General features: G+C 66.2%; 2 protein-coding genes across 10 annotated transcripts in view; one reads left to right on the forward strand and one right to left on the reverse strand.

The window, feature by feature from the left end:
• ADGRB1 (adhesion G protein-coupled receptor B1) overlaps positions 1–8,673 on the reverse strand; it is a gene marked incomplete at its 5' end in the record, with an annotated part of 58,679 nt that extends 50,006 nt beyond the window's left edge. For 6 of the 7 annotated variants that reach the window (XM_079796461.1, XM_079796460.1, XM_079796457.1 and 3 more), the window contains one exon: positions 7,926–8,673. In XM_079796461.1, the coding sequence (XP_079652587.1) occupies positions 7,926–8,673 (748 nt within the window). The remainder of the gene's footprint in view (positions 1–7,925) is intronic. The other variant, XM_079796459.1, reaches the window with a different exon arrangement.
• A 24,891-nt stretch (positions 8,674–33,564) lies between these two features.
• TSNARE1 (t-SNARE domain containing 1) lies at positions 33,565–83,313 on the forward strand. 3 transcript variants are annotated; one of them, XM_079796365.1, is made up of 12 exons: positions 33,565–33,684; positions 43,552–43,667; positions 44,390–44,467; positions 45,181–45,250; positions 46,604–46,694; positions 47,496–47,570; positions 48,025–48,084; positions 53,116–53,274; positions 58,038–58,110; positions 60,161–60,243; positions 70,480–70,586; positions 83,255–83,313. In XM_079796365.1, exons 2-11 carry the CDS (start codon positions 43,580–43,582, stop codon positions 70,573–70,575), a joined length of 873 nt encoding a protein of 290 aa, XP_079652491.1. In that variant the 5' UTR covers positions 33,565–33,684; positions 43,552–43,579; the 3' UTR covers positions 70,576–70,586; positions 83,255–83,313. The 3 variants fall into 3 exon arrangements, with proteins under 3 accessions (XP_079652491.1, XP_079652490.1, XP_079652492.1); XM_079796364.1 differs by lacking the exon at positions 83,255–83,313 and adding an exon at positions 72,635–72,743; XM_079796366.1 differs by lacking the exon at positions 83,255–83,313 and adding an exon at positions 72,635–72,743 and having other exon boundaries at positions 47,499–47,570.
• The last annotated feature ends 55,145 nt before the right edge of the window (positions 83,314–138,458 follow it).

A 138,458-nucleotide genomic window follows, 5' to 3' on the forward strand; every position in this document is an offset into this window, starting at 1 on the left:
CGTGCGGGAGGCAGCCGATCCATGACTCTCTCTCATCACTGATGTTTCTATCTCCCTCTCCCTCTCCCCTCCTCTCTGACATCATCAATAAAATATATATTTTAAAAAAACGAACAGGTTCATGTGGTGACCCCCGGCCCCCCCCGCCCCCCGGGCCATCCTGCCCTGCTCCTGCCCTCATCGGAGGATAGCGGGGCGCTGCTCCCCGGGACTGACGCAGGAGGGTATGAAGGGCTGCGAAGGACGGGTGTGGGCGCCGTCACTGGGGTCAGAGAGGGCCCCAGAGAAGCAACTTTGATTTGCAGCAAATTTCGTGTCCCAGTGACTCCGGCCAGCCCAGATCCGGTCCGTGGAGAGCCACTCAGGGGCCCAGCCCCTCCTCCTCGCTCCTGAGCCTGTTCCCCGAGCTGGCCAGCAGGGGGAGCCAGGCGCAAGGGAACAGGCCTGGCTGGGCGGGACCTCCGCAATGTGGGCAGAGAGGCAGGGCAACTCTGGGAGGGCACACAGCACCCATTCCCGTCCTCTGCGCCCAGCCAGGAGGGACACGGCAGGTGGGCGGCTGATGCGCTCAGACATGACAGGCAGGAGGGGCTGGGACCTTAGCGCTGCCCCTGGTGGGTGGGCATGGCGCCCGCTCCGTCCCTCGCTCACACGCAGTCACACGAGGCTCCAGGTGTGGTGAGACCCAGGGAGGGCTTGCCAGGGCCACGGGGGGCGGAGCGGCCTGGCTCTGAGCCCCTCCTGGGCCTGGGGGTGATGGCCTCCTCCCCATCGTGTTCCTGCAGGAAGGCCTCTCTGCTCCTGTTGCAGCCCCGTGAAGGGGGCCGTGCCCCCAGCGAGGAGGCGCCTGAGCAGGGTCGCACCAGGCTGTGGGCCCGGCCCGCACCCGCCCAGGGCCAGCTCTCCCGGGCTTCCTGGCAGGGCCCCTCCGCCTCCAGGGCCCTGCCCTGTGCCAGGCACCTCAGCACCCAGGAACCGAAGTCCCGTGCACCCCAGGAGGCAGCCTTCACCCCATTCGCCGCAGAGGAAGCTAGGGCTCTCAGAGGGGGGTCCTAGGAGCTGGCACCGAGGGCAGTCAGCAGCACCAGCCTGGAGTCCACCTCAGAAATGCCGCTTGGCCTTACCCCGCAGTTACGGCGGGAGCGCCCCGGGGGGCGAGCAGACCAGGCCCCGCTCGCCTCTGCATGCCCACGTGCCCGCGCAGGGCGCTGACGGCCGAGGCTGCCCGCTTCTCATCATCCCACTTGGGGGCTACGCCCAGAACCACAGCCGCGTGTCCGGCGCAGAGGGAGGGAGCCCCAGGTACCCACCGAGCCGACAGGAGGGGAGCAGGCCTGGAACCCACAGCCGGACTCCGCACGCTCGGCGGCGCCCCCCAAAGGCCGCCCGCTGCGACCAGCCACAGGCCCCAGCCGGCGCTCCAGGCCTTGGCAGTGGCCCCTGCCCTGCCACCCTGGCCGGTGACCCCGAGACGGAGGGGCAGAGAGGGCCGGGGTCCAGGGACACAGGCCTGGCGGTGGTTCAGGCTGGCACCTCCCGCTGGTCACCCCCCGCCTCCCGGCCCAGCCCCCACACGGAAGCCTGCGTGACGTGGAACCAGCCGTGGGAGGGAGAGAGTGTCCAAGGCGGCTAATCAGAGGATGCCACTCGGTTCCCATGGCAACTGCTGCAGAGCACGTCTTTCAGGATAGACTCAGGTTAGGCCTCAGCTGCCAAAACACCCACCACTTCGGGCTGGTTACCGTGGTGACCCAGGTGGCAGGATGTGGGGGAAGGGAGGAGGGGGTGGCCATGGGCTCCGAGGACAGACCGCCCCCCAGGCCTGCCCCAACCCGGTCCCATGCTGACCCGGATGCCAGCTGCAGGCTGAGTCCCCTTGACCCCACACAGCCTGAACCCTCATCCTACATTGTCTCTGACCCCGGGCATGGGCTTCCTCATCCCCTCACAGGCTGAGCCCCGATCCCCTCACAGGCTGAGCCCCGATCCCCTCACAGGCTGAGCCCCGATCCCAGCACAGGCTGAGCCCCGATCCCCTCACAGGCTGAGCCCCGATCCCCTCACAGGCTGAGCCCCGATCCCCTCACAGGCTGAGCCCCGATCCCAGCACAGGCTGAGCCCCGATCCCCTCACAGGCTGAGCCCCGATCCCCTCACAGGCTGAGCCCCGATCCCAGCACAGGCTGAGCCCCGATCCCCTCACAGGCTGAGCCCCGATCCCCTCACAGGCTGAGCCCCGATCCCAGCACATGCTGACGCCCGGCCCTGGCCACACTCCTGCCTCTAACGGACACTCAGGAAATGGAGCTGCTATTTCTGTTGGCGTTTTTACTTTTAATGTGTGTCCCCACAGAGCTGACACTGATAAATGTGCGTCCAGGACAGGGGTGATTGCGGCGAGGCTGGGCGGCCAAGGTGCTCCTGACGGGAGGGGGGGGGGGCTCCGGGGCCTCGGAGGAGGGGCGAGGCTGGGCGGCCCCCCAAGCCCAGAGAGAGGCAGCCTTCTTCCCCGGCTCAATGCCCCTCTGTCTGGAAGCTCATTTCCATCTCATTACGGATGAATGGAACCAATTAATGGCCTCGGAGCAGCCTGGCCACCCAGGAGGGAAGGCACACGGAGAGGGGTTCCGGGCCCTCTTCCCACCCTGGCACCCCAGCCCAGCGGCTGTGACCTCCGTCCCCACACCCCAAGTTGGCCGGAGGCGGGCGCTGGGGGAGGCCCTCCCGCTGCTGGGCCTTCCAGGTGCGTGGGGGGTCCCCCTTTGGAGGAGGAGGACGGTGCACTTCCCATCTCCTCCAGCAGAGGGCGCCCCAGGCCAGCAGGTGGCGCAGCACCTGCCCACTCACCCCGCCCACCTGGCCCGGTTCCCCTGAGGACCCCGCCCAGCCCCCACCAGTGTAGGGCCTGCCCCAGGGCACCCAGGTTCCTCCTCTGAGCCCCCTGCAGGGATGCGTCAATGGGGACCTCAGGGATAGAACAGCTCCCTGAAATTCCTCCTCAACCCGCCCCCCCAGTCCACAGCCCCGCCCCCCACAGACATTGCCTTGCATTGTGCCGGTGCCCCCCGAACGGGCCCAGGGACACCTGGACCCCTCCCCCCAACACACACACACTCTACGCCCAGTCTCTCCACACCCTGCGGACCTGAGGGCCGGCTCGGACGCCCTTCCTGGGGTTTTCAAGGGCACCTACTCTCAGGGCCGCCTGGCGAGCGCCCACCCAGCTGCGGCAGGTGCCGCGGGGCCTCAGGCCGAGGCCGAGAGCCAGCCCCCCGCCAGGCCCCCTCCAGGTGAGGCGCCCCGGACAGCTCCTCCCAGCCCCCGGAGCAGGCCTGCCCGGCCCATCTCACAGACAGAAATGGAGGCCCTGGCCGGTGTGGCTCAGTGGACAGAGCGTCCGCCTGTGGTCTGAAGGGTCCCGGGTTCGATTCCGGTCAAGGGCACGTGCCTCTGTGGCAGGTTCAAACCGCAGCCCTGGTTGGGGCGTGTTCAGGAGGAAACCAGGGGGCGTGTCTCCCTCACATCCGTGTCTCTCTCTCCGTCGTCTCTCCCCGTCCCTTGCACTCTTTCTGAAAACCCGTGGGAAAATATCCTCGGGCGAGGATTAACAGCAACAACAAAACAGAATATTTCTCAGAAAAAAAGGGGCTACTAATACATCCAAAAAAAGAAAAAGAGAGAGACTGAGGCCTGCCGAGCCGCCCCGAGGCCCCTCCCAGCCGCTCTGCCCTAAGGGTGGTCCCGTTGGGAGCCCGAGGCCAGTCCGCCCGGCTCCGCCCTGGGCCTGGGTGACCGGCCGGTCCCTCGCTGTGGGCCTTGCTGCACAGCCTCCTCCCATCGTCCTGGGGCACGGCAGCCTCACGGGAGCTGCTCCGTGCCTGGGGAGGCCTCGTCACCAGCGCGACGGCCGCCTGTCCCCGCGTTTTCCCACTCGGTCCGCGTGCGCGCAGCGCCCTGGCCGCGATGGTCAGGCCCGAGCCCCGCAGGGACCCCTCGGGCCTCCTGGGCCCCTCCACGCTCAGTGACATCTGGCCCCGCCCCCCACTCTGCGCCCGGCCCCTCCGCACCCTGCAGGTCCCAGGGCGGCTCCGACGCGCTTCCTGAGGGAAGCGTGGGCTCTGGGGCTGGGACGAGATCTAAGTCCTGTGGGGGGTCATGGGGTCATGGGGTCAAGGCAGAGGCCACCCACCACGTGGTGACAGCTGGAGTCCCCTCCCACGGGCTGGGAGTCCTGGGTGGGTCCTGGTCTCAGCCCAGCATCTCCGTCCCAGCCCTCCACCCACCTGCCCCGGCGTCTCACACACTCAGCCCCCAGCTCAGCCCCTCCCCACCCGGCTGGCACACGGGACGCACACAGGGACAGGGACACGCACAGGGACAGGGACACGCACAGGGACAGGGACACGCACAGGGACAGGGACATGCACAGGGACAGGGATGCACGCAGGGACAGGGACACGCACAGACCCACACTCCCAGCCCCCAAGACGCAGCGTTTTCATTATCTTCCATGTCGCTTCTGCAATAAAATTCTTTAATTAAAACATGAATATTTAAAAACGACCCTTGAGAGAAATGGCCCCGTCACACCAGAGGCAGAACACAGAGAGAGACAGAGGGACAAGACAGGGACGAGGGACACACGGACAGACGCTGGTGGGAGCCGCCTCAGAGGGGCGGCCGGGCGGAGAGGGGCAGTTGCTGTGGCCCAAGGAACAGGCAGAGTGAGGCGGACGCGTGCCGTGGCCATGTGGCGCGTGGACAGGCCCGGCGGGGGGGAGGGGGAAAATGGGCCACGGCTGGCCTGGGCCGCCTGCTCCCTGCGCCGCGGCTGCGCAGCCTTCTCGGGGAGGAGATGGAGGACTGAAGGACGCGCCTCCCCCGGCCTCCCCCCTCCCCCGGCTTCCCCCCTCCCCCCCTCCTCCGGCCTCCCCCCTCCCCCCGCCTCCCCCCTCCCCCGGCCTCCCCCCTCCCCCCGCCTCCCCTGGCCATTGGGGGGCGAAGCTCCCGGGCACAGGGCTATGCCGGCAGATCGGGGGTCTGGCGCCTGCCCGGCTCTGCTGTGTGTCTCCTGAGTGACGGCTGGACCTCTCTGGTCCACATGCCATCCCACCCCCATACACACACAGGCACACACTGGGCACATGGATGCAGGGACACACATGTACCCACACATGCCTGCCCCTCCCCCCTCCGGGCACCGCCACCAGCCATTCCCTCTTGGAACCTTCACGGGGCGCTGCCTGCTCACCCCCTCCCACACCCGGTCCCGTCTCTGCCGCGGGCCTCTAGACATGGAGGGTCCGGCGCTGACGTCGCTCCCGTCAGAAACGCGTTCGCGCCACTCCTCACGCAACCAGGGTCCTTCCAGGTCACGGCGAGGGGCCTGCGGGTGAAGGCGCTGATGGCTGGCTGGGTGGAGGGGCTTGGGGCGGCCCAGCGCGTGCAGGCCAGGCTGGGGCGTGACCCAACCTGGTCCTGGCGGGGCCTCCAGGCCCAGAGCACCTGCTCGCAGGATACCGCCTGGCCGACCCAGGGCCTCTCACACTCGGGTCCACTCTGACCTCCGGATCTTCCTCCCCGCCCAGTGCCTCCCACCTCGCCGATGTCAGCAGTGGTCGGCCCCTCCTTCCTCCCACCCACATCCTGTGCATCAGCAAGTCCACCAGCGCCCCCCCCAGGCCCGACCCCCCCAGTCCAGAGGCTGCTGGGCCCCAGCAGGCCAGCCTCAGGCCCCTCTGGGTGCCTGCAGGGACCCCGCCCCCTGGACTCCCTGCTCTGGGCCTGGACACCCTGTGTCCCTGCAGCCTGAGCAGCGTCCGCGCCTGTCACTCTCCTGCTCGGCGCCTCCAGGAACCCCTTTGTTCTCAGGGTAACAAGTGAACCCCAGCCAGAGCCTCCCCACGGCACCCCAGCTGCTGCCTCAGGGCACAGAGGGGGTGCCCAGAGGGGGTGCCTAGAGGGGGTGCCCAGCGAGGGGCGGAGCTCTGGCTCCCCCAGCTCACAGGCTTGCGCTCGGGTCCTCACGCGTGGATCACGCCTGCCGGCCTCCACCTTCTCCTCCGACACCACGCGGCTCCGAGCAGCGCCCAGCACTTCCCCGCACGCACGGCCGCTGCCCACCAGCCCGCGGCCCAGCCCCTGCGTATCGGGTGCCCTGCGGGCCTGGCCCTGGGCAATGGTCTTTGCTGGGACAGCACCCCGCAGGTCAGTCACCACTTTGCAGGGGAAGAAACCCAGGCTCGGGCAGGTGGCCGCCAGGGAGTGGCCAAGCACGCTGACCATCCCATCCCCCCGCTGGCCCTGAACGAGCCCCCCTCCGCGTCCCTGCTCTGCAGCCGCTGTCCAAGCCAAGGCCACAGTGACCTTCACCTTGCCCAGCCCAGGGTCAGCCCTCCCAGCCTTCACCCCCACCCCTGCCGGGAGCTGCATGAAGCCACTGACCTGTCCCCCCATTTGACGGGGCATTTTCTGCTGGGTTCCTGGACACCCCCCACCCCCCCGGGGGGCTCTGCCTGCCTCTCCCCTTCTCCCCACTCCTCCCCAGCCACCTTCACAGCTCAGGGAGGCGTCTCATCGGGACCCGGGGTCTGGGGCATAAACAGAGCGGGGGCCCCGCATAACCGGGGCCTAGGTACTGCCCGTGCCGTTTTTATTATTGTTGACTAGCGGTCGGTGCACGACATTCGTGCACTGTGGGGGGGGGGTCCCTCATCCCGGCCTGCGCCCTTTTGCAGGATGTCCTTGAGGGGACATCCTTAGTGCTGCCACGGAAGCAGGCCGCTGTGCTCACCAGCCCTGAGCCCGGCTAGTGGCTGAGCGTGGCTCCCCCTGTGGGAGCGCACTGACCACCAGGGGGCAGCTCCTGCGTTGAGTGTCTGCCCCCTGGTGGTTAGTGCGTGTCATAGCGACCGGTTGTTCTGCCTTCAGTCTATTTGCATATTAGCCTTTTATTATATAGGATTTCAGAGAGGAAAGAAGAGGCAGGGAGAGACAGAAACATCCATGATGAGAGAGAATCATGGATCGGGTGCCTCCTGCACACCCCCCACTGGGGATGGAGCCTGAAACCCGGGCATGTGCCCCGACCGAGAATTGAACCTTGACCTCCTGGTTCATAGGTCACTCAACCCCTGAGCCAGGCCGGCCGGGCCCCCTGGCATTTTATGCCGTTAAAGATGTTATTCTGAGAAGCAGTGCCTCAGCCTTGGTGCTCAGGAGGGGCTAGAGCGCTGACAACGCCCCGCCAGCGTGGCCCCCCAGCCGGCCTGGCCCCGACGCCCGGCACCGTGTCAGCTGCCTGCCTGGCGTCTCGGACCTGACAGTCTGAGACAAGCTGTGCCCGCCCTCCCCGTCCCAGCCGCTGCCCCGCCTCGGAGATACTCCCAGGAAACCCGGGGGTCCTGAGGGGGGGCTCCGCCTACTGCCCGCCGCCTGCCAGCCCACCCGCTTCCCATCACCCCCAGCACCTCTTCCACAGGCTCTCACCGCCCTCTGCCCTCCGCCCTCCGCCCTCCGCGGGGCTGACCAGCCAGGCCCCGCCTCTGCCTGCTCTGGGCTGCAGGGCCCCGCCCCCGGTTCGTCAGCGCCTCTCCCAGAACCCTGAACCTGGCCCCTGGCCCAAGAGACCCCTTTCATGCCTGACCCGGAGCCTGGGACACCCCGGCGCTCAGGAACTGACCGCATGGATGTGACTGACACAGCTCGCTCCTCCCCAGTCTCACCCCCGGCCACACTCCCCACAGCCCGCATCCCAGCGGCCCCGCAGACCCGCGCCAGCCTGCGGCCCCCCAGGCGGTCCTGCCTTCCAAAGGAAGGGCCCTCCTGGCCAGAAGAGGAAACGCTTCTCGCCCGTAAGACACCAACCCGGCCGCCATCCCTCCCTCGCTCACTCCCTCCCGAGAGCCGCCCGGGCCTCTCACTCACCTGGGGCGCCCTCCGGGCCCCGGTCCTGGGTCAGGCTGGTCAGGCAGTTCTCGGGGCCTCCGGCCGCTCCGTCCCGCAGGCAGACGTCGCCGCGGGGCCCCGGGGGGCCGGAGGCCGGGTCGCCGGCGCCCCCGCCCAGGCAGGCGCAGGGGGTCTGCATGATGCCGCAGGGGTGCGAGCTGCGGCTGCCGGCCAGGCAGGCGTCCAGCCAGCGGCACAGCATCTGGCAGGCGGCCCGGCTGGGGCTGCGGTTGCCCACCACCAGGTACTCCACGGAGAAGTCGTCCTCGGGGGCCCCGGGCGCCCCGTCCCGCCGCATCTGCAGGAACTGCTTGCCGGCCTGCAGGAAGGCCAGGGGCGCCGCGGGGTCGCACAGCCGCACCACCTCGTCGAAGCTCTCCACGCCCAGGTACGTGCGCGTGGACTCCAGGAAGGAGTCGAACTGGTAGGTGCGCACGCGGCCCGGGCCCCGGCAGGGCGCGGGCGCCTTGGCCACCTTCACGTAGAGCGTGTAGCGCCTCGGGTCGGGGTTGCGCAGGGTCCAGGAGCAGCGGGAGGCGTTGGCGGGGAACACGGCGGCCGCGGAGAAGTACCCGAAGAACTTGCCCTGCACCAGCGTGGCGCACGGCTTGGCCCCGGGCCCCGCGGCGGCCCCCATGGCGGCCCCCGCCTGGCGCCCCAGCAGCAGCAGCAGCGGCAGCAGCGGGCAGAGGACCCAGCGCGGGATCGGGGCGGCCTGGCCCCTCATCCTAGCTCGCGGGGCCGCCGGGGTTCCGCGGGCTGGGCAGGCAGGCGCGGGCCAGGCCTGGACATGCCAGGGTCCGGCAGCGAGCAGACCGGGCTGGGGGCCGGGGCCGGGGGCAGGAGGAGGGGCCCGCGGGTGACCCAGGGGGCTGCGGTGGCGCCTCACGTCCAGGGCCCGTGCCTGCTGTGGCCGCCGGCAGCACCTGGAAGAGAAGGAGCAGGATGGGGTTGGTGGGCCCCCCTGGGGAGGCGGGGGCGAGGGCACGGTGGGGCCAGTGCCCCCCACAGCGTTGGGCAGCTGACACAGGCCTGGCGCTGCTGCCCGGCACCTGCCCTGTCCACCTGTCCACCTGCCGCCACCAGTGTGTCCACCTGCAGGGGCCGGGCCCGGCAGCGCCAGGCCAGGGCCGAGTGCCACAGGGGCCCGGCTCGGCCCGTCTGGCCAGCGGCCTGGTGTGGCTCCCAAGGGCTCGGCCGGCCGCCAGCCCACTCACCCCGTCACGGCCCCTGTGGCCACCCGTTCGCCCCGGGGCCTCAGGGGCTGTCTGTGAGTCCTTGGTGGGGCCTGGCTCTGTCTCCTGGCCGCCCCTCACCTCTGTCTCCTTCCTCCCCAACCCTCCTCACCCCCCCCCCCCCGGGAGGGGCATGGGCACGGGGAGCAGAGGAGACAGGCCTCCCAGCCTCCCCCAGCCTCCCCGAGCCTCCCCAAGGTGAGGCCGTAGAGACCCGCCCCGGTCCCCTCCTCACAGCAGGAGTCACCGTCCTTCTAGAGGTTGGGGACACCCACCCACATCCTGTGTCCCCCAACCTGCTGTCCCTGCAGCCGCTCAGGCCCCCTCCCCCTCCCCTCCCCTCCCCTCCCCTCCCCCGCCTTCTGAGCTGGGCACCATGGCCCCTCGGGCCCAGTGCTCAGGGTGGGAGGGCTGGGAGCACAGAGCCCCGAGAGCCACCTCTGTCCACAGCCCACAGCGACCCCTTGCCTCCCCGTCCTTTCCTAAAATTACATTTTAATTGATTTCAGAGAGAGGGGGGAGAGAGAGAGAGAAACAGCAATGATGAGAGAGAACCATTGATTGGCTGCCTCCTGCGTGCCCTCTACGGGGGATGGAGCCCGCAACCCGGGCCTGTGTCCTGACGGGGAATCGAACCCTGACCTCCTGGTTCCTAGGTCGACGCTCCACCCCTGAGCCAGCCGGCCGGGCCTCACCCCTCCTTTGTGAGGCTGGTGCTGTTCGCCCATTTCACGATGGGCACGTTGAGGCTCAGAGGGTAAGCGATGACCCAAGGTCACAGCGAAGGGGCGGGAGAACCCGGACTGACCCAACCTCGTGCCGCGGGCATCGCGCCGGCTCCCGCTCCTCCCCCGTGGACAGGAAGGCCGCTCCGGGCGCGTGTGAGCGAGAGCGGGGAGGAGCCGGCCCTGCCCAGCCCGACCGCCTCCACGGGCACCCTGGCCGCCTGCTTCTGCCTCCGAGCCTCAGTTTCCCCACCGTCCCCAACGCCCAGGCTGGGCCACGGGCCCCACGCAGCAGGAGAGCTGGCAGGAGAGGGAGGGAGGCAGCCGCCCCCAGAGCCCGCCTGGCCTGCTGGTGCCGGTGCCTCCGCCAGCTGAGCGCACAGGCCGGCAGCCTGCCCACGGGGCGGGCCCTCCTCCTGCCCGGCCCAGCTGGCCGGAGACACAAGGTCAGTCCCTCTCTGCAGTCCCCACCTGGCGTCCTTCCTGCGTGGGCCTCGGGGACAGAGCAGGGAGCTGGCACAGGCCGGACGCCGGCTGCCCCTCCGGCAAGTCCCGCGCCACCAGCCTCAGTTTCCCCATCTGTCCAATGGGGGTGAAGCCTCCCTCTCAGCAGGGGGGTAAGCACCGGACCGGGGGGTTACCTAGCGACAGGGGGACCGCGGCAGGGAGGAGGCGGGGCCGGGTCAGGGGACCGTGTGGCAGAGGGTCAGGGCCCAGGAAGGGGCCTTGCACACTCTCACCCCGGCGTGTCCGGACGCCCCGTCCCTCCGTCTCTAGGCCTCTGACGCTGGCACAGCAGAGTGGCCTGCCCGGCTGCGCACCCCCACAGTGGGGGACGGCGAGGCCTCGGCCAGGGTCCCTCGGCCCAGCCCAGAGCGGGGGGGGGGCGGGGGGCGCCCAGCCTCTCGGAAACCTCACCGGAGCCAGCCCGGCTGCAGTGCCCCCCACCCTAGTCCAAGCTGGGGCCCCAGACCCAGGACAGACCCTCCCACCACCCCAGAGGGGCCCAGGGCCCCGCCCAGCCCAGGTGGCACCAGCACAGCCCTCAGCGCCCGGCTGGCCCTGCTGGTCACGGCTCACCCCACGCCCGGAGGCCGCCCCGCGTCCCCCGCACCGAGCACCAGGTGGCAGTGAAGGTCGGAAGCAGGACAGCCCCGTAGAAAGGCCGCCGGGCAGCGGGGAGGCGGCTGGTGGCCGCGAGGGGGGCCTGTGGAGCTGGGGTGCTGGAAGGAGGAGGGGGCAGGGGCTGTGGGACAGACACGGAGGAGGAGGGAGGTGTTGGTGGGCGGGGGGCTCGGGGGGCAGGTCAGGGCAGAGCCCGAGCCCTTTCGGGCCACGCATGCCCGGGCCCAAGGCTCCGGAGTGAACCTTCAACAGACTCCTGGGCAGAAGACAGCCTAAAGGTGCCCACGCATGGGGTTCTCACACAGGGTTCCCCGGAGCCCCACAAGGCCCAGGAGGAAGCCAGGGCAGGAGGCGAGTGCAGGGCTGAGGTCACTTCCGCGCCCCGACCTTGTCTGGGGCGTCTCTGACTTGAGTGGTTTTGCACCCTGACTGCCAGCCAGCGTCTTGCCGGCCGCGGGTCCGAGCGCCGAGCACCGAGCACCTGGCCTGGCTCGGCCTCTCCTCTGCTGGGCACCGGGCAGAGCTGGGCGGGAGGCCCGGCGGCCAGTGTGGCGGCTCCTGCACCTGCCGGCGCTCACTGCCCTCCGTTCGCCCCCGACCCACCTCCCTGCCCCCAGCACCACGGTCTCTCCGGCGGCTGAGGCGCCTTCGCCCACAGCCACCCCTGCCCGACCCTCTCCCGGGCCGCGGCAGGCCAGCCCAGGTGGGCGGGGAGACAGGAGGTCTGAGCCCACATCCAGGCCCTCGGGGTCACCACCAGCCACGGAGGCCGTGGCCACCTCCCGCCCGCCCCCGGCGTATCCCCACGTGAGCCGAGCGCTGCCACCCGCCTCACGGTCAGCCCGGGTGCCTCGGTTTCCCGGCCGACGACAAGGGCGGGGCTGGCGCTGCCCTCGCTCCAGTCTCACCCCATCCACCCCGGCCGACCCTCCTCCCCGGCCCGGCCTCCGCGTCCCCTCCCCAGCCCCCGGCTGCCAATGGCACCCACACGCCGGCCACAAAAGGCGCTCTGTTGTCCGCCGCCCTCCAAACAGTGCTGCCTGTGTGTCCGGGGAAGAGGCTGCCTGGGGGAGGGGCGGGCGGCCGGGGTCCTGAGGACAGCTCAGGTGGGCGGGGCTGGGAGCAAACAGGGAGGCCCCAGGGGTGCCCAGCCCCCCCCCCCCAGGTGCTCCACGGCCTCACAGATGCCCCAGGGTCGGGGCAGGTCCGGCAGCCTGGCCACCGGGAGGCGGAGGCTGGCCCAGGACATCGTCTGAGGGGCCTGGGGCCTGGGGCCATGAGGGGGACAGGAGAGCCTGCACCCTCCCCTTGTGAGCGCAGAGCCGGGTGGGCCCGGCCCCCTCCCCTCCCATGGCCACTATCTGCACCCCCCCCCAGCCAAGCCAACCGGGCCCAGTGACCTGGGAGGGGTCCCCCAGAGCTGGGGGTCGCCCGGGCAGGCTCCCGACAACCACACTGGCCCACACCTGCCAGCCCAGCCCGTGGGGCCTCCTTCACCTGCTGGGGCGGCCCCCACAGACCCTGCCCCGCTCCCACCCCAGAGGGCCAGGGGGCTCCCCTCCATTCTGTAAGGAGGCAGACAGCCCAGGTAACCGTGGGGGGACAGACTGTCTCCCTTCGTCCCGCCCCATTGCCCAGGCTCCTGGGCCTGGAGCCGGCGGTCAGCTCCTGAGGGCCTCATCACACCTGCTCCCCAGGACCCTGCCACCGACCAGCCGCGGGCCGTGAGGACACGCCAGGCAGAGCCCTGAGCCCGTGACACACCTGCCCCTCTTGGGCTGCCCCGCCCGCACCGTCCTTCAGGCCCCGGGCAAGGTGGCTGCCGAGGAAGCTCCCTGAGCCTGCAGACCGCCCTCCCCTTGCCCATTCACTCCAAGCATGCACACGCATGCCCATACGCACACACACGCACCTGCACCCATGCCCATACACGCACACACACATGCACCCGCACCCATACCCATATGTGCACACACACGCACACGCACCCATGCCCATATGCACACACATGCATCTGCACCCATGCACACACATGTACGTGCACACAGACATGCTCCCCTGGAGGGAGTCCCAAGTGAGGATGGTGACAGCGTCTGTCCCATGGGCTGGGGCCTCCCCCCGGGGCGGAGGTGGGGGCCTCATGGGGAGGGAGGGTCCTGGATCCTGGGTGTGACACACGCCCCGTCCTCCCCTCTCACGGCGCCCTGCTTGGTCCCCAGAGTGAGGAGCGTGTGCCCCGAGACGGTGGCGCTGTGGCGGTGCCCACCCAGCTGTGGGCTATGAGCCACGCCCCCATCCACACCCCACGCCATGCTGGGATCTGCTGTCCCCAGCAGGAGGGGCTCAGCCAAGGTCACCTGCCCAAGGTCACAGCTTCAAGATGGGCAAAGCAGTCGGGCTGGGCTAGCCAGGCCCTGGGGGGAAGTGCTGGGGCGGGTGGGTGGGGGGTGGGGGGCGGTTCCGGGCAGGCCTGGCGGGTGGAGCGGCAGGTCCTCATGCCAGCACGTGCAGGACAAGGACAGACAGGCACTCCCATGGCCCAGTCCCCTGCCCCGGGGTCCCCTCGGCGGCGGCAGGACTGACCGGGCCAAGGAGCAGGGCAGGCACACGGTACCCGTGCCCGGGGAGCCAGGCTCCTCAGCTGGAGGCTGCACCCAGGGAGCAGGCCCCGCGCTGGGTCTCCCTCAGCACCCGGGGTGCCGCTGGGCTCTGTCTGGGACTGGGGTGGGGGCGCTGAGGCGAGGGGTCAGCAGAGCGCAGCCCTCAGCTCTGGGCCGGGGGTAGCCGGGACGATCCCGCTCACCCCAGAGCAGGACCGCGGGCCCCAGAGGGGCAGGGAAGCTCGAGGGACCCGCTCCACTTCGGTCCCGGCGTCTCCGGGGAGCGGGGTCCCTGTCCCTGCCCCTTGCCCTGTGCAGAGGCCCGGCTGTCCCAGCTCCCACTGCCCTCTCAGGCCTCCCTTCCCCGTGACTGCCATGGCGGAGGCGGGGGCAGCAGCTCTCCCTGCCCGCAGCCTCGATGTCCCCGAGGCGTGGACACCCGCAGGGTCCAGGGTCCAGGCAGGGCCCTCGACGCTGTGACTTCCTTTCTGTGGGCGCGTGCTGACTGTGTCTGCTGTGTGTGTGCCACCCCCCCCCCCCCCTCCGGAGGGCGGCGTCAGGCTGGCGGCCGTTCTGCTGGGATGAATGAGTGTGCGCCCCGTGCAGGGGTGGGTGGGGCCGCCCGGTGCATTCTGCCTGCCTTGACCCCGCTGCCCCCCAGCGCCATCTCCTTGGCGTGTCCACCACCAAATCACCAGCCCTGCTGAGGACGCCCCGTGGCCTCGGCCCCCAGGACACAGCCCCAGGCCCCCAGGGCGCTCACGTGCGGCCCTACTTCCTCTCCCCCCCCCCTCGCCGTCCGGCCAGTCGCCCTCCTCTCTGCTCCTCACGCCTGCACGCTCCCCTGCCACAGGCCCTTTGCACGGCTCTTCCCTCCACGGAGAACCTTCTGAGCCTTCACCCACTGGCCCACCCTCCGGGGAAGCCTCTTGGGGAGCCCCACCTCTGGACTCCCGCAGCCAGCTGTCGCCCACCCCTAGAGCCCCTCACGGGGCCTCTGTCCCCCATATTCCTGCCAGCCTTGGGGCGGGAGACTGTGCCCTCAGTTTGTACTAGGAGCAACCCCGGTGCCAGCGTGCACACGTGGGCCCCACATGTGTAGTGTGTGTGTGCCCGCGGTCTGTGCACACAGGTCCCGGTCCCCGTGTTTACCCAGAAAACAGGCTCTGCCCCAGGGCACAGCGGAGGCAGGGTGGCTGGGCCGGGTGTCGGGAGGGCGTGTGAGGAGGTTAACGGAACCCTCCAGGTGGGGGGTAGAGCCTCACTCCCCTTGCTTCCAGACACAGGCCTGACCATGGGGAACACGGGGTCCCACTGCACACTGCCACCCAGGGACACACGAGACCTGCCCCGCACCACGCACACATGTGGCCGTTTCATGCCTGCACACATGCCCGCAGGACGCGCACGTGCGTGAGCGGCACCCATGGACACACGCACCCATGCACACACAGGCTCGCTCACGCCTGTGCACGGCACACGGGGCCAGGCGGGTGTGGGCAGAGGCCTCGGCGGCTGGCAGAGGGACCGGCGAGCCACCCGGGGCTGCCCGGGATGGGGCGGGCGCCGCCGGCCGCGGAGGAGACGGAAGGGGCGGGCAGGGCGGCGGTGGGCGTGCGCGCCCTCTCCCGGGCGTCGGAGGCAGCGCGCCGCCCTCTGCCGGCCGCCACCGCAGCCCCGAGCCGGCCGCCCGGCCCCGGCGGGAGGCGTCCCCGGGGAGCAGGCTCGGCCTCAGGACCCGCTCCGGGAGGCGGGCCGGGCCACGCTGCCGGCCAGGGGGCCGGAGAGCCACGAGAGGCTGCCCGGGCCGCCTCCCACCGGGCCTGCTCCCCTGTCCTCGGCGCCGATCAGCTCCGGGACCGGGCCGGCCCTGACGCCGCAGACCCAGCACATTGCGGGCCCCGCACGTTGGGTCCCGGGACCAGGCCTGGGCCGGAAGGGCTCCGAGAGCACAGCTGTGTCCCCATTTCACAGCTGCGACCGCCGAGGCCCGCGAGGGACCGGAGCCTGCGGACAAGGGAAGGGACTGGGAGGGCCCGGCGGCAACTTGGCTGCGCCCCCTTCCCCGGCCGGTCCGGGGCTGCCCTGGGCCACGGAATGGCTTTCCGCCCCCGCGCAGGAGTGCGAAGGGGACCAGGACCTTCCCGGGGACCGGAGGCGGCAAACGCCCCCCAGCCCCCGCCCCGCGGAGCCGCGCGCCGCCTTGGCGCATTCCCGCCGGCCTCGGAGCTGGGCCCCGCCGGCCGGGTTCCGGGGTTCCTGGGCCGGCGCCCGCCCCCCAGGTCCAGGCGCAACAAGTCTGACAGCAGCGCCTGGAGCTGCGGGCGAGCGGGGAGGGAGGGCGCCGAGCGCTCCGGGATTCCCGAACGCGCGCTACGTCCGCCTCCGGGGACCCAGCGCGGGCGCGGCGCGGGGGGCTGGCTCCGGGGACGCTCACCCCGCTCCTGAGGCTCCCGCGGGCCTCGCGCAGGGACGCGCCCGGAGCCTCCGCCCCGCTCGCGCCGGCTTGACCTTGCTCGGTCCTCGGAGCCGGACCCGCGGCGCCCGGGCGTCCGGGCGCGGAGTGTGCTGCCGCCTGGGGTCGGGCGGGAGCGGCCCCTCCTCCCACCTGCCTCGCCGCCTCCTCGGCTGCGGGGTCGCAGAGACGCGGGAAGGCGTCAGGTTCTGGAAGACATGGCTGTGGCCACCTCCTCGGACCCACACCTCGGAGGTGCTCCAAGGGACCCCGGACGCGCGGCCGCCCCCCACGCCTCTCCGGCGCAGCCGCTGCCCGTCCCCCCCCCCCCCAGGCTCTGGCTCCGAGGGGGCGAGTGCCGGTGTCCGAGGGGGAGGGCGCCAGGGTCTCCCTGAGTCCCGAGGGGGGTGGGTGGGAGCGGGGACCTCCCGCAGACTCCCCACCACGCATGCCCAGCGGCTCCTCCGGGCGGGGGTGCGAGCCCCCTGCCCGCCTACACGCCTCGCAACTCGCCCCGAGTTGCGGCTTAGGGACCCGCGCCCCAAACCCGAGGGAATGTGAGGTGGGGGGCAGGGTGCCCGGAGAAAGGGCGCTGGGGAGGGTGAGTGAGGGCTCGGCCGCCCCAGCCTGGTCCCTGCGCTCCAGGAAACGCGGAAGCCCAAACCGAAGTGGAAAAGGAGGGGTGCCCAGCGCGGTCTGGGTGCCAGCTGGGCGCTCTGGGCCGCCGGGAGCCCCAGCCTCCGAGGAAAGACGAGCAGCGATGCCGCCCCCTCCCAGGCCGCTCCAAACCGCCTCTGCCCCCCCAGGGGTCAGGGGGTCGGGGGGGGGGGGCACCCGGCGAGACTGAGCCCCAGCTTCCCGGGGAGGCGGCTCCGGGCCGGGCCGCAGAGGGCGGAGGATGGGGACCCACCGGCTCCCCGTTGGCCCGGAGCGGGCGCAGGGCCGACCCAAAGTTCGAAGCGGCTTGTCCGCACGGCCTGTCCGACCTGATGGAGAAGAAGACGCCGAGGAGCGGCCAGGGCGTGGGGCGCTTGGGGTGGGGGCGCCGTTTGGGGGGGTCTCCACCATCACGCCGGTCTGTGGCGAGGGCTGCGAGAGAGACCCGGGCTTGCTGTGCGCGCCCCCAGGCTCCGCGCGGGGGAAAGACATCTTGGGCCCCCCAATGTCTGTAGGGGCTCTGGGTGTGATTAGGGGAAGGGGGACACACTGGGGTGTCTCTCTCTCCCCCTCCTGCCCGGGTCTGTGTGTGGCTGTGGGGGTCACATGGGGGTCTCTGAGACCCCGCACTGCCAGCGTCGGTCTGTGGGGGACCCCGGAGCCTGCCCTGCGATGGAGGGGCGCCTCCCCAGCCCAGCCTGCCAGCCCGGCCCGGCTTGTGAGCGTGGTTGGGGGGACGAGCAGCTCGCAGGGCCGCTCCCACGCCCAGGGTCGCCCCCTCCCCAGCCTGCCCGGCGCGGGCGCTCGGAGACCTGCCAGATCCCGCCGCCGCCGCCGCCGGAGGAGCTGGGGGCTGGGGAGTGGGAGGTGGGGGTGCAAACTCCGAGCTCTCCACGCCAGCCTCGGAGCTTGGAAGCCCCAAACGGCGAAGTTAGGAAGTCCGGGCGCCCGCCCCTCCCCCGGACCCCCACCCGCGCTGCGCCCCTCCGCGCCGCGCCCCCAGCCCCAGCCCCCAGCCCGAGCCGCCCTTACCTTCCCCGGCAGCAGCGGCCCCGCTGGCGAAGACTTGATCCGGAGACTCGCAGATCCTCAGGAGCGCCCCTTGTCGCCAGCGGCCGAGCCGGGCGCCCAAACGGAGCGGGGGCTCCAGCCGCCGCCGCCCCCGGCCGGCTCCGGGCCTAGCCGGACGCTCCCGGAGCGCCCCGAGCGCGCACGCAGGCCCCCTCCCCTCCCCCCGCCTGCCGGAGCCCCTCGGACGCCGGGGAGCCCTGGATGCCCGGACTGCGGGCGATGCGGGGCGCGCGGGCCCGGGCCCGGCCAGGACGCGCACGGCCGCCTGGGCTCCCGGCTCTCCGGTTCCGCGTTCGCTCCGCCGGGGCCGCCGCCAACGCCGCGCCCGCTGCTGCCGCCTGCCCCGCTCTTCTCGCCTTTTTTCCCCTTCCTGGGGGGCGGGGGGAGCGAGCCGGGGGCGGGGCGGCGCGGGCAGGAGGAGGAGGAGGCCGAGGACCGCGCGAAGGAGGAGGAGAGAGGCCGGCCGCTCCCCCACCCGCTGCCGCGCTCCCCAATCCCTCGCTCTCTGAAACTGGATCCCTAATCGGGAGCGGGGACCGCAGTACGGATTACATCAGGGCTTACCGAGCCTCCAGATCACACGTTAGAGGGGAGCGGGGCGGGGGAGGGGAGCAGGATAACGGGGTGGGGGGACCGATAAAATGCACACACGCGGGCGCCTAGGAGAGCCGGGCGCCTGCCCCGGACAGCAGGGAAGCCAGGAGTTGGGGCTCTGCTCTCTGCCTCTCCCGGGAGCCAAGGCGAGGCTGGCGGCTGGCCGGGGGATGGATGGATGGATGGATGGACTGACAGCGGGATGGGCGGGTGGATGGACCAACAGCAGATGAATGGAGGGAAGTTACAGGGGGTTGTGCTTAAGCAACACAGGTGCCCGGGAGGGCGGGAGGAGGGGTGAGGGCAGTGGGTGTGGATGGAGGAGGCTGCAGGAGGAAGGGCCGGTGGATGGATGGACAGATGCCTGGAGAGATGGGTGGGGTGCTGGACAGAGGGTGGGCGGGTGGGTGGGGGATGGGCAGCACGGGTGGGTGCGTGGATGGATGGATGGGTGGCGTGTGAGTGGCGGGCTGTGCGGATGGAAGGATGAAGCACGGACAGGTGGATGAGTGGGGTGAAGGTGGGTGGGTGATGGGCAGGTGAGTCAGAGGCCCAGACCACAGAGCCCATCCGAGCGGGTCGGGGTTGGTGGGGTTGGGAAGGGCCACGTGAGCTGCCCAGGTTGGGTCTGGCCAGTCTTGCCCCCTGGGGGTGGGAGGGGCTCCTGAGAGAAACTGAGGGAAGAGTTTGGCCAAAGAGCCACAAGGAGGTGGGCCTGACAGGGAGGCGTCGCCAACCACTCACCCTGGGCGGCCGCCCCAGCCGTCCCCCCATCCTCACCCTCCAGCCGTCCCCCCCCTCCAGCCGGCCCCCATCCTCACCCTCCAGCCGTCCCCCCATCCTCACCCTCCAGCCGGCCCCCCCCCTCCAGCCGGCCCCCATCCTCACCCTCCAGCCGGCCCCCATCCTCACCCTCCAGCCGGCCCCCATCCTCACCCTCCAGCTGGCCCCCCATCCTCACCCTCCAGCCGTCCCCCCATCCCCCCCTCCAGCTCCCCCCCCCCCCCCAGCCGTCCTCTGATGTGGTGGCAACGGGGACACCCAGGCCCGTGTCTGGAGTTGATTTTCACAAGCTGGTGGGGATGGTCCCGTTGGCTGCTGCACCCCCACCTTAGAGAACCCACAGGCCCTCTTCTTCCGAGGGGCCTCTGGGGTGACCCCGGGTCTGGGAGGATGGCTTTGGGGAAGTTACTCCAGGGCCTTCTCTGCCCGGATGCTCCCGCCGCCCAGCCCCAAGCTTTCTTCATACACCTGTGGTCTCTCTGGATGCAAGGTCCTCATGGCCGCTGCCTGCATGGCCACCGCGGTACGCACGTCCCCTCTGAGCGCCCACCAAGGGCCTGCTGCCCAAGCCCCACCTCCGGCCCAGGCGGCGGCTGCATCAGGGCCTCCTCGCTGTCACCCGCAAGCACTGGTCACCATCACTGCGCCCTTCCTCGCCTGCACGGCCGCATCCTTCCTCCTTCCCTTCTCCCGTGACCACCCCATGGCCCCCAAGCCGGCCTCCACCACCATCGGGATCACACCATCACCCTCACTGTCAGCACCCGACCCGTCACCAACGACCTCGGGGGTGGGCAGGGGGCGGGCAACTCTCGTCACCCCAGCGCCCAGGCCCATGGCTCCTCATGGGGGGGAGCTCTGGCCGAACCAGTCCCTCCCGCAGGCCAGCGTGTGCTGTGCCTCGAGGGGTGCCCCGGGGGCTGGTCAGAAGGGCCATGGAGGCCCAGACTGTGGGCAGTCGGGGGACAGGGCAGGGCCCCTTCCCAGCCCAACCCCTGGGCAGCCTTCCTTCTCCCCTCCCTCCAGGAAAAGGGCTGTCTCCTCTCAGCCGGGGCTGGATCTGGAGGTGGCGTCCGTCCCTCCGTCCGTCCGCCCGTCCGGGGCGCCTCTGAGGCCCCACAGCGGCCGCCCACCTTCTTGGGCCCCATCCTCACTGCAGCTGCCCTAGAGGCCTGGCGTCCTCGCTGCACTAGCCGCTCGTGGCCACCAGGGGGCCTCTGACATTAGGCCACGAGCAGCGGCAAGGGTGCAGGCAGCTCTGAGTCAGGGTTTCTCTCTGCCTCTGCCATGGGGGAGGGCAGCAGCCCACGGCGGCGGGGGTGGGGGTGGGAGGCCAGGGCTCCTCCGAACAGGCCGCCGGGCAGGGTGGTGTCCCTCGACAGGGAGCTTCCCAGCAGGGCCCTGCCTTCCTCCTCCCTGATCGCTCCCCGACTTGCCTCTTTAAAGAAAATGGTCCCCTCCCCCCAGTTCCTGATCCAGAACCCTCTCTAGGAGGGGCAGAGAGGTCCCCTGCCCCCATGCCCCTCCGGAGGGGAGGAGAAGGGTCAGCCGGCCCCTGATCAGATGGAGGGCATTCTGTCGGTGACCCCACGCCCAGCTCCCGGCAGAATGCCGGAGCCCATCAGCGTCCCCGAACCTGCCGCAGCCGCAGGGTCCCTACAGGGACAGGAGGGTCTCCACGGAGAGGGTTCGCAGGTTCCTCACAGCCCAGGCACGACAGGAACCTCGAACCCCGAACCAATGGCCATTTCCCTGAGATCTTCTACCAATTTACATCCACCGCCAGCCCCCTCCCTGCCCACCGACACTGTTCCGGCGGCCGACCTTCGTCACCGAGCCATCTCCCACACGCTGGGGGCCTGGCCACGGCTGGAGGACACCCAGGGCCCCCGCTCCATGGGCAGGGAGGCTGGTGGGCCCCGCTGGACATCAGCTCCCAGGACCTCCTCACTCAGCCCAGAGGGGCGGACGCTGGTCACCTTGAAGGCCTATTCATGGCCATAAGCCAAGCCCTGAACACAGTCATCGACTCAGCTGTGACCTCTAAGTGACTTTGAACGCATTGATCACTGACCCTGGTCACACTCTGAGCCCTGACCCTGGTCACACCCTGAGCCCTGACCCTGGTCACACCCTGAGCCCTGAGCCTGGTCACACTGAGCCCTGACCCTGGTCACACACTGAGCCCTGACCCTGGTCACACCCTGAGCCCTGACCCTGGTCACACTCTGAGCCCTGACCCCGGTCACACTGAGCCCTGACCCCGGTCACACCCTGAGCCCTGACCCTGGTCACACCCTGAGCCCTGACCCTGGTCACACTCTGAGCCCTGACCCTGGTCACACGCTGAGCCCTGACCCTGGTCACACCCTGAGCCCTGACCCTGGTCACACCCTGAGCCCTGACCCTGGTCACTCTGAGCCCTGACCCTGGTCACACGCTGAGCCCTGACCCTGGTCACTCTGAGCCCTGACCCTGGTCACACGCTGAGCCCTGACCCTGGTCACACGCTGAGCCCTGACCCTGGTCACACTCTGAGCCCTGACCCTGGTCACACCCTGAGCCCTGACCCTGGTCACACCCTGAGCCCTGAGCCTGGTCACACTGAGCCCTGACCCTGGTCACACACTGAGCCCTGACCCTGGTCACTCTGAGCCCTGACCCTGGTCACACGCTGAGCCCTGACCCTGGTCACTCTGAGCCCTGACCCTGGTCACACGCTGAGCCCTGACCCCGGTCACACGCTGAGCCCTGACCCCGGTCACACTGAGCCCTGACCCTGGTCACACTCTGAGCCCTGACCCTGGTCACTCTGAGCCCTGACCCCGGTCACTCTGAGCCCTGACCCTGGTCACACTCTGAGCCCTGACCCTGGTCACTCTGAGCCCTGACCCCATGGCAGTTTTACAAATCCAGGTCTCAGTCCCAAGGCTGTGTAGCCTCTGAGGCACCCAAAAGGGATGGGAAACAGGAGCAGGGGGTGTGGGGGAGCCCAGGCTGGAGCAGCAGGAAGCGAGCCTCACAACCATTTTCCACGGGACCATCTCCTCAGGAGGAGCGAGGGGCGGGGCTCTCTGAGGTCCGGTGGGAGCCGCTGGTCTGGGCCCAAGCGCCCGACTCCCGGGCCCTGGGACCGACGTGGAGTGAGGGTCCTTAGCATCCTTGACCCTTCCCGGGCCTCCAGCCTGGGGCGGGGCGGAGGGCACAGCGAGGGCCTGGCCACCACGCCGTGCCCTCTGCACCCGCAGGCAGAGGGGGGCAGCTGACCCACAGTTGGACAACCAACTGTGACGGGACCGGCCACGCTCAGCTCCAGGCGGGACACAGCGCCCAGCGGAGCGAGGCTGCCCTGTGCCAGCTCTGCCCGCGGCACCCCTCGGCACCCCTCGGCACCCCTCGGCACCCCGCGGCACCCCCTCGGCACCCCTCGGCACCCCCTCGGCACCCCGCGGCACCCCCCTCGGCACCCCTTGGCACCCCCTCGGCACCCCTCGGCACCCCCTTGGCACCCCTCGGCACCCCTCGGCACCCCCTCGGCACCCCCTCGGCACCCCTCGGCCCTCAGGCCCCAGCCTGTGGGAACGGGCGGGAGGGGAGAGAGGAGGGCTGTTTGGGGAAGAGGGACCCCCTCCAGCACCCCTGGCTGACCACAGCCTCTGAAGGACCGACGAGGCTCAGAATGCTCCCTCCTCCAGGAAGTCCTCCCTCCCTCCTCCCTGTTGGCCAGCAGGGCCCTCCCTGTGTCCCGGGCACCTCACAGGCGCCCTCAGCCCAGCCTCTCACCTTCCCTGGTCCTGGGGCGATGCCTCACCTCACTATTGAGCCGGTCACTTGGGGGACACCAGACAGGCTGTGGGAGGAAGAGGGGGACTCAGGACCAAGTGCTTTGAAGAGTTTAGGCCCCAGGAAAGTCTGGGAGGCGGGGAGAGACGCCTTTCACAGGCCCCGCCCAGCCCCAGGACCGGGGCCTGCTGCTCGCTCATGCCTGCGTGCTGGGGCGGGTGCGTGGGTGTGCGCGGGCCTTCGCCCCGGCTCCCCGGGCCTCGCGGGGCACTGAGCGCTCAGCTGCTGGGGAGCACAGGCCCGAGTTTATGTAACCGAGCGGCCCGCCGGCCCCCCGGGAGCGGAGGTTGGGTGGTTTCAGGCTATTTTCATCTGCTCTTCGCACAACTCGGGGTGAGAACCGGGCGTCAGCAGCGGGTTTCCTGACACCCCTGGGCCCGCAGGGAATGCAGGTCAGGGAGAGGCGCCGCGGGCTCCCGGCTGGGGCGCGGGGAACCCCTGGGCGTCCCAGGCCCCGCAGACTCGCAGCTGGACGCGGTCCCCTGACCCTCCCGCGGCCCTGGGGGACACACCAGCTCAGGGAGGGAGGTGACTCGCCCACGGTCACGGCCAGGGCAGGGCGGACACAAGGCCTTGCCCCGTCTTCAAGATCCACAGGCAGCGGGAGGGGCCTGCGGTGTGTGGAGACCCTGCCGGGCCAGGGGCGGCAGCGGGCACGTCCAGGCACCGCTTCCAGTCCCACAGCGTCCCGAGGGAGCCCGGCTCTGCTCACACGCTGGCCCACATCCCTGATCGCCGACGGAGCCCCGACCCTGGTCACATGCTGAGCCCTGATCTCTGGTCACTGACTGAGCCCTGATCCCTGATCACATACCGATCCCTGAGCCTGGTCACATACTGATTCCCAGTCCTGGTCACTGACTGAGCCCTGATCCATTATCACTGGCTGAGCCCTGACCCTCGTCACACCCTCATCAGAGCCTGAGGATGGACATCAGTTGACCAGTTCCCATTCGTCCCTCTGATGGGGCCTGGCACCCTGCTCACACCAGGCCAGTCCCCCCCCCCCACTGCCCTGGTTCCCGAGGCAGAGGCTGCTCCAGCGCCCCCGCCAGGCCCTCCCTCTGGGCTTAGCAGGATGCCGGCGGCTCTGGGCGCTCCCAGTGGCGGGAGATTAAGCGTTTAATAAGCAGCCGGGAAAATCAATACGGACAATCAGAGGACTCAGGCAGCGGCAGAGCAGAGCCTGGAGGCCGCCCGCCGGCCCACTGCTTCCGCCTCACTCCCCACGGCGGCTCCTGGCACCCCTGGCCTCTCAGGCGCTCCTGCCCCCCACCCAGGGCCCTGCCAGGCCCCCCTAAGACAGGTGTGTCCCACATCATAGCCCTGTGCTCAGCATGGCCAGCCCCACAGAGGCACAGGGGTCCGCAGGGATCCCGGACGCCGCCTGGTCTCCAGGGGCCGCCACACCGTCCTCTCTGTCCCCAGCTCTCCCTGGGGGGGGGGGCTGACCTGGGGGACGGTGGCCAGACACACACACATGCAGAGAGCAACAGATACACTACCTCCACCCCCGGTTGCTCAGAGGGAGGTCTCCGGCCCTGGGGCCCACAGGCAGGTGACATTTTGGGGGTGGCCCAGGTGCCTTCACTGCCTGAGGTCTGAGACCCCCCCTTGGGGAGCATGGGCTGGGCCCATGGCCGCGGCCGAGGCAGCCCTGTGCGCCTCATGGCCCTCAGCGTGCCGGGGCTGTGACGCCCCCACAGCAGGTGGCCCCTACAGGACGGGTTCCAGTGAGGGGGCTCAAGGCCAGACCCCGGAAGCCCCCTAACCTGCCCGAGCTCGCCCCCTGCTGGGTGAGGTGATGATCAGCCGGGCCTCGGCAAGGGGCGACCTCTTTGTTCCTGCACCGGCCAGAGCAGGAGGACACCAGGGTGGGCCTGGGCCTGGGCCGGGGCGCACACACCGAACCCTGCCCCAGAGGGGCCCACAGGCAGCGTGGGAGGGGCCTCGAGTCCCTCTCTCTGTGGACGAGCCCCCCTCAGCCACCTGCACCCGCCCACCTGCAGGAGGCGCCCCTGCCCGAGGAGGGGCAGAGAGCACCGGACCGGGCGTCCTGGAGCCTGGCCGCGGTCCCTCTGAGTTCAGACCCTCAGCGCTGCTGAGATGACCTCTGACCTCCCCAGGTGTGAGCCAGTCTGTCCTGGGCTTCGCCGCCTTCAGGGGCTCCCCGTTTCCTCCCAGAGAAACCCCACCCCGACCCCAGCCCCCCAGCCCCGAGGCGCCACCTGCCTCACCCCTGCCCTCCTGCCCGGGAAGCCCCGCCTGCTGCCCTCCGTCTGGGACACCCGCTCCCTTTGGACCGTGTCACCTTCAGGCAGGACTCCCGTCCTCCCCGAAGGGCGGGTGGGGCGGTGGGTCACCTCTCTCCCTGAAGCCCCAGTGCCATTGGTGGATGGAGAACCAGGGCCGCAAGGGCGCCTGAGAGAGGGAGGGAGGGAGGAGGGAGGGAGGGAGGAGGGAAGGAGGAGTGATGGGACGCGCGGGAACAGATGCTGACATTCAAGACAATGAAGGGACGCTCGCGTCTCTATAAAGACATGTTGACATTTTGTGCGACAGAGACGTGGCGAGACCGCGGAGTCGAGGGCTGGCGTTCCCGCGCCTTCTCCTTCCTCCCCTGACCCCCACGGCCCTGTCCCTTCACTGCCTGCCTGCTCTGAACCCCAAGTACGGCAGGGCAGCCCAGCCCAGGCTGGGGTCTCCCAAAGGAGCGGAGGGAATCTGCATGTCATTTGCATATGATTTGCATTCCAGTCACATGTGGCATCAGTCTTCCAGCTCCCGAGGCTGCTTCCTGGAACTGCAGCCTCCCAGACCTGGCAAAGGTGTGGTTGCCCGGACGGCGAGCAGAGGGGGACCGCCTGGGAACGGCTTCACACGGCGATACAAACGCACAGCGTTTGCTCAGCACTCTACAATTTACATAACAAGCCAAATATTTAAAATCATTTTACTCTCCAAATGACATTGAAAAGGAGGAGGTCAGGGAGCCTAATTTCCTCCTTAAAGGCGGGGAAAGTGAGGCTTGATGATGCCCAGTCACCCGGCACGGATCTGGGTCCTGCAAACCCTCGCCTGCTTTCCCAGCTGACTGCCTGGGAGGCGTGGGTCTTCAGCACCAGCCCTTTGCCCAGAGCCTAAGGGGAGAAGGTGATGGTAGTGAGGGTGATGGTGGTAATGGTGATGGTAGTGAGGGTGATGGTGATGATGGTGGTGATGATGGTGATGATGGTGATGGTGGTGGTGGTGGTGGTGGTGGTGATGGTGGTGGTGGTGGTGATGGTGATGGTGGTGGTGATGGTGATGATGGTGGTGGTGGTGGTGGTGATGATGGTGATGATGGTGATGGTGATGATGGTGGTAATGATGGTGATGATGGTGATGGTGATGATGGTGATGATGGTGGTGGTGGTGATGGTGGTGATGGTGATGATGGTGGTGGTGGTGGTGATGGTGATGGTGGTGGTGGTGGTGATGGTGATGGTGGTGGTGGTGATGGTGATGATGGTGATGGTGGTGGTGGTGGTGATGATGATGATGGTGGTGATGGTGGTGATGGAGGTGGTGGTGGTTGTGGTGGTGGTGGTGATGGTGGTGATGGTGATGATGGTGATGATGGTGGAGGTGATATGGTGGTAATCATGGTGGTGGTGGTGGTGGTGGTGATGGTGGTGGTGGTAATGATGGTGATGGTAATGATGGTGGAGGTGATGGTGGTGGTGGTGGTGGTGGTGATGGTGGTGGTGATGGTGGTGATGGTGGTGATGGTGGTGATGGAGGTGGTGGTGGTGGTGGTAATGGTGGTGGTGATGGTGCTGGTGGTGATGATGGTGGTGGTGATGGTGATGATGGTGGTGATGATGGTGATGATGGTGATGATGGTGGAGGTGATATGGTGGTAATGATGGTGGTGATATGGTGGTAATGATGGTGGTGGTGGTGGTGGTGGTGATGGTAATGATGGTGGAGGTGATGGTGATGGTAATGATGGTGGTGATGGTAATGATGGTGGAGGTGATGGTGGTGGTAATGATGGTGATGGTGGTGGCGATGATAGTGATGAGAAAGGGGGTGATTGTGGTGTTGATGGTGATGATGGTGGTGGTGATGATGGAGGTGGTGGTGGCGATGACAGCGATGAGGATGGGGGTGGGGGTGGTGTTGCTCATGGTGAAGTTGGTGTGACGGTGGTGCTGTTGGTTCTGGTGATGACAAAGGTGACACTGATGATGATTCAGAGAATAGATCTGCCTGGTCTGGATGACTCAGGGCTCCAGGAACAAGAGTCTGGTGGCTTTTCCTCGGTGCTTCCGAGCCAGGGGCTGGCTGACGGGCCCTGACCTTCTGCAGTGGCTCCTCCCACCCCTCCAGCTGGAGCTCGGGGAGGGCGGGCGGTGCTCCCTCTCAGCACTGCCCCGTCCTGCTCTCCGGCAGCCCCTTCAGCTCGGCGGTCTGCTCCCCGGTCCGGGCGAGGCCGGGGCATCCTTGTTTCAGCGTCCGCTTCAGTCTCTCGCTCAGGGCCGGGCCAGGGCCGCCTTCCCCAGCACCGTCTGAGAGGCCGAATGAGTCCAGGTGTGGAGAGACAGTAAGATGCGAGGTACAGCTCCTTAGACCCCCAACAACCCCCATTCCCCTGCGGCCTTCCTTACCCCCCACCTCGCCCCGGGGCGGCCGCACCTGCTCCTGCCTCCTCCGCCCGCGTGCCGGCACCAGGCTCACTGCGGCTCGCGGGCCCACGGCGAGGCCATGGCCTCTCCAGAGCGGAGTCCCAGGTCCCGGGTGCAGGCCCAGCCCCTCCCACACGGCGGCCGGCAGGGGGGCGGGAGGCCGGGTGCCCGGTGGCCCGGAGGGAGACGCACTGGTGAATGGCGGAACCTGCCTGCCAGACGGAATTGGGCACCTCGAAATTAAAAACACACATTTACTCTAACCGTCGGGGTGTTCGGGGGAAGATGAAAGGAAGGGGAGATGAAATATTACAAATTAGGTAATTAAGGCGGCCGCGAGGAGCAGGAGGGTGCGCGAATCCCCAGGCCAATTCAGAGGGAAGAGGAGTTACACGCCAAGAGGGAAGATAAACAGACAGCAACGCAGCCGCGCCGGCCGCCAGCTCCCATCAGCGTTCGCTCCGGGACTTGGCGGAGGGGGCGGCCTGGGCGTGGGGTGGGGACCAGGGCAGGGCTGGCCAGGCTCAGGCGAGGCCCGCATGGCCCCTGGCACAGGTCCCAGAGCGACTTTGTAGCTGAGGCCCGCTTTTCCTTTTTTTTAAAAAAATATATTTTTATTGATTTCAGAGAGGAAGGGAGAGGGAGGGAGAGAGATAGAAACATCAATGATGAGAGAGAACCATTGAAAGGCTGCCTCCTGCACGCCCCCTACTGGGATCGAGCCTGCAACCGGGCATGTGCCCTGACCAGGAATTGAACCTGGGACCTTTCAGTCCGCAGGCCAACGCTCTATCCACTGAGCCGCACCAGCCAGGGCCTGAGACCCGCTTTTAGAGGCCGTCGATGGCGGCGGCCACGCCGTGTGACGTGACGGCGATGAGAAGAGGTGGGGCTGGCGGGGGCTGGTGGGGATGCGGGGCTGGGTCTGAGGAGGACACGGGGCCTAAGAAGAGGGGAAGGTGGTGCTGGCGGCGGGCGGGGCGGGATGATGCTGATGTCAGGTGGGTGGTGGGAGTCCCGGGCATGTCTTCTGAGGGGGTGGGCAGGCTCAGCCTCAGCTCTGGTCCCCCAAGGTCATGGTGCCGGCGGCCAGTCCCTTTACTCCGGTCTGTGCGCCTCCAGGCCACCATCACACAGTCAGCCCCAGGCCAGGGTGGCTCAGTGGTGAGCTGGGTGTCGCTGGAGGACTTGATGGCTGGAGGGTGGGCGACAGGAGTGTGACTCGGAGAGGAGCCTGTGCTGGGGGGTGGGGGGGGGGTACCCGAGCCTGACAGAGGCTCCCCTGTGGGCTCAGCCCAACCCAAGTCCAGGGCCCAGAGCCCAGCTTCCCGGGTGGGTGTGGGGAGGAGGGGGCCTGGGCGCCCCAGGGCAGCCATGAGGATGTGGCAGGCTCAGCACACGCCCACGCCCACACACGCCCTGAATCTCAGCAGCTCGCCCTCCCACGGTGCCCAGAGCGGGCAGGCGGAGATGTGGGTCACTAACGGGGCCACGGCTGGGGGGCTCCCCACCCCCCCGACCTCCTTAGTGCCCGCAGCCCTGGCACCTGAGGCCCCAGATTTAGACGCGTGAAGAACAGCTCCCCAGGCCTGAGAAGGTGGGCGGCGACTTCCCAGCACCCCAGGAGAAAGGACGGGGACTGCTCCCTGCTCCGCTCTCCCACTCGGGGGGGGGGGGGGGGTCAGGGCCCAGCTGGGCCGGGGCTGCTGGGCCTTCCCCTCCCCCAGCCTCACGAGGCCCTGCAGCCAGGCGGCCCCCTCCCAGTGCAGGCACTGCACCCACCGCCAGGGTGGGGGGGCTGCCTGACTCCCCCAGAGCCGATCGGCCACCCGCCTCTGGGGTGCAGCACACCAGGTCCCAGGACGTCTGCGTGCCAACCTCCCACCTCTGGAAGCTGCATTTCAGAAACTGAGGGGGTGAGCAGGGCACCCCCCGCCCCCGGTCTGGCCGGGCCCTGGCTCACCATGTCCCCGGTGCTAGGAGAGTAGATGTCTTGGCGTGTGCCTGTGTGTGCAACCTATATTTGGCTTGTGTCTGTGCATAACCAATGCATACATGCATGCACATGTGTGTGCTGCTCATGTGCACCCGTGCACACACATGCATGCTCATATACATGTGTCTCACGTGCACACACTAAGAATAGGGTTTCCTATGTGTACACACAGACATATACATGCCTGTGCACACCACATATGTGCATGCATGTGCATCTACACATAGGCACACATGGTCATGGACATCTGTATAAGCAAACACACCTGCCGTGCACACTGCATGTGAGTAGAAACACGCAAGCTGTGTGCAAGCCTCATGGGTGTAAGCGCACATGCACATGCCTGTCACATGTGTGCCTGTGTGTCTGTCGCTGTGTGCGGCTGGAGGGGAGGAGCGGCCGGTACGTGCGGGCGCCATGAGCAGCCTCGGGACGGTGTGAGGGCCTGCTGTGCTCTTCACGCCGGGAAGGTGCGAGGCGCTGCCTGCGAATCTCCCGCGGGGCCGACTGGAGGCCGCTGTGTCCTGGGGCTTGGCAGCCGGGGTCCCAGCCCCACGCCCGCCACGTCCACGCACACCGTGCCCAGCCCCATGCCCCTCCCTGTGCCCCGCTCTGTCCTCAGGACCCGGCTGTCCCTGCCCTGCAGCTCCCCTCTCCCCCATTTGTGGGAGCCTCATCTGTGGGAGCCTCATCTGTGGGAGCCTCAGCGCCCTGACCTGGAGCCGCTGCCCGGGGAGGGGGGCCGCCTGGCTGGCTGGAGAGTGTGGACGCGGTGCTCCAGGCTCCTGGTCGGCTCCCCTGGGCCCCATCCTCTGCCCCGTCCTTGCCCAGCGGCGTCCGGGGGGCTCCCCTCGGAGGCGGGCGGCCCAGCACCCTCAGCCCTCGCCTGCCCCGCGCGGTCCTGCCTCGTCGTCTGTCTTGTCCCTCGGGTCCCAGGCGGCTGCCTGAGCTGGAAGCGGCCACGCGGCAGCAGGAGGGCCCCCCCCCCCCCCCGCCCGGCCTGACCCGCCGCCCACGCTGCCTTCCTCGCCTCGCCCCAGATCCTCAGCCCCGGGCGCCGTTCGCTCCTGGCCGTCAGGAGCCAAAGTGTCACTTAATCAATTAGCAAGTCCTTCCTCCCAGGAGGGGTCAGCACAGCCCGCTGGCGGCTGCCCGGCTGGCGCCCGAGTCCGGCCTCCGGGTCACCCCCACCCGGGCCCGCCGGCTGGGACCCGAGAGGTTCCTGCCCTGGTTCCGCGCCCCCTGGCCCGCGGTGCCCTCTGAGGGTGCAGAGCGGTGCAGACCCGAGGAGAGGGCCAGGCTGGATTCAGACCCCCCCACTGGCCTCCGACGCCCCACCTGCACGGGGGCAAAGGTCGGCACCTCACGGGCGCGGTGTGTGCGGCCCCAGCCGTGGTCACGCACAGTGGGTGCTCCATACACACCAGGCTCCGTCGCTGGTTTGCTTTGGAGGCTGCCAGTCTAATGCGGGGGAGGGGGGGGGCTCTGCCCTCAGAGCCGATGGGGGACAGGGAGCAGCGGGGCGCAGGCGGAGAGGTGGGAGCCGGGGAAGGAACAGGAGGGGGGAGCGGTGCTGGGGGGCCCGGCGTCACCGTCTGCCACGTCACCGTGACAAGGACACCCGTGCCTCTGAGGGCACTGGCCTGCACCCACCGCCCACAGGACCGCGCCTACAGCCCGCCACCCGGGTCTGAGGCCCTCACCCCAGACGACGAAACCGGCTCAACGTGCAGCCCTCAGGGTTCCGTGTGTTCAACCACCTCCACAACCAGGAGCAGTTTCCTCACCCCCAGGCTCCCCCGCCTCAGCTCCCCGTCCTGGTCACACCTTCCCCACCCCTGACCCTGGCCCTCACCCCTGACCCTGGCTACACTCTGAGTCCTGACCCTGGTCACACTGAGCCCTGACCCTGGTCACACTCTGAGCCCTGACCCTGTTCACACCTTGAGCCCTGACCCTGGTCACACCCTGAGCCCTGACCTTGGTCACATGCTGACCCCTGACCCTGGTCACATGCTGAGCCCTGACCCTGGTCACACACTGAGCCCTGACCCTGGTCACACGCTGAACCCTGACCCTGGTCACACCCTGAGCCCTGACCCTGGTCACACGTTGGGCCCTGACCCTGGTCACACTGACCCTGACCCTGGTCACACTCTGAGCCCTTACCCTGGTCACACTCTGAGCCCTGACCCTGGTCACACTGAACCCTGACCCTGGTCACACTCTGAGCCCTGACCCTGGTCACACTCTGAGCCCTGACCCTGGTCACACTGAGCCCTGACCCTGGTCACACTCTGAGCCCTGACCCTGGTCACTCTGGACCCTGACCCTGGTCACACTCTGAGCCCTGACCCTGGTCACTCTGGACCCTGACCCTGGTCACACTCTGAGCCCTGACCCTGGTCACACTCTGAGCCCTGACCCTGGTCACACCCTGAGCCCTGACCCTAGTCACACTCTGAGCCCTGACCCTGGTCACACCCTGAGCCCTGACCCTAGTCACACCCTGAGCCCTGACCCTGGTCACTCTGGACCCTGACCTCACTGCACAGCCCTTGGCACAGGTTTGGCTGCGGGGAGGCCTAGGGCAGAGACGCAGGGGTGGTGGTGGGGACCCTGCTCCTGTCTCCAGCGGGAGAGGCAGAGCCCACACTGTGAAACGCTCACAGTGACTCACTCGGCTCCTCCTCACTTTATTTTTATCCCCATCCAGCCCTATAAATACAGAGATGATCACCAAATACAGTCAATATGCCCGGTGCCTCCCACCCCTGGCGCTGGCCACGGTCACCGGGGAGAGGCTGTGAGCAGCACACCCACACGGCCGGGGGCCCAGGCCAGAGGGGCAGCGCCATGGGGGGCGGGGGGGGCAGATTCCAGCCCAGATCCCATCCCCACTCTGGGACAGACCCCAGACCCCTCCCCCTTTCTTCTCGGTGCCTCTGGACTCGTTCTCGGCTGAGAAATGGTTGGGGGCTGGGCGGAGGCTGCGTGTGGCCTCCCCACCCCAGAGCCCTGGGTCAAGGTCACCTGTGGGTGGGTGAGAGGAGCCGGTCCCAGTGGGGAGCACCCACACCAGCATGGGCGGTGGTGCCGGGACGCACCCCGCGGCCCTGCTCACTGGGAGGGGCGGAAGCAGGGCCTTGCCTCCCCTGCCTAGTGAGTCTGCGGGTGCACTTGGTCCAGGGCGCCCGGGGGCTGCCCGGCTCAGCCCGCCGTGGACAGGGATTGGCGTGTGGTGACAATCCCGCGTCCGCCCTGGCCAAGGAGCGTGGGTCTGCCCCGCCCGAGCTCAGCAGGCCCCGCTGGGCGGCCAGCAGGTGTCAGAAGGCTGCCTGGACCTGGGCGAGGCGGAGGGTGTGGGGATGGCTCTTGGCTCCCCTGGGGGCTCGGAGATGAGCATGCGGGGTGCGAGCCCAAGGGCACACAGGCCCCAGGCCCTTCCTCCGCTGTCACCAGGAGGGAGGGGCGCAGTCCTGGGGGAGGGTGGCCCTGGGCTGGAGGCCCCCCAGGCAGAGCGGGGAGGGAGGGCGCCCTGCGCTGCAGCTGCTCAGAGGAGGGGCCGCCACTGAAGGTACTGGGAGGCCTGGCTCGTGCCAACTTCACCTTCAAGGTCACCTCTCCCCTGATGGGGAGAGACTGAGGCTGGGCCGTGACAGGAACCCGCCGCCTCCCAGGGCTGGGAAGGGGCTGGGCGCTAGGGGGAGAGGGCTCAGAGGCCCAGCCGGCCGCCTTCCCAGACCGTTTCCGGCTACAGGCGCGGGGCACTCTGGGACTTGTAGTCCCTCGTGCACTCTGTCCCCGGCGCGTCCGCGGCTCGGACGGCCATTGGCTGACGCCTGGCGCCGGGGGGGCGTGGCCTCTCGGCGTTGGGCCTCACGGGCGGGGCCGACGCGAGCGGTTTGGGTGCCGGCCCCGCCCCCCGCGCCGCTCCTCCCGCCGGGAACGCACGGTGCGCGCCCGCGAGCTGCCCAGGCCCAGGTGAGGCGGCGGCGCGCGGCGAGGTGGGCGAGCAGGCCGGGAGGGCGCGCAGTCCAAGGCCGGGGAGGGTGGGAGTGGGGCGGAGGGGCAGTCGGCGGGGCGGGGCGGGGCCCCAGCCCAGGGCGCGTGCGTCAGGCTACCCCGCCCCCCCGCAGCGGGGTTTGAGGGCTCAGGGTGTCGGGGCGCTGGGCCACCCCCAGCCTCGGGCCCCCGCGCGGGAGCAGCCTTGGAGGGAGAGCCGGGCCCCGTGCGCTCCCCTCCGCGCCTCCCCGCCCTCCTCCGTCTGGCTCTCGAGGTGCTTCGTGGAGCTGCGGGCGGGGGCTGGGGCCTGGCGCCCGCGGAGCCGCCAGGGGACTCGGCTTTGTGCCTCCGCCCGGCGGCCTCCAGGGTCTCCCCCGTCACACCGTGTCGCTGCCCTGGGACTCTGCGCCGTCCGGTGTGGTGGCCACTGGCCTCGCGGGGCGCGGGTGTGGACTCTGGCCGCCGCCGAAAGTCCCGCGCGCCGGGCTGCTGGGCGGGGCCTGCAGCCACCCAGCCGCACCTGCCCCTCCCCTCGGTTCGGTTCGGCCGAAGTAGAACCTTGGGGACTACCGAGCTAAGAACAGGAGAAGCATCGCTCTGCTCTGTTAACCCTGATTGTTTTGTTCTGGTTGAAGAAAGCACAGGCTGACCCGGCTGGGAGTTGTGCGCCCCGGGACCTGGGACTCAGCCTTGGACCTGGGAGTCAGCCTTGGAGCGCGGTCCATCCCCAGCCAAGAACCGCCTACTGTCTGGGAGAGATTAACAGCCTTGTTGCCCAAACAATGGAGCCCCACCCCAGCCTCCACCCCCGCCCCCCTGGCCTGTCATTCCTGCTCCCCGTGTAACCTCCCTCCTCCCACCCGGTAAGCAGCGGCTTGGGGGTGCAGAGCAGATGCCTGTGGAGGGCCTGCCGCTCCCCACGCTGCCCCAGGACTGGAATAAACGCTCATCTAGGAGTCACCCTGCTCGGTCTCTGCTCAGTTGGCTCAAATAGTGACAGGCGGCCGCACCCCGGGTTGCCCGGTTACACTTCCTCACCTGCCCGCTCCCATCCGAGCCGGCCCGGCTCCCTTTCCTGACCCGCCTCTCCCTGCTCGTGTCCTGCCTCAGGGCGTCTCCTGTCCAGTGTTTCATGTCCTGTCCGTGTCGCCCGATGCTCGTGTTCTGCTTTATCTTCAGTCCCTGGGAAGCAGGCTTGGGAGTTCTGCACCCCAAGCGCGGACACAGTGTTAGGGTGAAGGATACGGATGAAGTTTGTCGGTATTGGAGTGTTTTGGCCTTTGAAAGAAATACATTTTTATTGATTTCAGAGCGGAAGAGAGAGGGACAGAGAGACAAATGTCAATGATGAGAGAGAATCATTGATCGGCTGGCTGCCCCCTGCACGCTCCACACCAGGAATCGAACCGTGACCTTCTGCTTCATAGGCTGACGCTCAGCCACTGAGCCATGCCGGCTGGGTGTTTCGGCCCATTTTAACGGTGCTTTCCCGTGGTGAGCCTCCCAGTTGTAAGTCCTTGGTACGAATCTGGCGCGGCAAATGCCTGCCAAGGCCAGTGTAGGTCAGGAGCCACGTCGTGATTGCCAATGGCTGTGGGAGATGGGCAAACCCGGAAGGCTTCCTGGAGGAAGCGGGGCTTTCGTCGGACCACCAACACTGTCTCCCTCTGTAGCCTGGATGCCCTGTGTCCAGGCAGCTCACCTGGGTGCATGCTCCTCTGCAGGCCCTGCGTGGGTGTCCAGGCTCAGGAACGCGTGGGCTTGGGGTGGGCAGGCGTCCCCAAGTCCTTCCCCGCCTCTCCTGCAGCGTGAAGGCCGGGGTCTGGCTCCTGCCTGTCACTCCAGCCACATCCTCCCCGACTGGCTTCATGGCCCCGGCAGAGCAGAAGTGCAGTTTCCTGCACACCCCATGTGTGTGTTTTTTTAAAAAAAAATATTTTTATTGGTTTCAGAGAGGAAGGGAGAGGGGGAGAGAGATGGAAACATCAGTGATGAGAATCATTGATCGGCTGGCTGCCTCCTGCACGTCCCCACACGGGATGGAGCCCACAACCCGGGCACGTGCCCTGACCGGGAATCACACTGACCTCCTGGTTCATAGGTCAACGTTCAGCCACTGGGCCATGTTGGCCGGGCACGTCCGTGTGTGTCCTCACCAGCCTGAGTGCCGATGCCAGGCCCTCTGCTGGCAACGCCCTTGGACTCCCTGTCCCGTGCCCGCTGGGGTGGGCGCACCGCATTTATGCCCACGGCCCGCTCATCCTCCAGCTCTGCTCCTCTCTCTCCCGTGGCTCTTCCTCACCCTGCACTCACGGGCCCAGCAGACGCTCAGGCAGCGCTGGGCGGTCGGCGGGAACCAGATGAATCCGAGAGGACTGCCCTCAGCGCTGGCGAGGCCGTCGCTGCTGACGGCGCACAGAGCCGACTTTCAAGAACATAACGAGTTTAGCCGACAGCCTCCCGGGAAACCGCGGGTAGCAGCCAGCGCAGCCAGCCCAGCCCTGCAGCCCGCACAGGCCTGCCCACAGGGGAAGATGAGCCAGCCAAGCCCTGGCCGCCCGGTCAGGTGCCCGACACCAGCCGAGCAGCCAGTGCCAGCCACCTGGGAGGCAGTCCACCTGCCCCTGGTGGGGTGGGTGGCCTCTTGTCTGTGCCTCTGGTTTCCCCGGAGAGAAGGATGGGCCCGCCCTGACTGCGTTAGCGCCCTGGCACGGGAACAGGGAGCCCCCCCCGCCCCCCCATGCAGCATTGCAGCATCTTAGCCATGGGGTCCTGACTGATGTCCCTCATCAGCTCGTTCCCCGAGCCCCGACCTGCCTGATCCTGCAGCCACGGGGGAGGGGAGGGGGAGGGGGAGGGGGAGGGGGTGATGTCATCGCCATTGCCGACACGGACACGGTGCCTCAGGGCCTTTGGAGACCTGGCTGGTGGGGCACGGGAGGCTGCCCGGGGCACAGCTGCCCTTGCTGAGCGACCCTTCGGCTCCCACGTGCTCTGCCCCGGTGGGAGGCCGTGGCCTGCTCTGAGGGGGTTGGCGGGAGGCAGGAGAGCTGACCTGGTGTCTGCCAGGCCCTCGCTAGGCCAGCAGGTCAGGGCTGAGTAACTTAACAGAGGCACGGGCCCCTGGGGACCGGGCGGGATTTGCACCCAGCGCTCCGGCCCCGGCATCCCCGCTCTGCTGCTCCCGGAGGCCCGGCTGGGAGAGCGTGCGCCGGGGAAGGTGCCGTGAGTCCGAGGACGTCGGTCACTGCTTTAGACTCACTCCCGGCCTCTCCCCTCGGGGCTGGCTCCTCACGGAGAGCCCAGGCCGAGGGCGAGGGAGGCCGCCGGCCCGGAGTGTTTCCCACGGAGAGGCGGGCTGGTCCCGGGGAGGCCGGGGGGCGGTGGGTGGAAAAGCTCACCGCGGGCTGTGGCTGGCTCTCCCTGACCCGTGGGGCGGTGGTCACCGAGTCAAGCAGTTGGGGGTTTGGGGCCGGGTGCCATGCTCAGGCATTCGTCTGTCCACATCGGTCTGTCCTGTCGGCCAAGCCAGACCCTGGGTGTGGTCTGGGGTGCAGGCCGAGCCTACACGGACCGGGAAGCTGGGCATGGGGGTGCGGGTGGTGGTGAAGCAGGCGGGGTGTCCTCTGGGGCAGGTGGGGCGTCCGGTTTCCTCCGGGCACTGGCAGAGCGGTGCCCCCTGCCTGGCCCGGCACCTTTGGCTGCCCTCCCCCTCCACGGGGCCCGTGTCCATCCCGCCAAGTCCTCGGCAGGGACGTCTTTTCAAAACCCGCAGCCCAGATCCCTCTCCCACGCCCAACAGCCCAGCGGCCTCTTCCCGGGCGTGGCTGCCCGGAGCCCGGGGCTGGGAGCTGCGCCAAGGAGCTGGCTCACCCTCCGCCTCCCTCCGCCGGGGCCCACTGCCCGGCACTGACCCGAGGGTGGGGGCGGGGGCGGGGAGGAGGGTCTCCTGCTGCCTGGTTCCGGGTCCGGAAAGCCTTCAGTTGCCGGGCGGACGCTCTGTCCCCGTCACTCACCCTTCACGGTCCTGCTCTCCTTGCCAAGGGCAGCTCTGTGCTCGCTCCCCGCTGTGCCCGGGCGCCGCCTCCTCCCTGGCTGACCTGCGGGCCGTGTCCTGGCTGCCCGAGCGCCCTGGGTGTCAGCTCTCTGCCCCCACCTAGCACCCTGCCTGCCCGTCCTGCTGGCCCCAGCCCTTCGGTGTCGGTGCCGGGAGGGCCGCAGACTCGCAGCCTCACACGCAGGTCCCTCGTGGCGTTGTCGTGGTCTGTGTTGGGCTCCCGTGTACTCCGCCTGGGCCCCTGTGTCTTTTCTGTCCCTGTGGCCCGGGGACAGGAAGAGCACACAGTAGGTGCTCAGTACGCACTGCGGGGGCTCCAGCTTGCAGTTGGAAAGGACTGTTGCTCAGCCAGCAGCACTGTTTGCTGGGCCTTTGAGGGGCTGGGGCACCTCCACAGCCCAGGTGCCCGCAGAGGTGAGGGGCACTGCCCGCACGGTGGGCGGGGCCTGAGCAGGTGCTCCGAGCAAAAGGGAGCTGGCCCTGGACTCTGCACTGTGGGAGGAGGGGGCTCCCTGGCCTGCAGCTCACTCTTCGGGCTCCAGGTTGGAGAGCTGGCCGGGCAGGCGGGGACGTGTGGGGACCCTGACAGAGCAGGGCTGGGAGCAGAGCCCCAAGGCCACCCTTCCCGCGGCCCCCGTCTTCCTCCAGGGCCCGTGCAGGGAGGCGGGGCCTGCTGGCTGGCCTCCCTCTGGTCCCCGTGTTCCAGGGGAGGTGCCTGGGAGGTCAGTCAGGTTGATGATGACCTTTGCCCCCCAGCAGCCTCAGCACCGCTGGTGTCTTTGTTATTGGGTTTAATGCTTTGAGGTGCCTGTCCGCTGACGTGCAGTGTCAGAATAACCCCAGCCACCCCATGTCCCCTGGACCGTGTCCCCGTGGTGTCTGCAAAGTGAAGTTCAAGTTCACCCGGGACGCCCTCGGGGCCGTCAGAATGCAGGCTGTCCGTCTGCAGGCCCCGCCCTGGTGCCCTCATAGCCACGCCCACTGCAGGGTGCTGTCTACACACCGCTGGCCAGTGTGTACCCTCGGGGGACGGCGTGGCCATGGCAGGGTTCCCGCCTGTTTCTCAAGGTCGTCACGTACCCGTAGCTCATCCTCATGACCAATCCCGTTCCAGGGTGTGGACCGGCCGCACGTGAGCCTGCAGTGTCCTGTTGGGTCCCTTATCCGGCCTCCCAGATGCACACGGGTACAGGCATCCCCACGCACAGCCCGCCACGTGCGGGTCGGCCGCATACAAAGTGCACTCTGTTTCCTTTCCTCTCCCAAGTCACGTCACAGCACGCTCCTACGCCCTGGTTTTACTTCTGTGACCCAAACCAAACGACCGGAGATCTTTCTAGATCAGCCGGAGCGCGGCTCTTTTCCTTGGAGGAGAGAGCCGGTCGGGTGTGGGTGTGAGGGTCGGTTTCCCGGTCCTGTGGGTGGAAGTGCAGGTTGTTTCCATGTTTGCCACGTGCGGAGAGAGCAACCTGGCTCCACGCCTCGGTGCTGCGGGCCACGGCGACACTCCCCTGCTGTGACCACACGCCCAGCTGCCCCCGAGGGACGCGCCAGTCACCCGGGCGTGGCCCAGCTTCCCACCGGCACCCGCCTCTCCTTCACGGTGAATGAATTTGAGGTCTTGTTTTTAAAGAATATATTTTGATTTCAGAAAGGAAGAGAGAGACAGAAACGTCAGTGATGAGAGAGCATCATTGATCGGCTGCCTCCTGCACGCCCCGCACTGGGGATCGAGCTGTGATCTCCTGGTTCGTAGGTCGACACTCGACCTCTGAGCCATGCCACCGGGCCGAGGCCTGCCCTCTGTGGCCCCGTCTGGGGACAGCTCCGCGGCCTCTCGCGGGGTTTCCGAGTTCTCACCACGGGTGGGCGTCGGGCGGGAGGGTCACAGTCCTGCGCCGCGTCCTGGGCGCCTGGCGCCAGGAGGCCTCGACGGTGGCTGTTCATCGCCAGTGACGTTGGCTGAGGTGGCGTCTGCCAGGCGTCTCCTCTGCGGTGGCTGTTCCGCTTGTAACTGACAAGCCCCCGGGGGACGGAGCGGAGGCGGTGCCTCTCCTGTTACTCACCGGAGCCCACTCCCTGCCCCGCGGGCTCTGCCTGCGTCAGCTGCTGTGTGAGGGTCGCCCTCCTCCCCGAGGCCAGTCTCTGCTCCGAGGGGCCGCCCGCTCCCCCGTCTTACTCACCTGTGACGCTGCGGACTCGGAGCTCATGGCCTGGGGGCGATGGTTCTTCCTCTCCCTGTGGGTGATCCTGCTGGATTGCCCGGGTCAGCCCCTGGCACTCTCCCGCGGGCCCGTGCGCGTCCGAGAGGTCCCGTCCCTCGAGCACGCCCTCCCTCTTCCCGGGACAGAACGTTCTAGGCTCCCTCCTGGGGCCCTGACCCCCTCCTGGGAGCAGCCTGCTCCGAGCTCCTGTGTCCCCGGGTCTGTGTGCTGGGGCGCTCCCTGCTGTGGGCGTCGCAGCGTCTGAGGGGACAGAGCGGTGAGGCAGTGCAGCCACCCACACGCAGCTGGTGCAAGCGGGTGTGCCTGGTGGTCACGCGTGGCCACGCCTGCCCCGTCTGTGCGAGATGTAACTGAGTCACACACGTGCCTCCGGGCTCCACTAATGGGGAGGAGAGGGGAGGGGAGGGGAGGGGAGGGAGGGAGGGAGGGAGAGGGGAGGGGGGACTGTACGGAGCCAGGAGCATGTGGTCCCCTCTCCGTGGCTCCTGGTCCAGTGGGAGGACCAGTGTGAGGCGGACCTGAGACCGGGGTGCCTGGTGTGGGGAGCGCTGTGGAGGGAGCAGGGAGGAGGGAGGCGGCCGGGGGCAGGGCGGCCGTGGCCCGGGGTCCTGTCTGTCTGTCTCCTGCCTTGGGCTAAGTCAGTGCCCTCTCTGAGTCTCCTCGGAAAGCTGGGCTTCGAGCTGGGTGAGGGCATGCCTCTGCCCACACCCCACCCCCCACCCCCCGGACTCCTGGAAGGCGTGCGTCATCGTCCTGGGGTCCCTGTGACCCCGATCCTGTCCCAGACATCTTTTCCACTTGGCACAGCTGCCTGGGCGCCAGGTGTGACCAGGATGTGACCTTCCCCCCCGAGTTTCCAAGGCGCCCACCCCCAGGTCATAGTGCGTGGCTGAAGCGTGTTGGTGGGCGCGGGTGGCTGGCCGCGGAGGGCGCTCTGGGCCCAGGTGGCCTCGGTGCAGCCTGCGGGCTTCTCAACGACTGAGACTGACCCGGGGCAGGTGCCCGCTCCCCGGGGCAGGTGCCCGCTCCCCGGGGCAGGTGTCCTCTCCCCGGGGCAGGGGTCCGCTCCCTGGGGCAGGGGTCGGCGCCCTGGGGCAGGTGTCCTCTCCCCGGGGCAGGTGTTCTCTCCCCGGGGCAGGTGTCCGCTCCCCGGGGCAGGTGTCCTCTCCCCGGGGCAGGTGTCCGCTCCCCGGGGCAGGTGTCCGCTCCCCGGGGCAGGTGTCCTCTCCCGGGGCAGGTGTCCGCTCCCCGGGGCAGGTGTTCTCTCCCCGGGGCAGGTGTCCGCTCCCCGGGGCAGGTGTCCGCTCCCCGGGGCAGGTGTCCTCTCCCGGGGCAGGTGCCCGCTCCCCGGGGCAGGTGTCCGCTCCCCGGGGCAGGTGTCCTCTCCCGGGGCAGGTGCCCGCTCCCCGGGGCAGGTGTCCGCTCCCCGGGGCAGGTGTCCGCTCCCCGGGGCAGGTGTCCTCTCCCGGGGCAGGTGTCCTCTCCCGGGGCAGGTGCCCGCTCCCCGGGGCAGGTGTCCTCTCCCGGGGCAGGTGCCCGCTCCCCGGGGCAGGTGTCCTCTCCCGGGGCAGGTGTCCGCTCCCCGGGGCAGGTGTTCTCTCCCCGGGGCAGGTGTCCGCTCCCCGGGGCAGGTGCCCGCTCCCCGGGGCAGGTGTCCACTCCCTGGGGCAGGGGTCGGCGCCCTGGGGCAGGTGGCCGGGCGGCTGGGTGGAGTGTCACCGGGAACAGCGCGGACCCGATGGGCTGGGCGCCGTGCCTCCTGCCCGCCCTGGGAGCTGCTGTCTCTAAGCACCGCAGCCCAGGCCCCCGGCCTCCCAGGGCCCAGGTGGGGTTGGAGCCGGGCTGGGCTGGGCCCAGGCGGTCGCTGCTGGGCACTTCCCTGAGGGTGCCAGGCCTGGAGGGAATGCAGTGAACACGGCGCCCAGCTGGCTGTGGGGCGTGGGAACAAGCCGCCGGTCACCGTCCTGGTCTCGGAAGGACAGGAGGGCTGACCCCCAGGCCCTGTCCCATCCGGCCCTGGCCCTGGTGCCCCGTCCAGGCCCCTCGAGGCAGGGGCTCTGTGCTGGTGAGGGCGGTGCTGCTGGCCCAGGCCCCTTGCGCCCTCTGCCGCCCTGTGCTCAGGTCTGGCAGCCCGGGGACGGCGGCTCCCTCCCGGCTGTGGGGACGGTGCCAGGGACAGCAGGCGCCAGCCGGGGGCATGAGGCCGGAGGAGGCGGGCAGCCGGGGCGGCCACGGAAGCCGCGCAGTAGGAGGGCTCCTGGGAGCGACATTGTGCCTGTGCCTGTGTCTGGAGCGTGGGGCGGTTGGGCCGCTCCTGGCACCCACATGGCCTGGCTCTGCGTGGCTCCCGCCGCCTTGGCTGCGGCCCCTCCCCCGCCCGGCCGCTGCAGCGCCTCGCCTGCCCGTGGGACAGCTGGTGAGGGCCCGGGCATGACCTGGCTGGGGGGGGGGGGGTGAGGGGGAAGCTGGAAGCAGAGGGCGAGGCCCGGGCACAGGGCGCGGGGGGCTGGGGTCTGGCTGGCCCGTGGCGCCTGGTGGCCTCCCAGGGCCTCCTCTTCCCTCTGGCCGCAGCTGGGGGCTGTGTGCTGAGCAGACACGGCCGCCCACCCGGTGAGGTTGCAAGTCGGGGGGTGTGCATGCCCACGCCCCGGCACCCCAGCGCAGTTTCGGGTGGCGTCCTCGCCCAGGTGGGGGCTCCTCACAGCCCCGCACACGCAGGACCTCGGGGTGACACGAACCGGTGCTTTCTCGCGCCCTGTCAGCTGTGTCCCGGAGGGCGTCGTGTTCTCTGTGCTTTTCAGCAACAACCCCAACCCTCCCCACGTCGCCCTCCTCCCTCCACGTCCAGGGCCCTCGTCTCGCTCCTTGGGAGGTCTCTCTGGAACCTTCTGTCGCCCCGTCCGGCCGGCTGCCCCCTGGCTGGGCAGAGCCTCCGCCGCCCTCAGTGCCTCCTGCTCAGGCAGCCTTGGCTCCGCTTCCCGGAAGGTCCGCACCCGAGGGCTGTCCCGGCCCGGCCTCCTGGTGCGGAGCGCTGGCCCGGCCGGGGCCGGCCTGTGCGAGCTGCTTGCTCGGGTGTGGTCCCATCCGGGGTCCTGAGGTCTGGCCAGGTGGTGCCGCCCCGGTCACCGCTCCTGGTCCTGTCACGCTCGGGTGTCCGGGGCTGGGACGTGGAGCTCCTCGCTGAACCTGGTTTCGCTGCTGTCTTATTTGTCTCCTTTCGGGGACACGTCACCCCGCCTCCCTTTCCCCCTGAGGCAGCAGGTGGCCGAGGGGGGCTCAGCCCCTGTGGAGGGTCCCAGCGGTCTCAGGAGCCGGAGCCAGGCAGCGGCTTGCTCAGTGGAGAGCAGGGCGCGGGGCCGGGTGGGGCGTGTGTCTGAGAGGGTCCCGCGGGGGTGGGGGGTGGGGGTGCTGTTCCAGTGTCTCCGCACCAGACCTCGGGCAGGAGGGGAGCTGAGTGGCGGGCAGGGGCCGGCCGGGGTGGGGACGCAGCGGTGTGGGGCGTGGGCGGGTGGCAGGCACTGGGCGCCCTGAGCACTAACCCCCCCCCTCCCCCGTTTCCTCCAGCCCCGAGGAGGCGGCCGCCCCCGGGAAGATGTCCTACGGATCCATCACCGGCGGCGGCGGGCTGGGGAGCCGGGGCCCTTTCGGGGGACCCTCACGACAGGGCTACCAGCCCCTAGGTACGGAGAGCGGGGCGGGGGGGGGGAGCAGTTCCCGTTTGGCTGTCCCCTCACGGCACCCACTCAGGCCCCGCCCCCGGACCTGTGTGGGGAACCTGTGGTTCGCTTTGTTCTGTGGCTGCTTTTGCTCTGTGTGCGGCTCCCAGTGCATGTGTGTGTGTGTGTGTGTGTGTGTGTGTGTGTGTGTGAGGTGTGGGGGGGTGAGTGTGTGTGTGTGTGTGTGTGTGTGTGTGTGTGAGGTGTGGGGGGGTGAGTGTGAGCTGTGTGTGTGTGTCCTGCTCTGTGCGTGTGGCGATGTGAGCGCGCCCGGGCGGCTGCCACGCGTGAGGGCGGTCACGGAGGCCCGCGGGGGTCTCCCCAGCGCTGTGCGGCCCGTGGGCGCTGGGGCTGCGGGCGGGCCAGGCCTCCCTCGCTGTCACGGAGGGACGGGCGTTTCCGCTCCGGGCGGGTGAGCAGGCGTGTGCAGGTTCCGTGGGGATCCGGCTTCTCGTGTCTCTGGCGTGTGCCTGGCGGAGGGGCTGCTGGCGGGGGTCCCCAGGTGTGGCCTCGCTTCTCCCTGCGCTCAGCGCCGCACGGGCAGGGGCTCCGTTCCCATCTCCCCACCCCGGGGCCGGCTGGGAAGGGGGCCTGGGCCTCCAGCTCCGGGACCGCCCACGCTCGTGGTGCTGGGCCCATGGGCATGCGGTGAACGTCCCCCCCCCCCCCCCCCCGTCTCCTCGCAGCCACCCAGCTGGACCCGAGGGACCTGCAGGGGCTGTTCCAGGAGGCGGCGGCCGGGGTCTCCCGCATCAGTGCCAGTGGTGAGTGCCCGCCCGGCCTGCCCGGGGCCCAGCGTGCATTCGGGGCTGAGGGGACCGGGTGTGTGTGTGTGTGTGTGTGTGTGTGTGTGCCCGTGGCCTCTCCCCTGACTGGACCGCCCTGCAGCCTGGGCTCAGGGTCTCCGGATGGAGCACCGGCGGGTCAGCGGCCCCCTCCCGACCCCCCTCCCAACCCCCCTCCCGGCCCCGTGTGCTCCACATGTGCACGTGCTCCTGCGGCAGGTGCCCCGCCCTGCAGGCCTGAGTGACCTGGACGGGTCCTGGGAGGCAGTGCCTCAGAGCCCCTCGGCTGGCCACAGCTGGCGCCCTGGTCACTGGGCTGGGGTGGGGGTGAGAGTCACGTCCCCGAGGCTCCCGCAGACCTGGGACCGTGCGGGAGGGGGTGTCTGCCTCGGCCCAGGAGCGCCGCAGGCAGAGGAGGAAAGTGGGGAGCGGGAGAAGCCCCCTCCTCAGACTCAGGGCGGGGCCCCTGCCGAGGCCTGACCGAGCGAGCAAGCTGGGCTGGTGCTGGGCCAGCGGGAGGCCCCGGCCCTGCTGCCCCGTGTCCTGGCAGGTGCTCGGTCACACGGACGTCTCCCGGCCTGGCCACCGTGTCCTCGGCTGCCGGCTGCCTCTTGGGGGGTGGGGCCCACACCCTGGAGTTGGGCATCCCTGGTGGGGGGACCTCTGTCCTCACCCAGTACCCTTCTCTGCAGCGACCTCCTTGGAGCAGGGCCTCCGGTCCCTGGGGACGCCGAGGGACACCCAGGAGCTGCGGGACAGCCTGTGAGTGCGCCTGTGCCCCCTGAGGCCACGGCACGGCCACGGCCACAGCCACACGCACGCCCCCACCTGAGGCGGCTCACACGGCTCACCGGTGCACGTGACCCCACACGGACGCCCAGGGGTCCCTCTGGGCCCGCACCGACACCCCCACACACAGGCGTGCGCCCACGTGCACAGTGTCTGCCACAGGCCCGAGCTCCGGGCCACACGCGGAGGCGCCTGGGGGTGCAGGCGTCCGTTCGCTCAGCAGCGGCGGGGAGCGGCCAGAGGCTGAGCAGGGGCTGCGCCCACCGGGGGCTGCTGAGGGGCGGGGGGGGGGGGGGGGGCGCGGATCCGGAATCCGCCCCGGGTCCCACTCACACACCTGACGCTCCTGCTCAGGGTGCCCCGGGGCCCAGACTCACCCACCGGCCCGGCTCCGGGGGCCCTTCCATGGCCCAGCCCAGCCCTCCTTTGGCGCGTGGGGAAACCGAGGCCAGGAGGCGGAGCTTCCTGGGGCCACAGCCGGCAAAGAGTTACAGAGCCCCCCCCCCCCCCCCCCCACGGCGAACGCCCTCTTCCTCTGAGCCGCGCTCACGTGCTTGGTGATGGTGTTGGGGGCCTGGCTGCCCGGACCTGAGGGCATCCACCTGGTCAGCGGGTGCTGCCTGTGGGGTCCTGCAGGGCGCCGGGCACCACTGGAGCTCGCGGGACAGGAGTGTCCTCTGGCATTTGCCGGGGCCAAAGCCGGCCAGGGCCCTGCCTCGCCCGTGTGTCCGCAGGAGGCCTGAGGCGGGTCTGCCTCGGTGGTCCTCAGTCTGAGGGGCGGGGTCAGCTGCAAGCTGGTGAGGGCTGGTCTCCCTGGTCCTTCCAGGCCACAGCTCCTGGGGCTGGCACCTCAGACCTGCAGGGCCCGCCCAGCCCAGTTCCTTCTGAGGCGCCCACCCCAGGCTCCCGACCGTGCGGACCCCCAGGGGCCTTTCCCGAGCGTCGTGCACGCACACGATGGGAGGGCTTGAGACTGGGGCCCCCTTGGGGGTGGGGGTGCAGGCGCTGACTCGGTGGGCCCGAGGGTCCTGGCGAGGGCCGGCTGGTGTTGCACGGGCTCCTCGACCTGCAGTCACTGTGTCCTCTCCTTCCCCTCCTGCTTTCTGCTCCCCGTTTCCGTCTGTCTGTCCCTGTGGCCCGCCTGGCGCTCTCCACCCTCCCTGACCCTCGGCCATTCTTCCTGTTTCCTCACCGTCTTTTGGCCTCTTGCTTCCTGCTGGCCTTCCTCTCCCCTTTCCTCTCCGTGTCTCCTACCCTCCCGCTCCTCCCTGTCTCCCTCTGTCTCCCTGCCGGTCCCGCGCCCACCTCCACCCCTGCCTGCCTCAGGCACCTGGCGCAGCAGGAGACGAACCGTACCGTCGCCACCAGCACCAGGGTGGTGAAGCGGCTGTCGGAGCTGCTGCGGGGCTGCGCCCAGGTATGTCCTGAGGCGGGAGGGGACCGCAGGGGGCGGAGGCGTCCTGTGGGCGGGGAGTGAGGCCGGGCAGTGCAGGGCAGTGTGCGTGCAGGACGCTCAGGCTGGCTTGGGGCACATAGTGCCAATGCCAAGGCTCAGCTGCACTGGGAAGCAGGCTGGCAGTTAGGGTGCCCACGGGAATGGGTAGTGAGTGTCACGGTGATCCTGGCTGTGCCTGGAGCCGAGCTGGGGTGTGAGGGGATGGGGTGATGGCACTGGAGTGCTGATGTAGATGGGGATGAGCGATTCTAATGGTGGAGGTGGTGGTGGTGGAGGTGATGGTAGTGGAGGTGGTGATGGTGGTGGAGGTGATGGTAGTGGAGGTGGTGGTGGTGGTGGAAGTGTTGATGGTGGAGGTGATGGTGGTGGAGGTGATGGTGGTGGAGGTGTTGATGGTGGTGGAGGTGTTGGTGGTGGGGGTGGTGGTGGAGGTGTTGGTGGTGGTGGTGGTGGAGGTGTTGATGGTGGTGGTGGTGATGGTGGGGGTGGTGGGGGGGTGGAGGTGATGGTGGTGGTGGAGGTGATGGTGGAGGTGATGATGGCGGCGAGGCTAGTATGGATGGAGGAGGGGTGCAGTGCAGCTGCTGCCAGGAGAGAACAGGAGTGTGGGACCTGAAGCCGCAGGGAGGCAGGGGCTGGGAGGCCCAGGTGTTTAAGGCTATCTCTCTCTGTCTCTCTTTCCCTGCCTGCCTCCCTCTCTCTCTCTCTCTCTCTCTGTCTCCCTGTCTCTCTCTGTCTCTCTCTCTCTCTCTCTCTCTGCAGCAGGAGCGGCTTCAGCTGGACCGCCTGAAAGCTCAGCTCTCGGACGCCATTCAGCGCTACGGGGCGGTGCAGACGGTGAGGCGCTGCGGGCGAGGGCGCTGGTGGGCGCTGGTGGGTGCTGGTGCCGGTGGGTGCTGGGCCTCGCTCCCTCGGTTGGGCTTGTGCGGTCCCCGCCCCCACAGCAGAGGCAGGGCCTTCCTCGCGGGGTGACCGCAGGGCGTGTGCAGGGAAGGGTGGGCCCTCTGGTGCCCCCGGAGGTGTCTGCATGACAGCCTCCCGGCAGGTGGGGAGCCAGCCTTCGCCCCTCCTGATGCGGGGAGCTCGGCCAGGGAGTCAGGTGCCCTGGTCCTTGGCGGGCGGCCGCGTGCCCGGTTTCCCTGCCGCCCTGAGGGCGCCCTCTCCCGGCGGCCGTGCTCTGCTGTCGGCATCGCCCGGTGCGAGCTGTCTGTCTGACCATCGCTTCCCTCCTCCTGCCTCTCCTGTTCTTCCCTGTCCTCCCCCCCCCCCCCCCCCGTGCTGTTTCCAACAGGGAATTGCCGAGAGGTCCCGAGCTCTGCTGCCCACGGCACAGACGGCTGGCCGGCGGCAGGTGGGTGCCGGCCTCGCCATGGCCGTGGCGGAGGGCCGCACGGTCCCGCTGGTGCCAGGGGCGAGTGGAGGGGCTGAGGGCGGGCCTTGGTCACAGGGGTCGGCCTGGACAAATGACCTTTCAACAGTGGCATTTGACCACCGGCCGGTGTGGCTCAGTGGTGGTCTGTCAGCCTATGGACAGGAGGTCAAGTACGAGGCCCGATCCCCAGTGTGGGCTGTGCAGGAGGCAGCCGATCCATGATTCTCTCTCATCACGGATGTCTCTTTCTCTCCCTCTGCCTTCCTCTCTGAAGTCAATAAAAACATTAAAATAAAAGTTGGGATTGGACCTTAGGTCTGTGGCTGGCCTGGCCCGGGGCAGTTGCTGGCAGTTCCACTCGCCGACTTCTGTCGGACCAGCCCTCCCCTGAGGAGGACCGATGGGCAGCCTAGGAAAGAGTCACTGGAGCCCTACCCCCGGGGTCGGCAAACCGCGGCTCGCGAGCCACAGGCGGCTCTTTGGCCCCTGGAGTGTGGCTCTTCCACAAAACACCACGGCCTGGGCGAGTCTATTTTGAAGAAGTGGCATTAGAAGAAGTTTAAGTTTAAAAAATTTGGCTCTCAAAAGAAATTTCAATCATTGTCCTGTTGATATTTGGCTCTGTTGACTGATGAGTTTGCTGACCACGGGCCTAGACGAACGAGGGTGGGGGCGAGGCAGCGGGGAGGAACAACGGCTGACGAGGTGACGGTTGAGAATTTTCTAGAAGTGTCCAAGTGCTTCAGCTCTACGATGAATAGGATAAATGTGTCCTGTCACATCATCATAAAACTTTGAACGAGAAAGGCAAAAATGAAATCTTAAAAGCCGACTAAAGCCTCAGGAAAAAGTCACGTTATTTAAAAAGGAGCAATAAGACTTACATCTGACTTCTCGAGGAAACTGGGAGCCGGGAGACAGTGGGAAGACCCCTCTGAGCCTGAGAGAAAGCGCGGCCAGCGTCCTTCCCGCCCATGAGGAAGCCCCAGCCACCAGGAAGACGGCCGGCGAACTTGACTTTGTTAAAGCCAACACACCCTTAAGAGGGTGAAGAGGCAACCCGTAGAGTAAGCGGAGGTATTTGCACAACTCGTATCTGAGAAGGACTTACAGCCATCTATCTAGATAAAAGGCTAATATGCAGTGTCCCCTCGGGAGTTCGACCGGGAGACCGGGAGTTCGATCGCTCGCTATGACGTGTGCTGACGAGGGGGGCGACGCGGAAGGAAGGAAGGCCCGATCGACCTGATCACTGGCCGGGCCGAGGGACCCTGCCCGTGGGCGAATTCCGTGCACCCGGCCTCTAGTAACATATGAAGGCCTCTCACAAATCAATAAGGACGAGGCAACGGCTCCATTCAAGAACCAAAAAGGGCAAAGCCTTAGGCCGGCACATGGCGGGGGCACGTGCTCTCAGGAAGAGGGCAAAGTGGACCCCCACACCTCCTCGCGCCCCCAAAATAACAGACACGGGCAGTACCTCGTGGAAGAGGCTGCGGCGCCTGGAAATGTCACGCAGTGTGGGCGGGAGAGGCAGTGGTTCGCGGGACACGGGACGCCGGTGCACGCCGAGCCGTGTCTTACCGTGACGGGCACTCCTCCGTGCTCCCCCCGGGAGCCATGCCGTGCTCAGCAGCACGACGCCCAGTTACGTTCCAGTAGAATTCCTTTTTAGAGAGAGTGGTCAGTGCTGCTCTGAGGAGTGAGGGGAGATGAGATGATTTTCAGGAGTCCGTGAGCTGTGCACAGCGAGGTGACCCCACCCGTGGGGCCCTGTCCGGCCGGCGGTCCAGGCAGGAGCACTGGAGGGTGGCTTGTTGCCCGGAGCCCGAGGCCTGTGCTCCTCACTGACCCCGCGGTGGGTGTCCCCGGGCCGCCGCAATGACCCTCAGGGTTTCGTCTTTCTCACGGGAAAGGACTCCGGCCGGCAGCGGGCGGTGGCTCTCCTGCGTGTCAGAGGGACCCGCACCCTGGGCCTGGAGGGAGGAGAAAGCCGCCTTTGTTGCCGCCTGGAGCTGGAAAGGCATCACAGGGCCCTCCGCCCGCCCTGGGCCGCGGCGCAGCTCCGACCCGCTGGAGCTGAAGACCCAAATCGGGCCTTTGTGAGGAGAATAAGGGCGCTTTCTGGTCCTTTCAGGAAAGGGAAGGGCTGCGGGTCTCACTGAGCCCTCCCCCCTGGCCCGGCTCCTGTCCTGAGCCCCCCCCCCGCCCGCCCCACCGGGCTCCTGTCCTGAGCCCTCCCCTCATCCCCACCTCCTGTCCTGAGCCCTCCCCTCATCCCCACCTCCTGTCCTGAGCCCTCCCCCCATCCCCACCTCCTGTCCTGAGCCCTCCCCTCATCCCCGGCTCCTGTCCTGAGCCCTCCCCCCATCCCCGGCTCCTGTCCTGAGCCCTCCCCCCATCCCTACCTCCTGTCCTGAGCCCTCCCCTCATCCCCACCTCCTGTCCTGAGCCCTCCCCCCATCCCCACCTCCTGTCCTGAGCCCTCCCCCCATCCCCACCTCCTGTCCTGAGCCCTCCCCCCCATCCCCAGCTCCTGTCCTGAGCCCTCCCCCCCATCCCCGGCTCCTGTCCTGAGCCCTCCCCCCATCCCCACCTCCTGTCCTGAGCCCTCCCCTCATCCCCGGCTCCTGTCCTGAGCCCTCCCCCCATCCCCGGCTCCTGTCCTGAGCCCTCCCCCCATCCCCACCTCCTGTCCTGAGCCCTCCCCCCCATCCCTACCTCCTGTCCTGAGCCCTCCCCCCCATCCCCAGCTCCTGTCCTGAGCCCTCCCCCCCATCCCCACCTCCTGTCCTGAGCCCTCCCCCCCATCCCCAGCTCCTGTCCTGAGCCCTCCCCCCCATCCCCAGCTCCTGTCCTGAGCCCTCCCCCCCATCCCCACCTCCTGTCCTGAGCCCTCCCCCCATCCCCACCTCCTGTCCTGAGCCCTCCCCTCATCCCCACCTCCTGTCCTGAGCCCTCCCCCTCATCCCCACCTCCTGTCCTGAGCCCTCCCCCCATCCCCACCTCCTGTCCTGAGCCCTCCCCCCATCCCCACCTCCTGTCCTGAGCCCTCCCCCCATCCCCACCTCCTGTCCTGAGCCCTCCCCTCATCCCCACCTCCTGTCCTGAGCCCTCCCCTCATCCCCGGCTCCTGTCCTGAGCCCTCCCCCCCATCCCCACCTCCTGTCCTGAGCCCTCCCCCCATCCCCAGCTCCTGTCCTGAGCCCTCCCCCCATCCCCACCTCCTGTCCTGAGCCCTCCCCCCATCCCCACCTCCTGTCCTGAGCCCTCCCCCCCATTCCCACCTCCTGTCCTGAGCCCTCCCCTCATCCCCGGCTCCTGTCCTGAGCCCTCCCCCCATCCCCACCTCCTGTCCTGAGCCCTCCCCCCATCCCCACCTCCTGTCCTGAGCCCTCCCCCCATCCCCACCTCCTGTCCTGAGCCCTCCCCTCATCCCCGGCTCCTGTCCTGAGCCCTCCCCCTCATCCCCACCTCCTGTCCTGAGCCCTCCCCCCATCCCCACCTCCTGTCCTGAGCCCTCCCCCCATCCCCACCTCCTGTCCTGAGCCCTCCCCCCCATCCCCACCTCCTGTCCTGAGCCCTCCCCTCATCCCCGGCTCCTGTCCTGAGCCCTCCCCCCATCCCCACCTCCTGTCCTGAGCCCTCCCCTCATCCCCACCTCCTGTCCTGAGCCCTCCCCTCATCCCCACCTCCTGTCCTGAGCCCTCCCCCCATCCCCACCTCCTGTCCTGAGCCCTCCCCCCATCCCCACCTCCTGTCCTGAGCCCTCCCCTCATCCCCAGCTCCTGTCCTGAGCCCTCCCCCCATCCCCGGCTCCTGTCCTGAGGCGCGGGCCTGCTGGCCTTGGTCACTGCGGTGCTGCAGTTCTTGGTGGTGGACTTCTTGGTTTCCGTGCCCAGCAAGCACGTCTGGGCGCTGGGCTCTCGCCGTCCATGGCGCTGCCCCCAGGCCCGGCCGGCAGCCTTCCTGTCCCAAATGTGCGGGAAGAACTGGAGACGGGATCATGTTCCTGCGCGGGGGTGGGGGTGGGGGGAAGCATGGCCGTAGCTGTCGCCCAGGGGACCCTGCTCACGATCTGCAGGCCCCCAGGCTGAGTGGGTCCTCTGACCCCCTGGAGTCATCACCCGGGAGGCAGGGACCAGGGGCGGCTCCGGGAGGCCTCTGTGTGACCCTGGCTGAGGCGGGGCGGGTGCCGCCACATGCCCGCTGCAGCCAGGCTTGGGGTGGCCGAGGTGCGTGCACGGCTGCAGGGCGGGGCCGGTGTCCGCCTGTTTCTGACCCCTGCCCACCACTCACAGCAGCCCCATGCCCAGTGGCTCTGCGGGGACGAAACCCCAGCACAGGGTGGAGGCCCAGGCCCACTGCCCTGCCAGGGTGGGGTGGGGTAGGGGATGAGAGCTGGGGGATGGGGGTGGGGTGGGGGGTAGAGGTAGGGGTGGGGTGGGGGATAGAGGTAGGGGTGGGGTAGGGGATGAGAGCTGGGGAGTGGGATGAGGGTGGGGTGGGGGGTGGGGGTGGGGGTGGGGTAGAGGATGAGAGGTGGGGGATGGGGGTGGGGTAGGGGATGAGAGGTGGTTGGTGGTGGTGGGGTGGGTGATAGAGGTGGGGGGTGGGGGATAGAGGTGGGGGTGGGGTAGGGGATGAGAGCTGGGGAGTGGGATGAGGGTGGGTGGGGGATGGGGGTGGGATGAGGGTGGGTGGGGGTGGGGTGGGGGGTGGCGGACAGGGGGTGGGATGGGGATGGGGTGGGGGATGGGGGTGGGGGTGGGGATGGGGTGGCAGACAGGGGGTGGGGGTGGGGATGGGGGTGGCGGACAGGGGGTGGGTGGGGGATGGGGTGGGGGTGGGGGATGGGGTGGCGGACAGGGGGTGGGTGGGGGATGGGGTGGGGACAGGCTCTCTGAGGCGCCCGGGGGTGAGCCAAGACAGCCTCCCGGAGGAGCCGCCGCTGGGAGGGGCCGGGCCTATGGCCGTCGTGCGCCGTGGTCACACCTGTCGTCATCACAGAGCCCCTGGGCCCCTCGGGCCGCGCTGGCTGACCCGGAGGAGAGCGTCCACGGGGGCGACAGCACGCGACAGGGCCTGGCGCAGGCGCTGCTCCCCGAGCTCACCGAGCAGGACCTGGAGGCCGTGCGGCTGCGCGAGGAGGCCGTCCTGCGGCTCGAGGTGAGGCCTGTGCGTGTGCATGTGCGTGTGCGCCTGTGTTGTGTGTGTGTGTGTGCACTGGACCCTGGGTTCCCTGTGGTGGCGACACGCCCCGTGGTCAGCAGACTGAGGCCGCTCCCGCCTGAACGGCAGGGGCCCTCCCTGGCCCCGGGGGTGTGGAGAGGTGGGGCCCAGGGGACCCATCAGAACTGCTCGGTGTCTTGCCTGCCACCCTGGGTTCCCCAGTCGGGCACAGCGTCCGGCAGAGCTGGGGCCTGCCCTGGGGGCCGGTCGGTCCCTGTGGCCACGCCGGGGCACACACGTTCCTGAGGCGCTCACGCCGTGACCAGCGTGCGACCAGGTTCTTCAGCTCTGTCCCCGGCCTGTCTGCTGCACTTGGTGGTCCGTCCATTCACCACAGCCGTGCCAGAGGCCAGGCCCTCCCGCCCGGGGCCCTCCCCGCCCGGGCCCTCCACTAGCGAAGGTGGAGTTCCCGCTGCCCGTCCCGCGGCCATGCACCTCCGTCCTGCACTCCCGTCCTAGGCTGTCCGTCCCGCGCCCTCTGCTGCTGAGCACGCAGCCCGAGCGGGGCCTGGGGTCCCTGGGTCACAGCAGGCTTCAGTGCCCCGCCTCGTCCGACTTCCTGTTTAGCTGATGATCGCGTTGTGTCTCTCTGTCCACCGGAGTGGAAGCCCCGGGGGCAGGGTGTGCCCGTCACTGCTGTGTTCCCAGCCCCGAGGGGCCAAGGACACTGGGCTCAGTGACTGCTTCCTGGACAAAGGGTGGGTGGGGGATGGTGGGGGTGGGGGATGGTGGGGGTGGGTGGGGGATGGTGGGGGTGGGGGATGGTGGGGGTGGGGGATGGTGGGGGTGGGGGATGGTGGGGGTGGGGAATGGTGGGGGTGGGTGGGTGAGTGCGGGTGAGGCTCCTCGGAAGGCTGTGGGTGAGGGGCTGTGGGTGAGGGGCTGTGGGTGAGGGGCTGTGCGGACTTGGCTCACGCACCTTCTCATCTGCCCCCATAAGAGCCTGTGGGAGGGAGATCCTGTCCCAGCGTCACTGAGGCCGGAGAAGCCCTGTCACTGGGCCCAGGCCATGGGGGGTGGGGCCTTGCTGGGCCTCGGCCCGGCCGCCTGACCGGAGCGGGGTGTCCTCCGGGCTCTGACCGGAGCGGGGTGTCCTCGGCTCTGACCGGAGCGGGCTGTACTCCGGTCACTGACCAGAGCGGCTGTCCTCGGCTCTGACTGGAGCGGGCTGTCCTCCGGGCTCTGACCGGAGCGGGGTGTCCTCGGCTCTGACCGGAGCGGGCTGTCCTCCGGGCTCTGACCGGAGCGGGCTGTCCTCCGGGCTCTGACCGGAGCGGGCTGTCCTCGGCTCTGACCGGAGCGGGCTGTCCTCCGGGCTCTGACCGGAGCGGGCTGTCCTCGGCTCTGACCGGAGCCGGGTGTCCTCGGCTCTGACCGGAGCGGCTGTCCTCCGGGCTCTGACCGGAGCGGGCTGTCCTCCGGGCTCTGACCGGAGCGGGCTGTCCTCCGGGCTCTGACCGGAGCGGGCTGTCCTCCGGGCTCTGACCGGAGCGGGCTGTCCTCCGGGCTCTGACCGGAGCGGGCTGTCCTCCGGGCTCTGACCGGAGCGGGCTGTCCTCCGGGCTCTGACCGGAGCGGGCTGTCCTCCGGGCTCTGACCGGAGCGGGCTGTCCTCCGGGCTCTGACCGGAGCGGGCTGTCCTCGGCTCTGACCGGAGCGGGGTGTCCTCGGCTCTGACCGGAGCGGCTGTCCTCCGGGCTCTGACCGGAGCGGGCTGTCCTCGGCTCTGACCGGAGCGGGGTGTCCTCGGCTCTGACCGGAGCGGCTGTCCTCCGGGCTCTGACCGGAGTGGGCTGTCCTCGGCTCTGACCGGAGCGGCTGTCCTCGGCTCTGACCGGAGTGGGCTGTCCTCGGCTCTGACCAGAGCGGCTGTCCTCGGCTCTGACGCCTGCCCCCGCGCTGGCCTCCCTCCCGGATGAGAAGGACGTGGAGGTCAGGCAGCCACGCCAGGTCGGTCAGAGCCGGCTCCGTGCGCCCGGCAGCACCTCCCGGCGGGGCTGGCTCTTCCTGTCTGCGGGCAGGCAGTGCCGTCTCCCGGGGAAGGAGAGGCTAGAGGAGAGGGCGCATGCCGGACCATTGCCAACGCAGCGGGCTGACCAGGAGCTGTCTGGCTCGCGGGCCTGGCGCCCACCACAGCCACTCCCAGCTGCGCCTGCCAGCCCAGTTCACCTGCAGCTGGAGCGTCCTGTCACCTGACCCAGGTGCCAGCTCACAGCCCCGCTGCTCGGTTGCCATGGCTACCTGGCAGCTTAGGAGGGAGGAGGCCGGGTGAGCAGGGGCCAGGAAGCAGCTTGAGGCTGAGCAGGGCCGGCCCGGCCCTCCCGTAGTGGGTGCTGGGAGCCCCGGCAGGGTGCTGCCCTGGCTGAAGTCTGGCTGATACGGAGCTGTAAACCCCGAATAAATCAGCACAGTTCGCTGCTCCATCAACCGGAACCCACGTCCTTGTAGGTGGAGGGTGGCCAAGACCCTAATTGTAAGCGGAGCTCGTGCGACGGGGAAAACGCAGTGGCATTTCGGAGCACACGCCCAGGTTTTATTGCGTCCCGTGCAGGTGCTCGGAGCCAGTGGCAGGAGAGTCAGGAGGCTCCACGCCTGGCACAGGCCCCGTCCCCGGCACCCTCATGCACCGCGGTCAGGGCTGCTTGACGCCTCGGAGGACCCCGTCTGGGCAGCTCCAGGGGTGTCTCAGCCCCTGAGCAGCCCGTTCCTTCAGGCCCCGACCAGCCAGCCTCAAGCCCACACCCAGCACTGAGGGCGGGACTGCGGGAGCGGGGTTCCCGCCCTGGCTCCCGGGATCCAGACCTCTGGGGTGTCCTCCAGGCTGCCTGGGCGCCGGGCCCCACCTGCCCCGGTGTCCCCCGTCCGGGCTGAGGCTGCCCAGGCCGGGTGCCCTGTAGTGACTGGAGGGTCGCTGTCCCACCAGCGCCTGTGCCCAGACACGCCCACGCCAGCCGGTCTGTGCTCCTCCTGGGAACCTCCTCCCGCCGGCCTCGCAGGAGAGGTCTGTCCACTGAGGCCCAGGGCACTCCTGGCCCAGGCCGAGGCTGGCGTGCGGTTGGTCAGCGCACCTTGGCGGGTGGGCAGGAACCTGGAGTCTGGAGGTGGTCAGTCTGTCCATGGCCCTGGCGAGCCTGCAGCCCTTGTCTGTGACCTTGGTGTCTCGGCCTGAGGGTGGCACCTCAGCTCGGCCTCCCAAGCCCACAGGGCACCAAGACAGGCCCCGGTGACGCGGCTCCCACAAAACGGCCCAGGCTCGGGGCACCTGCCCCCACCCGGATGCACAGACCCTGGAGCCAGCACCCGCAGGCCCCATGCTCGCCACCACCTTCCCGGCCGTGGGCCCCGATCCCAGTGATTGACATACGATCAGTGGTGTGTGGGGGCTTAGGCTCGTGCTGATCGTGCGCTTCCCAGAACTCCAGGGAGGAGCTGCGTCTCCCTGCCAGAGGCTGCAGGGTGAGGTGACCTGTGGCCATCGATCCTGTCTCAGAAGGAGCTAATGAGCGGGCGGGCGGGCCGGCGGGGGCGGGGCAGGTGGGCGTGCTGTGGGCTTGTCTCCCCAGCATCATTGCTGCTCTGCTGGGCAAATGGAGGGAAGTTGGAGTTGGTGTCATGGGAGATGCCAGAGGCAGCGTGATGTGTGGGGCAGGGGATGCCCCAAGTTCTCAGGGTCCAAGTTTCTGCTCCTCACCCCACACACTAGCTTCATGAAGCCACGCAACGTTTGTATAGCAGTGGGGCTACCACCCACCCACCCACCATCCATTATCCATCCATCATCCATTCATTCATCCATTCATCATCCATTCATCATCCATCCATCCATCCATCCATCCATCCATCCATCCATCACCCATCCATCCATCATCCATCATCCATCCATCATCCATCATCCATCATCCATCCATCATCATCATCCATCATCCATCATCCAGTCATCCATCCATCATTCACCCACCCATTCATCTACCATCCACCCATCCACCCATCCACCCATCATCCATCCATCCATCCATTCATCTACCATCCACCCATCCATCCATCTATCCATCCACCCACCCACTATCCATCATCCATCCATCATCCATCCATCTACCCACCCACAACCCATTATCCACCCATCTACCCATCCATCCCTCCATCCACCCACCATCCATCCATCTACCCACCATCCATCCAGCCACCCATCCATCTACCATCCACCCACCACCCATCCATCCATCCACCCACCACCCACCACCCACCACCCACCATCCATCCATCCACCCACCATCCATCTACCCACCTACCCACCACCCACCCCCCTTCAGGATTCACTGGCAGCGCCCGTGTGTGGCCTATGCAGTGCCGACACACAGAGCGGAGCCGTTGGGGTGGGGTATGAAGTGCCTACGGGACTGGGAGCAGACAGCTCTTCCCTCTGCTGAGGGCCGCGGGGCCGTGCTGGGGACCCTGACCTGCCTGGACTCAGCCCTCCAGGGCCACGCTGTGCTCTGTGCCGGTGTGGAGCCATGGCCGCGGCACTCGGGGAGTTTGGGGTTGGCCTGGGAGACAGCGTGCAGACCCCAGCCCTGCCCCTGACTCGGGGGCTGACCCGGCACCAGGCGGGCGTGTCGGCGGCTGGCTCTCGCCAGCACTCGGGTGCGGGCCTGGGCCTCCACCGCAGCCCGGCAGCTCATGGCACCGTCTTGTTTCCACAGAGCGACCTGCTGGATGTGACCCAGATCCTCAAGGACTTGGCCTCCATGGTGTCGGAGCAAGGAGAGGCCATCGGTGGGTGCCACGCCGCCGCCCAGCCACCTGCTCCCCGTCCAGCTGCCCGCTCCCCAGGCGTGGGCACAGCTGCGCCGGGAGGAGCCAGGCCAGGGCGGTTCTGGGGTCTGAGCGGTCTCCTCGCCTAGGAAACCGGGGGGCGGGGTTTATACAGGAGGGCCCCACCCATTGTGCTCCTGGATGGGTCCTGGCCTCCATGGCCCCTGGGTTCCTCCCCGCCCCAGGGCTGCACGAGGGAGGGCAGGAGCGGGAGTGCTGGGCGGGGGAGCGGGGGCACCTGAGGTCCTGGTTCTGCTGCTGCTGGTCCTGTGGCCTCTTCTCAGGAAGCGTGTGTGTGTGTGTGTGTGTGTGTGTGTGTGTGTGTGTGTGTGTGTATGTGTGTGTGTATGTGTGTGTGTATGTATGTGTGTGTATGTGTGTGTATGTGTGTGTGTATGTGTGTGTATGTGTGTATGTGTGTGTATGTGTGTGTATGTGTGTGTGTGTGTGTGCGCGGGGGCAGCACTGCGGGAGTTCCCTCCCGTGAGGGCCACCAGCCCCCCCGTGGGCCAGCCCCCACACTGAGTCCCCCACCACTGAGTGGCCCCCCCACTGAGTGCCCCCCCACTGAGTGGCCCCCCCCATACTGAGTGGCCCCCCCACTGAGTGGCCCCCACACAGAGTGGCCCCCCACACTGAGTGGACCCCCCCACTGAGTGGCCCCCCCATACTGAGTGGCCCCCCCCACTGAGTGGCCCCCCCCACTGAGTGGACCCCCCCACTGAGTGGACCCCCCACTGAGTGGCCCCCACACAGAGTAGCCCCCCCTCACTGAGTGGCCCCCCACACAGAGTGGCCCCCCACACTGAGTGGACCCCCCACTGAGTGGCCCCCCCATACTGAGTGGACCCCCCCACTGAGTGGCCCCCACACAGAGTGGCCCCCCACACTGAGTGGACCCCCCCACTGAGTGGCCCCCACACAGAGTAGCCCCCCCCACTGAGTGGCCCCCCACACAGAGTGGCCCCCCACACTGAGTGGACCCCCCCACTGAGTGGCCCCCACACAGAGTAGCCCCCCCCACTGAGTGGCCCCCCCCACTGAGTGACCCCCCACTGAGTGGCCCCCCCCACTGAGTGGCCCCCCACACTGAGTGGCCCCCCACACTGAGTGGTCCCCCACACTGAGTGGCCCCCCCACACTGAGTGGTCCCCCACACTGAGTGGCCCCCCCCACTGAGTGGCCCCCCCACACTGAGTGGTCCCCCACACTGAGTGGTCCCCCACACTGAGTGGTCCCCCCACACTGAGTGGCCCCCCCACACTGAGTGGCCCCCCCACACTGAGTGGTCCCCCACACTGAGTGGTCCCCCACACTGAGTGGCCCCCCCACACTGAGTGGCCCCCCAACACTGGTGCTCAGGGGGGTTTCCCTGCTGCTTCCCTGGCCCAGGTGCCCAGAGCCCACACGCTCAGCACCCGGCCAGGCCCAGGCCCCCCCTGCACCCGCTCCTTGGCTGAGCGAGGCCCCTGGGAGCCCACGCCGTGCCTGAGCCCTGCCGGCCCGGGGCTCTGCTCATGTCCGAGACCCAGGGGAGCCCGTGACCTCCCGGCACCGTGTGCGCCCCAGGAGGAGTGAGTGGCGAGGGCGCCACCTGCCCTGGGCCTGTCACCACTCAGGGCGCCCTCTGCCTCCGACCGCCCTGTCACCGTCCTCCCGGCACCCGCTCCTCGGGCCTCAGCGTGGCGGCTCAGCCTGTCCCGCCTCTGGCCGCCTGCAGCAGGGTGGGGTGTGCCAGACGGACACTCAGACGTCACCCAGATGGTGACGGAGTCCCAGCGGCAGACTGACCAGAGGGACCGGCTCCGGCTCGGGAGGGGAGGGCAGGGGAGGGCTGACCTGGGCAGCCACGGCCGGGCCCAGGGCCCAGCGCCTCTGAGACGCCCGCCTCACCGGGGCTGTTCCTACAACCCTGCGGGCGGGCGGGGCGGGGCCAGGGGCCTGCGGTGCTCTGCCCCCCTCGGTCCCCCCCTCAGGCTCAGGCTAACCGCTCCTGTTGTCTGGTTTGCAGATAGCATTGAAGCCAGCGTCGAGGCAGCGTCCTCGCACACGGAGGCCGCCAGGGAGCTCCTGGCTGGAGCCAGCCGGCACCAAGTAAGTCCGAGGGACAGCCCGGCCTCCTCCCCTCCCCATCCCAGAAGCCTCAGGCTGACCTCCCCGGAGAGGGGCACACCACGGGGCATTTCTGAGCCCAGGACTGGCATGAGGGCGGGGAGAGGGCGGGGTGGCGGGTCTGCACCTCCAGGGTGGTCGCCCTGCCTCCTGCGGTGTCACCTGTGGAGGGTGCAGGGCCCTGCCGGCTGCGGGGTGGCAGGGGGGTGGGGGATGGATGGGTGGATGGGTGAATGAGGGGGGGATGGATGGATGGGTGGGTGGATGGATGGATGGATGAGGGGGGGATGGATGGATGGGTGGATGAGGGGGTGATGGATGGGTGGATGGGTGGATGGGGGTATGGATGGATGAGGGGTGATGGATGGATGGTGGATGGGTGGATGAGGGGGTGATGGATGGATGGGTGGATGGGTGGATGAGGGGGTGATGGATGGATGGTGGATGGATGAATGAGGGGGGATGGATGGGTGGATGGGTGGATGGATGGATGAGGGGGGGATGGGTGGATGGGTGGGTGGATAGATGAGGGGGTGATGGATGGATGGGTGGATGAGGGGGTGATGGATGGATGGGTGGAGGGGTGAATGAGGGGGGATGGATGGGTGGATGGGTGGATGGATGGATGAGGGGGGGATGGGTGGATGGGTGGATGGATGGATGAGGGGGGATGGATGGATGGGTAGATGGGTGGATGGATGGATGGGTGGATGGGTGGATGGATGGATGAGGGGGGATGGATGGGTGGATGGATGTAGGGAGGAGGATGAGAGGAGGGAGGAGATGGATGGTGGATGCGAGGTGGGTGATTGAACAGTGGATTGGCAGTGAGTGGGTGGATATATAACAAACAGAGGGGCAGGGTGGGGATGGACAATGGCCAACTTGGGTGGGCACAGGTGGGTGGTGGGCAGATGGGCACTGGGTGGATGCAGATGTTGGTTCCTGCCTCAGGCAGCGCCCCCTCTGACAAGGCTCCTGCACCCCATGTGCTCCCCCAGACCAGGCGGGCCTGGGTTCAAGGCTGGCGCCGCTGCAACCCAGCTTCATGGTGACTTTGGGGGCGGCCCCTCCTTTGAGCCTGCTGGATGGCGCTGTGACGGGGGACGTGGGTGCCACGCCCGCTGTCCATGCTGCCGGGGCACTGACCCCGCCCAGGCGTGCGGAGCCTGAGCTCAGTGCCCAGCACTCGGCCTGTGCGCCTGCACACTCGCGTGCTCACCCGGTGCGGGGCGGGCGCTGCTGGGCTGGGGGTGGCGTGTGGTTTGGGGTCCCTGAGACATTCGGTTTTATGTATTTATGTATTTGTTATTATTAATATATTTCTATTGATTTCAGGAAGGGAGAGGGAGAGATAGGAACATCCATGATGAGTCATTGATCGCTGCCTCCCGCACGCCCCACTCGGGGGATCGAGCCCGCAACCTGGGCTTGTGCCCTGACCGGGAATCAACACTGACCTCCTGGTTCCTAGGTTGAGGCTCAGTCACTGAGCCCCGCCCCCGCCAGGCGTCATTCCTGATTTATAGGCCAGGGTTGGGGTTAACCCCGCCTTTGGGCCTGGCCAGGGTGTCTGGTTCGAGGGCAGGGAGCTGGGAACTGGCCTGAGAGGCTGACAGGACGCTCTGCAGCCGGACCGCCGGCCTCCGAGGTTAGACTCCCAGGCCAGCCGTGCAGGGCCCCAGTGCTCCGCCCAGCACCCCCCCCCCCACCCCCGCTGCCCCAGCTTTGCCTGGTGAACCCCGGCTGCTCCAGCGAGAGGTGACGAGGGGACACCACCGTGGCGGGTGTTGGGGGACTGGCGTGTGCGTGGGAAGGTCCCTTTCAAGGCAGAAACAATGTGGTGTTAAAGTGGTGGGGAATGTGGGCTCATTTTCAGCAGCTGTATGCAAATTGCATGCAAATGAGACTATTTTCCTTCAAGTTCAGAGGAACAGTGTTCTGGGTCCCGTGGGCCCAGCCTCTTGCCCTCATTCGAGCGGAGCCCCTCGGAGGCTGGCTGGGCGGGCGGCCACCGCCGTGCTTCCCAGAGGAGCCGGCCCTGCGTCCCGCCTGGGTCCTGGCCCAGCTCGCAGGGACTTGGCGCGGCCCTGAGCGGTGGCTCAGCGCGGACCGTGTTCCCACATCCCTGCGTGGTCTGCAGGCTCAGAGGAGAGCGCCACCCCACCCACGTCACGATGGAGCTGGGTCACAGCCAGTGGGGGCCCCGCGGGGACGGACACCCTGGGGCCCGGCGCCGGCCGCTCCCGCTCCCCACCCTGCTGCCCACGCGTTATTAACCCGTCTCCTGTCGGTGACCTCTCGACAGCAGAAGAGAGAAACCACAGGATTAACCCTCGAACCCTGACGTGCGTGCTCCGCAGAGAGGGTGCGGGTGGCGGTGGAGGAGGCCCGAGGGACGGGAGCTGCTCCTCTAATGGCCACAGCCTGGCTCCTGGGCGGGGCCTTCGCGGCCTAAAGGAGGGCGGAGCAGCGCCGCGGGGATGGGGATGGGGATGGGCAGGTGCGCGCTCACGGGTGCGTGGAGGCGTGGGGGAGGGCGTGAGCAGGAGAACCCTCCACCTTGTCCTTCCGTGTATGTTTGTTTGTTTATTTTGTTTATCTCAGAGCGGAAAGGAGATGGAGAGGGAGATGGAAACATCAGTGATGAGAGAGAATCATTGACTGGCTGCCTCCTGCACGCCCCCCCCCCCCCCCACGGGGGATCGAGGAGCCCATAACCCAGACCTGTGCCCTTGACCGGAAATCTGACCGTGACCTCCTCCGTGTCCTTTCCTGATGATGGTTCTGGGGGCCTGGCTTCTCCTTTGGAGCCCCGGCCGCAGGGAATGGCCAGCTCCCGGGAAGGTCCCTGTGACGGGCTCGGCGTCTGAGAACAGAGGCCTGACCGCGGGTGGGGGTGGGACGTCTGGTCTCATTCCAGCGACTTGGGCTTGAGCTGTCACTCACCTTCTGTGTGACCCTGGGCCTCAGCATGCCCATCATTGAAATGGGCTCCTGGTCCGGGACGGCTCCAGGCCCGAGCGTCAGCACCACAGACAGCGCCACGGCGGCTGCTCTGCAGGAGGGGGGCGGGCACCCGGGCATCCTCAGGGCCCCCTGTGCCCTCCTCGCTGGACACAGACCCCAGGCCTGGAGCGGTGTCACCTGGCCGCCCCGGGAGGGCGCGGGAGGGAGGACCGTCGCTGGGGATGGTCTCTGTGCGGGTTGTGGCGGCGGGACCCTCACACCGTGCGAGTTCCTGGCCAGGTGACTCCGTGGTCTCCACGGGGGAGAGGAGGGTACCTGCTGCTGCGGGGCAGCCACGGGGGCTCGTTAGGAGCGGGGCCTCCGCCGGGAGCCTCGCCGTGGGCTCCAGGGCCGGCGCGGTGGCACGGGAGACGCATCTACAGAGCCTGGTTCTCCTCGAGGGAGCCAGTCGCCCTTCCCATCGTCCGAGGGGCAGTCCGTGCCCACCCTCCCGCCCGCTGCCTGGCGGCTCTGCCCGCAGTCGGCTCCCACGCGTGTGGTTGGGTCCCCGCCCCGCGCCACATGACCCTTCGCTGTCTGTCACCCAGCTGTGCGCTAGTGATGCTGTCTGAGGGCGGACTGTCACCCTACTCTTCGGGGTGCGGCCCCTCCCTCGCCTTTGCCCCTCATGCGCATATTTGGGAGCCGCCGCGGGAGGTTCCCGAAGCAGCCTTGGCATTGTTTCTGGGCCATTTCGCCTGTGAACACAGGACGTCTCGGCTTATTTCCGTCTGTGGTGACGTGTTAAGTACACTTAGCCCGGCCGGCGGGGCTCAGTGGTTGAGCGTTGACCTCTGACCCAGGAGATCATGGTCCTGGTCACAGTCAGGGCACACGCCCGGGTTGCCGGCTCGATCCCAGTGTGGGGCGTGCAGGAGGCAGCCGATCCATGATTCTCTCTCATCTTGGTGTTTCTCTCTCCCTCTCCTCCCTTCTTCTCTGAAGTCAATTCAACTGTATGTTTTTAAAAAGTTCTTTAAAAAATAAAAATAAATACACGCGGACCACGGCTTTCTCCAGCGACAGCCTCCCCGTCTTTGTAAAGGCTCCCTCCTCAGCCAGCGTTTGTCTCTGAAACAGCCCACAGCGCGGTGGCCGGCGGTGGGACGGCGTGCCCCCTGCCAGGGAGTGCGCAGGCCGCCACGCCTTGGAGGGTCTTGTCTGCCGCTTGCCTAGGTGCCCTCTCAGCTTCCCTTTGATGAGACCCCGTCGCGGACAGCAGCGCGTTTCCTCTCCCCTCTGCGCTGCCGGCCGCAGATAAGTCCCTGTCCTGGCCTCGAGGGTGCCCCTCCCCCCCTCCCCTCGGGTGGCCCGCCCTCGCGGTTCCAGCACACGTGGGCTCTCTGGCCGCACCTGGGCGACAGGCCTCGAGGTTGCAGGGACCCCATGGCCCGTCCCAGAGGAGGCGCCGGGGACCTCGGGTCCCAGCGGAGAGCTCTCGGCGCCCGCACCCTGTCCGCGCCCTCGGGACGGAGTGCCCGGGTCAGTGCAGAACGCGCCGTTGCGATCCGCCGGCATTTGTAACCCACTTAGAACACGGGGTATTTTTGATGCGAGCACTTAAACAATCCATTCCACACCCATCTACCCAGACCCGCTGATGGTGAATAATTCTTTTGAAACGGAGTCTAAATATATACAGAGACGTTTCTGAAATGCCACGAATTCCGAAGACATGTGCATGAGAAACAGCTTCTGAGGACACGGTAGGGTCGGGAGGTTCCGCGGGGACGAGGGTCCCCGTGGGCCAGAGGGGCAGCACCCCGCACCCACGTGCCCACCCAGCCCCTCCGGGAGCCCTGGGGAGTCACTGCCCTCTCTGCACTGCCGGACCTCGGGGACCTCGGGGACCTCGGGGAGCAGGGCCTGGGTGCCCGCAGGGCCCTGCAGACGGTGCAAGGGGAGCTCCCCCAAACCCCTCCCCTCCCTTCTCCCTGCCCCCCCCCTCCCTGAGCCTCCCCAGGGAGCCCTGCACACGAGGCAGCCCGGCCCTTTGGGTCTCTCTGCTTCACGCTTTGTGAGAAGGTGCTCCCCACTGGCTGGGCCTACACCGCTGCTGGTCCCTAAGGCCCGGATGGTGGTCCGTAAGGCCCGGATGGTGGTCCGTAAGGCCCGGGTGCTGGTCCGTAAGGCCCGGGTGCTGGTCAGTAAGGCCCGGATGGTGGTCCGTAAGGCCCGGATGGTGGTCCGTAAGGCCCGGATGGTGGTCCGTAAGGCCCGGGTGCTGGTCCGTAAGGCCCGGGTGCTGGTCCGTAAGGCCCGGATGGTGGTCCGTAAGGCCCGGATGGTGGTCCGTAAGGCCCGGATGGTGGTCCGTAAGGCCCAGATGGTGGTCCGTAAGGCCCGGATGCTGGTCCGTAAGGCCCGGATGCTGGTCATTAAGGCCCGGATGCTGGTCCGTAAGGCCCGGATGGTGGTCCGTAAGGCCCGGATGGTGGTCCGTAAGGCCCGGGTGCTGGTCCGTAAGGCCCGGATGCTGGTCCCTAGGCCCGGATGCTGGTCCGTAAGGCCCGGATGGTGGTCCGTAAGGCCCGGATGCTGGTCCCTAGGCCCGGATGGTGGTCCGTAAGGCCCGGGTGCTGGTCCGTAAGGCCCGGATGGTGGTCCGTAAGGCCCGGATGGTGGTCCGTAAGGCCCGGATGGTGGTCCGTAAGGCCCGGGTGCTGGTCCGTAAGGCCCGGATGGTGGTCCGTAAGGCCCGGATGGTGGTCCGTAAGGCCCGGATGGTGGTCCGTAAGGCCCAGATGGTGGTCCGTAAGGCCCGGATGCTGGTCCGTAAGGCCCGGATGCTGGTCATTAAGGCCCGGATGCTGGTCCGTAAGGCCCGGATGGTGGTCCGTAAGGCCCGGATGGTGGTCCGTAAGGCCCGGGTGCTGGTCCGTAAGGCCCGGATGCTGGTCCCTAGGCCCGGATGCTGGTCCCTAGGCCCGGATGGTGGTCCGTAAGGCCCGGATGCTGGTCCGTAAGGCCCGGGTGCTGGTCCGTAAGGCCCGGGTGCTGGTCCGTAAGGGCTGCAGAGTGCGGGCCAAGCTTCTCCCAGGCCTGGGGTCACGCCCCTGCCCACCCTGCCCGCCCTCCCGCCCACTGGCTGTCCCCGAAGGACCCCCCGCCCCTGGTCTCAGTGGGAGGGGACCAGGCAGAGGGGCACCTGGTGGGGGCCCTGGGACTGACAGCCCAGCGTCCGTACTTCCTCACCGCGGACACGGAGCCCATGAGGCCTGAGGGCGGCATGTGCAGGGCCCTTCCCTGGACCCCCTGGCGATCATCCTGTTTCCATTGAGCCTCGCCAGGTTTGGGGCGGCACTGGGCCGAACGTTGCCCCGTCTTCGAGAGCCTAGTGGGAGAGGGGCAGGAGCAGAGGGTGACGGCGGCTGTGCTCTGAGGGAAGCAGGGGCCGGGGAGCCCAATGTGAGGGGAGCATCAGGGAGGGCATCCTGGAGGCGGCGCTGCTGGAGTTGGTTTTGGAGAATGAGGGAGAGTTCTCTAAATGAAGGTGCCCGGGCTGAGGGAGGAGCTCGTGCAGGGGCCCCGCAGGACTGGGAGGCTGGGCAAGCCCGGGGCCCGCACCCTCCTCGGGCCTCCTGAGACCTCCTGGGGCCTCCTGGGGCCTCGTGGGGCCTCGTGGGGCCTCGTGGGGCCTTGTGGGGCCTCCTGGGACCTCCTGGGGCCTCCTGGGGCCTCGTGGGGCCTCCTGGGACCTCCTGGGGCCTCCTAGGGCCTCCTGGGATCTCCTGGGGCCTCGTGGGGCCTCGGGGGGCGGCCGGAAGCAGTGGGTCTGGGGCTCAGAAGGTGGAGCTCTTCCCCAGCCGGTGGATCAGCTTGACAGCGACCACACCAGAGGCTCCGATGGGCAGGAAGACACTAATTGGGCCCCAATCGGGAGCGTAATTGGCGTTAATTGGCTCCCCACAGCCTCCTGCTGAGGGGCTGTCATTTCAGACAATCAGTCACAGCCGATGCTGGGGCACCCGGGTGTGGGAGCGAGGAGCAGGCGGGGCGCCCTTCCTGGGGGCGGGGCAGGGCTGAGGACCCCCCTCCTCACTGGCCTCGGCCCACTCTGCCCCCACCCCACGGACGGGGCGGCTGGGATGGGGCGGCTGGGACGGGGCGGCTGGGACGGGGCGGCTGGGACGGGGTGGCTGGGACGGGGCGGCTGGGACTCACGGATCAGGGGCTGGGAGTCCGGGGTCAGGCGGCCGCAGGGTTGGCCCCCAAGGCCCCTGGTCTGGCCCGGACCTTGGTCCCCACGTTCGCTCTCCCTGCGTCCCTGGGCCCAAGCGTCCGCCTCTCCTAAGGACGCCAGTCAGACGGGGTCCGGGCCCACCCTAGGGACCCGCTATGGCGGGGTCACCTCTGTGAAGGCCCCTCAACAAGGAAGTCCCCTCCGGGCCCTGCGGGTTGGGACTCAGGAGACGGAGAGGCACAGCCAACCCTGACCCCCCTCCCAGGTCAGCGCCGTGCTGTCCCCGCAGCTCTGTCCCCGACCGCCAGCCCAGGGGGAGGGCTTGATGTGGACATGGGTGCGTCCATCCCTCCATCCATCCGTCCGTCCGTCCGTTCATTTATCCATCCCTCCATCCATCCGTCTGTCTGTCCATCTGTCCGTCCATCCATTCATCCGTCCGTCCATTTATCCATCCCTCCATCCCTCCATCCGTCCATCCATCCATCTGTCCATCCATCCATCCATCCATCCATCCATCCATCCACCCACCCACCCGTCCGTCCATTTATCCATCCCTCCATCCATCCGTCCGTCTGTCCGTCCGTTCATTTATCCATCCCTCCATCCATCCGTCTGTCTGTTCATCCTCCATCCGTCCGTCTGTCCGTCCGTTCATTTATCCATCCCTCCATCCATCCGTCTGTCTGTCCATCCCTCCATCCATCCGTCCATCCGTCCGTCTGTTCATTTATCCATCCCTCCATCCATCCGTCTGTCTGTCCATCTGTCCGTCCGTCCATCCATCCATCCATCCATCCACCCACCCACCCACCCGTCCGTCCGTCCAGCAGCCCCGCCGGGGTCCGGGCCTCCTGCCTTCAGGAAGGACCTCCAGAAAGTGAGGGGCAAGCTCTCCGCACCTCCATGGCCATCCCGGCGCCCCCTGCGGGACACAGAGGTGCTCACAGGAAAGCGCCCGTGCTCTTGGGAGTCCCCCCCCCACACACACACCCCTCACTTTCCCAGAAAGTCCCCGTGTGGCCCCTGCGTTTCCATCGGCCCTGGTGGAGGCTGTGTCCAGGGGCGGCCACTGGCTCCCAGCTGGGGAAGGGGCTCCCACTCATGGGGGCTCCTGGTGGAGTGAGGTGTGGCCTCTGCCCCCTCAGGCTGCCCTCCCTGGCTCTTGCTCTGGGGCTGCCCTGAGCCCTGAGATGAGGTGGGGGGGGCAGGTGCTCCTTCCCCTGCCCGGGAGCTCCCCCTGGGATGGGGGTGGGGTGGGGGTGGGTGCAGGTGCTGGGCCTGGAGTGGGAGGCGGTGGGAGGGACGCTGCCTGGTGCCAGGAGGGAGCTGGCAGGGCTGGGGCTCTGAGCACCCCATCAAAGGCCGTCTCCGCCTCCACCATCTGTCCCAGCCGAGCATCTGGCAGCCGGGCCCTGCCTGTCACCGCTCGCCCTCCTCTTCCCCTTGATGTTGCTGCAGAGGCCCAGTGGGTTTGCTGGGCGGGAGGGATCGGGGCGGGGGGCGGGGTGCTGGAGAGGCCAGCTGGGTGGACGCTGATCAGAGCCTGGGAGTCCTGGGAAGTCCTTCCTCCGTCCCCACATCCTCTCTGGGTGACCGGCCTGCTTCTCATAGGATCACCCTCTCTCCAGCCGGGCCCTGCGGCTCCCGGCTCCCCCTGCCCTGTTCAGCCTGGGGTGGGGGTGGAGGATGGACAGGAGGCTCAGGAGGGCCAGGCCTGAGTGTGGATCACACTGCCCAGCGCGAGGCCAACGCCGCATCCTGGGAAGGTTGAGCCGGGCCAGGCTGGGCACCTGGGCACGGCCCTGACAGATGGCGGGCGCGGCGCCAGTGGGTCCCGTCAGCTGGGCTCTGCCTGGGCCACGCTGATGGGGGCAGGGGCACAGCCGGGGTCACGGTCAGGCCTCGATGCGGGACGGGTGTGAAGCCAGACTATGGCCGTACCCCCCTCGGGCACCCAGGGCCGCGCCACAGGCTACTCCGGGCTCGGTTCGCTGCCGGCTTTGTTAGGGAACCGGGTGTGCAGGAGGGCGGACACCTCGGGCACCCCGTCTGTGAGGGGGGAGGAGGGAGCAAGCCTTGCTGCTGGTGCCAGTCCTGCTGTCGTCACGAGCCGGTGGCCTTGGACCGGTCTCTCTCTCTCTCTCTCTTTTTTAAAATCTTTATTGATGTCAGAGAAGAAGGGAGAGGGAGAGGGAGAGAAACATCAATGAGGAGAGAGAATCATGGATCGGCTGCCTCCTGCTCACCCCCTAATGGGGATGGAGCCCACAACTCGGGCGTGTGCCCTGACCAGGAATCGAACTGTGACCTCCTGGGTCATAGGGCGACGCTCAACCACTGAGCCACCCGGCCGGGCAGTCTCTTCGTTGCTCTGAGCCCTCCCCTGCAGATGGGTGTCCCTGGGACCTGCCCCCCAGGGCAGGGGGCGGGGGAGGGTATTTGCCTCCCAGGAACGATGCAGCCATGCCCACCCCATCCTGGCCCCCTGTGCCCCCTCCCGCACACACTGGCCTGTCTGTCCAGCAATGTGTCTCAGATGTACCCACACCGCCGGGGCATGTCACGTGACCTCTGAGCCCGTGTCCTGCCCTCGGGCCCAGGGCCCTTGTGATGATGGCTGGCCTTTGGGCTGGTGTGTGGGTCCCTCCCGAGGTGGAATGACTCGAGGCAGCTGGATGCGGCTGGTCATCCCAGCAATGCCCACACCTGAGAGAGTACCTGAGAGCCGGACCGGATCCTCACCCCAAAGCTCACTGTGGACACCGAGCCCCAACCCCAAGTTCAGCCCCACCTCCTCCAGGAGCACCGCCCCAGCACCCTGCCACCTCCACGCCCAGCCCAGCGCCGCTCCTGATGGGCGTGGTGCCAGCTCAGGGCAGACCCCTCCGGAGGGACAGCTTCTGCCTCGGCGCTGCCCAGGGTGCCCGGCCCTCTGCGTGCCACAGTCCCCAGCGGGCAGGAGCCATGTGCCCCCGGGTGGGAGGTTGGGGGCCAAGACACAGCACCCTCTTTCTCCCTCCCAGCTCCAGAGACACAAGATCAAGTGCTACTTCCTGTCGGCTGGAGTCACCGTCGTGCTGGTCATCATCCTTGTCATCGCCACCTCCGTCCCAAAGTGATGCCACCTGTGGTAGGTGCCCCAGCCCCACACCCTCATCCCTCCGTCACCCACCCACCCGTCTTTCCATCCATCATGCAGCCACCACCCATCTAACCCTCTGTCATCCATCCTTCCATCCATTACCCATCCATCTACCCATCCACTATCCATCATCCATCCATCACCCAACCATCATCCATTCATCCATCCACCCATCATCCATCCATTTATCATCCATCATCCATCCATCCTTCCATCCATCCATCCATCCATCCATCCATCCATCATCCACCATCCACACATTTATCATCCATCATCCATCCATCATCCATACATTTATCAGCTATCATCCATCCATCCATCCATCCATCCATCCATCTATCCAGCATCCATCCATCCATCACCCAACCATCATCCATTCATCCATCCATCCATCATCCATCCATTTATCATCCATCATCCATCCATCCTTCCATCCATCCATCCACCCATCCATCCATCCATCCATCCATCCATCCATCCATCCATCATCCATCCATTTATCATCCATCATCCATCATCCATCCATCCTTCCATCCATCCATCCATCCATCCATCCATCCATCCATCCATCCATCATCCATCCATTTATCATCCATCATCCATCCATCCTTCCATCCATCCATCCATCCATCCATCCTCCTCTGTGTCCAGGCCCAGGTGTCTCAGCAGGGGACACGGCAGAGGGGGGGGGGCCTCTTTTCCTGGAACTCACAGCCAACCTGTAGCTCCCGTTACTACTCACTGACTTCCCGAAGGTGACGCCCAGCCATTCCTCTGGGCAGTCAGTGAGCGGAGGCTGCGGGCTGTGTGGTGGGCATGTGCTGGGAGCCCTGGAGAAGGAGGAGGCCCTGGTGGGGAGACTCAGTCGGGAGCCTCGTGGAGACCCGTCGGGACTGGGGAGTGGGGAGGTCCCGAGCTCAGCGCCCTGGGCAGGAGCTGGAGGGGGACCGGATCGGGACAACAGGTGACGCGCCTTGAGTGACAGCGCGGAGCCGCCGCTGCGTGCCAGGCAGGTGTCTGAGTTACTTATTGCTGGGCAATACTTAGCTTAAGGCTTAGTGTCCAAACGCAGCCCCAGACGTTTATCGCCCACGGTTTCCACGGACGAGGAATTCAGAGGTGGCTACTGGGCGGCTGTGCGCGGCCGGGCTGGGACGCCCCGACAGTCAGGAGCCGGCTCTGGTCTGTGCTGGGCTGGGGCCTGGGAGGCTGGGAGGGCTCACAGGACTGTCAGCCTGTGTGCCGGGTGGGTGCCCCCGGGACCGCTCCTCCGCCTCCAGGTGGGCGGATCCCAGCCTCACTGCTGGGAGGGAGGCAGGGCCTTGTGGTGACCTCCGTGCTGAGCCAGGGACAGAGGGCGGGGCATGGGGAGGACGGGCCTGGGAGGGTGGGGTGGGGCGCGCAGGAGACAGGACTCCTGCTGGTCCCGACGAGGGGCATAGCTCCAGCTGCAGGCCCCGCTGTGGGAGGGGCTCCCCAATTCCTCCAGCCCCAGGCCCCCAGCTCCATCTTCCAGGGGCTCAATGGGCCCCCCTCCCGCCACAGGACATGGGCCGCAGCCTGTCCTCCCTCCGTCCCTGCTGCGCTGTCTGAGGACACAGGAGACGGTGGTGAAATACACACAGCAGCTGAGGAGGGAGAGGCTCTCCGACGTGGGCTGATGCTTCCTGCAGACAGGCCGCCTGGGGAGCTCAGGCTCCGGCCGGGAAGAGCTGGGTGGGAAGCGGGAGCACGTGCGTGTCTGCGGGAGCACGTGCGTGTCCGCCTGGCTCAGCCCGCCCTCCCTCCCTGCTGATGGTGCCCCCGGCAGGCAGCTGGGGGGGGGGAGGGGGTCCATCCAGTGGCCCTGCACCTCCTCTCGCACTGCCACCAGCCCAGGGGAGGGGCGCTGCTCGAGGCCCTGCTCCTGGGGGGCCGCGGGCCCCGGGGGTCTGGCGGGCTGGGAAGAGCCAGGCCTGGGCAGCGCTGGCCTCTCGCCCCCTGTGGTCACGGCAGGCCACCTTTCTGGGGGCGCTGACCGAGCCCATTGTTTGCAGGTGGAGGCTGTCACCGGGCCTGCGCAACCCTGAGAGCGCCGCACCGTAGTCCCCACTGGCGCCGACCCGCCGCCTGCCCCTGGCTGCACCCCAATAAACTGCCTCCGCTCAGCCCACCGCGTCTCCACCTGCGCCCGGGAGGCCTCCTTCTGGCTCTGGAGCCTGGCTGTGTGTGTGAGTGTGTGTGTGTGTGTGTGTGTGTGAGCCCAGTGCTCTCTGGTGCAGAGTGTGCTGGCTAAGGTGGGACATTGGTGTGAAATGTGTGCTGGGGGTGGTCCCACGGGAGACCCAGCACCACGGGCCGCAGTGTGGATGGGAGGGCCCGGCCCCCTCCCGGGGAGACCCAGCAGCCCGGGCCTCTGGAAACCTTGCGGGATTGGAGGCCGCTCCTGAGACCCCACCTGCTCTGCCTCCTGACGCCCAGCGGGGCGGGCAGGATGAAGGGGTCCTGGCTGGAGCGGAAATAGAGACCCCCTGCAGGAGAGGGGGCCGCGGAGGAGACGCCCTCACAGGAAGGGGCGGGGAAGCCCTGTGGGCGAGATGGAGGCAGCCCCTCCGGCTGTGGGGCGGGTGCAGGCCGGCGAGGTAGGATCCCGCCAGCACAGCACTGGGCAGACTGCCCCCAGGTCCCCACAGAGCTCGGGGCCTCACCGGGCAGGAGAGGGGCCCACCCGGGAGGCCTCCCCGAGGGTCTCAGGCGCTGCTTCGCGGGGGAGGGGCCTAAAAGGTTTGGGTCAGGCTGCTTCGTCCCACCTGCTTCAGGGTTTAAGATTCTGAGCAGCTCTTTCTGCCCCGGGACAGGGAGGTGCGGGCATGGGGAGGTGCGGGCACGGGGAGGTGTGGGGTGCAGCCTGGACAGGGGGCGGGCAGACCCGGGGCTGAGCTGCGGCCACCTCCTCAGCTGTGCTGCAGTGACCGGTGGCTGCCCGGGCCCCAGGGGCGTCTGCGGGAGGCGCCGGGAGCAAATTGGATTTGACATGCGGCCTGAGGTGTGGGGCAGCCGGGGACAGGCCCGACTGGGCGTCTGAGCTGGAAGGCTGGGCGGGGCTGTGGGGGCAGGGCCGGCCCTGGACTCGGGATGGAGGGGCAGTCTCTGCCCCAGTTGGGAAACCTGAGACCTGGAGGCACCGGGTTGGGCCCCGTAAGCTGAGGTCCCCGTGCTGGGCTGTGGCCCCCATTGGACAGATGAGGTCACTGAGCCGGAGAACGGGTTCGCCTGCGGGAGGACACGGGCCGGGTCCTGCCTCGCCTGCCTCTGAGCTGCATGACCTTGGAGAGCCGGGGGCCGGCAGCCCTCCTGTGGGACACGCAGGACCCCGGCACCCCCTGCTGGCCCATCGGCACCGCCCTCGGCCGGGTGGAGCAGCTGTTGGGGTGAGAAGTTCAGGCGGGTGGCCGAGGGCAGCTCGGGGCCAGCACAGGGCCAGGAGGCAGGCGCCCAGGACAGTGCTGATGTCAGCGGCAGCCGCCAGCGCCGGCTGGACTCGAGGCCTCTGCTCAAGGAGTCCGGGTGACCTTCAGCTCCGCCGTGTGGCGCGGCGAGAGGCTGAGAGCCACGCGCTGTCCCTGCCGAGCCAGCCCAGCCGGAGACGCCTGCCCAGCGGTGCCCATCGGCTACGGGCACAGGACATGACAGGGGTTGGTGTGAGCAGCTGTGACCATGGTATCCCCTCCCAGAGCCAGCGGGGCTGGGGGAAGGACCCTCCTGTCCCTCCTCCTGGGACGCCCGGAGGGAAACCCGGTCCCCCGGTCACATGGCCCGGGGGGTGGAGCAGGAATGAGAAGCGCCTCCTGGTGTCCAGGCCGGACAGGATTCTCGGAGCCGGAGATCGGTGGGAATTGTCGTACCTCCCTTTCCGGGAGGCTGGGAGGCGGGAGGACCGGCCTCGGCACATGGCAGGTGGCTCAGAGGTGTTTGCTCAGCGGGGCCGCACCCATGTCCCTTTCCTTCCATCTCTCCTCAGTCCCGTCTCTCCCTGGCCATCCTCTCAGCCACCTCGGTGCCCTGGAGGAAGCATCCATTCTTCATGCACCTCCATCTTTCCATCCATCCATCCCTCCTCCATCCATCCATCCCTCATCCATCCATCCATCCCTCATCCATCCATCCATCCATCCATCCATCCATCCATCCCTCACCCATCCATCCATCCATCATCCATCCATCCATCCCTCATCCATCCATCCATCCATCCCTCATCCATCCATCCATCCCTCATCCATCCATCCATCCATCCATCCATCCATCCCTCATCCATCCATCCATCCCTCATCCATCCATCCATCCCTCATCCATCCATCCATCCATCCATCCATCTATCCATCCATCCATCCCTCATCCATCCATCCATCCCTCATTCATCCATCCTTCATTCATCCATCCATCCCTCATCCATCCATCCATCCATCCATCCATCCATCCATCCATCCCTCATCCATCCATCCATCCCTCATCCATCCATCCATCCCTCATCCATCCATCCATCTATCCATCCATCCATCCCTCATCCATCCATCCATCCATCCATCCCTCATTCATCCATCCTTCATTCATCCATCCATCCCTCATCCATCCATCCATCCATCCATCCCTCATCCATCCATCCATCCATCCATCCATCCCTCATCCATCCATCCATCCCTCATCCATCCATCCATCCCTCATCCATCCATCCATCCATCCCTCATCCATCCATCCATCCCTCATCCATCCATCCATCCCTCATCCATCCATCCATCCATCCCTCACCCATCCATCCATCCCTCATCCATCCATCCATCCATCCATCCATCCCTCATCCATCCATCCATCCTTCATCCATCCATCCATCCCTCATCCATCCATCCATCCATCCATCCATCCCTCACCCATCCATCCATCCCTCATCCATCCATCTATCCCTCATCCATCCATCCATCCCTCATCCATCCATCCATCCATCTATCCATCCATCCATCCCTCATCCATCCATCCATCCCTCACCCATCCATCCATCCCTCAATCATCCATCCATCCCTCATTCATCCATCCTTCATTCATCCATCCATCCCTCATCCATCCATTCCTCATCTATCCATCCATCCATCCCTCATCCATCCATCCATCCATCCATCCATCTATTCATCCATCCATCCCTCATCCATCCCTCATCCATCCATCCCTCACCCATCCATCCATCCATCCCTCACCCATCCATCCATCCATCCCTCATCTATCCATCCATTCATCCCTCACCCATCCATCCATCCCTCACCCATCCATCCATCCCTCATCCATCCATTCCTCATCTATCCATCCATCCATCCATCCCTCATCCATCCATCCATCCCTCATCCATCCATCCATCCATCCATCCCTCAATCATCCATCCATCCATCCCTCATCCATCCATCCCTCAATCATCCATCCATCCCTCAATCATCCATCCATCCCTCATCCATCCATCCATCATCCATCCACTCATCCATCCATCTGCTGGTCACTTACCCGTCCATTCACTCTCCTGATGGCTGCGTGCTCTGAGCGCCCCCTCACCTGGGCTTGGTTCAGGAAGTAAACGAGGACCCCGCTCACGGGAGCCCTGTGGTGGGGAGCCACCTGCACACCGAGGAGCCACCGTGGCTGTGGGAGGCTCACAGGAACACAGGAGGCACCGAGCAGGCAGCCAGGAACTCGGCCCACCCGGGATGGCTCCCGGGGAGGCGGCGGGAGCTCAGCCAGCCGGAGATGGCTCCCAAGCAGGCAGCCAGGAGCTCGGCCCGCCCGGGATGGCTCCCGAGGAGGCGGCAGGAGCTGCAGGCCGGGCAGGGGGTGCCCTCCTTCCCGCTCAGAATCCCAGAGCCGCTTTCAGCCCGAAGTTTTCAGTTCTCTCTTGAACCCAGTCCTTGCTTCCTTCCCTTAGCGAGTTTCCATTTAAATACCCAAATTGTTTACTCGCTGAGATGGATCGACAAGGGACCCTCTTGTATTTGCAATTCAATTGACGATGATACACTGCATCCCAATCACAGCTCCGATGGGTTCCTTTTCCATTTATTTTTCTCCAAAGCGCTCCTCCGCGGTAATTCTGAGCCTAATCGTCCCCGGGATCCTCCTCATCAGGAGAGAAGGGTGGCGAGTCGCTGCAGTTCGCAGGGACTGCAGCTGGGCCTCCGGCTCTGCTCGCTGCCCTCTGACCCCCGTCCGCCGACCGCACCCTGGGACCCGAAGTCCCTACAAAACGTACCCCCAGCTGGTGGGCCCCAGGGCTCCGAGGGGGGCTGAGGCCCTGGGGTGCCAGAGCGGATCCCATCGGCACCAGGTTATGTGCGGCCGCAGGCGCATCGGTCCTCGCAACACAGACTGGCTGCGCGTTGGGCAATGGATCGGCTTGTAAATTATTAATACATGGGGTTGTGCAGCGGCCTGGCTGGTATCGCTCCAGGGGAGGGAGCCTGTGTGTGCCAGGGACTCCCCTCCAATGACCCTCACACCCAGGAGTCTGTGACCAGGGTCAGGGCTCAGTGTGACCAGGGTCAGGGCTCAGGGTGTGACCAGGGTCAGGGGTCGGTCAGCCTGTGACCAGGGTCATGGCTCAGGGTGTGACCAGGGTCATGGCTCAGGGTGTGACCAGGGTCAGGGCTCAGGGTGTGACCAGGGTCAGGGCTCAGGGTGTGACCAGGGTAAGGGCAAGGCCTGTGACCAGGGTCAGGGCTCAGAGAGTGACCAGGGTCAGGGCTCAGAGTGTGACCAGGGTCAGGGCTCAGAGTGTGACCAGGGTCAGGGCTCAGAGTGTGACCAGGGTCAGGGCTCAGAGTGTGACCAGGCTCAGGGCTCAGAGTGTGACAAGGGTCAGGGCTCAGAGTGTGACCAGGGTCAGGGCTCAGAGTGTGACCAGGGTCGGGGCTCAGAGTGTGACCAGGGTCGGGGCTCAGAGTGTGACCAGGGTCGGGGCTCAGAGTGTGACCAGGGTCGGGGCTCAGAGTGTGACCAGGGTCGGGGCTCAGAGTGTGACCAGGGTCGGGGCTCAGAGTGTGACCAGGGTCGGGGCTCAGAGTGTGACCAGGGTCAGGGCTCAGGGTGACCAGGGTCAGGGCTCAGAGTGTGACCAGGGTCAGGGCTCAGAGTGTGACCAGGGTCAGGACTCCGTGTATGACCAGGGTCAGGGTCAGAGCTCAGGACTGAGACGCAGGGAGGTGCCCCAGTAGATGAATTCTAACCTCCTTGGCCGTGTGCCCCATCCCTTAGCCAATATTTGACCAAGAAAACCACGGTCTGCACAGACGTTCTGGCCCCCAGGCCCCTGTGCCAGGAGCTGTCTCCCCGGCGCCCCCCCCCCCCCGCCCCGTCCCCGCTGAGGGCCTCTGACCCAGGGAGGCCCCATGAGCAGCGCTAAGGAGCCCTTTGTGGGGCAGCGGGGTGTGCTCACGGCCCCTCCCCCCGCAGCTCTCAGGGAGCTTTATGGGTGCAGTTATGTCTCCGATCAGTGAGCGATGGGAATGGCTCTTCATGTTCCGTGTCAGACTCCCGTGTAAATAGCCTCAGCGTTCAGCATTAGCACCTGTCACTGCTGGTGACGCCGCCGGAGTCCTGGCGGGAGTGCCTGGTTCCCGGAGGCGGGCGGCGTCCTTGCCCCGGGCCCCTCCCCACATCCTGCAGCCGGAGGATTTCAGGGTGAGCACTGAGACTTTAAGGAAAAATGGGGCTGAGGTTTGAGGTTGGACACAAAACCATCGTATTTGTTTTCTTGTTGCTGCTGTGACCGATCGCCCTGGGGACACAGGAACGGCCGTGCGGACGGACGCTCCGTGCTCGTTCCTTTGTGGACGCGGGAACCCACAGTGGGGTCAGGGGCTGCCCTCCGGGTGCCGCAGAGCCGGGTCCGGCCGAGGCCCCAGGACAGGAGGGCCGCCTCCCCGCCTGCTCCGGGCGCCGCGGTCCTCGGCTCGTGGCCGCAAACTCGGAGCCTTTTCCATCGGCTCCTCCTCCCGGCGCTGACCCGCTCCTCCGTAAAGGACCCCGTGGGTACGCGGGGGCACGCGGGTGAGTGAGCCAGGTGATCGCCCACCACGGCCGGACCTCCCGCAGCCGAGAGCTGCCATGGGGACCAGGAAGGCGGCGCAGGGACAGGCCCGGCCATGGTCCCAGGGCCCGTGAAGCCAGGTGGGCCGGCAACCTGTGGGGGGCCCTCTGTGTGAGGAAGGCCTGGGCCGCCTTCTCCCTGTGGGGGTGCAGGGGGGCACCCGGCTCCCATCACGGCGGGCCCGGCCCGGCCCGGCCCGGTCCCTGGGCCCGTGGCTAATCCCGCTCCTCCCTGAGGCTCCGGCAGCCCCGGGCCCGGAGGACGGCAGGACCTCGCCTCCACAGCCAGGCCCGCGGCCTGCCTCCCCTGCTCCCTGGAGGCCACTCCCTGGATGTCCCAGCCCTCCTCTTGCCCGTGGCCTTGCACGCTCACTGTTCGTTGGTGTGCAAGTCCCTCGTCCCCCGTTTCCAAGGACAAACGCCCGCTCCTGCTTCAAGGTGGGGTTCAGGCACCTCCGCTCCCGGCAAGGCCCCCCGACTGCAGGCGTCCCCGCAGCCTGCGCCCAGGGCTGCTGCCTCCCGTGGCCTCGCCCGCCCCAGCAGCCCCGGACTTTCCCAGACCCCCTCCCCCCCCGTGTGTGCTGCTGGCGCAGGGCACCCTGCCCGCCGTCTCCTCCGCCGTCTCCTGCGTGCTGGTGCTTCCCGTCACGCGCCGGCTTCTCGGAACGGCCCGGGTTATGGAAGCTGAAGGAGGGGAGAGCCTCACACAGATCAGCGTCCTGACAGTTTTATTAGGTTCGGGGCGTTCGGTCAGGGTGGGGAACGAGGCTCGGGGGAGGAGGCCGGGCGAGGGCTGGAGCGTGGGGGGTCTGGCCTCTTCCAGAATCGCTCCTGGGGGCTCCCTCAGGCTGGGGGAGCTGTGGGTTCAAGTCCAGGTCTCCCACTGAGCGGCGGATGACCGTGACCATGGCCCGCCCCGAAGGACGGCTCCCTTGCTCCCTCCCTGAGCCGCGGGCCGCGGGCTGCAGGCTCCTGGCCTGGGGTCCCCGGAAGCGCTGGGGAGCCGTGTGAACCAGCCTCTCCCGGGAGGAGCCAGTGGGAGCCGGACACCATTCCCGGGGAAATCCCGGTGCTGGGTCCTGGTGAAGGTGGGGGTGGGGGAGGGGGAGCCGAGCCGGCTGCGTCCAGAGGAGGCAGCTCTGCCAGGAGGGGCCGGGTGACCATGGCGAGCCCGGGGCGCAGGGCTGTGAGATGGCGGCGATGACGATGGTGATGGTGATGACCCGCTGCCTGTGGGGTCTCGGCTGAGCCCACAGTGGGGCCCAGGGGCAGCCCTGCCTTGAGGGCTCCTGAGGGTGAAGTTGCACGAGCATGGAAAGTTCCGGATGGAGACCCTGCCCCGTGGCGAGCCTGCCCTATGGCAGCGTTCCCACACCGTCCTGCTGAGTCTCATCCTGAGCCAGAGAGGCAGAGGAGTGGGCACAGTTAGGCCCAGAGAGGTTAGGACACTTGTCTGGGGCCACACAGCTCGTGAGCGTCAAAGTCTGTGCAGAGGCAGGGCCCATGCCGCTCACCGGCGGCGAACGTCCCCCCGTGTCCCCCAAGGGCCCCCAGATGGCTGCCTGCGCCGCGGGCACCCCAGACAGGGAGCTACAGCCACGGCAGGAAGCAGCCCGCCCACGCTCCCCTCCCTCAGGCTTTCTTCTCTAAATAGACCAGAAACGTGGCGAGTTTATGAACAAATCGAGCCATGCATTAAACATTCTCCGTTCCTGAGCCGACAAAGTGACTTTGAATCTATAAAAGGCACCACAAACAAGCCCTCCATTTAACGGTGCCCCTGAGCGGCCCTCTCCTCCATCGCCTCCTCCCGACGGCCCTGGCTGGGCCCAGGCATCACCTCGTCTGAGGGGACCGCTCTGACCCATCACGGAGCAGCGGCCGGAGGGCCCGGGAGAGGCTGGGCCGACCCCGACGTGGTGGAGGCCCGGCTGGGGCGCGGGCGCCGGCACTCCAGGCCCGGGAGATCCGCTCACCTGCCACGGCTCCCATCCCTGACTCCACACGAGTCTCGCTGATCCCCTCCCTTCCCCAAACATTCCTCAGCTCTGGGTCTTTGCTCAAAATGCTATCAGTTGCCCTCTGATCAACTGGTGAACTCCTACACATCCTTTGAAACCCAGCGTAGCTGCCCCTCCTCGGGGACAACTCCCATCAGTGTACTGACAAGTGCCCATCGTGAGCCAGGCCTCACGTTTCCCTCTCGCAAAGCCGAAGGCCAGCCAAGCTCGGAGCTGGGAGGCGGCAGAGGGGCTGGGAAGGGAGGGGAGGGGAGCCGTGGAGGCAGAGACTGCAGCCTGGGTGGGAGGGGCTGCCTGGTTCCGGGGGGCGGGCTGGAGTGTCCAGGCAGGGCCGGGGTCCTGGCACAGTCTGCAAGGATGGGACCACAGGCCCAGTGCCCTGCTGATGGCTTCCGTCCCCACCGAGCCGGTCCGTCCTCCTCTCGAAGCGGCTGTGCCTGGAGGCCACGCAGCCCGGATGCTGCCCCAGGGGCCTGGTGACGTCAGAGGCCTGGCCGGGAGCACCCTGCTCTCCCTCTCGGGCGGCCGGCAGAGCGAGCATGGGGTTCCAGGTGCAGGCGGCCGCCCCTGCTGCCCGGGGTGCCCCGCTCCAGGCTGGCGTCAGGCCGCTCAGAGGCCGCCTGCCTCGGTTTCCTCTGCTCCCGGCCTGCGACGTGCAGAGGTGAGCGATGTCATCCGGGGCCTCCGGCTCAGCATCCCTGCGTCTGGGGCATGAGCCGTGCTCTGCCCTCTGAGTGGGGGACGCTCTCGTTACGGTGGCATGCTGACAGCAGGCGGCGAGGCGAGGAGGCCAGGTGGGCGCCGGCTGGCATCCAGCGCATCTGGGACCGGGCCTGTGGGCGGGTTAACCGCGGGTCAGGAGGCGGCCGGCGTATGCTGCCCTGGGCCAGCCCGAGTCTGTGCTGACGGCAGCATCGCGCCCCCTCCCCGCCACGCTCTGGTCACCCCCAGGCCAGGTGCAGGCCGGCCCGTGGGAAGGGGCACAGGAGGGGGAGGACAGGGCTGCCAGCTCTCTCTGCCAGTGTGCCCCTCAGCCTGGCACACAGGCCTGCCTGTGTGTGTACATGTGCATATGTTTGCATATGTGTGAGTGAATGTGTGTGCACATGTGGGTGTGTGTGCACATGTGAATACATGTGTGAGGGAGCCTGGGTGTGTGAGCATGTGGTTTCCTGTGCCCAGCACCCACCAGCTGGGACAGCACCCCCTGGCCACCGTCCTGGGGTCTCCAGGAGCATCCAGCTTCCTTTACCACGGGGGTTGGAGCCTTTTCTCCGCCCAGGGCCGCGTGGAGATTTATAACTTCATTCCAGGCCACACAGGACTGTCAGCTCAGACACGGGTCACACGTTTAATGAACTCACCCTAATGCCGTGGAGGGCCAGACCCAGTGATTGTGGGGCCTGATGCAGCCCACAGACTGGCCGTTCCCCACCTCTGGCTAAGAGTATGTGATGAAGGTGATGATGGAGATGGTGATGGTGATGGTGATGATGATGGTGGTGATGGTGATGGTGATCGTGGTGATGGTGACGGTGATGATGATGACAGTGATGGGAATGTTGGTGGTGTGATGGTGATGATTGTTGGGGTGATGATGGTAGGGATATTGGTGATAAAGGTGGTAATGATGATGGTGATGGTGATGATGATGATGATGGTGGTGATGGTGATAAAGGTGGTGGTGGTGATGATGATGGTGATAGTAATGGTGATGGTGGTGGTGGTGGTGATGGTGATAAAGGTGGTGATGATGAGGATGATGATGGTGGTCATGATGATGGTAATGGTGATGGTGATGATGGTGATGGTGATGATGGTGGTGGTAGTGATGGTGATAAAGGTGGTGATGGTGATGATGGTGGTGGTAGTGATGGTGGTGATAAAGGTGGTGATGGTGATGATGGTGGTGGTGGTGATGGTGATAAAGGTGGTGATGATGGTGATGGTGATAGTGGTGGTGATGGTGATAAAGGTGGTGATGGTGATAGTGGTGGTGGTGATGGTGATAAAGGTGGTGATGATGGTGATGGTGATAGTGGTGGTGGTGATGGTGATAAAGGTGGTGATGGTGATGATGGTGGTGGTGGTGATGGTGATAAAGGTGGTGATGGTGATAGTGGTGGTGGTGATGGTGATAAAGGTGGTGATGATGGTGATGGTGATGGTGATAGTGGTGGTGGTGATGGTGATAAAGGTGGTGATGATGGTGATGGTGATGGTGATAAAGGTGGTGATGGTGATGATGGTGGTGGTGATGGTGATAAAGGTGGTGATGATGATGGTGATAGTGGTGGTGGTGATGGTGATGATGGTGGTGATGGTGATGATGGTGGTGGTGGTGATGGTGATAGTGGTGGTGGTGATGGTGATAAAGGTGGTGATGATGGTGATGGTGATGGTGATAAAGGTGGTGATGGTGATGATGGTGGTGATGGTGGTGATGGTGATGGTGATAGTGGTGGTGGTGAGGGGGAGATGAAAGCTAACTTTTATTGCCCGTAAATAAATGGTGGCTCTAACCCTTCCCCACATCAGGTCAGTCACTCCTCACAAGCAGACACAAGCCCGTTCCTGCCCGTGTGATAGAGGGAGAGACGGGTCCGGAAGGGTCTGTGGCTGCACAGGGTCCCCGGGCCGCTCGTGCTGGACTTGGTTTGAACTCGGGAGGCGGCCGTGGGATGCCTGCGGTTCCCACATCGGATCAAACACAACCGCTCGCTCGTCTGCCAGGCCTGCTCGCCCTCCCGGAGCGGCCGCCGCCGGCCCTGCCCTCCTCTCCGCCGGCGCCGGATTCATCTCTGTCAAGTCTGCACTTTCCCCGAAGTTTGAATTAACCTCGACATTAATTTGCTGATGGGGCTCTGCAGTAGGTCACGTAGCACGAGCACCTGCGACGCCTAATACATTTCCAGGCAAATTACTGTGATGTGCTAAACGGGCGGCTTAAAGGTTAGCTGTGCCCCTGCAATCCATGAACTGCTTTGTGAAAAAGTCGCCACTGAAATAACTGAAGTGCCAGAAAAAGAAGGCTAGAAACCCAGTCAACAATTCTCTGATCGCCTACCCACCAGCCTGGTTTTATTCCGTGTTTTGGCGACCCACCAACTCCGAGGATCGCCTGGGCCCAGGGGAGAGGAGGAGGGAGAGAAGCACAGTCAGGCACGTGGCGGCCGGAGCCTCGCTCTCTGACTGTTCAGACCCTGAGCTCCCCGTCCCCGTCCCCGCGGGCACTCAAGCCTCCCAGGGTGCCCCCCCCCCCCGCCCCCTGGGACTGGGCGTGGCTGAGAGGATCGGGGCATGCTATTGGTTGGTGAATCAGGGGAGTCCCAAGGTTCCTACCCACCCGGAGCTCCTGGGCGGGAACTTGGGTCTGGCCCAGAGAAGCACAGCCACGTCCCGTGGCCACACAGCGCAGTCAGAGCCTTCGGAGTGAAGCTTTGGGGGGACACGCGGGGCAGAGGCCACTTCTGAGATGAACCCTGGCCCCACCCCGTCCTGCCCTGCCTGCCCGCCGCCCGGCCAGTGCAGAGCCCAGGCTTGGCATCCAGCCGGCTGGGATCGGCCTCTTGGCTGTGGCAGACGCAGCGGTGCCAGGCCTGTGGGAGCTGGATTTGAACCCGCCCCCCCCCTCCCACGGGAGGAAAGGGAGGCTCCGAGGGGTGCAGGGATTTGCTCAGATGGGGCGGGGGATCTGACCCCGTTGCTGGGCCAGGCTCCTCGGCCGAGGGTCTGCCCGAGAGAATGAAATCGGACTGAAACCAGCTCAGCGTCAAAAAGACGCGGTGACTGCCCGCCGTCCTCCGCCGTGGGAGCTGAGCTGAGACCGAGCTCTGAGAGAGTCATTAATCACCTTCCGGTGGTTTCCGGCGCGCTGCTGGGGACGGGAAGCAGGTCCGTTCCAGGTTGCCACGCGGCCTCGGACGTGGTTCATAAACACTGGGAGCCGAAGGGGGCCGCTGACCCGCAGCCGCCGCAGGGGCCAAGGGAGCCGGGCGTCACCGTGGGCAGCTGGGCGGGGCCTGGGGGGGCCCTGTGCAGTCGGAGCCCCGGGCGTGCTCCTGGACGGAACGTTCCGGGCAGGGACCGGGTTCTCAGGCAGTTTGGGATTTCCTTCTTTCTTTTCCTTTTTTCCTAAAATGTTTTTATTGATGTCAGAGAGGAAGGGAGAGGGAGAGAGAAACATCAATGATGAGAGAGACTCATCGATGGGCTGCCTCCTGCATGCCCCCCACTGGGGATCGAGCCCGCAACCCGGGCCTGTGCCCTGACTGGGAATCGAACCCTGACCTCCTGGCTCACAGGTCGATGCTTGACCGCCGAGCCCTGGCCGGGATTTATTTTTTTAATCTCACCGAGGTTTTAGAGGGAGTTGGGGGGAGGGGGGGGAGAGACGTTGATGTGAAAGAGACACGGCGATGGGCTGCCTCCTGCACGCGCCCTGACTGTGCCGGGATAGAACGGCAGCCCGGGCACCTGCCCTCGCCGGGAGTTGAAGTCGGCCCAGGCCCAGGCCACATCAGGGCGGGCGTCCGTCCGTGGTGAGAGGGAGCTGGTACGTGCCGGGCAGGCTGCCTGTCCGGCTGTGTGTGACCTTGGGTGCGTCCCTCAGCCTCTCTGGGCCTGTTTGTGAGAAGGGAGGAGGCCTCCCGGCTCCCGGCACGTCCCCCTCTTCCCGCAGGGAGGCCCTGTGCCGCGTCCCCACAGCGGGCGGGCGCGCTGCTCGTGGGCGCTGGGCGCCCGCCAGGCAGGGACCCTCTTTGTTCTGGGGAACCCCCTTCTGCTCAGTAAGCACGAGGTCCAAAGCAAACAGATGAGTGGGCACCCAGCCTCGCCCAGCCCCGCCCGGGGGCCTCCCGCTGCCTCTGCCCCGGACGGCCAGGCTCAGGCTTCCGTCTCTGAACGCTGGGGACTCTGCCCTTGGGGGGTGGGGGGTGGGTGGGTATGGACAGAATCCAAACCTTCCCAGAATCCCCACGTGGGGCTCCTCACCCCAGGACCTGCCTGGGAGGGGTCCTTGCAGAGGCGCTGGGTAAGCTGGGCCCCTATGGGGGGGGGGGGGGGGCAGGGGACCTGTGTCCTTAAGAAAAGGGGACTTTGGACAGAGGCGTGCGCACTGGGAGGGCGCCCTGTGACCATGAGGGGATGGGGATGCCCGAGGCCCTGGAGCTGGGGGCGGGGCCAGAGCCTCCGAGGCCCGGATGCCCTCTGGAGGTACAGACCTTGACCCCTGACCCCCCCCCCCTCCCAGGGCTGTGGGATGGTCACTGTTCCTCTAAGACGCCCAGTCCGGAACGGCTCGGCAACCCCGGGGGACTGCCCGAGGGCGGGGGGCCGAAACCAGACAGTCTGGCATGGAGGCCTTGGCCTGTCCCTGACCTGGCCAGCAGGGGAAACTGAGGCAGCACTGTTGGCCGCCGGCCAGCGTGGGTGGGCGGGCACACAGGAGGCCAGGCCCATGGACTGTCCAGGTTTCAGTGCGCTGGGCCCCTGGGGGGCCGGGGTCCCCGTCTCAGACCTTTGTGGACGCCTCCTCGGGGTGACCTTCGGGTCCAACAGCCATTTCACTGGAGCCGCCCAGGCCGGCTCTCGCCCTCCCGGCCCCGCAGCCCGGTCCGAGGGCCCCTCCGAGCCCCCATCACAGGACCCGGCCCGGCCCGCCTCCTGGGCCCGTCCCCCCGGAAATGCCGCTCAGGGACCGGCGGCTCCGTCCTGGCCATCAGCGGTTCTTTCACAAACAACGCGCTCCCCTCCCCCGCTGTCAGGGAACGGCTGTCATTCAGGTGTCAGGGCTCCGCGCTAATGGCGGGCGGGAGGGCGGTCCGCTCAGAGCTGGACTCCGTCTGGTTCACGGTGACGGCGTCCTCGCTCCTGGCGCTCCGCCCGCGCGCCCGCTGCCGGCCTGGCTCTGAGCCTCGGCCAGGAGCGCCGGTGGGCGGGGCCTCCCTGAGCCCAGTGGGCGGGGCCTCCCTGCGCCCGGTGGGCGGGGCATCCCTGAGCCCAGTGGGCGGGGCCTCTGACCAGGTGGGCGGGGCCTCCCTGACCCGGTGGGCGGGGCCTCTCTGAGCCCGGAGGGCGGGGCCTCCCTGAGCCCGGTGGGCGGGGCCTCTCTGAGCCCGGAGGGCGGGGCCTCCCTGACCCGGTGGGCGGGGCCTCCCTGAGCCCAGTGGGCGGGGCCTCTCTGAGCCCGGAGGGCGGGGCCTCCCTGAGCCCGGTGGGCGGGGCCTCTCTGAGCCCGGAGGGCGGGGCCTCCCTGACCCTGTGGGCGGGGCCTCCCTGAGCCCAGTGGGCGGGGCCTCTCTGAGCCCGGAGGGCGGGGCCTCCCTGAGCCCGGTGGGCGGGGCCTCCCTGAGCCCGGTGGGCATGTGCCCTCAGGTCTGCACGTGGGGGCTCGGCATGCCGTGTGGGTGTCTCCATCACGGGCCTCCCCGGGGGAGGGGATGGAGGACTTGTCCCGAGCAGGTCCGAGCTGGCCCCTGGCTCCATCCCTCTGCCCCGCGCCATCCTCCCGCAGTCCGGAGGGATCCGATGAGGATGGCGCTGTCCGCTGTCCGCTGTCCGCTGCCCGCTGCCTCCTTAAACGGGAGTCAGTCCCTGTGAGAGGAATTAGAAAGGAGCTGCTGACCAGCGAGGCTGCCTCCTGGCTCCCTGGTCCCCACGCGGCTGCCGGCGTCCGCCGCTCTGTCTGTCCTGTCACACGGCCCAGGCCTCGGGCACCGCTGCCGGCCTTTCTCACCGTCCGAGGCCGAGCCCAGGGCGGAGGGTGGGCAGGGCCGGCTGCTCCCGAGGCCGCGCTCCTGGGCGTGTGGGCGGCCTGGTCCCGGTGTCTGTCACGTGGCCTTTCCTCGGGGTCTCTGTGTCCGAGTCTCCTCTTAGGAGGCCCCGGGGCCAGGGGTCAGGGCGCCCTGCTGACCCCCTTTAACCCAGCCCCCTCTTTCAAGCCCCCTGCAAACGCAGTCCCGTCCTGAGGCCTCGGGGTCAGGACTCCAACGCGAGATCTTTGTGGGGCACAATCAGCCCCCGGGTCACGCTGCTCCGCCACAGAGGGCGACCTGGCCCCTCTCTGTCCCTCGGGTCCCCTCTGGCCGGTGTGACCCCATGTCCCGGCCCGGCTGGCCTCCCTCCCCCCGCACGGCCTCCCAAGTCTCAGCCCCTCCCACATCCCGCCATTTAAATGAATTTGCATACATTGCTTCCCACGCGCCTTGATTGTCTCAGAATCATAAATGCACGCGCCCCCCAGGCTTTTACCGGAGAATTCCATAAATATCCTCTCCCGCCTCCCAGCTCGCCCTGCCCCTCCCCCACTGAGCGGCTTTTAATTTCTCATGATCACAGCGCCAGGGCGGGCGGGGATTCTACTTGGTTTCTTAATTTCTCACTTTGCAGCTCCCAGGGCCCCTGGCAGACAGCCTGTGCCTGGGGGCGGGGGGCGTCTGGCGTCCCGGCAGGTGTCTGTCCGGCAGGGGACCGGCCCGGCTGAGGCCTGTGGGGCCGCTGGACAGGGCTGTGACGGGGAGCAGGCTGCCTGCCTGTGCGTGCCACCCTCGACAGGACGCCAGGCTTGGCGGAGCTCCAGGGAGGGGACACAGGGGTCCACCCCCCGCCCCCCCCCCCCGGGAGGAAGGGCTGCAGGTGGCACCGGACAGGACTAGGGCCGCGTCCAGTGAGACTGTCCAGCTGGGGGGCCGGCCCCTGAGGCCCTCAGCACGGGAAATGCCAATTTAGGGCGTCAGCGCGTCCTCCGCGGGAACCGAACCCTTTCCGTCTTGTTGCCTCGGGAAGACAGAGGGCTGCCATCGCTCAGTCACCTCCCTCCAGGTCGGGTCTCTCCCACGCCAATCCCCGGCCCCAGGCAGCACTGCACCTCCACGGCGCTCACCAGCCAGCACACGGCCACCCCAACCGGGACACGGCGCCCTGAATCCACACCGTCACCGCGCTCACAGCCCGCCGTCCCCGCCTGGCGGGCGCTTCCTGCTCTGAGCCGCCGGGATTGCTGGCTCATCGTGGGCCACGCGACTACGTGACCTGTGGGGGGGGGGCGGAGACGAAGGACAACTGTCCACGTGGCTGACCCCCAACAGACACCCTGGACCCCGAGGCGGGGGGTGGGGGCGCCCCTGGTTGCCACACGGCCCTGCTGGTGCCGGTTCTGTGAGCTGGAAATGTTAGGGGCGCCCTCCGTCAAGCGGTGGCGGCCGGAGTGGGCCTGGGGGCAGGCAGCTCCCAGCTTGTTCACGTCACTCCCACCCATTAAGGCCGAACCCGTTCCAGCCCAGCCAGCCCGTCACTCAGGCCGGGCCCCGGGGCGGGTGTGGCTCACTCCACGGAGCCCAACTCAAGGTGAACGCATCCGGCTTCCTCCTGGCTGAGCGCGGGGAGCCCCCAGGAGCCCGGCCCTGCCCTAGAGATGCTCAGCGTCGACCTGTGAACCAGGAGGTCACGGTTTGATTCCCGGTCAGGGCACACGCCGGGGTTGTGGGCTCCATCCCCAGTGGGGGGCGTGCAGGAGGCAGCCGATCCATGGTTCTCTCTCATCACTGACGTTTCTCTCCCTTCCCCTCTGAGATCAATAAAAACATCTTAAACAATACAAAGGAGAAAGGAGGTGCAGAGGGCTGCGCCTGGCCTGGGGGTCAGGGCCACGGGAGGCTTTGGGGGGCCCACCCGCCGTCCCCAGGGTGCACCGTCCCCGGGTGCGCCGGGCCCAGGGTGCTGGGCGCGGGAGGGCGGCGGCCAGGCCCCAGCCCCGGCCTTGGCCTCTGTCCTCAGCGCTCGGTCCCTCTCTGCCCCTGCTTTGAGCTGGAGGTGGCGGCGGGCTCAGAGGCGCTGGGGCCGTGACCCCTTTTCTGCGGCCCAGGGGTTCAGTGCCCTGCGGACCCGTTACACTGAGGGGCCTCTCACCGCTGGGAGTTAAAGTGCTTTTAAGAGGCGATTATTCAGAATCTGTAATTTCTGCCTCCTAAGTGCTCTCCCCTCTCCTGCCCCCGAGTTAAACGGAATGATTTCCATTCGCCCGTTGGACAGCGGAGCCGTGCCTTCCCCCCACGCAGACACCTGCACCCTGGCCTTCCGACCGGGGCGCCTGCACCCGACGCCCAGGGCCTCTCACTGGAGGAGACGGCGTCCCTTCCTGGTCGCCGGGAGGTGGGCTCCCACCCCCAGCCGCCCGTTAGCTCACTGACGGCCCGGCCCACGTGTTCCCACGGAGCACGGCTCCCTGTTCGGCACCGGGACACGGGAGGCGGGGGGGGGGGGGGGAGACGCCACGGCCCGCAGCGTGGAGCAGCACCTTGCCGGCTGCTCCTGGCCCTGCCCTCCGTCCACCTGAGCTCCGCTCCAGGTGAGCGCGCAGGCTCCGGGGGGGAATGCCGTGACGAGGCACCCCTGGCACCTGAGGCACCGGCCACCCTGCAGCCCTCACCCTGTGCCACCATCAGCTCCAGCCCCCGCGGGTGCTCCCCGCACCGCCGCACGCACAGCTGTCCCGCTCTGCCGCCCAGGTGAGGGGAGCCCACGGGAGGAGCTGCTCGCCAGGAGCCGGTCCTGCTGAGACACAGCCAGACCTTCCCGCTCGCTCGGGGCCTCCGCGCGCCCTCGCTCCGGACTGCACGTCCTCCCCGCCGCCCTCCTGCAGGCCTGTCCTCCCCGCCCTCCTGCAGCGCCGCCGAGGGCAGGAGCCGGGCACTTCTGCAGGGGACACGCCCCCTCTGTGTGAGCGGGGACTCCCCCTGCCCCTGCCCCTGCCTGTGTGTGACAGTCAATGCTGTTTGGGTCCCAGGCAAATGGGCTCTAATTAGCGGCCGCCAGGACTGCGTGGAGAGCCCGCGGAGGGAGGCTCCTCTGAGGGCGGGGGTGGGGCCTCATCAGCCTGGCCGCCAGGCCCCCGCTTCCTCTCGGTGATGCCCACAAACTGAAGGCCCGTCTCCATGGCCTGTCCGGCTCGGCCTGCCCGGGCTCTCGGGGGCAGCGCCGGGTTCTCTCGGGCGGACAGCGGACGGCCGCTCAGTGTGGGCTGTGTTTTGGGGCTGGAAGGAGACAGTAGCTCGGTCACTAGAGAGGCCACCACTGTGCCCTTGGCTGCTGCCACGAGAGCCACCAACCCTGGGAGCATCTTCATGGCTGCTGTCTCCACCATCCCCATGGCTACCACTGACACCTCCACCATCACCATGGCTACTGTCACCACCACCATCACCATGGCTACTGTCACCACCACCATCACCATGGCTACCTCTGTCACCTCCACCATCACCATGGCTACCACTGACACCTTCACCATCACCATGGTTACTGTCACCACCACCATCACCATGGCTACCTCTGTCACCTCCACCATCACCATGGTTACTGTCACCACCACCATCACCATGGTTACCACCATCACCGCCACTGTCACCATGGTTACTGTCACCACCACCATCACCATGGTTACTGTCACCACCACCATCACCATGGCTGCCACCATCACCACCACTATCACCATGGCTACCACTGACACCTCCACCATCACCATGGCTACCACTGACACCTTCACCATCACCATGGTTACTGTCACCACCACCATCACCATGGCTACCTCTGTCACCTCCACCATCACCATGGTTACTGTCACCACCACCATCACCATGGTTACCACCATCACCGCCACTGTCACCATGGTTACTGTCACCACCACCATCACCATGGTTACTGTCACCACCACCATCACCATGGCTGCCACCATCACCACCACTATCACCATGGCTACCACTGACACCTCCACCATCACCATGGCTACCACTGACACCTTCACCATCACCATGGTTACTGTCACCACCACCATCACCATGGCTGCCACCATCATCACTATCACCATGGTTACTCTCTCTACCACCATCACCATGGTTACTGTCATCACCACCATCACCAGGGTTACCACCACCAGCTCCAGCGTCACCATGGTTACTGTCACCACTACTACCTCCCATGGGCTGGATCCTCTCCCTCTGGCCCTCTAGGTCTGCTCTCCTCTGACCCCTCGTCTGGGGGAGGCTGACCTTTATGAAATGTGTCCGTGAGCTGCTTCCCTCATCCTGGTGGCTCTGCCCGTGGGAGGACGGAGCTGCTGGAGCCGCCGGAGCGAGAGAGGGGCCTGGAACCTCCTCCTTGGAGCCTTCAGGAGGAACCAGCCCCGCCCAGAGCTTGCCGTGATCTCAGACTCCAGCCTGAGAGACAAGAGCGTCTGAGGGTCAGGCCTCCTGGTCTGGGGGCTTCTCCCGGCGGCCTAGGAGACAGACCGCTGCTGTCTGGTCTCACCAACTCGCCTGTGGCTGGCCCCCTGGGTAACGCCCCCAGGCCCCCACATTCCAGGTCCCAAAGCCAGTGAGGGGGGGGGGCGTTCAGGTCCCTCTGGACCCCGGCTAACAGGGCCCCTCATCTCTGCTGGACAAGCAGAGGCCTGAGCCCGGGCAGCCTCGGAGCGGAGGCCTGGGCCTTTGGGCCGTGTGAGGACCATGGTGACGTGGCGAGGGTGAGCCTCGGCGTGGGCGGACGGGGACACCTCATAAAGGAAGGACATGGGTGAGTCCAACTGCCTGGCTGCGTGACCGCCCCTCCCCTCAGAACCAAGTGTCTGTCTGTCCGCAGGGCGCACGCATGTGGTCAGTGAAGACGGATCGAATTACACGGCTGGGTCCCGCGTGGACACGGAACTGGAAGACAGCATAGCTTGGGCCGTTTGTGCAAACAAATGGCCACATGTTGTCTGAGCCCCGCGTAGCCTGGACCCGGGGCAGGGCGGGAGAGGCCGGCTGGGCGGGGGGTGAGGCCTGAGGTGTGCTTGGCGCCCTCGTCGTCCTCTGAGGGGAAGCTCAGAGCCTTGTCCCCACCTGACCAGGGCCCGGGCCGGGGAGGAGCCTGCGACCCAGGTGCATGCCCTTGACTGGAATCGAACCCGGGACCCTTCGGTCTGCAGGCTGATGCTCTATCCACTGAGCCACACCAGCCAGGGCACCCGTTCTCTTTTCAAGGCTCAGCTCAAGCCCTGCCTTCTGGGGGACACACCCCAGGACCCCGCCGTCCATGGGGCTGGCCCCTCAGATGCTCCTGCCCCACGGGGGGCCCTGAGGGCGTGGAGGAGCCAGCAGCTCTAATCCCGTGGGTCCAATGAAGGCGGGTGCCCAGTGTCACCGCCCCTCATCTTTGCATCGAACCCCAGCCCTGTCCCGCCAGGAGGATGCTCATGGCGCCCATTTCACAGACGGGACAACCGAGGCGCAGCAGCTGGCGGAAGGTGCCGGCTCTGGGTCCCTAACAGTTGGCGGCTGCCCGTGATGGCCGGGCTCCCCGAACACCGGGCCTCACGCGGGCCACGTGGCTTTCCACCCGTCGCCTCCCTCGGTGGATGTGTTCGGCGCCGCCCGCCGCCGCCGAGGGAGAGCTGCCTTCCCACGTGGAGTGACTTACGTGCCCTGCCAACACGCCGCCTCGGAGGAGGAGAAACACCAGCCACGCCACGTTAATTACTCTTCGCGGATGAGGCAACGATGGCTAATGTGCCTGGATCTCATTAATTAACTCTCTGACTCTAATTAACTTCCTGCCTGTTGCACCTGACATAATATATTATCCCGAACGTCAGCGTTGGAGGATGTCTCCCTCTCGGAACAGAATAAGAGGAGCCACACGCCTGTTGCATTTCTGACGCCGAGAGGCAGAAGGTGTTGGTGGGCGGATGCGCCCGCGGTGGGACACAAAGATGTCTAGATAGAAATCGGAGTTCTCTAAACACCTACGAAGAAGTCATAACCATAATCAGATTCGCTCCCGATCACACTTCTGTGAGCTCTTTACATCCGTCAGACACACGGCTGATGGTAAACAAAACAGCAGAGCGCCTGAGCACTCAGCGGGGCCATGATTTTGGGAAAAAGCTCATTATTCACACCGTGGTGGCTCCAGGCGCGTGAGATGGAGGTGGGGGGCGATGACAGAGGCTCCCTGTCATTTTCAAGGTGTGGGGACGAGAAGGGCCGGATTGTTCATGGAGAGCAATGCAGAGGACGGTCCTCAGACGGGAGAGCTCAGAGCTCCCTCCTTCACTGTCACCACTCCTGCCTCACTGCCATGGCCATCAGTACTGCCATCACCACAACCACCATCACCACCACATCACCATCACCATTACCATCACCATCACCATCACCACCATCATCACCATCACCACCATCACCACCACCACCACCACCACCATCATCACCATCACCACCATCACCACCATCATCACCATCACCACCATCATCACCATCACCACCACCATCACCACCATCACCATCACCACCCTCATCACCATCACCACCATCACCATCACCACCCTCATCACCACCATCATCATCACCATCACCATCACCACCCTCATCACCACCATCATCACCATCACCACCATCATCACCACCATCACCATTACCACCCTCATCACCACCATCATCACCATCACCACCATCATCACCACCATCACCATCACCACCCTCATCACCACCATCATCACCATCACCTTCACCATCATCACCACCATCACCACCATCACCACCATCATCACCATCATCACCATCACCACCATCACCACCACCATCACCGTCGTTCTCACCTCCCGTTATCAATGCCATGACTGCCGTGCCCTCACGCATCACCACAGGGCTCCTGGATGGGAGCTAGGTGGGAGAGGGGAGAAAACTCGTCATCATGATGGCAGCTGGGAAGCCAGAGCCCCAAGTTCACCACCGCTGCCCCACCCCCTCTGTCAGCACGTGCTCCCAGGGCCACGCGGGACGTGTGGTGACGCACGCACATGCAGAGATGCTTCTTTCTCACGCCGGGTCGTGGCCGAGCCAGTGACCCCTGCCATCCTGGTTCCCTCCGCCCGGCATCCGTCTGGCTCGCCGGCTGTGATGACTGAGGGTGTGGGGTCAGGCAGGTGAGCGTATGGGGCTGAGCCCTCGGGTGAGGTCCCGTCCCTAAGGCGCTGGGCCCTGCGGAGGCTGGTCTGGGGCCTCCTGTCTGGCAGACACTGTGTCCGGCCCGGGGAGGGCCACCTGTGTGGCTTCCCATGAATGGGTGGGGTTCTCGCGGTGGGAGCCATGCAGACCGGTGGATGTCGCTGCCTCTGCCTTCGCTGTCCCTGTGGTCTGTGCCCGTTGCCACCCACACTCTCCACGCCCGCCGTCAGCTCAAGCAGCTGCAGGGGGATGAGGTCGGCGCGCTGTGGCTGACGGACGCGCCGAGGCCGGCGTTGGGACAGCGCCCAGCGTGGACGGGCCTCACAGAGAGCTCAGCTGGCTCAGTGCTCGTCACCACCTCCGTGCGACAGTCGGTGCCCCGGACCGTCATTCCCTGCATCCCCTTAACGCCCACCTGTGGTGCCAGCCACCGTGCGAGGGGCACCGAGTCCCTGCCCCGTCCCCCCCCCCCCCCGGCTGTGTCCGGGCCGTGTGCATCTCAGGCGACCCCATGGCAGCGTCCAAGAGAGGGACGAGGCCGTCACTCCGGCCCTCATTCGGCCCCGGGCTCCGTCTGATGGTCAGCGGAAGCACCGTTCCCGTCTGCCTTCTCCGCTGGGGGCCGGCTCCCTGGCTGGGCCGGGCGTGGAGCCGCCCTGTGTGCGGGCGCGGGGGAGTCGGCGCCCTTTGGTGGCGGGGAGATACGCGCCCCACGTGACAGCGAGGTGTCATTTCCTGGGACAGCTCCCTCGGGTCCCCCGATCAGCTGTCGGTGGGCAGCGCCTCCCGTCACCCGCTGCCTGGCTTTATTTCGCCGTAATAGCGGGAAGATGCCGTTGCTAACGACCCGTGACAGCTGCTGTGTGATGTTCCCGGTCTCGGGGAGGGAGAGGAGATAAGCACCGGGGGAGAGCAGGGTGGGAGATTAATAGTCGTCTGTGGCGGCCGCGGTGAGACAGCTGTAAGGAGCTGCCTCTCCGAAGCGCCTGTGCTCCGGGCCGGCCTGGGGATGCAGGCTGCCCAGCGTGTGTGTGTTTGTGTGTGTGTGTGTGTGTGTGTGTGAGGGGCGGGGAGGCAGACGGAAATGGCTTTGGAGCCACGTGCTGGTTTATACCGCCCGGTGCTCCAGAGAGGACGGAGAAGGCTGAGCGTTGCTTTGTAGACGATAATCCTCCTGGTAATCCTCCGGCACCCGCCGGCGGGCGCGGCGGCTCCACACGTCCGTGTCCAGTGGGGGCCGAGCCAGGGTCGGCCCTGGCCGTTAGGGCGACAATTAAAACCCAGGTCCCTTTGAGGTGACTGCTAATGTCACCTGAGTATGGGGTGGAACAGCCAGGACGGGCATCACTCACTGAGTCTTTGGTTCCTTCCTTCCTTCCATGTCCATTCATCCATTCAGTGGTTCATTCATCCATTGGAGTCCCGCAGCGAGAAGGCGCGTGGTGAGCTGGGGCGGCCGGCAGCAAACCTGACCGATCAGAGATCAGCGTGGGCACGGATGAGGCTGCCCGGCTCTACTACCCAGCACGGGGGGGAGGGGGTGGGGGGTCCCAGGGGCCGGGCCTCACCGACAGGAGACCCAGCTCCCAGTGACGACGGGAAGAGGCTCCGGCCCAGCCACCGGGAGGCCGCCCGAGGTCGTGGAGGACGGACTGGCATCTGTTTCCGTGGCAAACACGACCGGTGGGCAATGAGGGGCCTGTAGGGGGAGCGGGGCCGGGATTTGGGGACGCGCTCCTCACCGCGGGCCACCGCTCTGCGTGGCTGGGCCGCGAGGGCTTGTTCAGGGTGTGAACAGCGGGCTCGGTGAGCGCACGAGCTCCCGGGGCAGCTGCACGCGGAGGCTCAACCTGCAGACAGCCCCCCGCGCCCACCCCTGGGGCTGAGAGTCTGAAATCAAGATGTCGCCTCCAGCCCGGCCGGCGTGGCTCAGGGGTTGAGCGTTGACCTTTGAACCAGGTGCTTATGGTTCAATTCCCAGTCAGGGCACATGCCCAGGTTTTGGGCTCGATCCCCAGTGTGGGGGCGTGCAGGAGGCAGCCGATCAATGATTCTCTCTCATCATGGGTGTCTCTCTCCCTCTCCCTCTCCCTTCCTCTGTGAAATCAATAATAATAATAATAATCTACACTAATAAAAGAGAGACATGCAAACTAACCATCACTCCGCTACACCCACCAGCCAATCAGGAGGGAATATTCAAATTAGGACAAAATGGCGGCCACCCAGCTACTCCAAGCGCAGAGTGGCCAGGTGAGGCAGGACGCCTGCTATGAGAGGGAGGGCGGGGGGTAAAGGGATCTACAGGAGCGGCACTCCAGCCATAGCAAAGATGAAGACTGCAGACTCCGGAGTCTGCAGCGAAGACAAAGACGGCAGACTCTGGCCAGAATCTGCAGCGAAGAGGAAGATAATAATAATAATAAAAGAGCATCGGCTCCAGGGAGGATCCCTCCTGCCTCTTCCGGCCGCATGTCACTTGGCTGTGGGGCCTCACTCCCCCCGTTTCTGTCACAGCTCCCCCCGGCCCCCAAGTGCCTCCAGGTCCCTATAGGGACAGCAGCCACTGCACTGAGGCCCCCCGAAATCTCAGTGTACCCTGTTTTGAGATCTTAACCGAATAACATCTGTAAAGACCCTTTTTCTGAATGAGGCCACGTCTCCAGTGTCCGGGTTTAGGGTGTGGTCATATCTCATGGGGCCCATTCGGCCGCTCGGTGCGCAGTCAGGATGGACGCGGGCGGGCGTGGCAGGAAGGAAGCGGCACGTGCTGAGCGCGAGGAGGAACGGGCCTGTTAGATCAGAACAACAGCCTGCCCGCGGCTGCCCGCCCGGGGGCCCACGGGGGTGCGAGAGGATGAGGCCTGAGGGGTGACCACCAAATCGCCCAGCACAACCCCAGCCCCCAGCCAGGGTGCCGCTGGGCCTGGGAGCAGGTCTGCGGGACCCCACGTCCCAGGCTTTTCAGCTCGGCCAGGGCGCCCCTCTCCTTCAGTGACTGTGTGCATGTATGCATGTTTGTATTGTGTGCGTATGCGTGTGTGTACCACACACAACACATATAGGGACTGTATGTACATGTGTGCACCGCAGGCACATGTGTAACGTGCACACATGTGTGCATTGTATATATGCACACATACATTCTATGCATATGTGTATTGTGTGCATGTGTATACACATGTATTATGTGCATACATGTGTATTGTATGTACATGTATGTACACATTTATGTGTGTACATGTGTGCATGTCTGTTGTGTGTACATATATGAACAGTGTGCATACATTTATTGTGTGCGTGTGCACGGTATATGTGTGCATGTGTGCATGTGTGTGCAGTGCACTGGAGGAGGGCCTCGCTGAGACGGGGTGCCCTGTCAGCACCCTGAGGAAGCCGAGGCTCAGACAGGCCGAGGGCCCCGGCCTGGGCGCTCCTGGGCAGCCCTGCCCCTCCTCAGCCTCGGCGCCTCCTCATTGGTGTTTCTCTCTGTGCTTTACCGTCTTCCTGAGCGGCCTTAGCCTTTGTGAACAGGCGGCGTAAACAGATAAACAACCCCCCCCCCCCCCCCCCCCCCCCCGCACGTTTAACCTCCTCCCTCGGCCCGCCTTCCTGGAGCGCTCCGTTCAGGACCCTGGACAGCTCCGCCCCGGCCTGTGCTCGGGCTGAGGGAGAGCAGGTTCCTCCTGAGCGTTTGCAAGGCGTCTCCCAGGCCCCTCTCCGCAGCGCCCTGGAGGCCGACCTGAGCGCCGCCCCAGCCTCTCGGCTCAGCCTGGGGCCTCGGGCACCAGCCTCCTGGCACCACCTGCTCAGCCTGAGCTGACGCGCCGGGCGTGGAGGGCGGCCGGTGGCTCGCCTGCCCATCGGAGGTTCCAGGCACACATGTCCACCCCCAACAAACAACCACGTGGCCCCAGGTGTGGCCAAGGCCCAGGCCGCAGAGCGAGGCCTCTGGGCCCTCCACGGCGCGGGTCCGAACAGGGACACGGTGCCCTGGTCACCGGCTGGAGTCTCCTCCGAGCCGGCCGCCGTTCCTGGGCGCCCGGGCCGTCGGGTTGCGGAAACTGCCTCCGGGATTGGCTCCCGCTCCCTCAGCAGGATGCACTTCGCATTCTGTGCAGGTTAAGTTTCCGCATTAATTATTCAGGAGACTTAATGCGATCAAACTGGAACCGTGTAGCAGATCTGAGGGAACCAGAAGCAAAATCGATGGGTCCCAAGGCCTCGGCGGCAAATGAATAATTGACTCTCCTCCCCCTTGTAGTTTCACTGGAGAGAACACATAGTTTACACGCCACGCAGTCCAGCCGAGAGAGAGAGAGACAGAGAGAGAGAGAGAGACAGAGAGAGACAGAGAGACAGAGAGAGACAGAGAGAGACAGAGAGACAGAGACGGGTGGATGGATACATGATAGACGGAGAGATGATGGAGAGAAATAGCATGGCAGACAGAGTTGGATGGGAGTTAGATGATAAACAGATGAGATATAGATGAGTGAGAGAGAGAGGGAGATGGAGAGAGAGAGAGAGAGAGAGGACAGCTGTGTCGCTCTTTGTCCCGAGACCTGGCTCAGCTGTGGCCGCCCGTGTCGAGAGTCACACACTAACCGGTTTAAAGTGTCCACGATTTCACGCGTCTCTCAGCGTGACCCGGGGAGTGTGCCCTGCAGGTGCCTGGACGGGCGTGCTGCCGCCTATTTATATCCGAATCAATGCCGAGGCGGCTGCAGACTCGGCCTAATCGAATCTGCTGCCCTTCACGCGCCGAGAGGAGACACCTGACCCTCCCCCGGGGGAGCCGGCCCGTCCTTGGTCCTTGTGCGAGGAGGTGACGGGCAGTGCGCGGCGGCGGCTCGGCCTGAGGGCTGCTCCGGCATCCGCTCTACTTTCCTGGCGCCGACACACTTAGTCCCTGGCAGCAGTGCGGGGGCCCCGGGGGGACCGGGTGCCGGAGGGAGGGACCAGGGAGCCCGGCTGTGGGAGTCCAGCTGAGGTCCTGGCACTCATGCGCGTCCTCGGTGCTGGGAGCGGGAGCTGGGACGGCCGCTCGGGAGCCCCCCGCGGACAGGCGTCCTGGCCTGGGCTCTGCAGGCCGGGGGCTCAGCCAGCCCGCGGGGTCCGGGTCCCCTCTGCTCGTCACTTCTGAAGCCCCAGCTCCCGCTGGGGAGGCACGGCCCTGCGCCTCCCTCCGTCCCGGCTCCCCGCCACCCCCACCTCCGCGGTGACGTCCTGTTACTTCCATTTTAAGGAGACACAGTTGATTAGGCTTCTCACGTGCGCGCCCTCCTCACCCCGAGCTCCGCGCTGCAGACCGGCAGCGCCCCCCCCCCCCCCCGGGGGCAGCAGAGGGCGCAGGAGGCACACGGCGGCCCGGAGGAGGCAGGAGGCAGGAGGGTGCACTGTGTGGTCCTCGGACGTTGGCCTGTGGTTCCCACCGCCTGTGGCCGGATGGGGGCAGCGAGCTGCAGCAGCGGGGACCATGGGGGGGGGGGGACGGGTGGTGGTGGCCGCAATGTCCTCCCTCAGGCCCACTGCCTGTCCCTCCCTAACAGGGCATTGGGGGGCAGAGCGTCGGGAGCCGAGTGACGGGGGGATGGGGGGAGGCGCAGAGCCCGCTGCTGCTGCTGCGCCCACTTTCCCCCGAGCAGGACCGGGGTGGCCCCACGTGCCCGCCCCCGAGGCCTGGGCGCAGCTTGGCTGCAGGAGTGCCCGGCACAGGTCGGAGGTCGGCCTTGCTTCTTGCTGAGCCGGGCAGGTCCCACCCCAAGCCCCTGACCCGCCTTTCACACCGCAGGTCAGGGGACAGTGACCCTCACATAACAGTGACCCTCCCCCCGGCCCTGCCCCCGGCGGCACGCTGGACGCCCGTGTGCGCGCGTGTGTGTGCGTGCGTGCGTGTGTGTGCATGCGTGTGTGCGTGCGTGCGTGTGCGTGTGTGTGCGTGTCCTGCCCGGGGCGGGGCAGCGGTGCCGGCAGGAATTGCCCCTCGGCGCCCCGGCAGTGATGAACGAGCGCAGAGCCGGCGCCCTTCAGGAATCGATACTGTAATATCTCTATCGGCGGGGAGATGCGGTGAGGAAATAGAAGGCGCCCTTTGAACCCTCCGTCCGAACCGCGGGGGCCAGAGCGCGTGGGAGGGAGGGAGGGAGGGAGGGAGGGAGCGCGGTGTCTGGGGGGGGGTGCCGCCTGCAGCTGTGGCCGGCAGTTCCCAGGCTGCTCCCCGCCCCCCCCCCCGCCCCCCGCCCCCCGCCCCCCAATGCTGGAGGCAGCTGTCTCCCTCAGGGGCTGGTTCACTGCCCACCCTCCCTCTGTCCCCTGTCCCGCCGCCGTCTTCCCAGAGCCGGGCCTGGGCCTGCCAGGGAGGGCCGGGGGCCGGGGTGCGGGAGGCCCTGCCCGCTCTGCCCGCTCTGCCCGCTCTGCCCCGGGAGCTGCGGTCGCAGACCCCTCGCGGTGGGAGCCGTGTGGGGCACGTGGCTTCCGGCCGCTGCAGGGAGGTGGATGCTGGACTTCGGGCCCGGATCTCTCCCACCGATTCGCGGGAGTGAGCAGCCGCCGTCCTGTCACCCCGGCCACGCGGCACAGCGCGGGCGCGGAGGGTGCCTGTGAGCAGTGAGTGCAGGATCGATACGTGACTCATGATCGGCGGCCGGGGGGGCCCTGCCGGGGCAGCGACGGGGACTCGCAGACGGGCCCGGTTCTGCGTCTCCACAGCGACCGCCCACGGCGACCTCAGGCTCCTCCAGGGCCGTGTGCCCCCAACGTATCCACTCTGCCGCCTGCGGAAGGTGGAAATCAGAGGTCAGCCTGAGGTCAGCCCAAAGTCAACACAAGGTCAGCCTGAGGTCAGCCCGCGTTCAGCTCAAGGTCAGCATCAGGGGCTGTGGTGACGGCTCAGATGGACGTGGCTTCACCCGATGAGGGGCCCGGAAGTCGGCAGGTCGGAGCGGAGCAGGCGGCGACTTCGAGCATCTGCCGCGTGCGGGGTCTGGGCGCAGCCCCTCGTGCCGGCCCCATGAGCCCCCGTGGCAGGGGGAGCCCGGGGCTCAGAGAGGCCGAGTCCTCTGCTCAGAATCACACAGCCACAGGGGTGGGGCCTGATTCTCACCCCAGAGGTCTGACCTGCACGCCGTACCGAATACCGTGACCGTGACGGGGTCTGGCGTCCTGCGTGGGGCTCTCTGCCCGCCCGCCGCGCCCACAGCCCGGCTGCCCTGGCGTCGGCCCCTGGAGTGTTCTCGTGTCTTGATGGACCCGCAGGCCGTGGACGTGCCGCCCTGCATTGCAGACACGGGGGGCTGACGGGGCAAGGCCCAGCTCTGTCCGCATCCAGAGCAGGCACCCCCAGGCCTCACTGCCTCGCTGAGGAAACGGGTGCACATCCCACCTGGGAGGCCGCGGGCCCGGCTCGGAGCAGGACTCGGCGTACATGTGCGTGCCTTCCCCGGAGCCCCGCCCGCCGCGAGGCATTTGATTGAGAACTGCCGCAGGAACCCGGTGGGACGATTGGAAATAAACGGGATGGGGAGCGAGTGCGCTGAATTCTCACGGCGGCGGGAGGAAGGCGGCCGGTCAAGGTCAGCCTCCCCGCTGCGGCGCTGACCGTGGAGGGAATGACCGGGCCTCTCGGAGCCGCGGCCGGCCGGCGGCCCAGGACGGCTGCTCGGGCGCGCGGACGTGTCCGCGGGAAAGAGTGAGGCCTGCCGCCCTTATGTACCCGCTTGGCTAATTAGATGCGAATAAGCCGTGTCCCCTGCGGGTGGCAGGGTTGCGGGAGGAATTTTAAGCCGTGTTGGCACTGGAGACCGACGGAGGCTGCAGGGCGGGGGAGCTGGGCGGGCAGGGGGGCCTCCTGGGCTCCTGCTCTCCCCGTCTCTCCTGTGCTCCCTGCCCCCCCCGTCACCCCTGGGCGGGCATCCATCGCTCACGTCCGTCCTTCCTCCCTCACTGGGCACGGCCGGGCACCGGCTCTGGGGCTGTGGAGAGGGGCCCCTGGACCAGGCGGGTCCCAGCACTTTGCACACGTGGGTCATTAGACACGCAGGCGTGACGGTCCCCACGCGTCCCCGTCCTCGGCGGGGCAGGGACGAGGCCCGCTCATCGCCCTCCTCCGGGAGGCCCTCCCAGGTCTCTCTCTTCAGAAGGAGAGGCAGACGGCGGCCGGTGGCCTTTGGGGGCCTCTGTGCGGCTCCGGCGGCTCCCCAGGCGCCGTCACGGTCATGGTCATGGTCACGGTCACGGTATTCGGGACGGCGTGCAGGTCAGACCTCTGGGGTGAGAATCAGGCCCCACCCCTGTGGCTGTGTGATTCTGAGCAGAGGACTTGGCCTCTCTGAGCCCCGGGCTCCCCCTGCCACGGGGGCGCATGGGGCCGGCACGAGGGGCTGCGCCCAGACCCCGCACGCGGCAGATGCTCGAAGACGCCGCCTGCTCCGCTCCGTCCTGCCGGCTTCAGGGCCCAGGCCCCCCTTGGAGCAGGAACCAAGAACAGGAGCGTGGCGGCCCCTCCCCGACCCCCCCCCCCCCGGCCTGGCAGAGGGCAGCGCCCACAGGCTCCGCCAGGGCCCAGCCTCTCGCTCTCCTCGGGGTGACAGCCCCCTAGATCTCAGCGCCGCCCCCCACCGGCCCTTCTCAGGTCTCGGGCGCCGTGAGGACAAAACCCGTTTGTGCGGCGGCGCTCAGCGCGGCGGGAACGCCGGCCTCGTCAGACAGGACGTTCGATGAGAACCGGGAGCCGAGCGAGCACGAAGCAGAAGGCCTGACCTCACAGCCCGTCCGACCCCGGGAGCCCGGGGCGGGGGCCGGGGGGCCGGGGGGGGGGGGACGAGGGTTATGGGGGTTGGGGGAGGGAGCAGGAGCCAGGCCAGGCCCTCGCAGCCTTTCTGACAGGACCTATCTCATTCTGTCCTCAAGCCACCCCTGAGCCAGGTATTCTGTGGGACGTGAACCAAGCACAGAGAGGTTCAGACACCTGCCCAGGGCGACACAGCACTAGAGCCTTGTTCCTGGCGTTTTCCTTGTGAGAAGGGGAGGAGGCCTTGACTGCTCTCTGCACGCTGAGCTGAAACCGGAAGTCTCGGGGTGTCCATGACGACGAGACACGCGGTCTAGAGAATGATTGCCTGAGAGTTAGCCTCCTCCACCGCGAAGGCCTTTTCCCCTGTTCCCACCCGCACACGGGGTAGCGTGGAGATGAATGCATGACAGCCCGGCCGGCGTGGCTCAGGGGTTGAGCATCGACCTATGACCCAGGAGGTCAGGGTTCGATTCCTGCTCAGGGCACAGGCCCAGGTTGTGGGCTCGATCCCCAGCGTGGGGCCTGCAGGAGGCAGCCGATCCATGATTCTCCCTCATCACTGATGTTTCTCTCTCTCTCCCTCCCTTCCCTCTCTGAAGTCAATAAAATACATTTTTTTAAGAAGAAGGAAGGAATGAGTGGCAGAATCAGGAATAAGGGTTCGCGGTGAAGGGAACCTGACGCACGGGCAGGTGGGAAACGCGCCTGCCATTTCGCTGAAAATCCCACAACAACAGACTCGTCACTGCTGAGCCCCACGCCGTGCCGCCAGCAAACACTCATTTTAACGAACAGCCTCCAGCGCGTTATTAGAGCCATTCGCTTGGTTTGGGGCCAAATATAATTTGGCCACTTCTTCTCGACCAAATTGGTTTTGGCCCCGTTATGTCTCCTCGAGGTTTCCCGTCCGAGGGGAGCGGTAATCACTCACAGCTCGTGGGGTCCACGCGGGATAAACGTCCAAGTGCTTAATCTGGTCTGGCGCGCCGCTGGCCCAGCCCCACGACCGCCCCCCCCCCCCCCGGGACAGCCAGCTCCGTCCTGCTGAGAGGGGAGCTGGACACGCAGGCGGACAGGCGGCTGCAGCGGGAAACGGGCAGGCGGCACGGAGGGGGGCGGGCACGGCAGGCAGAGCAGCCGAACCCCGGGCACCCCCCAGGCGGCGGTCACAGAAGGACTGCAGGAGGCCGGGGAGCTGACGAGGCCGGGGAGCTGGGGAGGCCGGGGAGCTGGGGAGGCCGGGGAGCTGGGGAGGCCGGGGAACGGGGGAGGCCGGGGAGCTGGGGAGGCCGAGGAGCTGGGGAGGCCGGGGAACGGGGGAGGCCGGGGAGCTGGGGAGGCCGAGGAGCTGGGGAGGCCGGGGAACGGGGGAGGCCGGGGAGCTGGGGAGGCCGGGGAACGGGGGAGGCCGGGGAGCTGGGGAGGCCGGGGAACGGGGGAGACCGGGGAGCTGGGGAGGCCGGGGAGTTGGGGAGGCCGGGGAGCTGGGGAGGCCGGGGAACGGGGGAGGCCGGGGAACGGGGGAGGCCGGGGAGCTGGGGAGGCTGAGGAGCTGGGGAGGCCGGGGAACGGGGGAGGCCGGGGAGCTGGGGAGGCTGAGGAGCTGGGGAGGCCGGGGAGCTGGGGAGGCCGAGGAGCTGGGGAGGCCGGGGAACGGGGGAGGCCGGGGAGCTGGGGAGGCCGGGGAGCTGGGGAGGCCGGGGAACGGGGGAGGCCGGGGAACTGGGGAGGCCGGGGAGCTGGGGAGGCCGAGGAGCTGGGGAGGCCGGGGAGCTGGGGAGGCCGGGGAACGGGGGAGGCCGGGGAGCTGGGGAGGCCGGGGAGCTGGGGAGGCCGGGGAACGGGGGAGGCCGGGGAACGGGGGAGGCCGGGGAGCTGGGGAGGCCGGGGAGCTGGGGAGGCCGGGGAGCTGGGGAGGCCGGGGAACTGGGGAGGCCGGGGAGCTGGGGAGGCCGGGGAGCTGGGGAGGCCGGGGAACTGGGGAGGCCGGGGAGCTGGGGAGGCCGGGGAGCTGGGGAGGCCGGGGAGCTGGGGAGGCCGGCAGGTGCAGGTGACGGGCGCGCAGGCGCAGGGGCAGGGACGTCAGGCCGGCTGCTGGGCAGGAGCAGGGAGGGCCGACCAGGCGCCACGGCAGACACAGCGCCTGTGAGTGAGCGCCTTCCTCGTGCCGCCGGGAACACCTGCTACAAGGAGGCGTCTGCCTGCGATGGTGGCGAGATGGCCCCGGAGACGCGCGGGACACCCAGAGCGCTGGGCGGTGACGGCGGTCACGCCGTCCACTTCCTCGTTTTCTCTGTGAAAGAAGCGCTACTGATGGTTAGAAAGCACAACCCACACCTACCAGCGAAACGATGAGAAATAATAAGGGAAATGACTTCGTATGCAGAACAGGCGGGAAAGTCGGATGTTTTTTAAAAAATATTTTTATTGATTTTTAGTTTGAGAGAGAGGAAGGGAGAGGGAGATGGAAACATCCGTGATGAGAGAGAATCATGGACCGGCTGCCTCCTGCACGCCCCCCACTGGGGATGGAGCCTGAACCCGGGCCTGTGCCCCGACCGGGAATCGAACCGTGACCTCCTGGTTCACAGGTCGACACTGAGCCACGTCCGGGGCGACCAGACTCCTGTCAGGAGGGAGGACGGACGTGGCTTCTCGGGTCCCACGCGGGGACGGAGAGGGACGCGGTAGGTGTCAGGAGGTGCCCGTGCCTTCGCGCCGGGAGCCTGCGCCTGCCGTTAGGTCTCCCGTTTCCCGCGCCCTGAGCGGCTCAGATGGACGCGGAGGCCTCGGCCTGTCCATTCGTCCGGCCTCCCAGGTAACGGTGCCCCTGGCGGAGCCCAGGCCGGGAGCTGGGCGAGATGCTGCCTGCGGTGGGCCCCTCGCGGCGTGTGCAGCTCCGCAGGCTGGGAGGGGCCTGACGGGCTTTGGGGACCCCGCTGTGTTCATGTCCCACCAAACGAGGCTCAGGTCCAGGGCTACGCGATGCCGATAACTCCCTCCCTCCCTCTCTCTGTCTCTCTCTGGCTCAGATGAAAGAAAAGCGTTTACACCTGTTTTCACGCTGATGGTTCCAAAGCCACATGCAGACTGCATGTTGCTCCTGGAGCACGTCCACACGCCTGCATGCACACGCGTGCATACACATGCATACAGGGACGCTCACCCGGGCACACGTGCACCAACAGGTTCACGGTATAGCAAGCACACACGTTGCACATGGCACCAGGCCAGGACGCACACGAGTACCATGTAGATGCACACGCAACACGCAGGCAGACGAATGTGCTCCGGACGCCAGTGCAGCCGGGCGCCCGGCCAGGCGTGCGCTCCCGCCGAGGGAGCATATGGCCGCGCACACGCAGGCCTGTGCTCGTGCCGCAGACACAGTGCCCCCGCGTGCAGTCCCCGGCGGTGAAAGCCAGACACTGAGAGCATTAATAAGAGACGCCGCCAGCAGCTCGGCGGCAACATTGATTTCCGCGGTCGTCAGAGCCGAGTCAATAAACCCCAAATGGCACTTTACACGGAGCCTGTCCTCGCGGGCGGCCTGAGGAGCCGGGCCGGGGAGTGTTGATACCTTCCGCGAGGGGGAGGACCTGCTGCGGGCAGGTGTGGGGGCCGCGTGTGGACTCCCTGGCGGAGGAGCGGTTGCCGTCGGTACCTGGGAAGCCGCAGCCCGGCGCAGGGCCCTGCAGACCCCCCGCACAGGCGGCCACGGCCTTCTCAGCAGCTCAGGGCGGCTTCCCTGCGACCCGAAAGCGTCCTCCATCCCCAAGCCCTCCTGGGTCCGAGGTCATTCCTTTTGTTGTTGCTCATCCTCCTCCGAGGATGTTTTCCGCTGATTCTTAGGGAGAGTGGAGGGAGAGGGAGACACAGAGAGACATCGATGTGAGAGAGACACATGGATGGGTTGCCTCCTGCATGAGCCCCGACCAGGGCCCGGCCGGGGAGGAGCCTGCAACTGAGGTGCATGCCCTTGACCGGAATTGAACCCGGGACCCTTTGGTCTGCAGGCTGATGCTCTATCCACTGAGCCACACCGGCCAGGGCCTGAGGTCATTCTTTGGTCCCGATCACCAACAGCTCGGGCTGAACTGTGTCCTCCATTCCTACTGTCCAAGCCGCCGAGCAGCCCTTGCCTACCACCCTGGCCGCCCCTAACTCAGCCTTATCCTGCCCTCCACGCACTGGCCCCGACGGAGGCTGAGTCCCCGCCCCAGACACACGTGGCCACGCCCCGGGATCCGTGAGGAGCTTTACCTGCAGCCGGCCTGCGGACTGAAGGGTTCCGGGTTCGGCTCCGATCGAGGGCATGCACCTTGGTTACATGCTCCCTGGCCCTGGTCGGGGCGCGTGCAGGAGGCAACCAATTGATGTGTCTCTCACGTTGATGTTTCTGTCTCTCCCTCTCCCTCCCACTCGCTCCAAAAATCAACGGGAAAATGTCCTCGGGTGAGGATTAAAACCACAATAAAAAGAAAGCGCTGTCCACAGCAGAGAAGTCCTGTCCCCGGCCGTTCCCGGGGGCTGCTCCTCTGAGCGGCTCGTGTTCCCGCGTGGCACCCGCAGGCCTTCCGTCAGCGTCTCCGGAGTGTGAGGCTTGGGTGGCGAGATTTGAGTGTTTCACGTCCGAAAAGGGGGCACGGGCTCCGAGAGCCTGGCTCCTCCGTCCCTGAGCAGGCCGCCGTGCCGCCCCCAGCCTGCGCCTGTCACCCCCGCCAGCTCCAGCTCTGGCCCTCCTGGCCGCGCCGCGGTTTTCTGAGGCAGAGAGCGCGGGAGTAGTTTTCCCGTCAGACCCAGGCCTCTGACGGCCGCAGGAGCCGCACACGGAGGGCCCGTCCCGGACACGGAGGGTCCGTCCCGGACACGGAGGGTCCGTCCCGGACACGGAGGGCCTGTCCCGCACACGGAGGGGCCTGTCCCGCACACGGAGGGTCCGTCCCGCACACGGAGGGGCCTGTCCCGCTCACGGAGGGTCCGTCCCGCACACGGAGGGTCCGTCCCGCACACGGAGGGTCCGTCCCGCACACGGAGGGCCTGTCCCGCACACGGAGGGTCCGTCCCGCACACGGAGGGTCCGTCCCGCACACGGAGGGTCTGTCCCGCACACGGAGGGCCTGTCCCGAACACGGAGGGTCCGTCCCGCACACGGAGGGGCCTGTCCCGCACACGGAGGGTCCGTCCCGAACACGGAGGGTCCGTCCCGGACACGGAGGGTCCGTCCCGGACACGGAGGGTCCGTCCCGCACACGGAGGGCCCGTCCCGCACACGGAGGGTCTGTCCCGCACACGGAGGGCCCGTCCCGCACACGGAGGGTCCGTCCCGGACACGGAGGGGCCTGTCCCGCACACGGAGGGTCCGTCCCGGACATGGAGGGCCCGTCCCGGACACGGAGGGTCCGTCCTGCACACGGAGGGTCTGTCCCGCACACGGAGGGTCCGTCCTGCACATGGAGGGTCCGTCCCGGACACGGAGGGTCTGTCCCGGACACGGAGGGGTCTGTCCCGCACACGGAGGGTCCGTCCTGCACATGGAGGGTCCGTCCCGGACACGGAGGGTCTGTCCCGGACACGGAGGGGTCTGTCCCGCACACGGAGGGTCCGTCCCGCACACGGAGGGCCCGTCCCGGACACGTCCCTCATTTCCTCTCAGTGGCCTGGAGCGCGAGCCGGCGCGCTGGCTGGGACGGGCTGGAGGTGGTGGGGACATGGCCGGCTCCTCATGGAAGGTGCCGGCAGCAGCTGGTGGGCACCTGGGTCTTGCCTCCTCCTAGGAACCCTTAGCCCTGCAGCCCCCGCCTGCCAGGCCCCTCTCCAGTCTTTGGGGGAGACTAGGGGAGGCAGGAGTGGAGGCGGCTGGGACTTGAGGACTGACGCGGGGAGGCGGGAGGCAGTCTGCCTGTGCCAGGAGGGCCGGGGCCTGAGTGGGCAGCAGGCGGCGTGGGCTCACTGCTCCCGGGGGCAGGGGCAGGGGCAGGGGTTGGGCTTCGGTGAGCAGACCACCTGGTCCCACCATGTCTCCACCCCATCCTCCCCTGAGCCCTGGGCCTCGATAACACCTTCCCCCGAGGGAATGTCCCCCCGGGGCCCCGGGGCTGCCTCCCCTCACAGCGGCTCCGCTGTCGCCGGGAAGGACCCGTGACGGGCTGCTCCCTGAGCCTCTGGGCCGACCCTGCGCCTGTTCCTTTGTCCTCAGGCTCCGCCCCCGTGAGCCGCCGAGCCTGACACTGGATGGGACAGCTTGGGCCAGGGGCCTGCACCCGGTCCTGCAGCCCCGCCCCCCAGCTTCCCCCGCAGGAGCCCGAGCCAGCCTGTGCACAGGTACGACAATGCACACACACACACGTGCTCACACACGTGCTCACACACGCACACACGTGCAGAAGCACACAGGCACACACAGCCCTGCCACTCTGCCCTCCTGAAGGGCCTGGCTTTGCCCTTCACTAGGGTCCGGCCAGCACAGGCGTGTTTGCAGCTGATGCTCCAGCCAGGCCGCCTGGTCCCTTCCTGCCCCCCCAGAGTCACCCAGGTCCCGACCTTTACTGTCCCTCTCACCCGAGGGCCGGGCACCAGCTGGTGGCCGCTGTCGTGGGGGCGGAATCCTGGGCTGCGGGGGGTGCCAGGTGGGGCGCCAGGTGGCGTGGCGTGGACTGGCCGTGAGCGAGGGGTCAGCCAGGGGGCTCCCTCGTTGGGAGGAGCCTGGTCGGAGGTGGCAGGACCCGGCCTGCGCCCGCCAGCCGCTCGTGGCCTCTGCCCTGTCCCTGGCTGGGGGCCGGGGGGCCGGGCGAGCATGTGGCTGCCACGGTGGCAGCACCTGTCTGGCGTCCAGAGAGCTGGCACGGCCAGGCCCGGGGCGCGGAGCCTCCGCCAGCTGCCATTTATGCTTGGACGTCGCAGACGCGCTCCCTGCCACAGGCCCTGCGGCGCCCCCTCCGGCCACCACCCGGCCCCATCGCCGTGAGGCCGCCCGCGGGAGAACTGGGTCAGCTCCACCACGTCCTCTGATTCTGACCGCTCGGCCACCGCCGCCTCGTTAACCCAATCAGCACGCGCTCCGATCAGCCACGCAGGACGGTGACACGCGGCGCCCACGGGGAGCCGGCCACAGACCGACAGCGACGGGCTTCCGCCAGACGCCGCGCGAGACCATTGGCATCTGAGGGACCAACCACCGAGCCACCTGCTGACTCCCAGGTGCCCGGCCGCTCTGCCCCCCGTCCCTCACCCCGAGACGAGGCTGCGCGCTCCCGGCTCCTGGACTTCGCTCAGATCACCGGTGTGATGTGCGTGCGCATGCGTGTGGGAGGCCGGGGAACTGGGGGGGGGGGGGGCAGGGGAGCTGGGGAGGCCGGGGAGCTGGGGAGGCCGGGGAGCTGGGGAGGCCGGGGAGCTGGGGGGGCCGGGGAGCTGGGGAGGCCGGGGAGCTGGGGAGGCCGGGGAGCTGGGGAGGCCGGGGAGCTGGGGAGGCCGGGGAGCTGGGGAGGCTGGGGAGCTGGGGAGGCCGGGGAGCTGGGGAGGCTGGGGAGCTGGGGAGGCCGGGGAGCTGGGGAGGCCGGGGAGCTGGGGAGGCTGGGGAGCTGGGGGGGGCCGGCAGGCGCAGGTGACGGGCGCGCAGGGGCAGGAGCAGTGAGGGCCGACCAGGCGGCCACGGCAGACACAGCGTGGCTTGCAGCACAGGCGTCCCCCTGGGCCACAGGCTTTGCGGGCAGCCCACGCCTGGGGAGTGTGACTCTGCTTGTAATACATTTTCCACCTTTTTTCTTTTTTAATCCTCACCCAAGGACCTTTTCCCTGATTTCAGAGAGAGTGGAAGGGAGAGGGAAAGACAGAGAGAAACCTCGACGTGAGGGACACATCGATATCTGCCTCCTGCACGCCCCACACTGGGGATGGAGCCCACAATCAAACCGTGACCTCCTGTTCATAGGTCGACGCTCAGCCCCTGAGCCCCGCCGGCCGGGCAGACCCCGGCTCTCACACTGGCCCGCCGTCCGCTCCGGGCCTTTGTGGGGGCAAAGCGTCCTTCCTCAGATCCCATCCTTTTTCACACAAAGAAAACAGGGTCACCAAAAGGCCCGGCGCCACAGCAATCCGTCCCCGGTTCGTTTCGGAGTGACAATTATCTAATGGCTGCTGTGCCCGCACAGAGCGGAGGCCCTGTATTTAGAGCCGCGGGGGGACAGGCGGCTGCCTCCCGTCAACAGGCAGAATCACTCTGGTCGGGCGCTCATCACGGTTCAATCGCGGCAACCGTGGCAGTGGCCGGGTCCCAGCAATTCTATTTTCAGCCTGAAAATGACGGAGGAGGAACCGGGAGACTTTGTGCCGCGGCCCGGGCTTCTGGACGTCTCCGGGAGGCTGGCCAACACGGGTCTGGCTCCCGCGACGCGCCCGAGTCCAGGTGGAAGGCCACCGGGCCGGAGCAGGACGGGGGCCTGGACCAGCCTGGTGGCGCCCACCGCCCTGGCGTCCGTCACGCATCTGTTTGCTCCGGGGCCCGCGGGGACAGGAGCGCTCAGAGAGAGGCAGCGGTCACCAGTTTCGGGGTGAAATGACAGACATGTCAGCAGTGGGCAAGGTCCCTGAAGGACACACAGAACGCTGGGCCTTGAGGTGAGAGAGGCTATCGGGGAGGCTTCATGGAGGAGGCAGCACGTCACCTGAGCCTGGGAAAACAGCCCCGTGCTGCTGGCTGGGGATGGGACTGGGAAGGTGAGAGACGGTGGTCAATATGGACTATGGATTATCAATATGGGCTGTGGGTGATCAATGTGGACTGATTGTCAATATGGACTATTGATTATCAGTATGGGCTGTGGGCAATCAATATGGGTTATTGATTATCAATATGGACTATGATGATCAGTTGGGCTGTGGGTGGTCAGACCGCCGGCAGCCCGCCCTCGTTCCCGAGGAGCTCTGGGACTTCGCTGCCTCGCCCCGGCCCCACCCCGCACACGCCACCCTGCTCCCCGCTCCGCACAGGAAGCGCAAGCCGGTCACCCTGCTTCTGCAGGGCCCTCCCGCTCTGGCTTCCTTCCCAAGGGGTAGAAACCCCACATTGCACGAGGCGGCACCCCGAACCCCAGAGCGAGGTCACCACAGGCGCCCGCCCCCCCCCCCCCACGTGCGCACACACACACACACACACACACACACACAATGCCACCCTCGGTCACGGACCACCGACCTGTCCCTTTGCCTCCAGGAAGGCTGAAGAGCGAGGCGAGGAAGGTCGGCTTCCGGCAATTGCCTTGCCATGTCCTCATATAACCTAACAAGCCGTCCAGGCCCGGCTGGGCGCTCAGGGGAGTTACTGAATATTTCCTCACAGTTACCCACTCGGAGGAGTTGATTGATTTGCGGCGTGGAAGGGTGAGCGTGTGTGTGTGTGTGTGTGTGTGTGTGTGTGTGCGTGTGCCTTGTTGTCATGTTTTCTTCGTGAGGACGCCGGGAGGAGGCGGCTGTCCCTGGCCTGGGGCTGCGTCGGCGTTCCCGGGGGCAGAGCTCACAGGAACAGGGCTGGGCAGGGACGACACGGTAACGGGACACATGCCATGGAGGAGACGGGGCGGGCGGGGACACACAGGCCGTGAGCAGAGGCTGTGTAGTCGGACTGCACACCTGAGACCCGATCGTCCGATTGACCACCCCACCCCCACCCCACCCCCACCCGGCAGTTCAGGAAAAGGACACGTTCCGGCGTGCATCTTCCCGTCAGGGTCTCAGCATTCCTCACGCCGCCCCGACGCAGCTCCGCGCATTTGCCTCGGCCATCACCTTACTGAGTTTGAATGTATCCATCATTTTTATTTAAACTGTGTGAGAGGAGACTGCTGTCACACAGCACCTGTAAGGTCTTAGGTTTGATGGAATTGCTACGTGTTCTTCAAACACGTTAACAGGGGAGTCACTGTTGAGCAAACACTGTCCGTGCCACGGGCAGCACTGTCCGTGTCTCTGTAACGTTACACGCATCACATGCAACATTGTCTCCATTCGCCGTCCTGACAGCTCGCCTCCCGGCCAGACAGCGGCTCTGTCCAGCGGCTCGGAGCTCTAAGTGCCCGGCTCCTGGTCCCTTTGCTTCCATTTTGGCTCGTTTCCTCACTTACAGTCCCCCAGCCTCTGCGTGTCTCTGCCCTGCCTGCCCGGGGCCCCCCAGAGCCTCCCAAGCCAAGCCCTGAACAACTGACCGGGACCTGCCTCCTTCAACCCCGGACCGGCCTGCGGCCCCCACGCCTGGGCCTCAGCCCCGCTCCACCTTCACTGGCTGCTGCAGTCCCTCCGGTAGCTGGCCCATTAAACGAGGGGAGATTTGCACGGCAATAAAACGGTAATTAAATCACCCGCACATGAAGAGCCCATTATCAGGTTCCCTGGGAGCCCCTCCCCCCAGGAAGGCCCAGGACGAGGGTGGGAGGCGCAGTCATTAACAGGCCGGTGGCTGTGCGCGTCCGCGCGGGGCATCGCGGATACAAGTATTAACTGCCGAGGCCAGGCCCCCGCCGCCCGCACTCATCAGAGCCCGCTCCACCCGCGCCTGCGACGTCGCCATGGTGAGGACCGCGGCCGGCGCCTCCACGCGGGAGCGATCCCCGATGTCTGATCGCCCCCGAGGCTGCACTGTCTCAGAAGGAATGTGTGCGTGTGCGTGTCCATGTATACACACGCTGAAAAACCAACACGCCATCCAGCGACTGTGCAGCTGGTAATTAAATTAGGGCTCTCCCGGCACTTAATGCCGGCGGGAACCCCGGCAGCGATTTCCATCGCGGACGTCTCATTGCCGGTGAACGGCCACTGAGAGCTCGGAGCCCGGCCGCGCTTGCTCACGGGCGGGAGCACTTCCAGAAACGCAGCGAGGGATCCCACGCGCCCCTCCCCGACCCCGCTCGGCCTGACCCCGCTCGGCCTGACCCCCCTCGGCCTGACCCCGCTCGGGAAACCAGCAGAGACAGCGTCCTGGTCACGGCCCAGACCACCGTGGCCCCGCAATCTCTCCGCGCCCAGCAGGAGGCGCCCCTCCATCCTCCACACACGGTTCTCCCAATAAACGTTCTGCACGTCCACCCCCCTGGCATCTGCTTCTTCTGTGTGTGCGCATGCATGTGTGTGTGCATGTACGCGCACGTGTGTGTGTGTGTGTGTGTGTGTGTGCGCGCGCGTGCGTGCTCTGACTGGGATCCAAACCAGCGGCCCTTCCGTGCACAGGATGATGCTCAACCGACTGAGCCACACCGGCCGGGGCGGCATCTGCTTCTTTTTCTTCTTTTTCAGAGAGGGAGGGAGAGGGAGAGGGAGAGAGAGAGAAACATCCATGATGAGAGAGAACCATGGATCGGCTGCCTCCCGCACACCCCACACTGGGGATGGAGCCCACAACCTGGGCCTGTGCCCTGACCGGGAATTGAACCCTGACCTCCTGGTTCACAGGTCGCTGCTCAGCCCCTGAGCCGCACCGGCCGGGCAGCATCTGCTTCTTAGTGGAGACGGACAAACTGAGGAGGTAGCGCTGACCGACAACCGGGCGTCGGCACCCAGTGTCTGCCTCGGGGCTCCCGGCGTTTCCTCTGCCGGCCTGTGCGGGAGTGAGCTCGCGTCTTCTGCTGTGACTGCGTCTTACGTTTATTTCCAACGACCGTGGCGCCCGGCGCTGCATTCGCCTCGGGTGCTCGGCACCGCGTTCGGGGCGGGTGTGCCTCACACATTGGTCGCCGGGTACGTCCAGCTCCCAGCTGGCACCGGGCGTTCTCACAGCCGTGCTGGCTGCACTGGGGGGCAGTCCCCTCAGTCAGGACCCTCCTGTGGGTCCCGGCCCGTCAGCATCTATCTGTGAGCTACACCCCCTTCCCCCCCCCCCCCCCCCCCCTTCCGCATCAAGGACTGGCTGATTCTAAGGGGAAGGGCCTCTTAGTCCCGCCCCCTTTCTACGCCTTCATCACTTTCTCTCCTCTGTTCCACCAAATGCTGCTCACAGGTCCCCACCCACTGCCGCTGGCTCTCATGCGTGTTCGTCAGCCCCTCCCCCGGCCGCTGCCTCTCTGCCCAGCGTGTCTGCAGCAGGTGCACAGAGAGGGGCGCGGTCCCGACCCCGGGGAGAGCGAGCCCCCTCTGCACGCGGCCGTGGGCTGCCCCGTGTCCGCCTTTCCCCGGAGAACTCTGCAAGGGCTGAGGTCATTGCGTAATCTATTTCCGCGCATGCATTCAGTGGCATTCCATGAAATTGCCATTTTTTGTGGGTCAAGAACAGCTGAATGTCAGTAATTGCAGACGGTCCACCGTGGGGTCTCCCCAGGAATCGTGCTGGTGAGCTGAGCTGAGGATGAGGTTGCCATGGTGAGAGGCAGACACGGGGGTCCCTGATGCCAGCAAACATCATCACACCAACCTCTCCCGGGCAGGTTTGCATAAACCCCTCACCTCTGGGGGCGGCACCCGGGAACCACACTCCTAAATTCCAGTCACAAACGGGCGATGCTTTCTAGGAGAGTGACAGGTGAAGAGCCTGCAGAGGGCGGGCTGAACGAGGCCAGGAGCCGCCCACAGCGGGGAGGACGCTTTGATTCCCAGGAGAAAGGGAGGAATCGGCCACGGGAAGCTGGTGCCTAGATGTGCCCCCTGGGTGGTCAGTGCTGTTCCTGTTGATTGACAGAATTTCTCCCTTAAATACAGTCGGAGGTGAAGCTTTGGATGGGGTGACTTCTTAACTCTAATCAAATACAATGTATCGCCGTCTCTAATCAAATACAATGTATCACCGTCTCTGGAACTAGTGTTTCGATACAGTTTACGAGGTGCACCGGTGAATAATGTGGATTGATCCTTTACCGGTTAAAAATGCAGATTTTTGTAATCAAAGAAAACACGATACTTTCAAGAGAAACATTAAAAGTGCTTTATTCAAAGTGATGTCCATCGCTAGCTACACATTTCCCCATCTTTCAGGTAATTGGTGGGTACCGTCCCAATAGAACTTTTCTTGTTTGAGGCAGACCATTCAGAGACCCAATTTTCCCACTTCTTGGTACGTTTTGAAGTGCTGCTCAGAACTGCGTGTGCCATCGATCAGAACAAGTGGTCATCTGAAGGAGCAAGGTCTGGTGAATATGGCAGGTGGGTTCATACTTCCCAGGCAAGATCCTTTAACGTGTCTTTAACTGGCTTTGAAGTGTGTGATGGTGCATCATCATGAAGCAAAATTACTTTGCCGTGTCTTCTGGCCCATTCTGATCGTTTTAGAATCAAAGCGTGGTTCAAATTGATTATTTGTTGTTGGAATCGATCAGTATTAACGGTTTCACCTGGTTTTAGAAACTCATAATACACCACACCTTCCTGATCCCACCAAACGCAGAGCATTGTCTTCTGTCCGAAGCGATTTGGCCTTGCAGTCGATGTTGATGGTTGACCTGGATCAACCCATGATTTTGTGCGTTTGGGATTCTCAAAATAAATCCACTTTTCATCGCCAGCCACAATTTGATGCAAAAAAGACTTTCTTTCATGCCATTGAAGCAACATTTTCCTGATGACTTTTCGGTTTTCCATTTGTCTTTCGTTCAGTTGATTGGCACCCATTTTCCTTCCTTTAAAATCTTTCCCATTGCTTATAAACGATCGGAAATTGTTTGCTGAGCAACGTTTAATCTTTCTGCAAGTTGTTTTTGAGTTTGACACGCATCTTCATCCAATAATGCTTGTCATTGTTGCTCTTCAAACTTTTTCGGTTGACCTGGACGTTCTTTGTCTTTCACATGGAAATCATCACTTTTAAAGTGTTTAAACCAGCGTTCACAAGTATCTTGAGATGGAGCATGTTCACCATAAGCTTCCCAAAGTAAACGATAGCTTTTAGCAGCACTTTTCTTCAAAATACAGTAATGAATTAAAACTGCCCGCAAATGCTCTTTTTTTGGCACGAAATTTGACATTTCTAAGCATAAAAATATCTATGATGTTAACACCTTCAGAAAATTTGACTTATGAAGTTTTGAAGCTTGTTGTCAATACAACAAAACAGCATACATATCAAGTCGCATATATCTCAACAACATACATGTAACTCCACCTATTGAAAAAAATCGGCGTTAGTAACCGGTACACCTGGTAGACAGCTCGTAAATGGCGTGAGGGGCGGGTCGACTCTTGTCCCCGCCTCCCCATATGTTACCCAATTAACCTGACGCCATGTAAGGGGAAGGCCATCTTCCCCCACACACGGTGGTGGCGCTGTGTCAAACATTATGAGTTCTTGCCCGGCTGGTGTGGCTCAGTGGATAGAGCGTCGGTCTGTGGACTGAAGGGTCCCGGGTTCGATTCCGGTCAAGGACACGTACCTCGGTTGCAGGCTCCTCCCCAGCCCAGGCCCTAGTCTGGGCGCATGTGGGAGGCAACCCATCTATGTGCTTCTCTCACATCGATGTTTCTCTCTGTCTCTCCCTCGCTCTTCCACTCCCCACGATCAGTCAATGGGAAACACCCTCGGGTTCTTTTCATTATTCACTGTGCGCTCTGCTCTCTCTGCCAACAAGCGTTCGCTGCAGGGGTCACGCCACTTGGCTGTTCCCGCATTAAAGAGTCTGGGTTTGTCTCAGTTGTCTAACTGATGGAACGCAGTCCCCCCTATTCTCATTATGCTTTAATATCCGTGACCGGCCGCGGTGCCCGCTTTCTCGTTACCGATATTTGTAGCGCCGTCTGCTCCCTTTCCCGATCGGCCTGGGAGAGGCGCGGCCGCTGTTAACGATCTGGAACATCACCCGGGCTTCCCCGTCTCCTCTCTCCTCTGTTCCCCGCGCCACCGATTTCTCCCCTTATCTCACCCCCCCACCCCCGGCCTTGTTTCATTTGCTTGTTTTACCGGCTCCTTTGGGCGAGCGCGGCGAGCTCTGATGAGGAAGCTCCCTCCTCTCTCCACTTGCATCCTCCTGCCCGGGGGTTAGCGGCCGGACACATCCCGACGGCTCCCCTAATTCTCCCCGCTCCCCGCACTCCCGCGCCCTTGGTGGCTTCCTCGATGCCTGGGCGTCTGCGAGGGCTGCTTCGTTGCTGACTCTTGGGGGACTTGACAGAAATCTTCCACTATCGCCCCCCCCCCGCCCCCAGCCATCAGCTCTCTCCGCATCAACACCGTCCTTTCCACTTGAGTCCTGTGGTCCCGCACGGACCTCACACGACCCGAGTCCTTCCTGGTGCCGGACGCCTCGTCTCAACGGCCGCATCGGCCCATCTCATCAAGGCCCTCGCGCCCCAGGAGGACGAGCTTCATCGGCGCCCGCGGTCAGTGGCGAATGGCGCTGCTCGGCCGCCGTCACCCCCGTGGGGGCCTGTCCGCTGTCCCCCGCCGGCCCCCCACCTCCGTCCATGCCCAAGCCCAGGTGGCTGTGTGGGCTCGTGGCGGGCTGGCCTCTGTCACCGCGATGAGCACTGAAAAGAAGCCCCGTCCATTCTGTGCCCGCTTGGGGCAGGCGCTGGGTCCCACCTCTCTGCCCGCTGTCACCGTCTCCTAACGGCGTGAGGACGTCCCTGGGAAGTGACTGCTGAGAGGGACGCGGGCCTCCGGTGCTGGCTAAGGCGGCCCTGCCACGTCGCTGTCTCTGTTCCCTTCTGCCCTCGTCTCACAGCGGAGGCTGCGTCTCGGGTCTGGTCGCCCTGCGTCACCCGGGAGCGCCCGCGGGGCCCGCGGCCTTGCAGCCCGACAGGGGCACCAGCAACACGCCGCCTCCCTGCCCCGGGCCCCGCCGCCTCCCTGCCCCCCGCCCCCGCCGCCTCTCTCTCTCAGGCCAGCTCCCCTCGGCTGTGAGGGGCCGGGCATTTTCTTGTACCTGCTTCATTTTTATTTATTAAAATATGTTTTATTGATTTTTACAGAGAGGAAGGGAGAGGGATAGAGAGTTAGAAACATCGATGAGAGAGAAACATCCATCAGCTGCCTCCTGCACACCTCCTACTGGGGATGTGCCCGCAACCAAGGTACATGCCCTTGACCAGAATCGAACCTGGGACCCTTGAGTCCGCAGGCTGACACTCTATCCACTGAGCCTAGCCAGTTAGGGCTCATTTTTATTTTATTTAAAATATATTTTTATTGATTTCAGAGAGGAAGGGAGAGGGAGAGAGAGAGAAACACCAATGAGGAGAGAGAACCATGGATCGGCTGCCTCCCGCACGCCCCACACTGGGGATCGAGCCTGCCACCCGGGCCTGTGCCCCGACCAGAATCGAACCCGGAACCCTTCAGTCCGCAGGCCGATGCTCTATCCGCTGAGCCAATCTGGCCAGAGCTCTTGTACCTGTTTTAAACCCCGCACTGAACTGGTGGTATTTTTGGCTTTAAAGTGTCGCTTTACCTTTACAAATACTTTGTTATAAACTGGAAGCACGGATCCAGGACAATCGCACACAACAGTGCGTGTTCACAGTCTGCCTCTGGGCGCACGCCGGCCCCACCTCCGGCTCAAGGAACAGAAAGAACCTCATCACCGCCCCGCACGCCATCGCGAGCGTCGGCCCAACGGGACCCTGCCCGCCCTCCGGGCCCCACGCGTGGCCGCCGCCTGCTCTCCGCGGTGACCGCAGCTTTCAAACACGGCGCTGGTCAAAGGGGTCCGGGACTGCAGCGCAGGCGTCCGCCAGATGTTTAAGATCCGCCTGGTCCTTCAAGCGTCTTTATCCCTAAGTGTCCCCCCATTCCCTCCCTCCCTCCCCATTATCTGGGGGGGGCCTGCACCCTGGGCCCGAGGCTTCCTGGCGTCTGGACGGCGCTGATAGCCCAGTCCCGCTCCTCCGCGCCCGCGTGTGGGCTGCCAGAGGCGGGCGGGTCAGACTGCGTGTAATCCCCGTCCGGCTGGCAGGGGCGGCCAGCGTTTCTGATCGCACCGTCTGTCGTCTGTCAGGGGAAGAGCCACGGGCCACCGCCTGCCTCCGCATCCCCCCCCCCCCCCCCGCCCCAACCCGCTGTGCAGGGCGCGTCCTCGTTCTGTCTCTTCTGCCTGTTTGTCCACTGACTTTCCAGGAATTTAAGGGGAAAGTCGCTGTCAGGACCCACCCGACCGTCCGCCCCTTTGGCCGGGCCTGACTTCGGTTCCGGGGTCGGGGCCTGGGCACGGACTCTGTCTCCGTTCCTGGACTTCCTTCCTTCGCCGCGGGGAAAGCTTCGCTGCTGACAGGTGCCGGGTGGATGGGGCGGGGGGGGGGGGCTGCCTTCCGCCTCCGGGTCTGGGCGGGAACCAGGGTTTTCCTGACTTTTGCCCCCGTCTCCCCTGTCCCTCCCCGGGGACGCGGGGAGATGCCCCAGCTTCCATGTTTGCCGTGTGCCTGCGACGAGCCTAGCTGCGTGTCTCCTTGGCGTTCGTTCCGCTTGGTTTGACTGAATTTCTCGGGTTGGCAGGCGATGCTGTCATCGCATTTAAAATCCTCAGCGACCACCCGTTCCTTCTCCCCCTTCTGCGGCCCACGGAGGTCAGGACGCCGCCTGGTCCGCGGTGACCGAGGCTCGGGACAGCGTTTCAGAGTTCGTTTCCTCACGGCGCCCCTGAGACCCAGGTCCGCGGGCCCACCTGACTGCGGCTCCGTGACCTTGGCTGTTTTAAACGCAGGCTGGACGCAGCCTCAGCTCTGGAGCCCGTGGTCGGAGGGCGGGGGCGGGGGGAACATGGGAGCCCCCTCCGGTGGGCGGGCCGGTGTTCAGGTCCTGCCAGGCCTCACCGCGGAGCGTCACACCGACGAGGGGCGGGCAGGGGGAGCCGGTGGGACTGGAGCTCTGTGCACGCGGGGCCACCAAGTCGCGGTTTATCACGGGACACGCACCCCTCCTGGGCCAGCGGGACGGAGCGCCCGAGCCACGCAGAGAACGAGGAGGGAACGGCACACGGCTCCCGGCGGGGCAGACGGCCCCGAGCTGTGTGTTGGTATAAAGAAATTAAATACCGTTTCAAATACACAAATTAATCATCTTAAAGGTTGTGCAGAAGGCAGAAACTAGGGCAGCTCCTGAGCCGGGGTCTGTGTGCTGAACTAAGCAAAAAATAAAATAAATAGAGTTTCATCGCCAACAGTCTCCTCCCGTGACCCCAGCGGCGGCTGGCGGGCGCTTGGTGAAGGGAGTGAGGGCCAGCAGCGCTCCGTGCTGGAGGCGTCGCCGCGGCGCGTCGCTCACAAGCATTTTACACCGAGACGCGAGCTTTGCCCCCGGGTGCCCGGAGTCCGAGCTCCCCTTCGACTTCCGCGGTTTCCGGGGCGTCTTGGGACAGTCGCCCGTCAGAGCGCCCGGTGGCCTGGTCAGGGGGGCGTCCCTGTGTGGGTCCTGGCTCCTCGTCGCGGGATGGAGGAGAGGCCAACCTGGGGCCTGGCTCTCGGTGGGTACGGCCACCCCGGGGAACCCCACGCGGCTGTGGGAAAGGAGGAGGTCTCAGCCTCCGCGACAGCACGGGTGGCTGGAGAGCATCCCGCCGAGCGAACTGAGCCGGTCAGACGCAGGCCAACGCCGTCTGCCCTCACCAGATGGGGGCGCTAACGGACAAGAGGGCCAGGGCATGGTTGCAGGGGACAGACTGACAGCTGGGAGGGGGGGATGAAGGAGGGTGAAGGGAGGGGCCAGAGAACGTAATGCAGAGGCCAGGGGGCAGGGCAGGGGCTGGTGGGGCGGGCACAGTGGGGGGGGGGATGTCTGTAATATGTCAACCATAAAAATAAAATAAAAAGCCCTAAAAATATTTAAATATTTTAGTGAACGTTACTTAGTAGTAAACCTTAAAATAATTCTTAAAAAATGATAGTTGGGTGACGCCTTCCTGTGGGGATAGGAGGTCGGACAGCGCTGGTGGCCGATGTTCACCCTTCGTCCTGACCCGACAGGTCACTGTCCACCACCGTCCTGTTTAGCGCGGCAGCCCCTCCACGGGGCGTGTGGCCGGATGTGCTGAGCCAGGCTCTCCCGTGGCTGCCTCTCCCCCTCCCCGTGGCTGCCTCTCCCCCTCCCCGTGGCTGCCTCTCTCCCTCCCCGTGGCTGGCGTGGCTCCTCTCCACCCTCCGTTGGGTGTGGCTCAGACCAAAGGGCTTCAGTGACCCCCGGGAAGCGGCGCCCCACCTCGGCCCGCAGAGGCAGGCGAACAGAACAGGAAGTAGGACGTTGCCCTTCCTCTCCCTCCCGATGAGACGGGCCTGGCGCCGAGCGGGGCTCTGTGCGGAGCTGTTAAGCGTGGAATGGACCGGTTCAAATTAATTGGATCAGCGGTGACCTCTGGTCCCGGGAAGGTAGGGGGGTGACTGCACAGGATGAGGAGCCAGCCAAGTGGGCACAGCAATTGGTGGCGAGCTCAGCGCCAGCCGGTGGCCCAGGGGCAGAGCCGGTCCCTGCTGCCCTGGTGCCTGCTGCTGCCAGTCTGAGAGGGAGCTACAGGGAGGGAGCCACGGGGGTGAGAAAGCCATGGGGGTGAGGGAGCCACGGGGGTGAAGGAATGATGGGGGTGAGGGAGCCACGGGGAGGAGGCCACGGGGGTGAGGGAGCCACGGGGGTGAGGGAGTGATGGGGGAGGGAGCCACGGGGGGTGAGGAGTGATGGGGGAGGGGGCCACGGGGACCTGGCCTCCTCTGCTGTGTCCACGCCCCCTCCTGTGGTCGCTGCCCTTCATTGTCGCCCTGGAAGCCGCTCAGCGCAGACCCAGCCTCACACGTGGCGCAGCGCTCCCTGCGCAGACTCACGCTGCTCTTTGTGGTGGGAGGGGCCCCTGACGAAGCTGAGTGATGGCATCCTCGTGTCTGAGGTGGAAGAGTGAAAAGGGAGCCCCAGGCTGCGGCAGGCTCTCTGATTTGTCCGGGGAAGGACGGCGTTTGCTCTTTCTGCCCGGACGCTCTCCCGCCGGCTGAGGAGCAGGCCTGTCCGGTCCGGCAGCATCTCCACCCCTCACTGTGAAGCTGAGGCCGCCAGGCCGTCCCCCAGCAAAGCCGCCCCCCTCCCCCGCAAGGTCCCGGAGTGATAGCTGCCCTGTGGCCGGCGGTGCCTCAGGCTGTCCCCGCAGTCCCTCCGGGTCTCCTCGTCCCGTGTGGATGTTAAAGGCGTGATGGCATTTTGGCTTCTCTCCGCCGTCAGGTGATTGTCCCACATCTCTCTCACTTCCTGCGGGGCTTGATTTCGAGGCCACGTGGCATTTCGCGTCCCGGAGGACGGGCTTCCGGTCTGCTCTGGCTTGGCGGTCACCCTCCTCCCCATGTCCCTCGAGAGACGCGGTTATGAAAAACCAAAGACAAAATATCAGCCCACGTGGGCACCGAAACAGCCGGCCGGGGCGGGGGAGGGGGCGGGGCGGGGGAGTGCGCACCCAGCCCAATGCCTGTCCCCACTTCCATGTCCCAGCAGCCAAGCACACCCACCGTGGGCTGTCCAGCCGATGCTTGCCCCGGGTCACCGTGGGGGGGCAGGGGGTGAGATGGGGTGGGGGTGGGACAGGGAATGAACACCAGGAGGAGCCCCCCAGGATGGATACGGACATCGCCGGACTCAACGTCCCATGTCAGCTCCCGTGCCGGCTGGGCTGGGTGTGTCTTTACGCAGTCTTATTTCAAAGCGGTATGTGTGAAGGAAGCTGTAGACATGGTTTCGCTAAATATTTCAAGTACCTGCTTCCTCATTACGAGGAAATAGCACCTTCTCTGGGTCTTCCCTCAGCAGCACCTGAGCCTCACACGCCTCTCCTTTGATGCCCACCGCACACTGTGGACGGGCATTCTGTTACGTTTTGAAAACAGTATGTGTTGGTTAGGTGGTACTCTTACGGTTTCATGCCAGGAAAGCACAGGGCTGTTTGCACAGACCTGCCACGAGAAGGGCTAGCTGGGTCTGGGGGGTAGAGTGTGATTTCTGGGGCAGGGTGCCCGCATTTTACTCCATTGGCTGCGGCCGGCTGCTGTCCGGGGTGCTGACCCTGAGCTGCTGTCCGCGGTCCTGAAACAATGACCTCTCCCGGTTGATTCCTCTTTGGTGCCTGACAACTCATATCTTTTGGCCAATTTTCTATTGTATTATTATTATTATCATCATTATTATTATTATTTTAAATATATTTTTATTGATTTCAGAGAGGAAGGGAGGAGAGAAAGACAGAAACATCCATGATGAGAGAGAACCATTGAGCGGCTGCCCCCACACTGGCGATTGAGCCTGAAACCAGGCATGTGCCCCTGACTGGGAATCGAACCGTGACCTCCTGGGTCATAGGTCGATGCTCAGCCCCTGAGCCCCACGGCCGGGCTCTGTTATATCACTGACCTGATTCCCACTGACCGGCAGAAGTTATGCACGGAGTCTGGGCACGCGTGCTTTGTTCCACGCACGTGGACTGTTCCTCCTCTGCTGTGCATTTCTTCTCCGTGTTTACGTTTGTTTGTGGAAAGGGTTTCAGGCATTGTAGCTACAGGCCTCAGCCTATTTGTCCGGGTGTGTCCTCTTCGGGTTTGGCCTGAGACATTATTCCTTAACCTTAGGGTAGGATGATAATATCCTACAATTCTTTCAAGAAGTTTTGAAGACTCTTGAAAATTTCTCATTTGAGCCTTTAATCATGCGGAATTCATTACACTGAACAGGGCGAGGGAGGAAACCTAATTAGGTTTTTTTCTGATGGAAAGTTTCCATATAAGCCACGCATTCACTCTTCACGGATCTGTAACGCGACCTCTGCAATTCATCAAGTCCCCGTGTGTGGTGATTCGTCAGGGTCCATGTCAGGGCCGGTCTGTTTCTGTTTCGTCGGTGTGTCTGCCACTCCTTGTATCAACAGAGCCCAGCCTCAGTCACTGTTTGGTAATCACTGTCGACTTCTCGTACGCGAGTCTTCCCTCCTGAACGTACGTCCTTCCAAGTGGTTCTTGGGCCTTTATGCCCTCGGCTGCACATTGGGATTGGTTTGCCCGTTTTCACCGATGGTGCTGCTGGGGATCTGAGTGGGAGCCACACGGCTAACCACAGGCAGCCAGGCTTGCAGGTGTCGGGGTCACTGAGCGCCCTAGAAGCAGGGGTTTCCGTCGGAAAGGACCCTCCTGCCCCCACCAGCACCCCACGTGCTTGGAGTTCCTGACTTCAGCCCCTGGTGCACAGAGGCCCTGGGACTGAAGGCGAAGGCGCCGTCTCCGAGGCGACGTTCCCGGCAGCGTGCACAGCCGCCTGAGGACACAGGCAGGGCCTCGGTCTTCCGGCCCCACCCCGCCCCACCCCACAGAGGAGGGAAGAGCACCCGGAGGCGCGGCTCCTCCGTGTGACAGGAACAGTGAACGAGCCTTAATTTGAAAGAAGATGTGACTGTGCTTTTGTGTGAGCCACCGGGCGATGCATTTTCCCCATTTCAGCCTCGCTGCAGCGCATTCGCCGCCGCCACCTCTCTCCATCTGATCGGGGCTGGGGATGGGGCACTTCACCCCCCGCCCCGCAGCTCATCAGCAGGCCCTGCTGGGGGCCTTGTGTGGACAGGGCTGCGGACTGAGCTGAGTCTGGCATGCCCCCTTTGGGCTGAGGCACCTGTCAGATGTCATGGGCACACAGGCAGTGGGGCAGAGGGGGTGACGGGTGTACAGTGAGACCCTGGGGAGGGGCTGGAGGTTCGGGGCACAGGCACCGATGCGTGCAAGGCAGCGAGTGGGGTCTCACTCCCACAAGAGCAGAGCTGGTCCAGAGGTAGCCTGCAGCCACCGAGGTTGACCCTCAACACTCAAAGATGTTGGTGTTGCTCGGCTGGCCTGGTTCAGTGTTTGAGCGTCGACCTATGAACCAGGAGTCTCGGTTCGATTCCCAGTCAGAGCACATGCCTGCGTTGCAGGCTCGATCCCCGTGTGGGGCGTGCAGGAGGGAGCCGGTCCATGATTCTCTCTCATCACTGATGTTTCTCTCCCTCTCCCTTCCTCTCTGAAATCAATAAAAATGTGTTAAACAAAAGAAAGATGCTGGTGTCTTGGAGCAGAACTTCTCTAGTGCGACTGCGCTCGCCTCCTCCAGACTCCCACACCTTCCCCTGCGGGTCCCTGGCCTGTGGGTCTGGGTGGGCCCAAGCCGCTGTGTGTCTCCCCAGCTCCCACGTGGTGCGGACAGGCCGCTCTGAGGGTGTGGAGGGCTCTGGGGCGCTGTTCCTCTGCCCCTCTTGCTGCTTCCTGTGTTCATTCATTGACCGACCGACTCCTTCCTTTGTTCCAAGGAGACATTGGGAAGGACACACATGGTGGGCATCTGGCTGGAAAGGTCATAGGGCAGAGCAGAGCGAGGGGCACAGGTCCTTCTCCTCCAGGAAGCCTGCCCTGACTGCTCAGCCCACAGCACACACCCTGCCCTCAGTCTGACCTCACTTAGCGTGCATGGCTCACACGTGTTCCCACCAGGGTCCTCAGGTCCCTGCTGACAACAGCCTCCTTTCTCTTAAGTCTCCCTCAGGGCTCAGCTCAGGGTCGGGTCCCAAAGCAAATGGGATGGCGACCTTCCGATGTGGGAGGCAGGTGGGGGGAGGTGGTCAGCCTGTCCAGGACACTGGGGCCCCGACTGAGGAGCGGGGCATGCCTGGGCCGGAGCAGGCGGTGCCATGACGTGAGACAAGGGCTCCCGTGTCCCAGCCCGGGCCTGCGGAGGCTGAGGGAGTGCGGGTCAGAGCGAGGAGAACCACCTGGGAATGGAGCGGGGGATGGCAGTCAGCAGCGGCCGCGGGGTCTGGGGAGGCGAGTCCGGTGCCTGTGCCTTTAAGCCCGGGATCACAGCCAGGTTTCCAGGGAGGGGCCTCGGGGGGAGTTAGGGGGGACCTCGCTCTGCAGAACCATTCTCACTGCTTAACGATGCACAGCCCAGGACTGAGGCGAGCCCAGCAGACCCATGGAATCTGAAACTGAGGAAAACGGAAAGTACGAACAATGCGTTGCCGTGGTAATGGAAGATGGCAGCCTGGCCCCACTCGCTCGCCCATGCCAGGGAGCGCGTGCTCCGGGGCTGCCCCCCCCCCCCCGCCGCCTTCCTCTGCCCGAGGCTCCAAACAGCAGTGCAAACCAGGGCCGGGGCTGAAGCCCTGAGACCCCGTGTCTGCTGCTCCCTGCACGGCCCTCCCACTTCTCGGGCAGCTGTCAATCACCCTCCCAGATGCACCGTCCACACCTGGCTCGCCGCGGAGTCGGCTGCCCTGCCCTTCGGGCACCCGTGTGCCCAGCAGGCCCTGCCCTTGGCAGCTGGGTTCTCTCCTTCCCACGTGCAGACTCATCCCCAGGCAGCTCAGACCGGGGGCTCAGCTGGCCCACTGGACTTTCCCGGGAGAAAACCTGGGATTGCAGGAGAGATGGGCCCCGAGAAGCCTCTCTGAGGCCGGGGCGGGGGCGCCTGGGTGGCTGCGAGTGGCCCGCGGAGACCACGGGTGCTAAGGGGACACCTAAGGTTGCCTCTCGGCCTGACAGTCCGCTCCGCCAGCCCGGTCTTGCTGGAGAAGCCCTTCCCCCATTCTGCCCTCACGGCTTGGGTGGCCTCCCTGAGGTCAGAGATAAGCAAGGACCAGCCAGCCAATCACCGACCAGCATCTCCCCAGGCACGTGACGGGCGCGGGATGAGCAGTGGCCCAGGCTCGTCCCACAGCGTGGATGTTCCACGGTGGGGGCCCTGGAGGAGGCCGTGCCCGCTCCTGCAGGTGTGAGCCTGCAGCCGCTTTGTGACCATGAGGGGCTGGTTGGCACCGACCGCCGTGGGTCCTGGAGGGCCCGGGGCATCGCGAGTCGCTGGAGAATGAAGGAGAAGCCGAGTCCTCACACCTCACTCAGGCCCTGAACGCAGCCGCCCCTGGATCACCCTAGGACCTCCAGCCAAGTGGCCACTGAATCTCACACACACACACACACACACACACACTCACACACTCACACACTCACACACTCACACAAAGACACACACACAGACATCCACACACAGAGACACATACACACAGACATACAGACACACATACACACACACTCACAGACACATACACTCAGACAGACACTCACACACAGACATACAGACTCACAACCACACAGACACACTCACACACATACACACACACACACAGACATAAAGACACACAACTACACACACACAGACACACAACCACACACACTCACACACACACAGACATATAGACACACACACTCACACAACACACCACAGCATCTTTTTCTTCTCTTAAACCACATGAATTACTCACACTCCCCACCCCACCCACCCCTTACAGCAGCCAGCTGTCCCATGGACAGGTGACCGGCCTGCAGCCCCCTCCCCGCGGGTCAGGCCCGGCTGCAGCTGCCCTGTGCAGTGCGGAGACGTCAGACGTCCCGCTAACCATCGCCCTGGGCGGTCCCTCGCGGCCCGGGCGGGGCGGCAGGCGTCCTCGGCCGGCGCCCCGGGCTCTCCTGTGAAGCCTCTGCCGACGGGCTCCGTCTGGAAGGAGACACCTCCCCCAGGCCCTGCGCGGAGCAGCCTCCCGGGGCCCCGGGTTTCTCTTCCCGAAACCGCGACATGACATTCCTCTTGTCGCTGAGTGGGGATGAGACAGGCCTCATCAGATCTGACTTCCCGCTCGGCTCGGCTCCCGCGGCTTATTAGGGCCGCAGCTGTCACTGTCACGCTGACACGTGCCTCCCTCCGTCACGCCACCCTCTCCCGCCGCTGAAGGTCAGGCAGGCGCGGCCTGGGGACCTCACGCCGCTCCCTGCTCCCTGCTCCGGGGAGGACCGCCCAGGGGAGTGGGGACGCTTCCTATTTTCTCCTTCAATATGGTGCCCCCGGGTGAGGCTCCGCCTCTTTGAGGTTGACTTTGTCCCTCTGATACCAGGCTCGCTCTTCAAGACGCCCGTGGAGGGAGACAGCGCTGATTCAGGTCTCTGGTCAGTGAGCCGACCTCTTGGCTCTCCCTGCCCTTCCCAGCTCGTCCGGTGCCAGCGCCACCACCTGTGTCCCCCTGGGAGGGCCACCCCACCCTGGCACCATCTGCAGGGCCCACACCTGGGGTGGCCTCGTGCAGGAAAGGACCCGGTGCAGCTGGGCCCCCCCTCCCACTCTTACCCTCCCCCTCCCATCCTCCCCCTCCCCCTCCCCCTCCTACCCTCCCCCTCCTACCCTCTCCCTCCTACCCTCCCCCTCCTACCCTCCCCCCTCCCCCTCCTACTCTCCCCCTCCTACCTTCCCCCCTCCCCCTACTACCCTCCCCCCTCCCCCCGTCCTCATAGCCGTCTGAGTGCAGACTGCTTATCCCAGGGGTCACTGGGCTGAGTCATGGGCCAGGGCCCCAGCGTCCCACAGCTAGGAACCCACCGAGTCCCGGGCGCCACCTCCTGTGGGCACTCCAGCCGCTTCGTCCCCTTGGCGGAGGTGCGTGTCGGTTCTGTTGACAGTCCTCGTTTCACAGACGAGGAAACTGCCTCGGAGCAGGCAGGTGGCTTGTGGAGGGCCCAGCCCGGAAACACAGACTCCGTTCAAACCTGTCTCTGCTGGACGTGGTTCAGAACTGTAACCCAACAGCGCCTCCTAGCTGCAGGCCAGTGACCCAACAGCGCCTCCTAGCTGCAGGCCAGTGACCCAACAGCGCCTCCTAGCTGCAGGCCAGTGACCCAACAGCACCTCCTAGCTGCAGGCCAGTGACCCAACAGCGCCTCCTAGCTGCAGGCCAGTGACCCAACAGAGCCTCCTAGCTGCAGGCCAGTGACCCAACAGCGCCTCCTAGCTGCAGGCCAGTGACCCAACAGCACCTCCTAGCTGCAGGCCAGTGACCCAACAGCACCTCCTAGCTGCAGGCCAGTGACCCAACAGAGCCTCCTAGCTGCAGGCCAGTGACCCAACAGCGCCTCCTAGCTGCAGGCCAGTGACCCAACAGCGCCTCCTAGCTGCAGGCCAGTCACCCAACAGCGCCTCCTAGCTGCAGGCCAGTCACCCAACAGCACCTCCTAGCTGCAGGCCAGTGACCCAACAGCGCCTCCTAGCTGCAGGCCAGTGACCCAACAGCGCCTCCTAGCTGCAGGCCAGTCACCCAACAGCGCCTCCTAGCTGCAGGCCAGTCACCCAACAGCGCCTCCTAGCTGCAGGCCAGTCACCCAACAGCGCCTCCTAGCTGCAGGCCAGTGACCCAACAGCACCTCCTAGCTGCAGGCCAGTGACCCAACAGGGCCTCCTAGCTGCAGGCCAGTGACCCAACAGCACCTCCTAGCTGCAGGCCAGTGACCCAACAGAGCCTCCTAGCTGCAGGCCAGTGACCCAACAGCGCCTCCTAGCTGCAGGCCAGTGACCCAACAGAGCCTCCTAGCTGCAGGCCAGTGACCCAACAGCGCCTCCTAGCTGCAGGCCAGTGACCCAACAGCGCCTCCTAGCTGCAGGCCAGTCACCCAACAGCGCCTCCTAGCTGCAGGCCAGTCACCCAACAGCACCTCCTAGCTGCAGGCCAGTGACCCAACAGCGCCTCCTAGCTGCAGGCCAGTGACCCAACAGCGCCTCCTAGCTGCAGGCCAGTCACCCAACAGCGCCTCCTAGCTGCAGGCCAGTGACCCAACAGGGCCTCCTAGCTGCAGGCCAGTCACCCAACAGCGCCTCCTAGCTGCAGGCCAGTCACCCAACAGCACCTCCTAGCTGCAGGCCAGTGACCCAACAGCGCCTCCTAGCTGCAGGCCAGTGACCCAACAGCGCCTCCTAGCTGCAGGCCAGTGACCCAACAGGGCCTCCTAGCTGCAGGCCAGTCACCCAACAGCGCCTCCTAGCTGCAGGCCAGTCACCCAACAGCACCTCCTAGCTGCAGGCCAGTGACCCAACAGCGCCTCCTAGCTGCAGGCCAGTGACCCAACAGAGCCTCCTAGCTGCAGGCCAGTGACCCAACAGAGCCTCCTAGCTGCAGGCCAGTGACCCAACAGCGCCTCCTAGCTGCAGGCCAGTGACCCAACAGCGCCTCCTAGCTGCAGGCCAATCACCCAACAGGGCATCCTAGCGGGAGCTCAAGGCCCAGGGAGGTGGGCAGCTCCTAGTCCTGACCTGGTCCAGGGAGCAGAGCACAGCACAGTTCTGTCTAAGGAGACGCGGAGGGAGACCTGGTCAGGGGCCAGCTGCCCACTTTGGTGGAAATAAGGCCCAGGGCAGGGGTGCTGTCAGAGGCCCTGGCAAAGGGGCAGAAGCTCGACCCCCCACCTGGCTCCTTCTCCTCTGTCCTTAGCCTCCATGGAGTCTTGGGCCAGGCTGTCTGCAGCTCTGTCTCACGGGGGGCCCCGAGCCCAGCTGGTCTGAGTGTGTCCTCAGGGGTGGCAGTGCCCCTGTCCCCATGGGCTCTGAGAGTGACCACTAGGACGGCAGCGCCCCTGCTGCAGTCAGAGAGCAGGTGGCCTCGCCACGCTCCCGAGGGGGGCCTGGTGCACGGAGGCCCAGGCCTGGGGGTGGCCGGGAGCAGGGCCACCGGGGGAGGCCTGTCCTCCTTGGCTGGCAGAGAGCCGCCACCAGCCGTCGTGATGCCTTCGGGCCAAATCCGACGCAAACCCCATTTCCCGTCTGCCCAGGAGGCGCTCACCCCGACAGAGGTGTCTGCTCTGGAAATCAATTTTTCGGCTCCCGCACAGCCCCGCGCTGAGGCGACAGGCTTGTATTGAATGGCGCCTTCGGCGTCGTGCTTATTGGATAAGTGGGGGCCGAGCCGCTCGCTGTCCTCCTCCCTCCTCCCACAGGGGCTCGAGTTCAGACACTGCACGGGGCCTGGCCCCGAAGGGACACGTGTCCGCCGGCCCGGGTCACGGAACAGCCTCAGTAGCAGGGACCACCTGGCCCATCACCAGTGCCCCTGCCCTCAGACAGTGTGCCCCCGTCTCAGTCTGCAAACCCCCAGCCCCCGGCCCCGGCACCCCCACGCCGTGTGTGACCTTCAAGGACCCATACTTTGCATATTATTTTGTCACATCCATTAATTAAAGAACAGATCCTAGCCTAGCCAGCGTGGCTCAGTGGTTGAGCATCGACCTATGAACCAGGAGGTCACAGTTCCATTCCCAGTCAGGGCACAGGCCCAGGTTATGGGCTTGATCCCCAGTGTGGGGCACGCAGGGGGCAGCCGATCAACAGTTCTCTCTCATCATTGATGTTTCTCTCTCCCTCTCCCTCTCCCTTCCTCTCTGAAGTCAACAAAACATATATATACATATATATATTAAAAAGAATAGATCCTCAACTCTGTGGTATGTTCATACAATGGATACTACTCGACAATGAAAAGAAACACGCTATTGAGGTTTGCAACAATGATGAATCCACGGGAAGTCAAATGCGAAACAGTGAACGTTGTATTGATTCTCTCCCGGGAGCCCCGGGAGCCGCAGCTAATTCCCGGCCACAGAAGGCACCTCCGGGCGGGTGCAGGGAGGTAAGTGCCGTAGACCTCGGAGCTCAGGACGCTCGCCCCCCGACCCTCCGGTTCTGCATTTCACCTGCGGCACCTTGGACCTCAGCGAAAATGCAACTAATAAACACTGTCCTCCAAGTCCCGGGGGCGGCGGGGGGGGGGGGGGGGCTGCTCGTCTGACCCCGATACGACAGATGACACAGGCTTAGCCTCTGGCCACCAGCCGCCAACACTGGTCAGAGAAAGGGAGCAGTCCCCCGGTGGGCGGAGCGCAGTCCCCGAGAGAGGGAGCGTCTGGGCGGAGCCCAGGAATGCCATTGCCCCCCGCGACCTGAGAGCGGGTCTGAGCAGAGCACGGCGGTCCCTCGAGCTCACAGGGCAGAGACCAGCTGTGAGCTCCGAGCCGCTGGGACGGGGCAGGGACACAGAGGGCAGGGACACAGGGGGCAGGGACACAGGGGGCAGGGACACAGGGGGCAGGGACACAGAGGACAGGGACACAGGGGGCAGGGACACAGGGGACAGGGACACAGAGGGCAGGGACACAGGGGCAGGGACACAGAGGACAGGGACACAGGGGGCAGGGACACAGGGGACAGGGACACAGAGGGCAGGGACACAAAGGGCAGGGACACAGGGGCAGGGACACAGGGGACAGGGACACAGAGGGCAGGGACACAGGGGGCAGGGACAGAGGGCAGGGACACAGGGGGCAGGGACACAGGGGGCAGGGACACAGGGGACAGGGACACAGAGGGCAGGGACACAAAGGGCAGGGACACAGGGACAGGGACACAGAGGACAGGGACACAGGGGGCAGGGACACAGGGGGCAGGGACAGAGGGCAGGGACACAGGGGGCAGGGACACAGGGGGCAGGGACACAGGGGGCAGGGACACAGGGGGCAGGGACACAGGGGGCAGGGACACAGGGGGCAGGGAGAGAGGGGGCAGGGACACAGGGGGCAGGGACACAGGGGGCAGGGAGAGAGGGGGCAGGGACACAGGGGGCAGGGACACAGGGGGCAGGGACACAGGGGCAGGGACACAGGGGACAGGGACACAGGGGGCAGGGACACAGGGGACAGGGACACAGGGGACAGGGACACAGGGGCAGGGACACAGGGGACAGGGACACAGGGGGCAGGGACACAGGGGACAGGGACACAGGGGCAGGGACACAGGGGACAGGGACACAGGGGGCAGGGACACAGGGGACAGGGACACAGGGGCAGGGACACAGGGGACAGGGACACAGGGGGCAGGGACACAGGGGACAGGGACACAGGGGGCAGGGACACAGGGGGCAGGGACACAGGGACAGGGACACAGGGGCAGGGACACAGAGGCAGGGTCACAGGGGGCAGGGACACAGGGGACAGGGTCACGGGGGCAGGGACACAGGGACAGGGACACAGGGGACAGGGTCACGGGGGCAGGGACACAGGGGGCAGGGACACAGGGGGCAGGGACACAGAGGGCAGGGTCACAGGGGGCAGGGACACAGGGGGCAGGGACACAGGGGGCAGGGACACAGGGACAGGGACACAGAGGGGCAGGGACAGAGGGCAGGGACACAAAGGGCAGGGACACAGAGGACAGGGACACAGAGGGCAGGGACACAGGGGGCAGGGACACAGGGGCAGGGACACAGGGGCAGGGACACAGGGGACAGGGACACAGGGGACAGGGACACAGGGGGCAGGGACACAGGGGCAGGGACACAGGGGCAGGGACACAGGGGACAGGGACACAGGGGACAGGGACACAGAGGGCAGGGACACAGGGGCAGGGACACAGGGGACAGGGACACAGGGGGCAGGGACACAGGGGGCAGGGACACAGGGACAGGGACACAGGGGCAGGGACACAGAGGGCAGGGACACAGAGGACAGGGACACAGAGGGCAGGGACACAGGGACAGGGACACAGGGGCAGGGACACAGGGGGCAGACACTGTGGAAGGCACCCCAGGTGCTGGGACGCTGAAGGAAGAGGCAACGCTGGAGTCGGATTCGTGTTGGACTCACCCCGACGAGGCCGCGGCTCAGGGCACAGGAGTGAGTGGGGTGCAGGGGTGGTGGCGGGCCAGGGCACCTGGCTGGGGCGGGTCCTTCTTCCCTGAGCCTGGGCTGGCGGGGACCGGCCGGCCCCTCTGCTCCGGGAAAGGCAGCTTCTCCTCAGGCAGGTCTGGAGACCAGGGGCCCCGCAGCAGCCCCGGGGCTTCCTGCCCCCACTCAGGGCAGACAGAGCCGGGGCCAGTGTCCTGCCCCACAGGGCCCTCCCCGGCTGGTGCCCATACGCAGTGGGCAGGACCCTGGGCTCCCGGCAAGGGGGCCCGCCAGAGAGCAGGTGCGGGGGGAGCAGGGTCGCTCAGCCTGTCGCCCCCATGTCCCCCCACTCCTCCCCTCCCCCCGGCAGTGGCTGTGGAAACAGACTGGTCCACACCCCTTCACAGACCGGGAGGGGGGCTGGAGGGGGACAGGGGTCACCTGCAAACCAAACCCATGGCCGAGGGTCACGTGGAGAGGAGGTCGCGGGGGGGTGGGCGTACCACCCGCCTCCTGGACCAGGCTCCCCAGGCCCAGTCCCCCGCCGTGCGTGGCTCCCCAGGTAATGACCAAGCGTGAGGCTGCAATGCCGCCGCGGTGCTGTCTGCTCCGGTGGCCGCGAGGCCTAAATTACCGGCAAACGGAGACGGATGACAGGCCTGCCTGGCCCGGAGCGATTCCTCACTCGCCGGCCGCCTCCGCTCCCTGGTGATCATTGAAAAGCACTTTTTCCTCCGCATAATGGCCCAGTTTGTGGCTCCTTGACAGGAAGCGAAGATGTGTATCTAAGCGTGGATAACGGGGGGTGGCAGGGGAGGGGGCGGGGGCGGGGTCACAGGGTCAGGCCAGGGGGAGGGAGAGGAGCCTGGTGCCTACCTGCCCGGGAGGGGTCAGTGGAGGTCAGCAGGGCCCGGGGACGTGGACACGTGGCCTTGGCTGCTCTGTGAGAACGTGGGCAGAGGGTCCAGGCGTGAGCATGGGAGCTCCTGGGGTGGAGGGCTGGCCGCAGCGTGAGGGCCCCTGTGCTGGTGCTGCAGGTGGGGACGGGGGCAGACGGGGGAGATGTGCTCGAGGCCACCCAGCCAGCAGGGGGCAGAGGGGGACGTGACCCACACCACAGCCCACCAGGGGCCTCGCAGCCGCAGGGACACTCCCGCCAGCACACGCGTCGCCGCCACGGACACGGCGCAGAGGACTGCTGAGCAGATGAAACAGCACAGGTTCATTCAGCACAGCTGGCTCCTATGTCCTTGAGTTCCGGCCCGAGGTCAGCGTGGGTCCCCTGGGACAGCACCGACCCCGAGTCTGCGGCCTCCCCATGCCGCGTCCTCACCCCCCAGGGCGGGTCCGTCCTGGCAACTATGGTTCCTAACACTGTACTTCATATTTGAAAGCTGCAAGGAGGAGATCTTGGAAGTTCTCATCACAAAATAAATATTTTTGTAAAGGTGCATGGTGATGGATATTAACTAGACTCATTGGGATAATCATGTCTCAAGGTCTACAGATACTAAATTATTATCTTGTACACTTATAATATCATGTTACAGGTCAATTATACTTTATTAACAAAAGAGAAAAATAAAAGAATAATAGGATAATGATGATGGTGATGATGATGGTGATAGTGATGATGATGGTGATGGTGGTGGTGGTGGTGATGATGGTGGTGATGGTGATGGTGGTGATGATGGTGGTGGTGGTGATGATGGTGGTGATGGTGATGGTGGTGGTGATGGTGATGGTGGTAATGATGATGGTGATGGTGGTAATGGTGGTGGTGGTGGTGATGGTGATGATGATGGTGGTGATGGTGGTAGTGATGGTGATGATGATGGTAACGGTGGTGATGATGATGGTGATGGTGGTGATAGTGGTGGTGATGATGGTGGTAAGATGGTAATGGTGGTGATGATGGTGGTGACGATGATGGTGACGGCGGTGATGATAGTATTAACAATGACAGCATTAATTAAGCACTTCAGCCAACCAGTATGCTGAATGCTTACCACTCTCCATCTCATTTAATCCTCACAGCCACCTCTGAGGGGTGCACAATAAATAGCCCCACTTTTTAGATAAAGACATGACGCACTGAGTCACGTGGCCCTTGGTCACAAGCCCGAGCCAGGATGTGCCTCTCTCTGTGTAAGTCCGGAGCCGGGTTCCTCCCAGGGCACCTGCGGCACTGCCAGCCCCTCACCCGCTCCCCACGAGCTGACTGCGAATCCTTGGCGTGTGAGTGCCTCTCACTGCATCCAGCAGCCAGAGCTGTGCATCCGCTAATTTCACGTTTTATTGTCTCCTTTGCCATTAAGTGCTGCCTGCCCCTACCACTGAGCAAATCCACCGCCTTCGTGGATGCGTCCTCTCCGGAACCCCTGCACCCGCCCCGCCGGGGCACAGCCAGCGTGCAGGCCCGGGTCTCAGCCTTGGAGCCCACCATCCTCAGTGCCCTCAGTGATGCCCTCAGCAGCCCCGTGCCATCTCCCGCAGCCGCCCTCCGCCCACCACCGCCGCCGCCGCGGCCTTTTCTGAGGCTGCTCGCTTGCTCCAGCGTGAGCAGCTCCAGGGTGTCTGCAGGGTGTGCCCGACGTCCGCCTTGCTCCTGGGCATGTCACTGTCCGGAGAGGCCAGCAGCTCGCCTGCTAGGACCCTACCCTTGATGCCCCTGGGCCCCAGGCTAGGCCCCGAGCTCCCTGCCTCCCTGGCTGTCCCAGGGGCCACCCCCTGAAGTGACAGCCCTTCCCCCCAGGACACTCACCTTGTACTGAGTCCGCTCTGCACCCCCCCGGCCCTGCTCCCCAGGCCCCTCTGCTCGGCCCTGGAGCCCCCATGGGGTCAAGAAATCACCTCCCATCAGCCCTGACCTCCTGTCCTTGGGGTCGGGCCCTGGTGGGCACTGCTCATCCACCCAACCCCAAAACCCCGGTCAGGGGGTGCGGTTCTGGCCAAGGCCCCTCCACCTCGAGCAAAATGAGTCATCCCTCCCCTGGGGACTGCGCACGCTCCCCCATCACTGTCACCGCACTGGCCAGAGGTCTGGGCACCTGGCACACAGGTGTGTCCCCTGGCCCACCCCTCCCCCGCCATCATCTAGAGACTCGAGCATTTAGCTGGGATGGTTTCTGCCCCGCACTGTGGTCACGGTCAGCACTGGATCCTAAGCCCATGCCTTGCTCCACTGTCCTCCCCTCAGGCCCCAAACGCGCCTCCTTTCCCAGGCCGCCCGGCCCTGCCAAGGGCTCCCCAGAGGACACCCGGCTCCCCTCTCCCTAGCCCGGGCTTCTCTTCTCGTGTCTGGTCACCAGCCCCGACCTGCGTGCACGGCCCCACCGGCGGCCCCTGCCCTGCCTGCGCTCCCAGGTTGGTCCAGGCCTGCACCGCCTCCTCCTCACTGGGCTCCCACCCCGGGAGAGTGGACGGCCAGGCGGGGAGCGGTCAGGCCAGCAGCCCCGGTCAGCCCACAGGACCAGGACACCTGGTGGACAGGTGGAGAGCAGCCTGCCCACCATGGGGAGGCCAGCAGCCGGGCCTCTGGACCCGGCAAAGTGGGGACTGGAAGCCT

This window comes from Cnephaeus nilssonii (genome assembly GCF_951640355.1).
Source record: "Cnephaeus nilssonii genome assembly, chromosome: 18".
NCBI lineage: Eukaryota > Metazoa > Chordata > Mammalia > Chiroptera > Vespertilionidae > Cnephaeus > Cnephaeus nilssonii.

Excerpts from the sequence above, each read along its gene's own strand:
- TSNARE1 (XM_079796365.1), top strand. The coding sequence starts at position 43,580 with ATGTCCTACGGATCCATCACCGGCGGCGGCGGGCTGGGGAGCCGGGGC. Across the intron at positions 43,668-44,389 it reads ACAGGGCTACCAGCCCCTAG|CCACCCAGCTGGACCCGAGG; the intron begins GTACGGAGAGCG and ends GTCTCCTCGCAG. Across the intron at positions 44,468-45,180 it reads CTCCCGCATCAGTGCCAGTG|CGACCTCCTTGGAGCAGGGC; the intron begins GTGAGTGCCCGC and ends CCTTCTCTGCAG.